This window comes from Rattus norvegicus, chromosome 8 (assembly GCF_021556685.1).
Source record: "Rattus norvegicus strain SHRSP/BbbUtx chromosome 8, alternate assembly SHRSP_T2T, whole genome shotgun sequence".
Classification (NCBI taxonomy): Eukaryota; Metazoa; Chordata; class Mammalia; order Rodentia; family Muridae; genus Rattus; species Rattus norvegicus.
In genome coordinates this window covers 84,980,180-85,100,000 of record NC_141541.1, presented here as the reverse complement: position 1 = coordinate 85,100,000, position 119,821 = coordinate 84,980,180, and the positions used below count along the sequence as shown (strand labels likewise).

The following is a 119,821-nucleotide window of genomic DNA, read 5'->3' as shown; positions in this document are numbered from 1 at the left end:
ATAAATGGTAAAGCCCAACATAAGGAGGCAAGCTATACCCTAGAAGAAACAAGAAACTAATCGTCTTGGCAACAAAACAAAGAGAAGAAAAGCACACAAACATAAACTCACATCCAAATATGAATATAACAGGAAGAAATAATCACTATTCCTTAATATCTCTCAACATCAATGGCCTCAACTCCCCAATAAAAAGAAATAGATTAACAAACTGGATACGCAACGAGGACCCTGCATTCTGCTGCCTACAGGAAACACACCTCAGAGACAAAGACAGACACTACCTCAGAGTGAAAGGCTGGAAAACAACTTTCCAAGCAAATGGTCAGAAGAAGCAAGCTGGAGTAGCCATTCTAATATCAAATAAAATCAATTTTCAACTAAAAGTCATCAAAAAAGATAAGGAAGGACACTTCATATTCATCAAAGGAAAAATCCACCAAGATGAACTCTCAATCCTAAATATCTATGCCCCAAATACAAGGCACCTACATACGTAAAAGAAACCTTAATAAAGCTCAAAACACACATTGCACCTCACACAATAATAGTAGGAGACTTCAACACCCCACTCTCATCAATGGACAGATCATGGAAACAGAAATTAAACAGAGACGTAGACAGACTAAGAGAAGTCATGAGCCAAATGTACTTAACAGATATTTATAGAACATTCTACCCTAAAGCAAAAGGATATACCTTCTTCTCAGCTCCTCATGGTACTTTCTCCAAAATTGACCATATAATTGGTCAAAAAACGGGCCGCAACAGGTACAGAAAGATAGAAATAATCCCATGCGTGCTATCAGACCACCAAAGCCTAAAGCTGGTCTTCAATAACAATAAGGGAAGAATGCCCACATATACGTGGAAGTTGAACAATGCTCTACTCAATGATAACCTAGTCAAGGAAGAAATAAAGAAAGAAATTAAAGACTTCTTAGAATTTAATGAAAATGAAGGTACAACATACCCAAACTTGTGGGACACAATGAAAGCTGTGCTAAGAGGAAAACTCATAGCTCTGAGTGTCTGCAGAAAGAAACAGGAGAGAGCATATGTCAGCAGCTTGACAGCACACCTAAAAGCTCTAGAACAAAAAGAAGCAAATACACCCAGGAGGAGTAGAAGGCAGGAAATAATCAAACTCAGAGCTGAAATCAACCAAGTAGAAACAAAAAGGACCATAGAAAGAATCAACAGAACCAAAAGTTGGTTCTTTGAGAAAATCAACAAGATAGATAAACCCTTAGCCAGACTAACGAGAGGACACAGAGAGTGTTTCCAAATTAACAAAATCAGAAATGAAAAGGGAGACATAACTACAGATTTTTGACAAAGGAGCCAAAACCATGAAATGGAAAAAAGACAGCATTTTCAGCAAATAGTGCTGGTTCAACTGGAGGTCAACATGCAGAAGAATGCAGATCGATCCATGCTTATCACCCTGTACAAAGCTTAAGTCCAAGTGGATCAAGGACCTCCACATCAAACCAGATACACTCAAACTAATAGAAGAAAAACTAGGGAAGCATCTGGAACACATGGGCACTGGAAAAAATTTCCTGAACAAAACACCAATGGCTTATGCTCTAAGATCAAGAATCGACAAATGGGGTCTCATAAAACTGCAAAGCTTCTGTAAGGCAAAGGACACTGTGGTTAGGACAAAACGGCAACCAACAGATTGGGAAAAGATCTTTACCAATCCTACAATAGATAGAGGCCTTATATCCAAAATATACAAAGAACTCAAGAAGTTAGACCGCAGGGAGACAAATAACCCTATTAAAAAATGGGGTTCAGAGCTAAACAAAGAATTCACAGCTGAGGAATGCCAAATGGCTGAGAAACACCTAAAGAAATGTTCAACACCTTTAGTCATAAGGGAAATGCAAATCAAAACAACCCTGAGATTTCACCTCACACCAGTGAGAATGGCTAAGATCAAAAACTCAGGTGACAGCAGATGCTGGCGAGGATGCGGAGAAAGAGGAACACTCCTCCATTGTTGGTGGGATTGCAGACTGGTACAACCATTCTGGAAATCAGTCTGGAGGTTCCTCAGAAAATTGGACATTGACCTGCCTGAGGATCCAGCTATACCTCTCTTGGGCATATACCCAAAAGATGCCCCAACATATAAAAAAGACACGTGCTCCACTATGTTCATCGCAGCCTTATTTATAATAGCCAGAAACTGGAAAGAACCCAGATGCCCTTCAACAGAGGAATGGATACAGAAAATGTGGTACATCTACACAATGGAATATTACTCAGCTATCAAAAACAATGACTTTATGAAATTCGTAGACAAATGGTCGGAACTGGAAAATATCATCCTGAGTGAGGTAACCCAATCACAGAAAAACACACATGGTATGCACTCATTGATAAGTGGCTATTAGCCCAAATGCTTGAATTACCCTAGATGCCTAGAACACATGAAACTCAAGACAGATGATCAAAATGTGAATGCTTCACTTCTTCTTTAAAAGGGGGAACAAGAATACCCTTGGCAGGGAATAGAGAGGCAAAGATTAAAACAGACACAGAAGGAACACCCATTCAGAGCCTGCCCCACATGTGGCCCATGCATATACAGCCATCCAATTAGACAAGATGGATGAAGCAAAGAAGTGCAGGCCGACAGGAGCCGGATGTAGATCTCTCCCGAGAGACACAGCCAGAATACAGCAAACACAGAGGCGTATGCCAGCAGCAAACCACTGAACTGAGAATAGGTCCCCTGTTGAAGGAATCAGAGAAAGAACTGGAAGAGCTTGAAGGGGCTCGAGACCCCATATGTACAACAATGCCAAGCAACCAGAGCTTCCAGGGACTAAGCCACTACCTAAAGACTATACATGGACTGACCCTGGACTCTGACCTCATAGGTAGCAATGAATATCCTAGTAAGAGCACCAGTGAAAGGGGAAGGGGAACTAGATTGTTGGGGGGAGGGCAACAGGGGGGGAGGATGGGGAGGGGAACACCCATAAAAAAGGGGAAGGGGAGGGGGATGTTTGCCAGGAAACTGGGAAAGGGAATAACACTCGAAATGTATATAAGAAATACTCAAGTTAATTAAAAAAAAAAGAAGTCCAAAGAGAATTACTAGACAGGAAATTGTAAAAAAAAAAAAAAAAAAAAAAGAATTAAAGAAACTATCTCTACAGAAGTCATGAGAAACCAAGGCACGAAGCACCAGTAACTAAGCCTTGGTGCTTGTGACTCACACAGGTAATCTATAGTGCTGCAGGCAAGCAGGGTTATTTGAGTGTAATGTAGTTTGAAAGCTGACTCTTCATTGGTGAATATTCCTAGGCAGGAAGCTATACAGCACTATTTATACTTCACACTCATAAGTTCACGAACAGGAATCTTATGTTAATGAACAGTTGATTTGACTTAATGGTCTTTTTATTTTGCTTTATTTTTTAAATGTGTATAATAAATGAGAGCAGTGAGGCCAAACTCTCCAAAACCAGTGTCCTCCTTCCTTTCAAATGGTGACTAAGAATAGAGATCACCTTGAGAGGCTCGGGAACTGGCTCAGTGCTTCAGTCTTGTGGTGAAGGGCAGACATCAGACGCCGAGAGCTCTTGTAAGTGCCAGGTGGACATGGGGCCTGCCTGAGATTCCAGCCTCAGGAAGTGGAGACAGTGGATCCCCAGAGAAAACTGGCTGGCAAACATAGTCTTGCAAGTTCCGGGGTTCATTGAGAGACCTGCTGCACTGAGTAAGACGGAAGGCAAGTGGAGATTTCTTTCCAGCATCACCCTCAGGACTCTGCATGCACACAAGAGCACACATATGCATCCACGTCCATGCAAAGCACACGCACGGGGGGGGGGGGGGACAGAGACACAGAGACACAGAGGCAGAGACACAGAGAGAGACACAGAGAGAAAGGAAAAAATAGGGGTAGCCTGGACATAAGAACACGTAAAGTTTAACTGATAATTGAATGTACTGACTGTAAATAAAGATGGTGGATGCCAATCGCTGGCTGCAGGTATAGGGGTGGGTTTTTTCAGGTCCCAGGAGGAAGAGGAGGAGATGAGAATAAGAAAAGGCCTTTTCAGCCAGACTGTGGAGTGGAGAGGATGGACACCATGTAGGCCTGGGGGTTATTCTAATCTAGAATAGCTGATGTGTTCAGGACAATAGATTTTGAGCCCAGGAGTTGTGTCATCTGGCTGATTTTAAAATCAGCTCAGATGCTCTCAGGAGGGAGGGGCTTTGGGCAGCTTAGCAGGCCAGCCTTGGGAGCTGGGTGAGATAGCCTTGGCAGGCACCTGGCAAGGAGGAACAAGCGGCACTCTTGGGGATACAGGCAGTGGCTGCTCTCAGGAAAGAGTTAGCTAGCCCTGGGGGCAGACTAGACAGCAGACAGGTGACTGTTAGTCCTGGAGACGGAGCAAGCATGCATCCCTTGGGCTTAATATTTGGCAAATTTATTTTTACTTCTATACTCTATTGACTTCATGTGCATGAGCTAAAACCTGAGAAATCCAAACTTCTTACTTTTGTTTGGAAATATTTAGGATAATTATTCAAAGAAATAAACATGATTACAAATATAATATCTACCGTGTGTGTGTGTGTGTGTGTGTGTGTGTGTGTGTGTGTGTGTGTGTGTTTTCTAGGACCACTCTGTAAGAATAAGAATAAGTCAATAAAATCCATCTTTGGTAAAATGAGGTAAATAATGTGTATAGCCCTTCCTGATAGAAGCACCGGAGGGAAAACAATCACCGGTTATTACCCAATAGTAATGGCTATGAATAACTAATAACCAGAATGGTAAAATATCCCAAAAGGTTTAACAATGGCGCTTATATATGGGGGTAACAAATATTAATGTAATTGATTTTAAGTCCCAATAGGAATCCATGCCTGGTACTGTGAACCTAGCGCACTAACCAAGGCTGCTGAAGCCATGGACCCCGGAAGAGAACCTACTATTGCCCCTTCGTTAAACCACTACGATTTCAACTGCATTCTAAATGCTTATCTGCATACTCACAGACAGTGTGGTATCCACACCTAATCAAAGAAATTCTTCACTCCTTGAAGAACTACAGGCTGAGGTGCTGACCAGATGGCTGCTGAGAAGAGAATGACTTTTTCTTTCAAAGACAAGGCTCGTGATAGGTTAGGCAATCTCAGGAGGCCAGCCCTAAACATACGAGCAACAGTAAATGATATTAACAGGTTGCATTTGCAGGCACACACACCAATTAGAATTAAATAACGAGAGGCCATGAATTTGACGGGTAGGAGCAGCATGGGAGGAACTGAATGGAGGAGAGGGAGGGAGAAATGTAAACACAGCTCTCATTGATGAAGTCTTCAATCCACCAATAAAGTTATATATAAAAAAGAAACGTTTGAGAATTAGCTCTTTGCTCGTTTCAAAATATACGTAATGGTGATATTTTTAAGTAAAATAGGTGATTACCAAAACATAATTTAGAAGCCACAGGAAATGTAGTAGGTAACCAAATTCATAATTATTACTTATACACAATTATAAAGATCTCTATATTATATTTTAATTGTAAGATTGGAGGCAAAAAATTAATTCTATGGCACACTGTTTCTTAATAGAGGAATGGAAAATGCACTTAAACTGACTGTCTCTTTGCTACCATCCTGTTACGTACTTCATATCCCCAGAACTACTGACGTGGGCTCTTTTCTTCCACTGCTTGTTATCAAAATCTTTAAATCTGATTCATTATCATAGGCTCTTTGATGTGGGCTAACTACTTGAGAGTGTCAAAAAGTCTTGCAACAGAAATATTTTTGCCACGCCAGAAATACTTGCATCCAGGTCACCTCTTTGGCTGGCAGAATCTCTCCAACTGCCTTTCGCTAAAGTATATTGCAGTTGCCATGGTGAGGAGACGGCGACCTGCGGAGAGCACTCATTAGTGCATAGTTTCTATCTACCTTCGAAAAGGAGCAGCACTCGAGTGCGCATGATCCAGAAGAACTACAGCTGGATAGCCTGGCTTGGAGAATGTGGCTAGATAACCTAACATGGTAGCTCAGCCGATGTAGGCTGTGGGCAACCACAATAGTGACTCGAAGACCAAGTTGGCAAGAGAGCCTGGGAAGTAGATGATGTTTGGTGCCAACTGATCCAACTTATCTGTGCCAACCTCTCAGTTTTTCAAGGGTGTGCCCTTCATCTGAATGTAATTCCTCAACTACGATGTAGGCAGTAAGACTCCACCAAAGGAAAAGGTGAGAAGGAATAACGGTATGCTGGCTTAAGGCAGCAAATGTCTCTGCGCCTTTAGCATTCCTTTTCAATTCTCTTGACTTTTACGCAGTTAAATTTCCTATATGTTCAAACAAAATGACTCACTATATTACAAAATGAAAGTAAACTATATTAAACACAAAGGAAGTAGTCCCAGGGGATATACTCAAAACTGACCGGTCACAGAGAGCTGCTACAGAGTTACGCTAGCTAGGAAGCCAAGGTCGCACCTTGTTATCATTGTCACAGTGAGAAGGAAATTACTTAGCTGCAGTTTCTTCCTATGAAAAGTACAATAACACCCACATCAGTCTATAGATATACAGGAATTTCCCAGAAAATGGGAACTTGATAATCAACTGTTAGGATGACAGTTGCACTTCGAGGCGTTAAAGAACACACATATTTTGTGTACTTCTGGCACATAAAGAAAGCACAGATTTTGTGTCCCTTAAAACTTGGTGTGTTTCACTAAGGAGACAGAGTGTGTGCTAGTGTTCGAATGAAGAGGAGATTCTTTAGGAAGAAAGGATTCTGTGTTTGGAAGATTTTACTTCACAAAACAACTCAGCAGGTAAGCAGGTGGGAATATCCATGACATTGCTCTTTTTCCCCCTCCATTAATTAACTTATTAATTTCACATCCCAATCACTGCCCTCACTCCTGGTCCCCCCCTCACAGAATTCCTTTCCCCAGACTCCCTCTCTTTCTCCTCTGAGAGGACAGGGCATGCTGGGTATATCCCTTGTCCCTTAAGCATCCAGTCCCTACAGGGTTAGACACATCCTCTCCCACTGAGACAAGGCAGCCCAGTTTAGGGAATAGATTCCACAGACAGGCAATGGCTTTAGGAACAGCTCCTTCTCCTTTTGTTTGGGGATCCACACGGAGATTGACTTGCATATCTGCTACATATGTGCTTGGGGCCTCATTCCGGTCCATGTATGCTCCTTGGTTGATGGTTCAGTCTCTAACAGCCCCCAAAGGTGCATGTTAGTTGACTCTGTTGTTTTTCCTGTGGAGTTCCTATCTCCTTCCCCAGCTCTCAATCCTTCCCCAGCTCTTTCATAAGAGTTTGGCTGTGGGTCTCTACATATTTCAGTCAGTTGTTGGGTGGGGTCTCTAAAGGACAGCTGTGCAAGGCTCCTAAATGCAAGCAAACTGAGTGTCATTGCTAGTGGCAGGGACTGGTGCTTGCCCATGGGATGGCTCTTAAGTTGGGCCAGTTATTGATCGGCTAGTCCCCTCAGTCTCTGCTCCCTCCTTGTCCCTGCATTTCTTTAGACAGGACGAATTTTCGGTGGAAAGTTAGTATACTTTAAAGCTTACTGAAGATAATTGATAATAGGCTGATCTATCCTTAATGAGCTAGTATTAACAAGAAGAGAGAAGTATTACTTAGGGATGCTCTCAGTGCTGATGTTCATTTTTTAATTAAAAATATATGTATATCCATATGTTTACGTGTGGGTCTGTGCACATGCATGTAAGTGGCTGCAGAGACCACAGGAGGTCATCAGATCACCTGGGGTGCAGTTAAAGGCAGTTGTGAGCCACTCAACATAGATGCTGTGACCGTCATTTGTGTCAGTATAAGAGCAGTATTTGCTCCCAACCTCCGAGTGACCTCTCCAACACCCAGGGCTAACATTTTAAATGGAATATCAAAAAACTATTCTCATAAATTGTCAGTTTTCTCCACTGACATATAATTGAGATCCCTAATCTCTTCTTCACTGAGCAGATCTTCCTGTAATAGAGGCCATGTCCAAAGAAGATGAAACATGAAATAACTAAACTAGAAAATGTGTCAAAAGACTAAAGGCGTTGTCAAAGAAAATCCTCAGATATGTTGTTTGTCGGGTGATTGAGGATTATTCTCCTTTTTCATGGTATAGCAAACTTGCAAGAAGAAAAGTTTAGGTTGCAATAAAATAATATTATAAAGTAGGAAACTTATAATGTTTTCTGTACTATTTAACATAGATTATTAAATGTCATTTTTCTGTAACTTGCTATACGATATATTTATGCTTCAAGTATTTCCTTAAACATTCCAACTACATGACATTTCAATCAACAAACATGGGCCAATGGGCCAGGGTATCCCAGGATTTGGTGAAAATGAAAAGAGATATCCTGCTTGCCAATATAAAACAAAACAACAGTTCACCTCAAAGACAATAAGACATAGTTTATTCTGACCCAATTATGAGTGTCCATGATTCAAGAACACATTTGGATTGTTCAAAACAACATGCTCAAATGTAGAAATGGTTTCATGATTTGTTTATAGTTACAGAGCAACACATGCACACACACACACACACACACACACACACACACACACAAAGGCACTTATGCTAGTGTCTTGGAGGGAACTAGATGGGATTTTTTTTTCTGCCCTAGATCTCTTATGTTATCTTCTAGCATTTTCAGGTATGGGGTTGGTGGAAATTAGTGTTGTACCAGACGCAGAAGAGCCATGAATAGATATTTAGAGGACTAAAGGTGGAGAGGTGACTTTGCTCTGAATCGGTAACATTCCAACTCTCATCCACGGTGGAGCTCCAACCCAATACTGTAGAGTCCTTCTTGTCAGGGTAGTTTGTTTGCTGTTATCGTCAGTTCACATTGCTTTGCTGACTGATGCAAGTCACTCTGAATGTTTGTGTTTATAAGCAATATCATTGGTGAATGTGAGGAATTTATAGAAGTCAATTTTGCTGAGCTGTGGAATGTGAGAAGCTCAATGTCCTACCCAAGACAGGCCAACTGATCAGCAAGTTTTCAAGGTGTTTTTCCCCCTTGCTTGTTTTGCTTTGTTTAATTCCACATGTTTAGATTACAGAAGCAACTATTCAGGAAGGGTCTGTCAGGAACCCCTAAAAATAATAACTATCCTGGCATGTAGAAAGGGGAGATTCTTATGTATAGTGTCACAAGACAGAAATAGTTCTGAGTGAAAGAAAAAAATAGCCGGTTCTAGTTGTAAGAATATAATTTCTATAATGAGGTAGGAATAGTTTAGACTGCTTGATAGTGATGGAAGATCATGAGTGTGAGGCACAAAGGAGTAATCAATCAACTACTCTGGTGATTTCCCTATGATTTATATATTTACATCACAGGAAGATGTATTAGAGCTAGGTGACGAGAGTCCCTCCTCACATTGATCCAGCACAAAGTCTGGCCATAAATTCCACAGACAGAGATGTCTCTGTTAGGCAGCATGATTGCAAAAGCAAGCTTAGCTATGGCCAGTCTTCCTGGTGCCCCGTCATCTTTCTTGTCATTGAATAGGAGAGACACGAAACCACCCGAGTGAGACCGTGAAGTTTTATAATGGATGGAGGCAATCAAGAATACAGGCAGCTGAGACAAGGAAGGAAGACGCTGGGACTCTATCTGCCAGACAATAAATATTTTCTTGTAATAAAAAAGTAATTTAAACTAATAGCATTTGAGAAAATGAGTAAAACATTAGTGTCCAGCCTCACCTATAACCACACATGTCTACTCTAGTCTAAAGCTCAACACACTTATGTTCCATCTATAGTCATTCCCTCAAAACTTGAAATATTATAACTATTACACCTCAATGATTTCAGCCAATAAATCAATCTAATTTCTTCCTCTTTACCTCTAGATCCTGGCCAACCACACTCAAATATAAAACTTTCCCTAAATTTCTCAGAAATGATTTATTATTTTGTATATTCTGCCCCCAAAAATGTTTTGAAAAATCCCTCTAGAACTAAGTTTATCCTATGAAATTCTAATTAATTAACTGTTTTTATTACTTCTTTGAGAAAAATGTGGGAGGAGTGTAAATTCATTGACAAATTCTTACAAATGATAAAAGATCTAAGTCAGAAGATGTGGTTTTGCACTCACTTAAATATATTGTACAGGAGTTCAAGAATCCATTTCTGAAGCTCTTGAAAAAATTCAAGGCTAGCATCAAGGCTAAACATCTACGTTCAACATTTATCTATATCTTATAAATAATGAAATCTAATAATTTGTCACTTCATTTCCGATAGTTTGTTTGATACCAGCCACATGGAAGGTCTCACTGCTGCATATCAGAAAAGAATTCAACCCAATGGCTTTGTCTCCTTGAACTTTCATTCAATTAAAGACTGAAATGGTGAGACTGAATTCTCTGAGGCAGAGTGCTACTTTCAAAGCACATGCCCTAACATGGGGAATCCTCAAATGGAGGAGGAGGGGGGGAGGAGGAAGAGGAGGAGGAAGAGGAGGAAAAGGGGGAGGAGGAGGAGGAGGAGGAAGAGGAGGAAAAGGGGGAGGAGGAGGAGGAGGAAGAGGAGGAGGGGGAGAGGAGGGAGAGGAGGAAGAGGAGGAGGAAGAGGAAGAGGAGGAGGAGGAGGAGGAGGAGGAGGAGGAGGAGGAAGAGGAAGAGGAGGAGGAGGAGGGAGAGGAGGAAGAGGAGGAGGAGGGAGAGGAGGAAGAGGAGGAGGAGGGAGAGGAGGAAGAGGAAGAGGAGGAGGAGGAAGAGGAAGAGGAAGAGGAGGAGGAGGAAGAGGAAGAGGAGGAGGAGGGAGAGGAGGAAGAGGAAGAGGAGGAGGAGGAGGAAGAGGAAGAGGAGGAGGAGGAGGAAGAGGAGGAGGAGGAGGAGGTAAGGAAGGTTATAATGAAAATGGAAAGCATAAAACAGAAATACTACAGCTTGTAAGTAGTTCTTTCAATCTAAATAAAGTTAAATATAATTTTGCTATATCTGTGTAAGAGGTTCTGATTCTTCTTTTTCTTCTCAGTTCACTTGTTCAGGTTTCTACAAATTAAAAACTCATTTTGGAGGCAATGTAGGTTTTGTGGGTGGGCTTATGTTCCCCTCCCTCCACTAGAAATCCCACCAGGGTACAGGAAATGGTTGCTTCAGTGTCTATATCCTCAGTTGCTAGGAGTCTAAACTAGGGTCACCCTATAGACTCCCCATAGTCTCCAAGTCCCAAGTTTACAACTAGTCCCCAAAATGCCCTCACCAATTTCTCTTCTCACTCCCAGCCCTCTCCAGACCTTCCCCACATCCCTTCCTGTCTTTATTCTCCTCCTCACCCCTTCTCCCACCCAATTCCCTTACTCCATCCACCTCCTGTGACTATTTTGTTTTTCCTTCTGGGTGAGATTCGTATCCATGCATCCTCCCTTAGGCCCTCCTTATGACTTAGTTTCTTTGGGTCTGTGGATTGTAGCATGGTTATCCAACTTTATGACTAACTTCTGATTACACGTAAGAACATACCATGCACGTCTTTCTGGGTCTGGGTTTCTTCACTCAGGATGATATTTTCCAGTTCCACCAATTTCCTTGCAAATTTCATGATGTCTTTGTTTTTAACAGCTGAATAGTATTCTACTGTGTAGATGTACCACATTTTCTTTATCCATTCTTCAGATGAGGGACATCTAGGTTGCTTCCAGTTTCTGGCTATTATGAATAAAGACTCTACCGACACAGTTTGAAGCGTCCTTGTGGGATGGTGGAGCTTCTTTTGGGTATATGCCCAGGAGTGGCATAGTTAAGTCATGGGGTACAACTATTCCCCATTTTCTGGAAAACAGCAAAATTGATTTCCACAGTGGTTGTACGAGTTTGCACTCCCACCTGCAATGAAGGAATGTTTCCCTTGATAGCATGTGCTGTCTGTCACTTGAGCTTTTCATCTTAGCCACTGAGAAGGATGTAAGATCAAATCTCAGAGCCAGGTGGGACCTCAAACAGAGGTAGGAGGACATCAACCCACTCACAAAATCTTCAACTTAAAATGTGTCCTCCCTACAAAATGAGCAGGGATAAAGATGGCCCAGAAATTCAGGGAAAGGACAACCAATGACTGTCCCAACTTGAGACCCATACTATGGAAGAGAACCAGCCCCTGACACTATTAATGATACTCAGCTGTGCTTGCAGACAAGAACCTAGCAAAAATGTCTCCTGAGAGTCTTCATCCAGCAGCTGATGGAAACAGATACAGAGACCTACAGCCAAACATTAGTCAGAGCTTCGGAAGTTTTGTGGAACAGTGGGGGATGGGGATAGGACTGGGAGAGGAGGAGTCAAGGACACCATAAGAACACCTACAGAGTCAACTAACCTGGGCCCTGGGGACTCACAGAGACGGAACCATCAACCAAAGAGCATGCAGGGCTGGACCTAAGTCCCCTACACATTTGTAGTAGATGTGCAGCTCGGTCTTCATGTAGATCTTGTACCAATTGGAGCATAAGCTGTCTCTGGCTGGACTTCCTGGTTTGGCCTCATTGTGAGAGGGGGCACTTACTACTGCTGCGAATGGATGACCAGGGCAGGGTGGTACCAAAAGGAGGCTTCCCCTTCTCTGAGAAGAGGAGGCGGTAATGGGAGGAGAGATCTTTAAGGGTGGAGCTGGGAGGAGATGGGGAGAGGGAGAACTGTGATCAAAATGCAAAGTGAATAAATAAATTAACGAAGAAAAAAGAAATAAGAAATCCTGGGGTTTGTATATATTTCTATTCTGTGCTAATTCTCTATACTTATTCTCTATAAGTAGAGGCTTTCCCAAGCTGGCAGCTCTGGGTGAGCATTAAAAATGTGCTATTGAATCCATGTGAGAGCATTTAGATGTTTGCTTAACCAAGTGCTGGAAACTTTTCATGCAAGAACTATATTCTAAACTAACAGTCTCTAGATAGAACATATGAGGTACATAATTTGTTGATCTCAAGCAAGACAAAAAGGTTGATCTCCTTGTTCAAAAGCATTTCAAGAGGGGCAAACATCGTGTATTCACAGCAGCAACTGTGGGCACATCTGACTGCACAGACTATGTCCTTGTGTAAACACTTAACAAAAACTCAACAGAAATCAACAACTAATATAAAAGACAGTCTGAAGGACAACCAGTCCAGCAACCAGACCCTCAACAGTTTGTTTATATTAAATTAGGAAAACTGAGAACTTATTTCCAAGTAGGGTTCACAGATAAAATAAAGCAAACTCAGTTCAATTATTTTATGCATTTATTATATACATTATTTCATGCATTTAATGTAAGCATATTTCATGTAATATTTATGTTAAAAATATTCTGAAGCTATGTTAAAAACAATCTGAAATTCAAATGAAGTGAGGACGCCTGAATCTTGGTATATTTCTGAAAATTAACTGTAAATGTATATCATTTATAAAGATTTATATTAAGGTGCCTTGTGAGAAAATAGTCTTATTGAATGTGATGTGATAATTTTTATAGTGTTATTACTGAAAATATCATTCTTGCTACCAAGAACTGCTCTCTTAGAATCCAAGCACAAGAAAACTCTCTGATCTTATTTTTACATGTACTTATATCTCACCAGTGTGGTAATAATTGAGGCATTGGTCGTTCTTATATTTCTCTTTGCCTTGGCTTCTTAAATGGAACTGTAGAATGCATACTATATATATACATATATATATGCATAGATGTTTTGTGTAATATTGTTTACCTTATTTTTGGTTGTACATTTTTTATTATCTCTCAGTCACTTCCTATCTTCGTCCAAACATCTTCATGTGTATTTTGTTTTATATTTTCACTCCAACCTATTACCTTATAAATATTTTTCAGAGCAGCCTTTTTAGAGAGTGAAAATAATGAGCAATGTGCAAATCATCTCCCACCTGCCTGACAAATTTGCACGCCATCCGTAAGGTCAAGTTGCTTACTAACGCTAATGATCCCTACATTCAATAATTTAAACTTATTCAGACTAAAAGTAAATGCACAAAAATGCTATTATTAATCAAATTGAAATTTAAGGAAAGGACTTAGAACAAAACAAGGTGAATTTCATGGAGTCACTAACCACAAACAGAAAAGTAAACGCAACTTTTTAAAGAGGCTGTTACCATGAAGCCCAGGTGTCTGAATAGCATTTTAAATTTATAAAACAGAACCTGAATACACATATTCATCTAGTAAATGTTGTGGTAAATATCTTAAAAGGCAGAACCTTTTATCCTGCACTGGCGCAGGCACCAGCACTGTTGGACCAGAGGGCATTGCAGGGTACTTTTATCTTAGTGGCTCCATGCTGCCCCAAGTACTCTCAGACCCAGGCTGTCTGTGAGTCGTTCCAGCGTGGCACCTTGCCATGGTGGTCCCTAGAGTTAGTTCTGGCACTGGTGGGCCATATGGAACTAACCATAATTTATGTCTGGTTAGTATCTCTTCCGGTGGTTCTCTATCAGCCACGAGCTTTTTAGTTCCAGCTACAGTAAAATCAGAGCTCATGGGGCTTGGCTATCACAGCTCCCTGCCAAGGACTTTGCCCACACTCCCTGCAACCACCCCCTGATAATTAAGGTATAAACTCCCAGCTACCCAATGAAATCATGACTCAATAAACTGTAATTTAACAATAAGAATTATGTGTTAAATTCTCAATCCACAATATATCTACACAATAAACCCACAGCCAACTGATAACGATATAAGCCACCTACCTAGATAAGATAAACTGACCTACAGAAATTCATCCCTTAAGAAATATCCATAACAACCTGTATCTATGTAAAGATGCATGGCGATGGATCATTTACGTCTGTCTCCATGTTGCCTCCCCTTTTTCCTCTCCTTCTAAAACCTCTGTTCCCGCCTCCCTTCCTTCTTGTCCAATCACAGGCCTCATTTTATCTTGCGTCTGCCTTTACCTGCATAACGACCTCAACCTACAAGTGAATATTTTATTTAAAAATTGATGGTGTAAAGAAAAGCATATCAAATAAATGATGTAATTAAATTAAAGGCATTCAATATTGTAATAATTTTATTGTTGAGCATATAAAATTGTCTAAATTCAAAGCCTTGGGCTCATTTGTTATGTGAAACAAAAACAGCTCTTTGGGCCAAGTGATTTATTACCTTGTCTCAATAAGATTGGTGAAAATCATTAACTTTTTAATGGAGTTTTCCTTTATTTGTCTCCCTACAAGAGACAAATACTAACTTGCATATATTGACCCATTTATAACAAATACCGTGAACAAGTGTGTTCACTCATCAAGCACATTTTTTACAGTAATTAATACATTTTGTTAATTTCATTACTAAAGAATGTTACCATCTGAGAGGATGATACATAAAACTTCTCAAGGATAAAAATCAAACCTTCATTTTAAGTGAGATAATGGATATCTTGTCATAGAGTTGCAATATGTTAACGGAGTTTCAATACACCATTAATTACTGGTTAAGAAAATTTTAGCCATTAATACTTATTATTTTCAAATGCGTTAGAAGCAGAAAGGTTTTCTAGTTTCAATACACACAGTCAGGTTTTATAAAGTGAAGGCTTTCTTCTCCTTTTTTTTTTTTTTAGACGCATTCAAACCAGGGCAATGCTCACAACATTATTTCCAATAAGAGTAAGTCAGTTTCCTAGTTTCCTAGTTTACAGGTATTCTCCAAGGGAATTTCAGCTCACCTTCCAGAAATTCTGCTCTGTAAACACAAACTTTACTTTAAAAATCATGTTTTTACTGCAGAAACCAAGATGTTTCTGTACAAAAATCTTATAAATTAACAGTGTTTCAAATAAGATATTCTGATCAACTGTATAGATCCCTTCCTTACAAATAGTATTAAAGTGTATTAGCAATTTTATGTAAAATTCAATTTCTGCACATTTCTTCTTGAAAATATGGGAATTTTTTTTTAAATTCTCTCCCATTACACAATGGCAAGGACCATATCCATCGTTCAAGCTAAGTGACAGATTTTTTTTATTGGATACTTTTTAATTTACATTTCAAATGTTATCCCCTTTCCTGTCCGTAAATCCCCTATCCCATTCCCCTTCCCTCTTCTTCTATGAGGGTGTTCCCTACCCATCCAACCACCCCTTCCCGACCTGACATTCCCTTGCACTGGGGAGTTCAAGCCATGGCAGGGCTTCCCCTCCCATTGGTGCCCAACAAAGCCATCCTCTGCTACATATTGCAGCTGGAGCCATGGGTCTGTCCACTCTTTGGATGGTGGTTTAGTCCCTGAGAACTCTTGTTGGTTGGTATTGTTGCTCTTATGGTCTTGTAAACCCCTTCAGCTCCTTCAATCCTTTCTCCAATTCCTCCAACAGGGACCCTGTTCTCAGTTCAATGGTTTGCTGTTAGCATTCGCCTCTGTATTTGTCAGACTCTGGCAAAGCCTCTCTGGAGACAGCTATATCAGGCTCCTGTCAGCATGCACTTCTTGGCTTCATCAATATTGTCTAGTTTTGGTAGCTGTAGATAGATAGATAGATAGATAGATAGATAGATAGATAGATAGATAGATAGATAGATAGATAGATAGATAATAGATAGAGAGATATAGATATATATAGATAGATATGGGCTGGATCCCCAGGTGGCCCAGGCTCTGAATGGCCATTCCTTCAGCCTCTACTCCAAACTTTGTCTCCATATCCCCTCCTATGAATATTTTTGTTCCCCCTTTTAAGGAGGACCAAAGTATCTGCACTTTGGTCATCCTTTTGAGCTTCATGTGGTCTGTGGATTGTATCTTGGGTAATTTGAGCTTTTGGGCTAATATCCACTTATCAGTGATCATACTGTGTGTGTGTGTGTGTGTGCGTGTGTGTGCGTGTGTGTGTGTGTGTGTGTGTGTGTGTGTGTGTGTGTGTGTTTTGTGATTGGTTTACCTCACTCAACATGCTATTTTCTAGTTCCATCCATTTGCCTATGACTTTCATGAAGTCATTGTTTTTGATCACTGAGTAGCTGATAGCTCCATTGTGTAGATGTACCACATTTTCTGCATCCATTCCTCTGATGAAGGACATCTGGGTTCTTTCCAGCTTCTGACTGTTATAAATAAGGCTGCTATGAACATAGTGGAGCACGTGTCTTTATTATATATTGGAGCATCTTTTGGGCATATGTCCTGGAGTGGTATAGCTGGGTCCTCAGGTAATCCAATGTCCAATTTTCTGAGGAAACTCCAAACTGATTTCCAGAGTGGTTGCAACAGCTTACATCGCTAACCCTAACCCTAACAATGAAGGAGTGTTCTTCTTTCCCCACATCCTTGTCAGCATCTGTTGTCACCTGAATTGTTCATCTTAGCCATTCTGACTGGTGTGAGGTGGACTCTCAGGATTGTTTTTTGCATTTCCCTGATGACTAAGGATGCTGAACATTTCTTTAGGTGCTTTTCAGCCATTCTGTATTTCTCAGTTGAGAATTCTTTGTTTAGCTCTGTACCCCAATTTTTAATAGGATTATTTGGCTCCCTGGAGTTTAACTTCTTGAGTTATTTGTATATATTAGATATTAGCCCTCTATTGGTTGTAGGATTGGTAAAGATCTTTGCCTAATCATTTTTGTACATCCTATAGGGAACTGAAGTGAGTATCTGAAAGAAGTGTAGGTAAAAAAAGGGAGGGAGAGAGGAGAGGAGTGGGGGAGAGAAGGAGAAAGGGGTGGAGGGAAGGAGGAAGTGAGGGGAAGGAGGAGGAATGACAGGAGTGAGGAGGGGAGGAGGGAATAAAGGGGAGAGGAAGAGAGGGAAAGAGGAGAGAGGAAGGGGGAGGAGGAACTGAGGAAGAGAATGAGGGAGGAAGGGGAGGAAGGGACGGAAGGAAGGAAGGAACAAAGGAAAAATATGGGACGAAGGTAGGAAAGAAGGAACCACTGTATGTGGTTCCCACTCTCAGCTGATCACTCCTACACCCTAAGATAGAAAGAACAGCATCCTGTTTTCTTAGCCTAGCCTTTTCATCCCTTTCTCAGCCAAGCAACACAAAGCTGCCAGGCCATTCGTCCAAAGCACTGCTTACATCATGTTTTTATTCTACCCTAGAACCTAAATGACTTCATAATCCTAACATGAACAAGTCCAAGCTACTCCCATCTGGCAGCGAAGAATCTTTGTGGGGTTTTGTTTTTTGTTTGGTTTATCTGTCATATTTACCTAATCATCTACTCCTCCCAAACACAGATCTCTAAAACCTTGATCTCATCCTTGACACTTTGTAACCCATCTCTTAGCAGTCGACACACTCTGTGGTCAGATCACACAAACCCAATCGGTTCATAACATGTCTCCTTCTACCCTGAAGTCAATACCTATCACAGCTTTTGAAACACTGATAGAGTTGCCTGACTGGCCCGACTGCTTCCACACTTGCCCTTAAATCATCTGAACGCCAGTTCAACACTGCATCAACCAGTAACCTGCTCTCTCAAATGCCTCTGCTATCTGCCTGTCTCATGTAGGGTAGAAGTACAATGGCTTTATCAGATACTGTATGGTATTATGTAATTAGGTCTCTTTCAAATCTAATTGTCTTTATCCCCTTACACCTTTCAGCTCTTTTTAGCCGCTTTGCACTAGCAACATTGGAATTTACCAGATGTGTTCAGTTACGGTGTCTAAAAATACAAATCATGTTCCTATATGAACCTCTGAAGCATGAAGAGAGAATTAGATGGAATCTTTTCTAATCAAAAAAAAAAAAAAAAACCTGCATAGGGCTGGAGAGATGGCTCAGTGGTTAAGAGCACTGACTGCTCTTCCAGGGGTCCTGAGTTCAAATCTCAGCAACCACATGGTGGCTCACAACCATCTGTAATGGGATCCAATTCCCTCTTCTGGTGTGTTTGGTCCCTCTTATGTGTGTGAGTACAGCTACAGTGTACTCACATACATAAAATAAATGAATGATTAAAAAAACCTGCATATTTCCAAGGGGGGAAAAAGCATACACTCCTGTTTTGCAATAAGCAGAGATTAAAGGTTATTCTTACTGGTTTTGAAAAAATATATTTTAAGGTAGCCATATGTACCACTAATAAAGAACACAATATCAGAAATGTTGGTAAATTGACAATTTCTAAAGAGAAGCAGCTTAAGAATTTTAAAAAGAAAGTCCCTGAATTGTTTTTTGGTATAAGATTATCCAGTGTAAAATTTAGTAATATTTTATAAAGCATGACCCTTAAAGGTAGCCACCTCTTGCGTTTTTTTTCACAGTTAAATCGTTTTTATAACTAAGAAAAGTAAACTCTAAAGCAAGGGTTTTAACTAGTTAATAAAAAAGTTTACCTAAAACTACAAGGCCCAATATTCAATCTCTAGAAAAGTTCAATCAAAATAAATCAATTAATTAATTCAGCATTAAATGTGAAGCATGAGGAGGTAAGGACTAGTGTTATGGTCAATGGATTCTAGGTCAGCTGGGGAAGTATTAGATGCCAGATAATTATTCAGAGCAAACGGTAGAAAATGGAAATAGTGATTAGAAAATACATGTTTAGATTTACTAATTGTAGAGAGTTGATATTGGTAATGGCAAATTCAAGAGCAGTTACCTGAGGCATATTACAGGTTAAAATAAGGGTAAAAACAGAATTGGCATTCCCAGGATCCAGGAAGCTGAAATATCTTGTGATTTAAATCTGGATTAACCATAGTAGTCTTACAAACAGGAAAGGTGAATGATAAGTGTCCCACCTGTCTAAATTGACAGCACTGTTTGCGAGACCTAGGAAGTGGCTTTATTGAAGAACTCTGTCACTGGGGGTGGGGCTAAGAAGTTTCAAAGCCCTGTGTCATTTCTACTGTTCTCTCTCTGCTTCCTGCTTATGGTTTAAGATATAAGACCAGGATCCAAATAAAATTAGACCATCCTTACATTGATTTTTCTGAATTATATTGAGTGGATACAGAAGTTCATAAAACTCTGCATCTGCCCTGCCACCATGGACTTTAACCCTGTGGAACCATAAGCACAAATAAATTCTATTTTTTTTCCTTTTAAGTTCCTTTGGTTATGGTGTTTTATTACAGTAATATAAAATTGATTAATATGGGGGATGTTATTAAATAAGTGTTGGAAAGTTAATATACGTAGATACTGCACTGGCAAGAATTAAGAAGGAAATTAGGTATTAGCACGAAGGGATTAGAAGAGATGGATTTGAGAGCAATAGTGACTACAACACAGAAAGAAAACAGGTGCCCAAACCCTTCGTGTCTTTCATGAACTAATTTCTGTAACTGAATTACCAGAACCTTGAAAAATACTGATTAATATTTTGGTTAATTAAGTATTGATTAATTACTTTTTTAAAAGTCGCATTATAACATCCTACTTGGGTAAGAAAGATGAGTGAATAAATGTGTCGTCTTTTTAGATATGGAGGAAGTCAGTTTAATCATGCAGAAAGACACAGGGCACACAGTGATGGTGCAAATGGCTGTGAGACATCCATGAAAGTCAGCGAAGACAAGTCCTGAGTAAGAAACGGGTGGGAAAGAAAGCTTTCTGGACCGGATGTGAGGCATTCCTGAAGTCACAGTAATATCAGGTCCACTATGCACTGACTCTTCTGAAGATACCTAGTGGATAAAGGGTTCGTAAAACTGTTCAAAGTGCACTGGGAGTTTCAGTGGTAGAGTGTTTTCTAATTCTGTCCGTCGAGTTACATGATGATAAATCATGTCATAGGTAAGATTCCATGTGGTTAATATTTTTCTAGACATTCTGTTTGGACAGCCATGCAGAGCGTGTTCTGCTTGAGACAAAGTGGCTCTATCATGTTACACCAAGTTGTCTGCGTCATGTATGCATGTGTTTGAAGTTTAAAGCCATAGCTCTAGATGGAAAAAAAGTATCGGAAAACCAGAACACAGAGTGTACTTGCTGCTTTTTCTTTGTATTTATTCATAAGATTTACTCTAAGAACTTCAAACTGATAGTATTGTGATACTTTCTGAATGCTAAACCTCAGCTTTAAAATTAGACTTGTGTTATAATAAAATCATTTATACAGATGATTGATTATATTCTTGGTGAAGGTTTGTAGGAAAAAGTTGCTGAAAGTTTTGGCTAAATGGGTAACAATATATGATAACATTTACTTTTATCATATTTAAACAGAGAATAATGACACTGTGTCATGAGGTTATAATGAATGTTAAATGATTCCTGTAAACCTATAAAATACTCAATATATGTTAGCTACCATTATTAATTATTAGTTATATTAATTTTTTAAATATTAGTTATAAGAACTATTATACCTGCATGGTTGTTTTACTTCGAAACATCTTCTAAAGAAACAATACAGAGGGCCATAGTATAAGCATACAGGGAAATTTAACTGAACTCACAGAGGTAGAGAGTGGCCGAGAACTTGGATTTGGAACCTTGGAAGTCAACGGAACCAGAATGAGGAGGGCGTTCGGAACAGTCTTCCTACCTCTCTTGTGCATTGCTGCATATCTCATCTCAGTTTTTCATCTGTCTCATGATTCCTGCCTGACTATCCCTAAGGTGAAATGTTATTGTCACAGCCCCGGAATTTCCATGCTGTAGTATCTGTCACATGACACAACTAACGAGGTACTCTGTAAGAGAGACGTTCTCAGTTTCAATTTTAAGGTCTTAGAGTTTAATTTTGTTCAGTAATATTCTCCTGATCTAGTTCCACTGGGGGCAGGGGACATGGTTTTAAGCTGATTGCCATCCTTTTGACATAATACCTGTAACTGTTTCAGGAAAAAGGAATACTGCCGTATCTTCCTCCTGATTTCTCAGCAGTCTTTCTTTCCATAACTCTAAAGCCACCCTATCTATGACCTGTCTAATTTAGGCATAACAACAAACACAGTCAGAATCCTTTTACCTGGAGGAACTCTATCTTATTTTTGCAATAAGCCTATCCAGAGTCCACTCTTCTGTGGCCATACTTAAAGTGATCCCAGCTTTGGCTAAGCCTGTGCCAAGCACTTACATCTGTGTTTGGGGTTCACAGAGTGAAGTAAAAGTATGTCTCATGGCTGGTATTTCTTTTAGAAGTGTGTGAATAGATAAGGGTAACCCCACACTGGCGGAAGCACTGATAGACTGTTCTTCCTATCCATTGCAATATTTCAACCCCACAGTGCAGTGTCCAGTGTTTGTGTTTACATACTGAGTAGTTACTAAAGGTTTCCTCTGAACATTGGACAAGCACCACCCATGATAAGCTCAGTTCCATGGCAAAAGATAAGGTGTCAACATCATTTGTAGATGACACATCTGCTTATATGTGCCTGTGATCACATCCAGATGTGGTTCTCTATGATGTATTTATTCTCTTAGCTACTGAGAGTCCACCATGGATGTAGGTAGGGGAAATGGTAGCTATTGTGTGTCTGTTGTTTGTGCAGAGGTAAGAGGGGAGAGCCGAAAACACTTGTTTTAACCATTACATAAGTTATTTTCTACGAAAAGGAGCAGTTGGAATCTCCAGCCTGGCCACAGAGTAAATTCTAGCCCACATGTATGCTTTCAACTATTCTAAAAAGGGAATAACTCATGCCTTCTTTTCCCACACAGATATGTCTGAATGGAAGAAATGCCAGGATTCCTTCTGCGGAGCTATCTAATTACCTGCCTCATCTCCGTTTATGTGATTTGAATGAACTGGATGTTGAGTTAATGGTTCAGTAGTAATAGATACCTTTTTTTGTTACAGACTTGAGGGGTCTCGGACAGGTCAAGTAACCAGGGCTTTCCTTGTTTTTTCTTTCTGAGACTTTCACAATGTAATAATCTGGATTGTAAGTCTTGGATCAAAAGCAGTGAAACCCAATTGCTGTCTTTGCCAATAATGTCCTTTCCACCCTGCCAATCACTTCATGCCTCTCCTAACTGGCTTCCACTGGGGCAAAGACTGGTGACAGTTCTCTCTAACCTGTTGTGTAGCTTTCCAGTGGCTGGTCCTTTAAAATACCTGGACAGAGAATTATTGCTGTCAGGAGTAAATAGTAAGAAATATCTACATAAACTCTACGTCTTAACCTATATGGACATACCAGATTTTAAATATATATTTTTATTTTGGTTAACATATCATAATATTATTTAATGGAGGAAAATATACTACTTTAAAACATAGAGAGTATATGTACCTAACAAGTCAGAGTAATTTATATTTCCATCTCAATTATGATGAAAGTCTTAAAGCTCCTGGGTGATAGTTGTTCAGTATTATTAAATGCTATTATTAACTGGGTATCCCACTGTGTTGCACACTAAAATGTACTGCTTCAGTGTTTCGGTATCCATAATCTAATCTCCATCTATTTCTCTTCCCTCCCATTCTATGAGCCTCTAGTAGGCATCACTGTACTTTCAGACAGATCTTATGAGAGAAGGTTAGAAACATTTGTCTATCTGGGGATCCTTCCCGTACTTACATCCATTGCTCTGGGTGGCAATACACTGTTGCTTCCTGGAGCTGAGTGTCTTCTTCTTTCTGCATACGTACACCATTGCTTTATCCAGTCATCCACCGATGGGTGATTAGGTTGACTATGCATCTCACTTTTTGAAAATAATGTTGCAATAAATATGGGAATGTAGGCATCATTTTGTCTGGCTATTTATCAAGTCGTGGAATTGCTATGTTATTCAGTAGATCTATATAATTTTCTCTTTAAAATTATTTTACTTTTTAAATATTTCTTTAAAACAAAGGTATATCCCTTTGTGTTAGGAATAAAGAAACTGGAATGAGTGTGTAACCAGTTCCCATAATGAGCAAGTTTATTGTAGGCCACTCCCTGTCAGCTAGCCGGTAAATATTGTATCAACTGGTGGTACCAACTGATAATAGAAAGAAACCATACAAGTTATTTTCTTGACTAAGATATGATTTGTCTTAATCAATGACTTCCACTTCTTAAGAATTTTTAATGAGGAGAAAATGTCACCAGGGGAGAGCCAGAGTGGGAGGGAAACAGGAGGGATTTGTGTTGAGTCTCTCTGTCTTTAGGGACCATTTCGGACCAGGTAGATTTGTTGGCCTGGAGGCACTATTGTTTGAGGAGGGTACCAATCGCATCCTTAGTGGTAGTCAGCTTTGTTCATTTGAATTTTGGAGCAGTACAGCAGGGAAGGAGTCGAGCTGCTCCTGAAGGATGTGATCTGAGCTGCTGAGAGAGAAAGGTTGATTGATGCAAAGAAGGCTCAGTCCACTGTGTCAGTTCTGCATCCCAAAAATATGTTCAGAGTGGCAGGAAGAAGGATAAGTTAGATGGCTCATAGCTTGTTAGTTTCCTTTTAGAGGCCACCTGAATTGCTTTTAGGCATTTGGGAGTGCCTGTGTCTTGGTAACTGCTTCTAGGCTGACAGAAAGACAAAAAAGACAGTAGCCCTCAGAAAGACTTACAAAAGGTTCATCCAAGGGGCCGAGATAAAACTTAACAGTTGGAAAAGATCCAGAACATAAGTCAGGAGGTAATAACTGTGCGACTTTGTGGGGGAGCATTAAGACACAAAGTCACATGAGGAAAACTTTACATCGAGATTATCATGAGTCAATATATCCTAAAGTTAAATATATAATTACCATGAGGTCAGAGGTAATTGTACAACTGGCTGGACCCTGTACTGGAATTCTGTAAAAGACTGAGGTAATTGTAACCATCTGTTTGTTTACATCAGACTCCTGCATAAGGATCAGGCACTTGGAAGCTTTGTAGAAGTCAGTGAAAGTCAGCAGCCAAGCACTGAATCTGAACAGAAAGCATCTAAATGATATTTCTTGCTTTCATATATTATGAACTTCATATATTAGCTTTAAATATTTACAATACCAAGTATTATTTAATGCACAAAACAGAGGTAGCTCAAGTGAAACACAATATTGTTTAGAAATAATGTTTTAGGTTATTGTTTTTTAATTAGGACTGTCTCAATAGATCTATTTTAACACTGTGAGACCATTTGGTGGTAATTTTTATTGTAGAGGTCTTTTTGCTGCTTGATTATACTTATTTTACCTCATGGATTTAGAATACACACACACACACACACACACACACACACACGCGCGCGCGCACTGTAATTCACCGGTATTCTTATGAGCTGCCACCTTAGACTCCTGCACTGTGTTTTATCATCACAGTAAGATATTGTTCTCTTTCTCTTTTCAGTGAGCTGGCTTCTGTATTTCAGTAGGCCTCATTCTTACAACAGTTTCCTGGAGGCTGCTGAAAGCGAGCAAGGCATCATCATCCATTTATATGTGGTCCTCAAAATTACAAGTGAAGAAGGCATGTGATCTAAGTGCTAAGATACCGTGAGGATATAGCACAAACACTTGTGACCATATTGTGTCCAATATTCTCTGAAGCATGGAGAAATCTCCTTTTCTCTCTCCTGCATCTGCTAGGTTTTCCATGGGGACATGGAAGTCCTGCCTATTTCACCCAGCTCATTGGCTGCTAGCATCTTTACTGATGGATCAAGAACCAATCTCTGCTTGACACTTTATTTTTTCTTTTTCTTTTTTTCGGAGCTGCGGACCGAACCCAGGGCCTTGCGTTTGCTAGGCAAGCGCTCTACCACTGAGCTAAATCCCCAACCCCTCTGCTTGACACTTTTGAATCATTCGAGCACCCTAGTTTTCCATGTTTTTTCAAGTAAAACATGAAAGGTTAGGTCCATGCTGAACTCCATGGGTGGCAGTAAGATAAGCAAAGACTACAGTTTCTGGCTGCATTTCGCACAGGAGAAATGGGGAGATGTTGGGACTCTTAAGAAAAGCCTGTTTGTCAGACAGGATTAATCGAAGGCCCATTACATTCTCTGCTCATTTTCCCCTAGTGACCGTTATTCTGCCCCTTCTTCTTTCCTAGTCTCTTCATGTATGGATTCCCACCATCTTCTGTACTGTAGTTAGAGACCAAAGGATGGCAAGCACTGGATAGATAACAGTGGATAGCAGAAAGGATGACTTCTTCACGAGACAGAATTAAACTTTTCCTTATTCAGTGTCGTTCAAGACTACTAACTAAAACCGAACATAAGGGAGATTTTGCTCTCTCTCTCTCTCTCTCTCTCTCTCTCTCTCTCTCTCTCTGTCTCTCTGTCTCTCTCTCTCTCTCTGTGTGTGTGTGTGTGTGCTTGTGTGAAGTTATGAATATATTGCTTTACTTCTTTTGCGATGTGAGAGTTTAGATCTTTAGATGACCCAAAAGGCCACTACTATTCCCCCTCAAGGGCCACTGTTGCTCGGTTCTATACCGTCTTGAGACTCGTGATTCAGTTGGCAGGATTTTCCCCTCATAAAACACTGATTGCAAAGATTCCCTAACTCCTATTTTTACCCCGAAAGCTCCTCTGCCTGCGATGATAAACTTCTGCCAAATCCAATTCTAATTTTTCTGCTGATTGAACTTGGCCACAGATTGCAAATGGGTAACAATGGGGTGAGGAAGAAGCTTTTATTATCATGACTAACTGCACCCCTTCCTATTGCCAATCAAGAAATGGAACGTTCTTCATAAAGTAATGAAGAGACTTCTACTTTGGAGAATTAGTCTTTTATTGCTGTGATGAAACACCATGGTGAAAGGAACTTGGGGAGGAAAGGGTTTATTTGGCTTACACTTCCATATCGCAGTTCATCACTGAAGAAAATCAGAACAGGAACTCAAACAGGGCAGAAACCTGGAGGCAAGAGATGGTGCAGAGGCCATGGAGGAGTGCTTCTTACTGGTTTGCTTCCCCTGACTTGTTCAGTCTGATTTTTTGTAATAGTCCCCAGGACTACGATCTCAGGGGTGGTACTACCCACAATAGGCTGGACATCACCTGTCAATCACTAAATCTTTTTAACGCTCTACAGTCTTGCCTACAGCCTGATCTTATGGAGGCATTTTCTCACTTGACGTTTCCTCCTCCCACATGACAATAGCTTGTGTCAAGTGGACATAAAAAGAGCCAATAAAGGGAAGAAATGTTAGATGATTGTTTTGACACTGGAGTTTATTACTGAAGTTAGATGTAGAGAGAAGGACTGAGTTTGATAGCCGTGTAGTATTAGGATTCTCTATTAGGGTACTGTGTTGGTGTCACAATGTTTCCTGAATCTGCCTACTATGAATCATCTAATTCTTAGTTAATTCTCCTAACCAGATCTCAGATATTCCAAAGGTTTTTCTTATATACTTTCAATTCGGGTTCCAAGCAAGAAACTGAATTCCTGTAAAGCAACATGCTCCCACACATGCAGTTATTGTGATGCTTTCAATGTTGGTAATTAATCTGCCCAGGTCTCAAGACCCAACAGCAGGCTCACCAAAGACTTGTTTGTATTGTGGTAGGGAAGCATCATTTCTTTCTCTCTGGGGTGGGAAAGTCTGGACTTGCTCCTCACCTGGCGTAGCTGGTCTCTCTCACTCACTGAGGTTCTCTAACAACCTTTCAGATCATCAGCTGATACTAAAGTAGGTTAAAGCTAATGTTTTGGTTGAATCTGAGGTGTCCCCTTCTTGAGTGACATCTTCTGAATAGATGTGAACAAATATGTATTTATCCCAAATAAGATATCAGCAGCAGGTAAGAAATGAATTTCACCTGAGTCCACATTATTGATCCAAACAGTTTATTGAAACTACAGGCAGGGGCACCTTCTGAAGCTCTCTGTCCAACTTGTAGGCAACTCCAAGAAAATGTCTCCTCTTGTGTCAGGCATGGTGACACATGCCTTTAATCTCAGCACTCACAAGGCAGCAGCAGGTGGCTCTCAGTGAAGTAAAGGCAAACACGGTCTACAGGGTGAAATACATGCAGGCCATCCAGGCCTAGATAATTGGACTGTCTAGAAGGGGGGAGATCACTTCTCTTTCTTTCTAGCTGAAGTTTATGAGTGTCACCCTAGTCTCACAGCTTCCATTAGCTTTCCATTAGACACAGGAGCCACCTTCCTTCCTTTGTCTATGATTTCCAAGAAAGAATCTGATTGACTTGTGTCCAAGCAGATACCTTCCTTCAATTCATAGGTGGTGTTCTGTAAAAACCACACTAACCACAAAGATTTGCTCTGCAGCCCTCAACTACTTCTTTCATAAGCGAATGATTACATGCAATTAGCTGGCTAGTCCCACAGAGCACACAACATCTATTAGGACCTAAGGACACTTGGCCTGCCATACGTGAAAAATCTCAGACAATTCCAATTTTCGACTTTCTCCTCTTTCCAATCTTTGCTCTAATGCATGCATATAATCTGGTTTTGTGGTTCCCAACTCCCAGATTTAACGTGTCATTTTGGCTTTAAGCAAATTCTTTGTAACCTGCATTTATAAAACAGTGAAATCTATTGATAGTATATTTAACCTATGTCTATAATTTTGAAAAGTGCTATATCTCACATACATATACATATAATAACAGGATGACTGTTATTCATTAGCTTGTTGACAGTCAAGAGTTTTACATATTACTCCATATTGTTAAAAAAAAAACCTCTTGAAGTTGATTATTCATATTTACCCACAGAATGATAAAGAGTTAATGACTTCCTGAAAGTTTCATTTAATATTTTAGCACATATTTAAAGGGGGGACTTTTCAGAACATTTTAATAAAATAATAACAAATATTCTTCAAGTCAAACAATTAAAAGATTCACTGCTTTATATTAAATATCTTCCTAGTTTCACTCTAATTCTTGTCACTCCATCTAATTGCTTCATTATGGATTACACCAATAAATAGCGGCAGGATTCTAAAAGTGGTTTATCTGTACTATGAAAAATGTAAGCAATGTGATGTATTTGTGTGTTTGATCTCTTCCAGAGAGAGAAGACTGCATTCACAGGAACTAATGATTTAAGCTATTAAAAATAAATTATCATGATTTCTGTGGGCTTAATTAAGTCATTTTACCTTTTTCCTATAATAATTTGTTAATACTACTTAATCTTTTACAGATGTTTTACAGATCAAAAAAATAATTTCCCAGTGCCATATTATAAATATAAAAATTGGATGCAACTAAAACTAAAAAGTGTTTATTTTTTTTTTCCCTAAAGAACTTTAGTGATGGGGGAAAACAAGAAAAGGCAGAAATCCTTTGTCTATATGCATACTTAATCCAACTTAATTGCATTTGATTCCATACCTTTCAGAAATATTTTGTACCGTATTTTTGAATTGTAAATGGTAATGTCGCTCAATGTTTACACAAATTTGAACAAACTTGCACAAATCAAGAAATCAGACAAGGATTAAATTCCTAGTGGTGTCATCTCAGGTTTTCTACTCTGCTGATTTTTCATCCTTACCCCAACCAAGCAGAATGCCTTGCCTATAGAAAATTCTCAATAATTTGCTGAATCAATATCACGTAATACTTTATGTAACAATTTAAATGTAAGAGATCCCCGAAGTGATTGTGACATTCATTTAAATAACCTTCCCAGAAGTCTCAGGATGAAGTGTAGTAACATTGTTAAACTTGTGTGGTGATTCACCCAGCAGTGGATTTTGCCAACACTGGTAGGAAATTTGCTTGCTAATCTCTCCCAAAGTATTTGTGATTTTGAAAAAAACAACATGTCTGTTTTTCCATTGTTAATACAACTCCTTTCTCTACTAATGGCTTTATCTGCCTGCCTACAAGGCATTGTCAGCACTTTTGTGCAAATAGTAACTGGGCCCTGGTAACAAACTGGAATAGCAATTTATTGCATATAGAAAGCTTTTTTAAAGGGTTTGTGTTTGTTGAAAACAAAATAATTAAAGCAGAAAATATTATTCAGAATATAATTTATTTCTTTCTCAATAAGCTTTGACTTACCTCTCCTATGGTTTCTTTCTGTTTTATTTACCTGTGTTTCATTGCTGTGATGACTGCTCCCTGGATTCTGATATTTTATCTGTACTTTTCTCAAAAAAAGTAAGTACTGTAGAGACAGAAAAATCTTAAATGCTGTTCTTCATCCCCCTGTGTCCTTAGCTCAATATAAGAAATCCATGAAGATGTGTCGAATGTGATAGTTTCGCTGATTTGGTATTAGATTTTAGACTGAGATTTATAGATTAGGTAAAGCTATTCATTAGACTTGCTCTTATTAGAAGTCTTCTTTTTGAAGCTCTCTAGTGGGGTTTCCAGACTTCTCAGTCAACCCTCGACTTTCTGAGTATAACTTGTTAAAGTCTAATTTTAGTTGTCTTCTATAATAACTGATTAGAAAAGAAACCAGGAGGAATTAATTATGAACAGTGTTTGCATGCAGAAATGTCCAAGGCCCTGTTCACTACCTGCAATTCCTTCTGCCTCTCACAATATTTTTTTGAGTGCTTACAGATTACAGAGGCTGTGCACTTTTGGCAGCTGGCACAGCCATGGCTGCTCTTCCCCTCCTTTTGCTCCAGCACAGAGTCAGACTCAGTCACAGTGGTCTCTCACTTCACTGGCTGGACATTCGTCTTTCTATTTCCCTTTATACTGCTGCCATGCTTCGGATGCTCTCTTCACTACAGATGGATATAAAGTTTGGTAACCCCTCCCCCTTTTTAAAGAATTTTTGCTGAAGGGTTTTAAATGTTGGAATATTCAGATTACTACCAGTAGACACTAGTTCATATTTTTCAGCTTGCAATTCAGATCCCTCACAACAAGACTCCCGTGTAACAGAAGTGGTAGTTTAGTATGTACTTACCACATACCTAAGGCCAGAAGGTTTTACATATACTATTTTTAATTCATTAATTCTCATCGTAATCTTAGGGAATAAGTAATATTGAGTGTGAGCAAACCATCTTTCTGAATTTGTCCATTGCATGGCCAAATTTGGTAATGGATTGATATAGTTCAGAATTTGTTTTTGTTTTCCTGTTTTGCTCTTAATTCTACCTCTTCAGGACCTGACCATGTGCCATCTGCATGGGCCACAGAGGTCTGTTCTTCATGAACCATCAACCTCAAAAAGCTATGTGAAGGTCTATGTGAAGATCTTTCAGTATCCCTTCCCTTTGTCCTTGATTTGAGTGAAGATGACCCCAGAGACTCATGCATTTAAATGCTTGGATCCCATTGTTTGGAAAGGATTAGGGCTGTGGCCTTGTTGGAGGAGGTATGCAGGTTGGAAGTTCCCCAAGACAGAACCAGTCTCTGTCCCCTCCCCTCCCCTCCCTTCCCCCTTCCCTCCCCCCCCTCCCCCTTCCCTTCCCCCCTCCCCCTTCACTTCCCCTCCCTTTCCCCTCCCCTCCCCTTCCCTTCCCCCCTTCTCTCCCTTCCTCTCCCTTCCCTCCCTGCCCCTCCTCTCCCTTCCCCTCCTCTGCTCTCCCCTCCTCCCCTCTGCTCCCCTCCCCTCTCCTTTTCCCCTGCCTGAAGATCAGAGGTAAGCTCTCACTAAAAGCTGCTGTTGCCTTGCTCCCTGGCATGACAGCCATGAACTCTAACCCTCTGGAACTGTAAGCCCCCAGTTAAACGCTGCCTTTTATCAGTACTCTTGGTCATAATGTTATGTAATGGCAATAGAAAAGAGACGAAAACACCTACCTTGAAAGTTCTGCAGTCGCCAAGGCCAATTTTGTATATCTCCTATCCAATTAAAGATGGAGAACACTTGAAATGGAGCCACTATTTGTATTTCCCTGCTTTTAATTTTTTTGATAATTGATTTCCTTCCGTCTTTGTGAGTCTCTGGATTTATGCCTGTGTGCTTATTTAGTAAAACTGGACTCCCCACTGAATGACGGACCCATTTTAGTTTTTAGTCTGTATATTCTTGTTTTGAAAACAGGCTGTCTGCATTAGGTTTCTATTGCCCTGATAAACACCATGATGAAATGTAAGTTGGGCAGGAACTGGTTTATTGGCTTATAGGTTACAGTCCACTGTAGGGGGAAGCCAAGGCAGAAACCTAGAGCAGAAAAAAGCAGAGAGCACAGAGGAACGCTGCGTTCTGGCTTCCTCTTCATGGCTTGTTGGACTATATTTCTCATATAACTCAAGACGACCTGCCCAGAGGTAACATCTCCCACAGGGCTGAGAGCTCTTCTACATCAGTCTTTAATCAAGAAAATATCAAAAGATTTTCCTACAGACAAACTAATGGAGGCATTTCCTCAGTTAAGTTTTGTTTACCCAGAAGACACTTATGTTAAGTTGACAAAAAAAAATCAATCAAACAAACAACAACAAACATGTACCTCTGCTAAGAGAGTCTCAGTGTGCTTTCTCCATACACATGGGGCCTCCTCCCTAATAAGCAATGTAAAACAAAGTTGCATCTTTAAGGAGCACCTTGGCGCTTGCCATGTTTGCACAAGCTTGTAAGCCATTCTAGAGCAGAGACACTAAAGTCAACATTTCAAGGTTAGCCTTGGCTATAGGGAGTTCGAAGGGCTAGCTTGGGCTATATGAAACCCTGTCTCTAAACAAACCAACAATGAAAGTGGAGGGGGGAGGGAGAAAACTGACATCTTGGGGCTGAGAAGTAGCTAAGACCCTGGGTTCAATACCAACATGAGAAAAATCCGGAGTTGTATTTGAAGGCAGGGGACACATACTTGTCAGTGAGAACATAATTTGAGTAAAAGGCTAGTGTGCTGGGTCAATAAACAGACTGATATATATATATGTGTGTGTGTGTGTGTGTGTATACATACATATATAATACATATATATGCACATATATAACATATAATGTATGATATATGTAATATATAATATATTATATAACTATAATATAAATAAATAAAATATAAATATATAGACAAAAATAGCACAAACAAGAAAAAATTCAATGTGCTAAAGCAAGATAATTCTCTACATTCTTTTGAAGCAAAGAGACTAGAAGTCAGAGGTTAGGACCTATAACCCCTGATTTGTGCTAGAACCTGTTCTGACTTCGGCCTAGGTTGGCGTGCCTCACCTTTTTAGAGCATGTAAGTTTCCTCTTCCTGCCCAGTCCAGTTCATCAGTCCTAACCTAGCTCAAATTCTAACAGTTTAGTACTTTCCATAAAAGTGCTTTAAAGGTTAACTGCGTTTTGTGATAATGCAAGTGTCAATCTAGAAGCTGAAAGAGTGTTTGTCTTGGCCTCAGACGTCATGCTCCTGAACTAGGTTGGCCACAGTGAAAAACTGTTTTTACTTTATGTGCGTGAGTATTTTGTCTGCATGTACATATGTACGTGTGTCATATTCATTCTTGCTGCCTGGAGAAGCCTTAGAGGGCACGGGATCCCCTCAGACTGGAGTTATGGATGGTTGTGAACTGCCTGTGGGTGCTGGGAATCAAACCCAGGTCTTCTGGAAGAGCAGCCACCACTCTTATGGTCAGAGCCACCTCTCCAGACTCAGGGGCTACAGTATTAACACTGTCTGAGACGGCTGGATCTTGACGGTTTCCTGATTATACGGGTCACTCTTAACATGCATGATATTAATTGAAAGGGACAGAAATGAAATTTTACTGCTGCGCTTCTGTTAAAAATCGAATTGCAACTCTTCCCTAAGACTTCGAGGCGCCATCTAGCTGCTGGGTGGAGCTTCTCAGAGGACAGTTAGGTTAAATTCCTGTCTGCTAGCGTAACGAAGTATCATTGAGAGTGTCCTGGATTGGTTCTTGCCCATTGGATGGATCTCAAGTTGGGGCAGTCATCAGTGGCCATTATCTCAGATCCCACTCTACTTTGTCCTTGTACTTCTTGTAGGCAGGACACATTTTGGGTCCAAGGCTTTGTGGGTGGGCTGCTGTCTTTATCCTTCCGCTGGAAGTCCTGCCTGGCTACAGGAAGTGGCTCTTTCCTGCTAGGACTCTCAACTGGAGTTGCCCCCTTAGACCCTCTGAGGCCTCTCCCCATCTGAGGTCTCTGGCACATCTTAGAGATTGTCCCCATCCCCAAGCTGATTTTCTGTTTCTCTTCCCTGCTCTTCCTACACAATCCTCCTGCTCCCCTACTCCCCTCTCTCTCCCCTCTCCCACCCACTTCCTTCCATTCATAGCCTTGCGATAATCTATTTTGTTTCCTATTCTGAGAAAGATTAGCCGTCCTCCCTTGGGCTCTCTTGTTCTTTGTGTTCTTTGTCTGTTCTCTATGGCTAATATCCACTTTTAAGGGACTCCATAGCATGCATGACCTTTTCGGTCTGGGTTACTTCATTCAGGGAGAGATATGTTCTAGTTCCATCCATTTGCCTGCGAAGTTCATGATGTCCTTGTTTTAATGGCTGAGCGGTATTCCATTGTGTCGATATAACAGATTTACGATTGAGGGACCCGAAGAGGAGAGGGACTCCACAGGAAGACCAATGGAGTCATCTAGCCAGGAGTCTAGGGGGTCTCCCAGAGTATAAATTACCAACTTGAGTGAACAAGGCTGGGCCTAAGCCCTCTGTGCATACGTAGCTGATGAGCAGCCTGATCCCTCAAACAACGGGAGCAGGGGTTGTCCCTGAGTCTGATGCCTACCAGCCTGCTTGTGGATGCCACACTCTTATATGGACAGCCTTGTTTGGCCTCAGTGGGAGAGGATGTGCCTAGTCCTGCAGCAACTTAACGTGGGGGGTGGGGGGTGGGTAGGGTAGGGACGGGATGAGGGTGTGCATGAGGTGACACCTAGAAGGGGGCTTCCCTTCTAAGGGGGATGGGGGAGAGGACTTACTAGAGGGGGGATACTGGAAGGAGAGGAAGGGCTGATATTGGATTGTAGAGTGAATAAATAAATACATTTAATTTTAAAAAATCAAATTTCAGTCTCTGCTTCTTTCATTGTCCCCGGGAGTGAGCTGCTTGTATTGGTGCTTTCCTTCCAAGTAATCAAAACAGTCGAAAATCCATACCCAAGCTGATTTTTTTTTTTTAATTCTTCTTTCTTTCAACCTCTGTGTCTTTTTCAAACCGCCCATGGGTTTGGAAACCTGCGGGCTGTGGGTTGCGGGCTGCGGGACAGGAGGGTTCTAAGCCCAGTTGCAAAGCCTAGGACTCCCAAGTGCATCCTGGAGCCTAAGAGCCAGGCAGAAAGCACCCCTGTGAAGCTCAAAGGTCCACCTTCTTCCCAGGTGTGCTTGGCTTTTTCCGGGTCCCTGCTCCAGCGCGCAGGTGTCCGGACTTGCTCCCGCGTCCCAGCCCGGCGGGCGAGGAGGAAAAGAAAGAGTGCTGTGTGTAGGGCTGGGATTTTGAGTTCAGACAGGGCGCTGGCCTGTGTGCGCTGCTCTGTGTAGCGACTCGGAACCTGTTGTAACTCGCCGCCCCCTGGTGACACGCTCGGCACCGCCCGGGAGGTGCGGCCAGCTCCCGCCCGCGCAGGTGCGCCTCCCTCCTCCCGGCTTCCTGGGCGCCACCTTCGCAGCGGCGGCGGCGGCAGCGGAGGCAGTAGCTGCGGGTGAGTGGAGCGCGGGGACCGGACGCGGCCTGCAGAGCGCGGGGCTGCGCTCCAGGGCCCTTGGGACTTGGGGAGAGGGAGTTACAAAGTTTTGAAAGTGATGTCTCTGACTTTGGAGGTGCGGTCTAGAGGACAGGCGCCGCCCCCGGGATCGCTTGAGGAATTTCCTGCTGGCGAGAAGGACCCTCGGACAGGACTAGAAGGAAGAGGGTCTGGGGAGAGTGAGGAGAGAGGTTGGAAGTGTTGATCAGGGATACCAGGAAGCCCAGAGCTAGGCTGCAGAGAGCTCAAAGGCCAAGCAGAAGTTGAAGAGGAAGAGTTTTTTTTTTTTTTTTTTTTTAAATAATCCACTTTCTTTCTGCTGGAAGAGTTTGGGTGCCTTGGGTCTGTGACCTCACTGAGCTCTCCAGATGATTCTGATCCCTTGGGAAACCGCTCCTATAGATTGTGACCTTAAGCACAGAGTGTGACTGCATGAAGGGGTTCCTGGAAGGGGTCTTGGAGACTTCAAGCCAGTTCTGTTTGATAGGTTTCCTGTGCGTGAGGGACAGGAGAGCTTGTGTTAGCTGCTAGATTCATGAGTGTGTAAAAAGACAATCGTGCGTTTTAAGGACAGACGGGAGGTTGTGGGAATGCTGGTGACCTGTTGGCTATGGTTAGTGTGATAAGGCTACAGATTACAAGGTCTCTCTGATCTAGAGGCGGAGACTAAATAAATACATACCAAGACATGCTGGTTGCAAGCAGTTGAAGCGAGATTATAATTTCTCACAGCCCATTTTCAGATTCAACCTACTAAAAGCATTCCAGGTTACTGGCAGGTCCCGCCCTTCTTTCCCTTTCTCATCCCAACAAGCCCAAGGGCCCAAGGACATCTGACTGATGCTGAATCAGCGCTGACAAGCCAGAGGGAAAGGAGGCAGATGATGAGAGGAGCTTGGGAGAGAAAGCAGTTTGGAGTTTTCCAAAGAACCAGTGGTGATTGCAAAGGAGAAGAGATCTGTCACTCTCCTACTTAGCTGTCACACTTAGTTCCAAGAAAGGTAGCTAGCTGTCCCTACACCATCAGATGGCTAATTCCACCCCTTTGCTTTAGAGGCAGGATATTAGGAGTGTTGTACTTCTACTAAGGGTGTTTAGTGCACCCTGCAGAGCCTGCCTGAGGGAATGGGTGGATCTCCTTCTTAAGCCTGGCAGGTGGAGACTGCAGCTGCTCAGAATTTACTGTGGGAAGGAGCTCAGTTGAATAGTTGGTGAAAGGGATTGCTTAGATGCAGAGACAGACCACACCCCTGGTGCTGACTCAGTGATGTCTCTGCGATTATGATTTTGACTTTACTTCATAACTGACAAGATTCTTGGGGTGGAATAAATAATATAGGTACATATGTATAATGATTACACTGTTAATTCCAATTATTAATTATATCGGTTAATTTTGAATTATAATTATTTTAAATATATTATAATTAATTATAGTAATTAATTATTAATGAATTACCTGCCTCTTTCTGCAGTTGTCACATGCCTTACAGTTTATAGTCACGCTTGTTCGAGAATACTTTTTTAAAGATATTTTATATTATTGGATTTGGGTGTGTGTGTGTGTGTGTGTGTGTGTGTGTGTGTGTGTGTGTGTGTGTGTTACAAAGTGTATGGAGAGAAAAGGACAACTCTGGGGAGGTAGTTCCCTCCCAATGTGGAATCCTGAATTAACCCGGGTAGTCAGACTTGCTGCACAAGGCTTTTGCTGGCAAAGACATATCTCAGCCCTTATTAGTATTTTCTCAAGCTGACTCTCTCACTGGGTTCAATTAGACTAAATCACAACAATTTATAACACACAACATTGTTCTACATTGTTCCAGAATACTGTGGTGAACCTGTGGTCTCAGTAAAGCAGAGGCCTCCAATGATCATAAACCCAGTTGTAGAATGCCTTTCAGAAAGGACCCACTTAGTTTCATTTGACTAATTGTTTGCAAAGTGACAAGCTATCCTTGTCTAGCTAGTTAGGTGAGTGTGCTTGTTTGCCCCTTTTGTAGCTTATGAGATGTTAATGTCTACAAATAATATCTCCTGACTGTAATGTCATTGTTAAATGTGAAGTGTACTTTTGTTCAGGTAAGGTCAATGTGTGAGTTGTGTTTTTGAGTTTTGTTGGTGACTATATCATTTGTAGGTCAGAATATATTCTCTCTTCAGCCCACAGTTCTAAACAGAAGACAAGACTTAAATATCCCAGGGATAAAGTTTTGTACAAATACCACTAAAATGACATTAAAATCAAAGTCAACATTTTTGTTTTTGAGAGTGTATCAGGGTTTCATAGGGAATGGAGAGAATGCCCTTCTTTATGAGAAGATGGTCACTGAATGAAGTGTCCCAGCCCCCACAAGTGGGGCACAGTTTGTAGGAAGGAAGGTACTGCCAGTCACAGTCAGCATGATTGCTGTGGTCACCTGAGACAGGAGTTGGTGAGATGGAGGGAGGCTCCAGTGGCGGGAGTATGTGTAGCAGCAGAGGGATGAGTTGTGAAGGATTGCATAAGGAAATCAGGAAGGCCAATATATAGAAGGAGACAAAATGGGGTTTGGGGAAGAAAAGGGGTTTTTGGTGACTGTGATTCTGTAGAATGTGAATGGGGTGAAATGATCTGTGTGTGTGTGTGTGTGTGTGTGTGTGTGTGTGTGTGTGTGTGTAGTTGTATGTGGTGTGTGTGTGTGTGGTGTAGGTGTGTGTGTGGTATGTGTATGTATGTGGTATGTAGATATGTGTGTGGTATGTAGGTATGTGTGTGTGGTATAGGTGTGGTGTGTAGGTATGTGTGTGTGTGGTTGTGGTATGTGTGTGGTGTGTGTATGTGGTGTATGTGTGCAGTGTATATGTGTGTGTGGTGTATGTGTATGAGTGTAGTAGGTGTGTATGTGGTGTGTAGGTATGTGTGTATGTGTGGTGTGTATGTGGTGTGTAGGTATGTGTGGTGTGCGTGGTGTGTGTGTGTGTGTGTGTGTGTGTGGTGCCTGCTGCATTCTGCCTTGTGTGTTATATATTCAAGTGAAGGACAGTGTATGTTCAAGTGGAGGTAAATTTTAGGTATCTCCCTCTTAATTTGCAATTTATTTTTTCAGACAAGGTTTCTCACTTAACCTGAGGTTCACAAATTGTGCTAGGCTGCCCGACTCATAAGTTCCAAGGATCTAAAGTCCCAGCACTGGGATTTCAGGCACAGCACTACACCTGGCTTTTACTTTGCTGCTGAGAATCCCAACCTGGGACCTCAGTTTTGCTTGATGGCAGGGACTTCTCCCTAATCACTGGACAATCTTCATATTACCAGGTGGAAAGACACTAACAGAAGAGATAGTCACTGGACATGTCTATTCTGGGGAATTCTTTAATTACATGATTGTGGATGATTTGAAGAAAGTTTTCCTCTGGGGTCATCTAATAATCGTGTGACTTTTATTTTGTATTATTGTCTCATTGCCCTTAGAAGAAAGGTAAGATGTCCCCTGGGGTGCATGATCTTTATCGTCTGAGCTGTATACCCTATAATTTTTAGACTGCTCATCCCTGGTGAAAGTGAAATTGAAATCAATGATTAGCTTCTTTTGGATACTGGCATAGTGTCAAGTGTAGTCTCCTGTCCTGGCAGGAACCTATTTTCCGAGGTTTATACACACACACACACACACATGATGATGTCAAATGAGTAACATCTGGGCTCTTCATACTATCCATTCATTAAAATATCCATCACTCTTTTCCAAACGTGCTCTGTTCCCCCAGAGAACTGGAAACAAGACACCATTCTTGGACATCGGGAGGCTCCCAGTTGATAGACCTGAGAACGATGTTAAATACACACAGAAGAAGGCTTCAGGTCCTTGTGGATAGCGTATGGATTCCTTAGTCATTTGTTAAACTGAACATGAGCAGATCTGAGTTACTTAAAATTTGGATGGAGTACTTAATTCCACTGACTTTCAGGTTTTCCCACTGTTGTGAAATGTTTGTGCCAGGTGATAACTTCTTTATCCCACTCTGTCCTGAAATTTTCTGTGGTTGGTTCTCATTGTGAGCGCTCTAAGAGTTTTCGAACTCCCTCTCAGTGGAATATCTCTGGGAAGCCCACCATTTCTTCTCTTCTTGCTATATTTCCATTTCAAAAGGGTTTCGCTCTAATTAACATCAGGATGCATCTGTGATGGTGTAAAACTCACTCATTTGGGAAGGAAAGGGAATACTCACCCCGCCGAAGAGTGGCCTCCTCCCTCTCCCCAGTGGTTGTGATGGGATCTTCCACGTGGGGTTTTTATATGGGCTGTCAATTATATGCTCACACAAGTAATGATGACTTTAATTTTAACAGCACAATGCTCTGCCTAGTCACTCCAAATTGTCTAATCTGCCTCATTTAGCAGCTGTTCCTTGATGTTTTGAAAGAACTGTGTTTTCCTCAAATAAATATAATTTTTGATTTGTTGGCTAGAGAAATGTGTAGCATAGCTAAGTGGCTGTGTTCCCTGTGGTGTATGCTCTCCCCCCACCCCCTTCCTGGCTTTCCTTGCCATTTTCTGCTTCTACTGTTAAAAAAAAAAAGAAAAAAGAAAAAAACAAACGAGCTGGAAAACTGCCTCTTGTCTTTCTAGATTCTTTTATCCCTTTGTATTCTCTCTCCTCTTCTATACTTTTTCTTTTCTGTTTCTCTCATTTCTTTTCATCTACCCTATCTGGTATTTTTTTCCTCTTTGCTTCATCTGGGCACCTATTTATCTATCTATGCATTTCCTTTTTGATGGCTGTCTGCCATCTCTATCAGAAATTTTTACTTTAATAAACTCTAGGTTTCCAGAAATCTGTAACACTGTACAGAAGTCAAAAGCCAAGTGAGGTTTACAATGGATATTTTAGTGCCCAGTACCTATAATCTATTATAAAAAATTTTTTGACAGCCTCACTCCGAATGTTAAATAAACTATTTAACGGTATATTTCCAGCATTTTGCATCTTCAAAATGATTGCTTTCTCTCACAGCTGAAGGTATGACGATGGCCTTTGGTTTAGAATTAGGATGTTTTCCTTTGCTGTGGCCTGTTAATTCTCTCTACTTTAGTTGTACTTAACTGACGAGGTGAACATCACTAAAATATAGACTTTGGGTTTTTCCATTTCCCCACAATGTAGACGTTGGTCTTGCATGATAATACCCAGGTAATTGTGGAAGTAAGACAATGAAAGCAAAAGATAGCATAGAAACAACATGCCCAGCCTGCAGTCCAGTGTGCAGTGAGTTGAAATACTGGCCGTTTGATGGACGACGGTCTAGAATTATATGAATGATAAAGTATTTTGCATGCCAGTGTTTATGTGCAAGATGCCAGGCTATTCAAAGGCCATTTACTTAGGAACTAATGGCTGTTGATAGCTTCTGGGAAGGAAGAACCATTCTTTCTGGAATGTGTGGCTGCTGGTAGGTTTCCCATGCTCTGCCCCCATGCACTCGTAGATAGCACTAATTGGACTTAGTGGATTATCAAAAGAAAAGGAAAGCCAGAGGTCAAGAGGGGACATGTTGGAGATGATTTGGAGGGGGAGTTGGAGGTGGGAAATGGGGGGGAGTAGATCACATCGTCTTTCATTACATACATTTATGAAATTCTCAAGATAAAGGAAAAATAATGTGTATGTATTATAAGAGTCTGACAAATTGTAGGCAGAGATGTAAGGGCAGTTCATTTGTGTGTCTTGTTCAGTCTTCTTTGTAAAAAAAAAAAAGCACAGTAGTAAAACAGCAATGAAGAAACTCAAAGTTGGAAGGAGGAAGCATCAGTCCATCCACCGGAAGTGTTATGAGAAGGGAGCTGATGGAGAGCTCTGTTCTTACAGCAGAGGTCCAGTTCTGAGGAACCAGTCACCTTGATTTAAATCAGAAACCAGGACTCAGTTCTGCTGTTCATATTAGATCTTCCAATAGCTTGACACCACATTCTTTGTGGAGTAGAGTCACTCTACATTGAGCATGTTAAATGTTGTGTGTCAAAGAGCTGCAATTAGAAATGCAAAAGAAATGAGTGAAACCTTTCCAAGGTCAAGTGGTACAAAAACGAGATTCCAAAATGTATGACCGGGAGCCTTGGGCATCCTAACTAGGTGTGTGTCCGTGCCATACACACATGAACTTGTTGCGAAGTCATAACTTTGAGGTGCAAATGAGTAAACAATAAAAGTAAGACTTTAAATATTTGCATAGAAACTGTAGGCACCTAGTCAAGCAGACAGCAAGGAGCCAGCACTAGAGAACTGGATGACCGTGCTGTCCCCTCCATCGCTGTCAGTCAGACCTGGGCCCTAAGATCAGATGAAAGTGAAGCAGACTCATTTCCTACTGTGGATGGTTTACATCCTGACGAGAGTCTATGAACACCAGCTTTGTTTCAGCATTATGTCCAAGGGTGGCACTGCTCTCTGGAACCCATAGGCCTAGACGTCCAAACCCAGCAACAGTCTGCACACTTAAAGATAATGCTTTGTTAACTAGCACTTATGTGTACAAGTAGACTCTAAGCAAAAGAAAGAAGCCAATAAGATTATTGAGAAAACAAGTCTGAAGTAGAAGAGGTGACTTTTCAGATTTTCATTGAAAGTATCTCGGGATAAAAGAAATTAAATACGTGAAATTATTTTTCTTTAGTTAAGGCACAGCTGCCTCAGTGAGCCAGATTAAAAGAGGGCCCTCAGGTCAGTGACTGAGGGAGGAGTAGACTCTGAGTGATAACCCTTTACATGCATGATTGTTCTCTCATGTTAAAGTCTTTCTATGGGAGATATGATATTAACATTTACACTTTTCTTAGCTTTCTAATTGCACAAATTTATCTTCATTGACGTAATTTCCACTAAATTTTGCCTATTTCAAGCTTCTTTTTAAGAGTCTGGGGGTGGGCTAGAGAAATAACTCAACAACAAAAGCACTGGCTGCTTTTCCAGAGTTTCAGGGTTCGGGTTCTAGCATCCATACAGTAGCTCACAATTGTCTGTAACTCTAGTTCCAGGAGATCCAGCACTCTCTTCTGAACTCTACATGCAACAGACACACATGCTGTACAAACATACATGCATGTAAAACACTCATACACATAACATAATGAAATAAAGACCTTAGAAAGAGCCTGCAGTTGCTTCTTTGGCTGTGCATTTTGACATGTCGTTTGCAGACTTTCGTTTCTTCATAGGTGAGGTGCACAGCTTTTGTTAAAATTACTTGAAACACCGTTTTAAGGTTCTTGGTAGGGAATATATTTGCTATGCCTCCTTAAATCATTTGTCTACAAATGCCAACATGTCCCCAGAACGACCTTTTGTTTCCTTAAGTAGATTCAAAAAGTGGGACAACAGTGCTCATGACACATGTCAAACATTTTGACAGCAAAGGCCACTTCTTGCCCGTGGTGTTTTGTCTAAATGTGTTGTAAGTTTGATGAAGTCTCTGGCATCTGGAGACTTGTAAAGGGTGTTGTAAAGTGAGGAGGAGAGCCAAGGCAAAACAAGATGGGAGATGCAAGGAACACTCCTCATTTCTCCTGTATAATTGCGCAGTGAATAGAATTATAAGTTGTTATGAACAGCCCTTATCTGAGACAGCTTTGCCAGCTCACCAGTAACACACACCCCTCAGAGGCTCTTAGACAGCTCCTGTCCTGGCGAGCTAATGCATGCCACAACTATTCCACACAGCGAGTGCTACTAAGTGAGTGAGGTGATAAAAGTAGGCATGGGATGAGGATGGGTCCCCTTTAAAACCAGTGGTCTAGGAGACCCCTCTTGGGAGATTGGTAAGAAAGCAGTATAAACAGGAAACATTCAAGGCTCATGAACAACTAATACAACAATGGTTGGGGGTGGAGGTAGAAGGGAGTAGACATTTATTGGATGTCTGGGAAAGTGTTCAGCAGAGGTAAGCCAAGCTCCTTCATCAATACTGACAACTAAGAAACAGGCCCCTCTGAGGATGAGCTGTGAGGGACTTCTATACCTTTCCCAGACCTGGCATCAGGGGTCAGGGTATGAGTCATCGGCTTTTGGAGAACTTTGGCATTCTTGGTTATCACTTTTTAAAAGTCATTTCCCTGTCCCTACAGTATCTTCAAGGAAAGGCTGTCCTTCTTCATCACCCTGTTCTCTCTTTTGCCTGTTTTCATTGGTGTGTGTGTGTGTGTGTGTGTGTGTGTGTGTGTGTGTGTGTGTGTGTAAGAGAGGGGAAGGGGGAGGGAGGGAAGGAGAGGGAGAGAGAGAGAGAGAGAGAGAGAGAGAGAGAGAGAGAGAGAGAGAGACTTCTCCACCCTCAAGTCTGGGTTCATAACTGGAGGATTGATTAATCGATATTAATTGATAACTTCACTTTGCTATTTCATCAAGTTGCAAAAGTCTTTTTTCTGTCTGACAGTTTCAGTGTATTTCGATTGCTTATGTTCGCTACCCGTGGCCTTCTGGCATTCTCCTTTCCCTCTGAACAAACCCCTGCCTACCTAGTATCCCGGGAACTACACCATTATAGACAGTGTCATTCCTTTCTCCAGCAACTGTCAATTGTCATACGATCCCGAGGAAGAAATGGGACTTAGTGGGCCACTGGTCTCTCAATAGTGGAAGAGTGGAGCCCCCCAATCCTGTGTAGATACCCATAGTTGCTATGTGTTCACGGCTGACAAACCATGCCAGTCTTCACAGTAGCTTTCAAATCACTCTACTCCGTCCTCTGACTCTTAAAGTCTTTCTGCCTCTGATGGGTGGTGTTCACTGGGCCTAGTACGTGGGTGAGAGGGAGGGGTGAGTAGTGATAGAGATGGGCTAGCCACTGAGCTTCCCTCGGTCTCTTCTTTGCACATCAATCAGGTTTCTGTATTGACCATCCTCTGCAGAAAGGACTCCTTCAGAATGAGGGATTTTCTGGTCTGTGAGTGTGCTCTTGTCCCTGCTGCACCAGCAGACATGCTCTGCCTGATTGTAACATCCTACAGCTATGCAAATCCTGCCCTCCCCCTCCGAACACTAGGCACAGCATCTTTAGCGCCATGAAAGCTAGCCTGTAGGAGGTTTCCAGCTCTGTTCCTTCTTAATTTCTCTGTGTCCTGTGGCTAAAGTGGAATCCAAACTCCATTCCAGTTTCCTCCAGTTTCATCTTAATGATATACCAAACAGCATAACTGTAATTAATTTTAATTCTCAGTCTTCCCGCTGAGATAGGTTTATATGGACACAAAACCCATTCAGGAAACAAGAAAAACGAGTCATGCTCCCATCTCATTGGCATCACTACTGGTGTTGAAAACACAGCTCAGAACCTTCGTTATGATTAACTTAAATGCACAAAAGCTGTTTGCGGAGTGACTAATGCAAATAAGAAATGGAAACACAGGGTTTCAGGAGAATCCCCCAAAGATAAGTGATATCTGTATTGCTTCCAGAAGGTTCCGCTGAAGCTAATACCTGCTCTTTGAGACCCCGAGTGCTCAGGGTGTTCTCCCTGTTCTTTTGGAAGTCATGTGCTTTGCGTTACCACAACACCTCCGCGTAATAGAAACAGTGGTGTGCTTGAATCTGAGCAAGTTCTGCATCAAGAATTTGAGTTTTAATTAGGCTGCAGTATTTTCTAATGCGTCATACCAGAGCTACTAAGGTAGTATACTCTTGTTGTGGTTGTTATTATTATCACTGTTATTGTTATTATGTCATTACCCAAGTATTTAACAGTTAGTAGTGAGCATTAAGAATTTTGCTAGACGGACAGTCGTCACCCTCACAAAGCACAGTGAAGAGAAGAGTTGGTCTATTGCTGACCTGTGGCCTGGGCCGGGAGCACTGTGACAACTCTGTGAGGGAGTTTCTGTTCTGTTCTTTCCTCCCCTCCCACCTTCCCTCCCTCCCTCCCTGGTTCCTGCCTTCTCTTCCTTTTTTCCTTTTATTCTTTTGGGGTTCACATATCCCATTAGCTTTTCCTTCTGAATACTCTGTACTGTTTGCACCACTGTATAAGGATTACTAAACAGTTTTTTCCCCTTTTTTATTGGATATTTTATGTATTTACATTTCAAATGTTATCCCCCTCCCCCTTTCTCATACTCCCCGCCCCCTCCCCCTGCTTCTATGAAGATGCTCCCACTCCTACCCACCCACTTCAATGCCCTGGCATTCCCCTACACTGGGGCATCAAGCCATCACAGGACCAAGGGCCTCTCCTCCCATTGATGCCAGATAAGGCCATCCTCTGCTACATGTGTGGCTGTAGCCATGGGTCCCTCCATGTGTACTCTTTGGTTGGTGGTTTAGTCCCTGGGAACTCTGTGGGGTCTGGTTGGTTGATGCTGTTATTCTTCCTATGGGGTTGAAAACCCCTTCAGCTCCTTCAGTCCTTTCTCTAACTCCTCCATTGCGGTCCCCATGCTCAGTCCAATGGTTAGCTGCAAGCATCCTCATCTGTATCAGTAAGGCTCTGGCAGAGCCTCTCAGGAGTCATCCATATAAGGCTTCTGTCAGCAAGCACTTCTTGGCATCAGCAATACTGACTGGGTTTGGTCCTGCATATGGGATGGATCCACAGGTGGGGCAGTCTCTGAATGGCCTTTCCCTCAGTCCCTGATCCATTCTTTGTCCCCGTATTTCCTCCTGTGAGTATTTTGTTCTCCCTTCTAAGAAGGACTGACTCAAACCTTCACAGAAGACCTAATACCAATACTAAACAGTTTGATGTGTAGAGTTCTGAATCACCAGTTGCCATCGGTTCAGTGCATGGATCAGCTAGGTCACTAAAGCTGAGAATAACTTCCGATGCACCTCTTTTAGAATTTATTTTTTTCTCCATGGCAAAATAGTATACATTCAGAAAGAGGTTTCACAAATTAAGCTCTTCTGTAGAAAAACCATTCACAGAAAAGCACCTCTGTGAGCTGGGTGTGCTGCTACAAGTCTTTAATTAGAATGGAGGAGGTAGCCAGCTGCTCACCAGCGGTTCCTAGATCACTGGGGGTGGGAGGCAGGGACTGGGGTAGGTGATGTCAGGTTTAGCTAAGGCTAAACAGCACATCTCCTCTGCCTTACAGCTATCAGCAGGCACCTTGCCAGGAATGTCTGTCAGTCTGAGGCAGGCTCCCAGGACAAAGGTACTTCTGGAAAGAAATGCTAACTCCCACAGGCCAGGTCGGTTTATCTCACCATCTCCAGCAGCTGGGCCTCATTGTTGTTTCTGGGATCTCTGCTCCTACTGGGAGAACAGTCCATCTGAATTTTTAAAGTAAACCCCTGATTCTTGGAGAATGTCAGGCACCCAGGAATTTAGAGGCCTCAGATGTCAAAGGGCTTCAGCTCATGTTTGGACTGTCTGGTGAACGCACCTAAGGAGTCCTTCCTGTGTACGTGCCTACGTGCGTACACGTGTTCCCCCATATAGGCTATTCCTTACTCACTTCCCACCGTCTTCTCAAATGCCTTAAGGTATGTGCCCTTTTCTGGGTGGTCCCAAATCTTTCTCCCTTCACAGCCTGCCACATTCTCTGGCAAGGATAAGCCTTGTCCCAGGGCTCACCCTCTGGCTCAGGACCCTCTACCTTATCCAACCCCTTTCACATGAGATTGGTCCTCAAAGACCAAATCAAAATGAAAATCTACTTCCAGTTTGGGAATCATTCATTTGTTGTTTTTTGTTTTTGTTTTTGTTTCTGTTTGTTTGTTGTTTTGTTTTTTAAACTTTTCTTCGATTATAATTTTACTCTCTTTCATACTCTTCAGTCCAATTATTATCTAGGATTAGTGCCGTGGCAAGCACTTCTGAATGTGATTAAAAGGAGTGTTTGTAGCTGTTGGCTTCTATGCTTTTTTTGTTGTTGTTATTTTTCATTTGGATGCTGTGATATTTGGTTAATATCCATAAAACACAACCAAACCGGAAGTGAAGCTTCTTCCTGGTTGGGAGGTGTTGACTTGCTAAGCACAGACAGGCCCCCTGGGCCAAGGAGTTCCTCTTCCCCTCTTTTCCTGTTCACCTCTCTGAGTATCTCTGCCCTTTGGCTGTTCCTAAATTGCATCATTGTGATAATCCGGTGTCAAATTTTTTAAGTTGATTTAAAAACTCTTATAAAAATCTAAAAGACCAGACCATACTAAGCAGTTTGGAAGGAGGGGGAAAACAGTAAGCATTTAGATAATTTGACTTTAAGCTACAGCATCCCAAAACTCTGAAACTGACATATAGATCCATGAAGAGATCCACGAAAGAGAAAAAGCAAACACGCAAACTCAGAAATAATGATCTTTTATGCAGTATGGAATTTTTCAATTGACAAATAAGCATTCTGTGCCTTGGCAAATATAATGGGAAACATGTCTTTTCAGTGAGCAGTCTCGAGACAAATGAATATGCATATGAGAAACAAATGCACTCTTACACTACGCACAGACATTAATTCAAGATGAACTGCAGACCTAGAGTGTAGAAACGAAGGCTATCATCTGCTTAGACAATGTGTTCCACCCAGACCTAAAGCCCATTCTGTGTATTGCTACACACTTCCTCTCCTTTGATCCACTTCCCTTGTCCTTGGTGACCTTCAGTTTATGCGGACGCCAGAGCGGCTCATGCAATGTGTTGGGTTTCTGATGCAGGACAAGTGGCTTAAGTGCATATTTAACCTACCAAAGCATCTTCCAGGTTCTCCCAACATCCCTCAGTCCCTTTCTGGACAGGAAGTAGCTGGCTCTACATGGAACTTTCCTGCCCAGAAGCTGTGCTTCCTCTCACCCAGTGACTCTTCACAATATAATTCGGTCATTTTGATTCTCTGTCTCTGTCTCTCTGTCTCTCTGTCTCTGTCTCTGTCTCTGTTTCTCTCTCTTTCGGGGTGTGTGTGTGTGTGTGTGTGTGTGTGTGTGTGTGGTGTGGTGTGTCTGTGTCTCTCTTTCTCTCTGTGTCTCTGTCTCTCTGTCTCTGTCTGTCTTTGTCTCTCTCTGTCTCTCTATCTCTCTGTCTCCCTCTCTCTCTCCCTCTGTGTGTGTCTCTCTCTGTGTCTCTCTCTGTGTGTCTCTGTCTCTCTCTCTGTCTCTCTCTGTCTCTCTCTGTCTGTCTCTCTCTCTCTCTTTCTGTATGTGATTTCTCTTTCTTCCCCCTTCTCTGCTTCCCTCTGCTCATTGACTTTACTGACGCCCTTCTGTGTGGTCAGTGAATTTTCCCAAGAGCTGCCTCCAATAAACCTTCCTCCATACTTTAATTTGGCTTGAATTGACTCATTTAAAAGACAAAAATTTTATTAGATGAGCAACTAACATTTCATTCTCTAATTTATATGGAAATATATAGAAGGGATCTTATAAAAAAATCCAATATTTATAAAATTCAAGGCAGTGGTAATCCACAAAACCATCACTTGGATTCTTCTGGCTGTAAATATTCTGTGCATTTGTAAAATGCTAGAGAAAGTTGCCGGCCTGGCAAAATGGCTAAGGTTTAGAAGCAGATGGCCTGGAATCTCATCTGAGGTCACAGGTTTAAGGCTGTTGGTCTAGATTACAGGCGTGCTGCATCCTGAACATTATGGACTGTGGAGAAGGAAACAGCTAGAAAAGGGATAACATAACATACCCATGGAGCAGCTTCACTGCACAACACACCCAGAGAACGGGGAGGATCCAGGTTCTACCTCAAAGCTGGGCTCCAGGAGAACTCTACTCAAGGACAGTCCTGAGTTCTCACCTAGTCACTGAGTCAGTAGCCCCTCGCAGGTATAGGGAAATAGAAAAGAAAAGGCTTTGCTAAGAAAAAAGTGGAAAGTACCTCTTACAGATTTATTTTCTATTTAAAATTATTCACTGAATAAAACGATGAAATTTATTATGGGATTTTGCTTCCATGTATGCGTGTGTATACACATCCATATGTGTTTGCATGTGTATATGTGTGTATTTTCATAGAAAGTCTATTATTATTATTATTACCATTATTGTTATTAATTACTATACAAGATCTCACATCCAAAACTCTCCACAGGAGCTAGAATAGCTTTCAGGGAGTCTCAGTGACCTGCTAGTCTTCATCTCCCAGATGCTGAGACCATAAACACAGGTCATCTTGCCTAACATTTTTTAGCATCGGTTTCCAGACTGAACTCCAACTGGACTATCTCCCCATCCCCGACATTTTGCTTTCTTATTACATGAAATTTATTTCCTACATCAAAGCAGTATTTTATGGCAGGGAAAAAGGCGGGGCGTTGTATCTCATTTACTCTTTATGGAAATGCTCTGAGGAGCATTAAACTGTTAAATTTACCTATTTTCCTGGTGAGCACTTTGAGTCTTCAAGCCCTTACAACACCAAACTGAGGTCTCAGCAGAAGTCAGACCTAAGCCATGTTACTCAGTGTCTCATCTATGCTTTTGCCTTTGGTCCCTACCCCAACTTGCTACTGCTAATGTTTATTATTTCATCCATGTCAGCACTTTTTTCTATTCAGTTGCAAATGTTCCATCACTATGTTTGTGTTTATCGATCCAAACATTTGCTTCACTTACGAAGGCCAGACCAAGAATGGGACACGTCAGCATAGCACAGCATACAATGGCATCAGAACGGTTATGTTCCGTTCATGGAGCTGGGGGAAATACCAAAAGTTGGCCAGTGGCAGTTCAGGAATAGTTTGGGACTTGGAAAAAGCTTGGCTTACCTTATTTTCATCCTAAGCATCAGGTAGAGAAATCATGTGTAATTGCTCATCTGACATAAGCTCCCTATACAAGAAGCTTGTTGCTATTCTTATGAATTATTTTGTGAAAATTCCTCAGAATGGGCTTCCAAATAATGTTTATATTTTAATGTTATCAATATTGACTGGAATGTCCCCCAGTCCTCCCCCCATATCTGAAATCACTGTTAGATCAGGCATGGCAAACGTATTGAATAACAGCAAATATAAATACACCCTGAAATTATATTGATGTGAAAGTGATATTGCTACCCCGTCTTCTAATTTAAAAAGTTAAAGGAATTAAAAAATAATTAGTTATTGAGCAGCTGGAATTTGCTTTGAGGTTAATAAAGTGAATCTGAGATATTCTGGTTTGACCTTCCCATGACCTTAAAGAGATAAGGAATCGTGCTCACGGGGATGTCTGCTTTCGGCACCCATGGTGGAGTGGAGTCTGCGTGCAGTGGTGGCCTGTGCAGACTAGCCGCTTCATCCTAAGTGTAATGAAGCCTCTCTAAAATTCTAATGACAATGGATAGCAGGAGTAGATATTAACTTACACTTGACAACTTATTACTATAAGTTTGTAATTTAATTTTAGCATCTTGAATATCTTATCATTCTAAATTTCTACTAATCAAATTTGAAGGGAAACACAATCCTTATAAATAAAAATTTAAAGGTAGAAGGGTTATAAGATTACTTTTTATTTTCTGTTTATTTATTGAATAAAATAATATTGCTGGTGTTGGCCTGACAGAAAGATTGTCCCATGTGATTTTTCATTCAAGCAAAATATTTGTACAGAATTATATAATACCAGGAACCATGTTATATCTATTAATATAAACTTTCTCTAATTATAAGAAAATATTATTCAGTATTATACTTAGAATATGTTCATTGGCCTTAAGTTGCCAGAGGCATAAGTACTGATAGATGTACTTGTATTAATAGGTTTATATATTGATTATAAATAAACTTAAACATAAATGATTCTAAATTAAGCTAAATTGTTTTGCGATTGACTGGATTATGGTTAGATTCAGTCAGTAATTTGAATGTATGACTTTATCCAGCATTTTAGTCCATATAGATACTAATACACTTTTGAACCGCCTTGCAGAAATAGAGATAAAGTTGTCAAATCTCCTTACCTACAAGAGATGGGACAGTGTATTCAAGATTAAAAAGCACATGAGTTCATGGCCTTCCATTTCAGGGACAACCCTAACTTGAGGTCACCTTCGTGAGAGCGATGAAGAGCAGATGGACCACACTATGCTTCTTTCTGCGCTGTCTCACACCCTCTTCCTCGTTTAGCTATGCAGTGTTTTCCTAGGCCCTCCCTTCCAAATCTGAGTCCATACTTTACTGTGTTCTTCCTAACCGTGCATTTCCGTGGAGGTTTTAAACGGTTTTATTTTACAGTTTATAGATCTTCATGGGTAGGACAGCATCTCAGAGCAGTACTATGGAAGTGAACACACGAGTGCCGTCTTCCCTTTCTGTCCATGTGTCTCTGTAGGAATTCTTCCTAGCGTGCTCCTGCAGACATCTGCATTTTCCTTATCCCTGTTTTCTCAGCCTACTTGAATGCCTACTTTCTTTTCACCCAATATGGCAGTCTTCATCAAAATGCTCCAGGAACCACAGAAAAGGATTAAGCCTTTGAACCTTTGAAAGATCAAGTCTGATTTCAACATTCATGTTATTCTGTATATTTTTGTTGAAAATTCATACCACTTATTCTGATCTTCATATAGTATATTCTGGTTTTCTCTCCCCCATTCTACCATATGCTCCCACCTCGCCAGCTATTCAACTTGTCTCTTTTTCTCTCTTTAGGGAAAAAAAGGGGGAACATAATGAAAAAAAAAAAAACCACAAGAAATGCACACACACACAATCAGAAATCATAATATACAAGCAAAAGACCAGTAAGATAAGAAGAAGTCCAAAACAAAGCCACATGAGACAAAATGTCTACCAGCATTCCTTTGAGTGGGTTTTCTGTTGGTCTTCTACTGGTTTTGGGGAATACCCTTAAGTGTGGTTAAGTGTGATGAGATTCCACTGGAGAAACCTTAAGTTTTCCTTTTCCAGGCAATGATCAGTTGGAGATAGCAACTTGGGTAAGGATGGACGATAATGGCCACTTCCTGCTCTCAGCACTGGGACCCTGTCTGTCTTATGTTTATGTGTGGACCTTGTGTATGCTGTCAGAGTCTCTGTGCGTTCCTCCGTGTGTCCGTGTGTCCGCCCACTTGTGTCTGCTGCCTTCCATCCCCTCTAGCTCTTGAAATCTTCCTTCCTTCCTCCTCTTGGGCAAAGTTCCCTGATCCCTGAAGGAAAGGATTGGATGGAGAAATCCACGTTAGAACTGGGTGTTCCAAGGTCTCTCGTGCTCTGTACATAGCTGTGAGTCTCTGTGTTGCTACCCATGTGACCCAGCAGGAAGACAACTCTGATGACGGCAGAGTGGGTTTCCCAGAACCACCTGCGAAGTCTGTCTCTCTGACTTATTTTATAGTTTACATTTGAAATTTCTGTGTACTTATCATAAATGACATTTCAAATTTGATATTTAGAGGGTTTTTTTTTTTTTTTTTTGATGCATGGGCTTTCCTAGAATGGATCATTTCTCTAGCAGTGAATCCCAGAAGTCAGTTCAGATTTTCTGTCACACTGAGACTTAATTTTTCTTAACTCATTATTTCCATGTGAAAAGAATTCATGCTTCATAGCCATTTTAATTATTATTAATAAAACACTCTTTAGGTCTATGCAAAGAGCTACACCTAATTACTTTTGTTTCTCTAATAACCCTTTCTAAATGTTCAGGGAAACTCTAAAGACAGGCATCCTAAATCTGTAACTAAGCATAGATAGTCTTTTGTTTCAATATGCATTTGGGAAGTGATACTACTTTGCTATTCTGTTAAAACCTTGTGGCTTTTCCCTTCCCTTGTAAACACTTCTTGTAATAAAGCAGTGTCATTAGAGCCTATCTGAGTGTAGCTATTTCTAAACAAGGGTATAGAGTATATTGTTGTCCTAAGTCTTGTTTGTAATATCCAAACTCAGTACAAGTGGCCTTTGCACTTTCCCACAGTGGCCTCTCACATGGCATTTCACATTGACTATTAAATTAATCCCTCATATTTCACTTTCCAGACCAGTTTATAGGGCACTTTTGTTCCTTTATGACTAGCCTTTCATGTAGCATCATATTGTTCTTGTGATCACTGTCTGTCCTTTTAACCTATAAGACCTCTCGGTGCAGCAATTAATTTTGCACAATTGTAAAATTTTCATGTGCATAATAAAAACCAGAAACAAATGATGCTTTTAAAGAACTTTATGCAGTTTAGCCTCCAAATGGGTAACAGTCACCTATCATCAAGTATTATAGAGAGTCAAAAGTTAAACTTTAAGAGTTAAGAAAAAGGTACTCTCAAATCTAGATTTTTTTTAATTAGGAAGTCGTTTACTACCACTTTTTACAATTAAGTGATAGCTAAGACTTCTCATTCCACCACCAGGCACTTCTTTCTTCATGGAGGGGTTATCCAATGAGGACTGAAACTCAACAAGCCTTAGGAAACCATAGTTTAAACATTCATTTATTGTGTCATGTGAAAACAAACTTTATTTCTTTAAGTGTCATTTACCAAAAAGAATGTTTTGAATATTGAAAAAACTTAGGAGTTAGTAGGGTGTCTTGTTCATCTTTTCGTTGCTCTCACAAAATATCTGAACTAGAGTAATTCATAAAGACATGTATTTCCCTCACATTTCTGAAGGACAGAGAGCTTGGTTGCCCATTAGGGCCTCAAGCCTTGTCAGCTCTGAGGAAGGGAACCTATGGAAGGGGGAGGGTGTAGAAGGAGCAGCTGTGAAAGGTGGCCTGCCTTACAGCAACCCATTCTCATGGTGAAGAATTCAATTAAGTAGGAATTAAATTTATCTCCCTCCCTACATCCCTTAGCATTGGCTCAGTCTCCACAGAAAGTTTGTTCTTCCTTTCTTTGTTTGTTTTTGTTTTGGGGACAGGGCCTCTCTGTAGCTCTGGTCCTGCTGGAATTCACTCTGTAGACCAGATAATGACCTCAAACTCAACCTCTACTGGGATAAAAGACATGCACCACCACAGACCTGATGTAACAAAGGCTACACTTGAGAGTATCTTGGGACCTAATTACCGCTGACAGGCCCATCTCTTAAAGGTCCTCACGAACCTTAGGGGTTAGCCCTTCAACACTTGAAACTTGGAGGGGGACCATATTCAAACCACAGCCTTGCATTCTGTACCCTGTAGCTCCTTATGGTGGGTGTCAATTGTAGGATGCATAGAGGGAGCCTTGATCTCTCTTCCCATTAGATGCTAGTAGCCTCCCTTCCTGCAAGTGGTTTCATTTAAAAAAACTCTTTTCTATATTGTTCCCTGGTGCAAGTCTCTGTTAAATGGTGAACCTGAATGAAAAATGATCCGAAAAATAAAAGCAGATACTTACCATAATTGAGAAATGTATTAACATTTGCAATGTGTTCCTGGACCATAGCAGTAGATCGAGCCAATGTTAATTAAGTTGTAAAAGAAACACACTTTCTATCTCTATGTATAACCCTCATTCTGATAGTTGAGCTGAGACAGCTCTTAGTTATACCCAAATAGAAAGAGCATCTGCACAGTGATCCATCATAATAGCATCTGATGCAGGAGACTGTCTTTTATAGAGCTCAGTTGCTGGCTGCATCACAAAGCAAGGACCTAGGGATAATTCCTGTGCGCTAGCCTTGAGTTAAGGCCTTACTCAAGCCAAAGGGTCTCCAGGAAGCAGAAAGAGGAATGTCTTGTTTCTATCCCTTAACTCTGCCCTGAAGCTGAAGGCTGACAGTTGTACCCAGGGCTTTGCACAAACCCCTGAGCTGCTCCCAGCAGCAGCTGCTTCTTTGAGACAAGTTCTCACTGTGCCGCCTCATTTGACTTTAGATTCATGATCTGCCTGCCTTCTCCTCTTGAGCTCTAGAAATACAGACCTACATGAGCACGGTAATATGTTTTGTTGTTATTGTTTACTCCGTGATGTGATTAACCTGTACACTTTCAAGCTAGTTCCTTTGAAGAATTCCGAACCTAGGTTTGGGGACAGGATCAGTCTAGTAAATTGACAAAGGGAAGCTTCTCTCCATCTCTTTGTCTCTCTGTCTTTCTTTGTCTCTCTCTGTCTCTGTCTCTCTGTTTGCCTGTCTCTGTCTGTCTCTCTTTTTCTCGCTCTCTGTCTCTTTGTCTCTCTCTGTCTATGTCTCTCTCTGAGTCTCTGTGTGTCTCTCTGCCTGCCTCTCTCTCTCTCTCTCCCTCTCCTCACAGTGAAAGCCTCAATAGATGATGAATCTTCTGATCTCTGCTCATCAGCAGACTCTATTGTCTCTCCCCTCACAAGGTCTCTGTGTGTGTGGCAGGGTGAATGTCTCATGAGTATTGTGAGGAATGGTAATGGTTTCCAGGCTTGCCCTGTCACAGATTGAATTTGAATTGGAGTGGGAGGAAGACTGAAAAAGATCAGTTAGGTGCAGAATGTTAAAGTAGGTCAGAACTGCTGACAAATCAGCTTTGTAGTTCTCGTAACCCAGGATGCAGCTGTGTTGTGAGCCCCAGGATGGGTGTCAGGACTTCAAATTACCTAGAGGCCCCCACTCTGGCTGATATGAAGCCCCATCTCTTTCAGTGAAGCAGGGGACCAGGATTCAGATGTGACGCCTCCAGCTACAGCAGGACTATTTTTAACCTTCTTTTGGCTGAATTGCAGAAGTCTCCTGATCTCCACACCAGGCTCAATCTTATCTGCTTAGCTCAGTCCCTTCCTCCCAAAAGAAACCAGTTTTCCCGCATACCAGAGTTTTCTTCCCTGAGTCCTCAATACCCTCTTCATTTCTGGTATGTTCCTTTGCCTCGTCTGGAATAAAAGTATCTTCTGTAGCAGGATGACAGAAGAAGGCCTCCAACTCATGGCTGCCGAAGCTCATTTATTGTGCACAGATCTCTATTGGTTTTATTCTTAAACCAGTGAATATGGCGTGATTAATTAATGAGTGTGAATACTTACTCATTTGTCGCCTTGTAATACACGGCTTATGGCTCTGTTTAGAGTAATGACTGTCTTTCTACCCACTTCCACTAAATAGTAAATTCTCCGAAGACATGACACTTTTTGCCTTTTATATTTTATCCAGCATATTAGCGTATTTGTATTTATGGGTAGCCAGGCCTTAATCCTACTACAGTACTATTTTAATGTCAAAAATAGAACTGGCTTGTAGGAGTTCGTGCCTCATCAAGCACACTCTGTCCCCAGATTTAAGTTAAGTAGATGTCCTGTATCACTGGAGAAGACGAGGCCATTATGTCACGCGGAGTCCTCATTTAACTGACTGTGATGGGTATTGAGTTGCAGCTCTATTAATGGCATCTTGGATATGATTTGCGTCAGCTTGCGTCCATAGGCACTTAAAGGGTGGCGAATGCAAATGCTGTCAAGGTGATACGTGGTATGTATCCTAGGAATCTGCACGCAGAGTTCTAACTGACTTTCATTTTCTTATTCCACACTCAGGTACCACTTGCCTCTGCACAGATGAACATTTGAAAGCGCCCCCAACACCAGCAAGCATGGAGACTTCATCAATGCTTTCCTCACTAAATGATGAGTGCAGGTCTGACAACTATGTCGAGCCGCACTACAAGGAGTGGTACCGTGTGGCAGTTGATACTCTAATTGAACATGGGCTAGAAGCCTACCAAGAGTTCCTTGTCAAGGAGCGAGTCTCAGACTTCCTGGCTGAGGAAGAAATTAATTATATTTTGAAAAATGTCCAGAAGATTGCACAAAATACAGAACATGGCTCTGATAGTTCCTGTGATGACGGCTCGTCTTCAGGGACTTACTGGCCCATGCAGTCGGACGTGGAGGCTCCAAATCTTGATTTGGGATGGCCGTGTGTGATGCCCGGACTCTTAGGGAGCACCCATATAGACCTCCTCTTTCATCCACCCCGGGCACATCTACTTACAATAAAGGAAACTGTTCGGAAGATGATCAAAGATGCAAGAAAGGTAACAGTGTAGCAATATCGAAATGAAAAATATGAAATGTGGGGCAGTGCAGTGTGGTGTATGCTGGACAAAGTTCCCAAGTTAAGATTTTCAGGGTGTGGCTCATGCCTGTTATTTTCAGAAAATGTATTTACAGACATATATAGGAAGCTCACACTTTTTAACTCTTTTAAGATTTGTGTGCGTGCGTGAGTGTGTATGTGTGTGTGTATTTGTGAATGCACACACATGTACACATGTATGCAAGTGCTCCTAGAGACCAGAGAAGGTGTCAGATGTCCTGGAGCTAGAGTTACAGGTTGCTGTGAGCCTCTCAGTGTGGATACTAGGATCTAAACTTGGCTCCTCTGGAAGAGCAGCCAGTATTCTTAAATATCCAGCTATCTGTTTAGACTCTACCGTACCTTATGTGTATCTGAGACAGTAACAATAGGTCTCTACTGAAGGATGTATTATGGGAAATTTCCTTCCCTCATAATAGTCCCAAAAAATCTTTTGCTCTTGGACATGAAGGGGCATGGACTGGAATAAGATGACTTTTGAATGTATCTTTGTTTGCTGTAGAACCGAAAACATATTCTTGCTCTCAGAATGGTTCATGCTATTATGATGTAAACTAGAGTTCTACTTAGCTTTTTTCTGAATTATATATTAATAATATAAAATCAACATTAGGACTAGTTTTTCTGGTGAAGTTCTAAAGAAGCCATTTTGGGGCCTTCGTACTCTTTATCAAGTTCTTATATTGCCTTTAAAATCTTACAAAACTTATTTTAAAGTCCAAATAAAACTGCAGAAATATCCTTTTAGTCAATGAAAATTATTCCGAGGCTTTTGTGTCTTTTATCTGTTTTTGGGGGGCGGTTGTTTGTTTGGTTTTTTTTTTTTATTTTTGGTTTTTGTTGTTGTTGTTTATTTTAAATAAGATGATCACCATGGAAGATGTTTTCACGACTCTGACATTTCTCAAGTTTAAAATATCTGGGCCAGTCTGGGCATGGTGGTTCATGTGTGTAATTGCTGTACTCAAAGAGAGAGCCAGCAGGACCTTGAGGCCATCTTTGGGGCCATCTTTGTCTATATAGTGAACTCTGGGCCAGAAAAAGTTAGTAAAACACTACCTCAAGGTTTAAAAAAAATAGAAAAAAACTGGACAAGAGTATGATTTTTACTTATTAGATCCATCCTGTACAGTAGAGGAATTCAGGACAGAAACACGCAAATGTGCTCTCCTTGATTCTCCATGTCAACAGGTCACCACAGCGCGCATGAAAGATACAGTTTTATGAAGTGTAAAAAAAATAAGGACGTCAGAGTCCTTAGTGGCATTACCATTTACAAGACACAAACAAAGGAGACACCATCGTCTTAGGTTCCTGCTGGATGTAGGCTTTGTGAAAGAAAGGCAACCCCCCTCCCCTTTGAATTCAGATGACAGCACTTTTAGGGGTGCTGACTCTGTGAGCAACTTTATGTTGTCCATAGTGCTTATCTGACACTAGACATTACTAAATAAAACACCAGCTATCAAATGAGGGCATAGTAGTGGGCCAAGCTTTTAGCGAATGAATTAAACAGCCAGTCAAAATTATTGAACTGGTATATTTTAAAAGCAACTCTCTTGTGCTGGGAACCAAATGATAGTTATATTTTATAAATCAACTGACAATGTAAAAAGCAGAATAGCAAGTGCCACTTACCAATTTTTGCTAATTTCTATCAGGGGACATAATAGGTCACATTGTTAAAAGAAAACCCAACTGTATCACAGTAGTTATATATGCATCAATGGGCCTCCTCCAACCTATGAGGAACCATAAACATAATGCAGGTAGGAGCACAATTTTTTTTTTAGCTAGTCCCCCATCATAGAAAATTAGTTTATGACCTTTTAATATATTACTCTTCCTAATGTATGTTTAATGAACCTCTGAAATAATATCTCTATCTGGAAATACTACTTGAATTAGAGCTTCCAGAAGAAATAAAACTATATACTATAAAACAAGGTTATATTCTGCTTCTTGTCCATACACTCAAAATGACATAAATTAAAAGCGTATCATCATATTATATACATGCTAAGGAGAATTATTTGATCTTATAAATTGCATATACTGCAGTTGAGTGTAAGTCCCAGAAGACAATGTTTGTTATTTCAGGAAATCAAATATTCTTATCTCTCTTCAGATGTAATGACTGTCAAGGTTTAATTGGCCGCATGCCCTAAGGGCTACTACATCTGGGGTACTGTATCTCAGTTTCAGGGTCAAAGCAGATATCAGTCAGTTATAGCACTACATATACATTATTCCCAAATTCTAAATACTGAGGCAGGAGTGTTATTAGGTTGAGATCAGCCTGGGTTCTCTAGTGTCATTACTGTCTCAAAAGGCCAACTGTACAATGAGAAAGAAAACACTAGAGAAGCTGGCACATAGATTTTTAAATGAGACTTGCGGTCTTCACGCCCGCCATCTGTACCCAGAAAGTCAGGTCCCGTTCTTACCCTTTACCTCCACAGACCCCGCTCATCAGTGATGAACTTTATGATTTGGATTGTTTTCAGAGGATTAATTTTCTTTATTATTAGCTCAGTATATTGTCATAACACTGCGTTGGGATGACTGTTTATCATAATATTCTTGAATAAGATAGATTTTTTTTTTTTTGTGAGCAGAAACAAATTTCCTGCTTCAGAGGTTCTCAGGAGAGTCTTCCGGTAATCACCCCTGTAAACTTTTATAAAAATACAATGCTAAATAAATAAGGCCAGGACAAGGACAAGAGAGACAGAGTGTGATCCCAAAATAAGTTAAATCCATGTTCAGAACTCTGCTAGCATCTAAGCTAAGGCAGTTAAGAAAGTAAGTGCTTTGTTATGCAAAACTCATACATTGAGGAAGAGTGTGAATCCTGCTGCTGCTGTGTCCAGACAGCTGAGGGCTTTACTGGACAACAAGTTCACCTGCCCATTCTTGGACAAAGAGATGACACTTCCACTATATCTTGTCTATCTTTATTCAAAATAAATGTGGTGTGTGTGTGTGTGTGTGAGAGAGAGAGAGAGAGAGAGAGAGAGAGAGAGAGAGAGAGAGAGAGAGAGATTTACACATACCTTTTACATTTATTTTTATGCTTGGAATTAAAGCCAGGGTCTCACATGCACAGAGCATATACCATCTACCTGTGAATTATTGGTCCCAGAAAGATCCCTGGTTTTATTCTACTTGTTATACAATCTATGAATCAAGTTGCTTTTATAACTAGAATGTTATTTTTTAGCATTTAATTATCTAGGCATTGAAATTTTTATACATATAATTTTTGCCAGTTACTCCTTAGAAGTTGTTTTATGATCCCTTTTATGTATTTGCTTATTTTCTTCTCTTCTGAATTTTCAGTTTGGAAAAGCCAACTGTAGCTACTGTCACATATAGTCTCTAAAGTAATTTATTTCAACTTCCTAAACTCCTTTCTACGTTGTTCAGTGCTGTTTGCATTTGAACTGACTTCATAAGCTCTGATAGTGTCTAGCATGACTTTTCCCAGGCAATTACTAACATCTCAAGAGACATTCCCAAGATTACATATGCATATATGCTAATTACTGTGAACTCCTCTTAGGCGACACTCCTACTGATTACTTTAAAAAGTTACCTATTTCCTAGTTATTCTTTGGTTCATATTCAGGGAGTTGTTCCGTCTGATCGCATTGGATCTAAGCGCGTTCAGAATTCTGTTTGCGCCTCTACTTTCTGCTGGGTCTTCATGCTCTCACAGTACAGCTTATTTTGTGAAATGGAAATCTGACTCCTCAGAGTATGGAATCGGGAAGGCCCGTGAGCAGAAGTATAGTTTGAATTAGGGTGGAGTCATTTCTGCAGCAGCACATCCCTGTCCTTCAGGTCCCTGCTCCACCCTGAGTAGTCAGTGTTCCTGGGAGTGTTTGTTTAACCTTGTTGGTTGTTAGGAATACAGAAGAATGGTGCCCGTCAGTGGGCCCCTGGAATGCCGAGGGGAAGGTGAGCGGATAGATGATGGCTACTTTTCCTGGGAGTCAGCTGGTTGTAGAAAACTAGCACTAAACCAGTATCTTCATTATTTTGTACAGGATGTAAAGCAAGATCCTTTTGGTGCATTTTTAAAGTCTCCGATCCCTTCCTAAACCACTTGACAGTTCTCACCAGGGCAAGCTTATTACAATGTATCACTCTCCTGTCTGAGTTACTGCCTGATGTGAGTGAGCGAGCGTCATTGTGTCACAGAGTCACTCCCAGGTGCATCATTGTGCAAACATGTCTGTCTAGCTAAGAGATACTTAAGTATTTGTCACCACCGTCATTACACTAGAATCATCTCTCTCCTAGTGACCTCAGCCTTTATAAAGAATTTCCTCTCTATCTCATCTCTGTTCCGACTCTCAGTGTGAATCCTTCCATTGAAACTGACTCAAAATTAGTCCCTTCCTGGAAGGATATTTTGCTTCATCAGATTTAATGACGTCATTGTTCAGTGGCATGCAATTGAGTATCTTTTCCTGGGATGAGATACATTCAATGGTAGGGCATTATATTTGAGAATATGTGTGAGAGAAAAAGAGGAAGGGGAGGAAGGGAGAGACTTGAAGAAACTGAGAAGGAAAGAGAGGAGAGGGGTATAGATAGAGTGAGGGATATTAAGGAAGGGAGAACAGAAGAGGAGAGTGGGGAGGGGAAGAGAAAGAGGGGACATTGTTACAATAGTGCTGAGGACATGCTGGGCATGTAGCTTTGTGGTCTGCAGAGCCCTTGATAGCTACCACAGTTTGGGGGTTCACTTTCTAACAATCAAAAGCCAGTGAGTTTTATATTGACCTCAGCCTTTTGACTACTGATTTGTGTACCTGGGATACTTTTTTTTTATGCTAATCCCCTGGTGCTTTACTGCAAGATTAGGTGGCTTGTACTGTTACCAGTCCTTCCTCTGCTTGCTTCCTTCCCAACCACTAAGCCTGAGAGTGTGCTACCTTAGTTACTTAAGGGAGGTTCCTCTTGGAGAACTTTGCCATGGGGTGGTTTTGTGATTCATAGACTGACAGCACAGATAGATGGGCAAAGGTTCCCATCAGCTTTTTAATGGCTCTAATTTTGAAAAAAATACATTTTTGGGGGAAAATGCACCATGGGATGGGACACAGGCATAGAATCTCGGGATTGCCTTAAATCCCAGATCAGTTTGCTTTTACTTTTACTTGATATTGCAAATATTTCTTCTTAGTTTTTTGTTTTGTTTTTTGATTATGTTGTGTGTTTGTTTTTGTTGCTTCTTTTGTCTTGTTTTTGTGACATGGAAATGACCACACTTCAGGGGATGCCTGTGTGAACTATCTCCTGACAGGATGTTTTATGCATTTAGAATGACATGTGGTGCCAAGCAGTCCTCTCCCCTGGACTTTCAAGCAGTCCTCTCCCCTGGACTTTCGTTGCGTTGTTCCAAACTGCAATTTTGCCAGAAGTCACCAGCTTAGGTTTTGCATTGGTGATTTGGCATTTACACTTTCAAAATAAGAACAACCGTTAGCCAACCTCAGTGTTCAGTAAGAACACTTTGCTTGAAATATAAGCTGGGATCATTTGAGATAGGAAGATTGCTGGTATGTTTGAAGATTATGTTCACCACATTTGACATAGTACAACATAATGGCTTACAAATGGTAATACTAAGAGGTTTAAACTGACAACATACTGATTCAACCTAAGAATAATTGAATAATGTGTGGAGATCTTTTTTTTTTTATGCTTATCATACGTGTAAAGATATTTACCTGGGCGGAAAGCTGTAAGGATTTGGAGAAAAACATAAGATTTCTCTGCATCGGAAATGAAACTGAACTCAGAAGTAGTTAAGCAGAAAACCTTCTTGACTAGATCTTCACAAATGTGTCTAAGGTTCTAGATGAAAAAGAACTGCTTTTAAAATAACTCTCTGAAAGCCGTATTCATGATGGACTCATGGTCCTTGTGTGGAAAATTTTGTAGTCAGTAGGGGTCCCTTGAAATCTAGGAGCTCTAGTTTTCCTGGTGGATCTGTGACAGAACTACATACCAAGATTCACACTCTTAGCTTATCCCGTTACTTACAAAATGTTTAGAATTCAGTTTATAAGGCAATGGAGTATATGATCAAGGCCTACCAAAATCAGTCTTTTGTCTAATAATTACTTAATTGCTTTTGGACTACAGATATGGCGCAGTGGTAGAACATCTGTTTAGCTCCACATCTGCAAAATGGCCTTCCTCCAAAATTATATGTTAACACAGTGGTGCTGTCTTATGCTTTATGGAAACAAAATTTGGAATATATATGAAAATAATTGTTGTATGAGACCCTTCACGCTGACTAAACATCAAAAATCACCAGTAATTTAATTTTGGTGTTTTATTAGACAAATTCTAAAAATCATCCTTGAACTTATTTTTCAATGCATTTTGGCTGAAAACTGGCAATTGGAATGCAGGTCAAGGGTGAAGTGCTTGCCAAGTGTACTTGAGACTCCGAATTCAACTAACACTAAAATAAAACTAACTTAAAAATAATTGGTTTTATAAGGATCTTTCACAGTTGTCTGTACAGATAATTAAAGGGAATCTTTTTCCTCCCTAATAATGCACTGTTATGAATACTCGTGGATTTTACCATTGAGCTGCTTGGGACTCACATGGATGTGAGTTCTCCGACCACAGAAGAGGTTTTAAAAACCATTTTGCCTTAGTGGGTTACTAAAATGCCCTGTTTTACAATATAAGCTAGAGAGACGATTCATGTGGAGACTACACTGAGATATACAGCCATTCTCCTAGATTTCAAGGGACCCCTACTGACTACAAAATTTAGTTCTCTATGTTCTTGCAACTCAGAAGAAAAATGCCTCTTGTTTTGTGATTGTTTGTATTTGCTCATTTTATTTTCTGCCGTAGACTAAAATAAAGCCAGACTCTAAGTTACCTCTTGATTTGTGTGATGTTTCTTCTGACGACCTTTCTATGGTAGTTCCTCAGAATGGTAAGCAGTAATTGTCCTTATGAAATAGTATCATGAAAATGCCGAGTTTTCACAGGCCTAAGTAACAACTACACTTCATTTATTCGTTTAACATTTGCTGTTTTTAAGACACAGTTTCTCTGTGTAGCTCTGGCTGACTTTGGACCTCACTCTGTAGGCCAGGCTGGCCTCGAACTTGGAGATCCCCCTGCCTTTGCCACCTGAGGGCTGGAATTAAAGGTGTGTGCCATCACTACAACCACTTCTTATAGGAACACATTTCTAGCAGCCTTACAAAATTAGGTGATTTCATTACGATGATAGACAGACAGGCAGGCAGGCAGGCAGACAGACAGGCAGACAGACAGACAGGACAAAGAGGAAGGAGCAGGTGGCGTTCCACCAGGTAATGAAAGAACACGGACAAAGAAGAGATAACATTACCCTGGTTCTAGGCGTTCCCCATTTAAAACGCTATAGATTTGATAAGCTAAAGACCTTTGTAGACTGAGGCTTTTTATCAAAGGTTAACTTTCAGGCTGGGTATGGTAGAGCATACGTGTAATGGTAAGTAGAGGCCAAATATTAGCCCCGTCTCTAGTGTGAGTTCCAGACCAGCAGAGGCGACACGACTAGACGCTATTGCCCAAAACCACAACAACAGCAACACAAATAACCTTGTCACGTTTCTCAGTGCTACAGAAGCATTGCTTTACTTTGTCTGCTGTCTTCTCAACGAGCCTGAGTGACGTAGGTGTGCAAGGGAGCGTTGCTGGGATGAGGAATGTGCTACGTGGCATTTGTATTGCCGGATTCGGATTCTCAGCTTCATCATTCAGTGTATGCTTGCTTCCATGTCAGTTACTACAGTCCTTTAAGTAGTCACTCTGAAAATTCTAGAAACACCTGAGCTTTTACCATCAGGCGTGGAGAGGACCTGTTCTGAAAATTCAAAGTAGAGAACTATGGTATAGCTATGCGTGATAGCACACATCTTTAATCTTAGTACTCAGGAGGCCAAGGCATGTCAGGAACTCAGAAACCAAGTAGTGGACATGGTGAGTACCAGGCCATCCGGCGCTATTAAGACCTTTATCTCAAACATAAAAAAATAAGTAAAACCATTCAAAAATAGGTAAGAAAGAAAATTACAATACATAATTTATGTGATAACATGCCATTAACATAGATATTGGCGAGCATATTATTCTATAAATGTATATATTTAAGATTCACTCTTTAATTATTTTTCAGAATACTTATATCCTATATGGAAAAACACTGAAGTTAAGAGCAAATGAGATAAGAAAGCCAGTTGCTTGGTTGAGATAGCGAACACTGCTAACCTGAGAAAATTTCTTCCTCATTAGATAAATATGCAAACGAAAAGTATCTGGGGCCCGCAAATGAGTGTATCTTAATGCTGCTTGTAGATCTAAAAACAGTGCTAATTCATTAAGCACTACGCACATGCCCATACTGTGAGTGATATAAAACCTTCACCTCTGCCATGTCTTATTTCTGATGTTCCATAATAAAATATAATAACACAGTACAACTTCTGCACAGTGATGTGATGACGTAATAGTGCAGAGCATCCTGGGTACGAGGGATAAGAGGTTCCCCATTGTGTGGAAATCTTAAAATCGCTGGTAATAAGGCTGTTTAGAAGGCCGCTGGCTTTTTACTACAGCGCAGCCGTGGCAATTGAGAACAGCATTAGTGAGAAGGAGTTACTGTCCTCTCTGTCCCTCTAGCCACTGGTCTCTCTCTCACTCATCAGCATCCCCAGGATCAAGGACAGTTCTGAGATGAGAGTCTCAAGGCAGGATCCCTTTAAGAATGAGGAAAGTCTCCTAAGTGTGCATAAATGTTTGGGGCTAAACAGTCACTGGCCCTTTGATGTTAAGAAGCTGAGAATTCGGCTTCCTTATCTCTTTTCACAAGGCAGAACTTTCCTTTAAACCTTACTAATTTCCTACTAATAATCATTTTGATTTTTGCCTCTTGGGTTCGGAGTGCGGGGAATATCCTAAACAGGCAAATAAACGTGACAGGCAAAAGCATTACCGTTTGGCTAAATATCATTCCGATATTCACGACTGAAAAGTCCATAATGGAAATCATCCGCAGCACGGGAGTCACATTTCAGCTCTCAGAAACGCTAGCACAGTTGATAGTGAGAGCAAACAGGAAGCTTCTGTTTTTACAAATGGGCAGGGAGAGCTAGAGAGAGTCCAAGGGTCCAAGTTAGCCAGCTATCAGTAACCCTAAGCACTCTGGGAGGTAGCCAGGCTCCCAGTTCTCCATCACTGTGCTTTGACTCCATTGAGGCTCGGCATGCGTAAGCCTTAAGATTCAGAAAAGGAACCTTTGATCACTGAGCCCCAGTAGTAAACTACTGGATTTTTTTCACGTTTTATTATTAGTTTTAGATTCATTTCATTCCGTGTGTGTGAGTGTGTTGCTGGCATGCATGTATGTGCATCATCTGAATGCTTATGAACAAGCATGTGGGTGCCAGGAACAGAACACAGGTCCTTCGCAAGAACTAAACCCTCTCTCCAGCCCTGTCCTTGGGACTTTTACTGGCTATGGTATAGGCCTTTGCAAGATGGTGCCTAGGCATCATCTGGCTGCGGGATCTACCAGAACATTACAGTTTACAGCTTAGTAATTGTGCCAGTGGCTGCTTGCTGTTTGTATGGAAGCTTTCATGTGTTTGTTTGTAAGCTCTCTGTTTTTGTTTTGTTTTGTTCCTTGTTTTATTTTTGTGGTTTTGTGTGTGTGTGTGTGTGTGTGTGTGTGTGTGTGTGTGTGTGTGTGTTTGCTTAGCTGTTAGTGATTTGGCTCAGTTTTCTTACATGCCTGGAAATGTGTAATGCTTTTGGGAACGTATGCTATGGGAAACATGAGGGATTTGGGAATTTAGAGAGGGCTTGACAGTTAGTACAGATCACCCCACTGTGGATAAGGATTGGGTTTGATGATGTCATCAGATAGTGGTCTATACCTTTTCACTGATCCCATGTGAATGCAATCCTTCTGAACGCTCATTAAAAGTCTGGGTCGTGGTGGCGCACATCTGTTATTTCATCATTTGGGAAGCAGGAAGATTTCTGTGAGTTCAATGCTAGCCTGGTCTACAGAGCAACTTCCGGGACAGCCAGTTATGCACAGGGAAATCCTGTCTCTAAAAAAATACAATACAAAACAAAACAGTCTACGTGTTTGCCAGGGTCTCCCTTTCCTTAGGAAAACTGTGACTCTGTCTTAGTTTCCTGCTGTTTATCCAAAGCCTTTTCAGGTTTTTGCCTTCTCAGCAGATCCCTTAGATCTCCAGCTTGCTCTGTGCTTGCCTGGGATCTGGTACACACCCTAATTTCCTAGGCACTGACTTCAAGTGGATTCTTTCTTCTCTGTGGTCAGGACTCCTGAGCTCTCTTTACTTTGGTAATTCTGAACTGACACTTTGTTTATCCTCTGAGATTGAGGGATATCTCTTGACCACAATGACTGTTAGACCTCAGTGTTTGCCCTGGGAACCAGCAAATGGGAGTCCGACATAGCAGGTGAAACGGATGGAATCTGCCTCGTCTGGATCTTGGTCCCACAAGCCCTGGCTGCCAATTTTATTCATTTTAAAAGTTGTTTTTCTGCACAGATCATTTTACTATCGGACAGCTGGTCTGATACAGACCATTATAGCTTACACCACATGTGAACTTAAGAAAAACATTTCTATTTTTGGTGTTATTAATGGGTTTAAAATACAAAAGTAAAATATCACTAGGAAAGATTCACAAGACAATTGTTTAAATTTATGTTCGTACTAAAATATAGATATTTCTCATCTGGGGAGTCATGAAATTTACATTCATTATACTCCCATGTTGAATGTAGATGGGAACCATTCTGCCTTTTGTCTTCCTCCTTCTATCTTGTGTCTGTGTGTCTGTCCATCTGTCTATCCACCTGCCTGTCTGTCTGTTTCTCTTTCTTTCTTTTCCTTTAAGTTAGGGTCTTGCTGTATAGCCTTTGCTGGTCTGGAGCTTACTATGTGAACCGAGCTGGCCTCAAACTCACAGGGAATGCACTCTGCCTCTGCCTTCCCAGTGCTGCAATCAAAGGGGTAGGGCTGCCTCTACTTTTCTAACATTTTCTTAGTGCGAGGCACATCAGGAAACACTATTTCCAAGGTCGTCTTAATGAAACTCTGTGAATCAAAACTGCCTATGACGTGCCCCTGCAGTTAAAGTGCCAGTGTTTAAAAGGGACGTTTGAATTTCTGGTCCTTGCTTCTAGAGTCTTAGAGAGCCAATCGGGTCCTTGAAACACACTGCAAATGTTTGACTCTGAGAAGCTTCACAGGGTTTGTGCACTTCCGAATCTAACGATTTATATTCATTCATTCATTCATTCATTCATTCATTCATTCATTGAGTATGTATGTGTGTGTGTGGGTGTCTGTATATGCATCAGTTTTGTGCAGAAGACTGAGGAGGTCAGAAGAGGGTTCTGGGTCCCATGGAACCGGATACAGGTGGTCTTTAACTGCCGTGTGGTTGTTGGGAACCAATCAAACCAAACCAGGAGCAATAAGGGCATAAGCTCATATAACCACGGAGCCGTCTCCCCAGCCCCATGCTTCTGCATCTAAGGCTAAAGTATATTTTCAAGTAATGCTATAAAATTAAGGAACCGTGTAAGATTTAGTAATGAAGTGTCCTGACATATGCATACATTTCACATTTAATCTGTTCATGTTAGACATGATTATTAAAAAGTACACAATCCCATCATTTTTAAAAAGTGTGAAAATCAAAATTTATGTCCACAAGTGAAACAAAATACCAGAATCTTATAACATCTTATTCATATAGTCTTTTTAAGAAATATTTTTTCTTTTGGGAAATTTGTATAAAAATTGTCATATTAACTTTTGGACTACCTATGGATTAATTTTTTTCTATTCACTTATCACATTAAAATTTAAAACCTGTTCATTAAGAGCCGAGCACATGCTCCTCTTTCCAGTCACACTTTTAAGTATTTATTTCAGCTGCTAACCTCCTGCTTTTAAAACCTCTGCAGCTCATTCCCAGAATGGAATATTGCTTTGTCTGCTGCCTCCCAACTGTTTTGTAAAATAGACTAATTTTGATTTAGTCAGAAGAGTTTTAGGATTTAGCAACATGGTTTCACATAGAGCGCAAAGCCACAGGTTTCCCTGGGCTGAGTGTCACACTATGCATATAGGTCTCCAGAGTTTAAGTTTTTAGAGTGCTGTCAAGAAATGGAGGCTCTTAACAATGTAACGTTGCAGAAACTGGGAGCCAAGGAGAGCACTCATCAGTGGCAGGTGTCCTCAGGCAATCGTTAAAATGTGGGGCCCCGGCTCTTCCGGTTTGTGAGGGTCAGGCTTGGAGACTTCTTTCCGGTGAGTAGAGCAGGGCACAAATGAGGGAGGCTTGGAGTACAAGGCATTATGATCCAGTTCACTCCTGCATTGCACTCTGGACGGATCCAGCAGCTACCTCGTGGTGTCACTGAGCAGCTCGTGCAGTGCTCCGTAGAACATGGAGCTGCGGTCACGTATCAGCTGCCGCGAGAATCATCTCATATCGGAAACAAAGTTTTCCTTCCCAGCAACTTCAGATGACTACGTCCTGGAGCCAACAGAGACTCTGAGCGAGCGCCTACCAGGTCTGCCCTCAGAGTCTTCATCCACCGGCACGATGAGATGACGATGCTAATGTTTTAAGTTTTATAGATAATTTGTCTTGCAATAAGAGATAGCAGATAAGGTACGTCTTCCAAGAAGTCTTGTCTTTCGTGGTGAGGTGATAAAATCCTGAGAATTCATGACTTTAATTACTTATTTTTATTATAGCCATAGTCTATTCATACTGTAGTAATTTTAACATAATTCATAATATGCTATATTAATATAACGACTTTACAACTGTAAGCTACCTAGTAAACCATGTAAATAACAGCATTTTAAAAGATGAGCAAAATTTTAGTTATCAGTTTCTTATTTTAATACCTTATATTTTAAAGTACTTGATGCTATAAAAGTTTATCATCATATCACAGCTAAACGCCATATATCTCATTCTCATAGATAAGACTATAAGTAGATATGTTATAGTATTACTAGTCCTTTCATATATGTGTTGTGTAGAGCCGGATTTTTCAATTAAACTTAAAGTCACAGAAATCACATTCCTCCTCTGGTATTCCACACAGCACAGTGTTTTCTGTCCCACTTTGTCACTTGTAGTCATCTCTAGAGACTTAAGTTTTAAATAGTGGAGAATCGTTCAGGACTTGTATTCAGCAGTGTGAATGTTACTTCAGTCGTGTATTAACTTGAGCCATGTAAATGTTGTATGTGGCATGATCAGCTGACTTACATGGCTTCCCAACTGTTCAATATCTGACATAGGAATAAAAATGTCATGAATTTGGAAGTGTAACCCTGACGTTTCTGGACCATGATCATCTGTTGATTTATGTAAAGTGACAACCCCACAGGTAAATTAGGGGAAGAAAATCAACTTCGTATAATTTTAACATATGTGTGTGCTGTCTGCCAAGAAGAATTTGCTCACACATGCCATGCTAGATGGAAAACTATAATCTGTTCTGTTCAGGTGTCATCTTTGAGAGGATTCACTTGAAATGATTTTAATTAAGAACCTAAGAAATAGAACTCTATGGGGGTTTGTTCTCAGCCATCTGGTGTTTAGTTTAATACCTTTGTGGTTTATTTTGCTGGAGTAGACTATGAAGCCTGTTCCTTAGGTGTTTTTATTTAATAAGTGGCTCAGGAAAGAGTAGCAAGTCCCTAGAAATCAGGATTAAAGTAAAAAATGATTTGTTTGGCCAGGATGTATTAGAAATGAGCAGATGCGAACTTGTTATGGTGCCTTTTAAAAGGAACTTCTTGCTCATACACATGAGTGAAACACCAATTCTAGGTAAGTTTACCTGATTATCTGTCTTAGGTCCACCCCCTACCTTCATTATATATCGGGGATGGTACTGTGAGCCTCAGTGAACATTTAAGTTCAAATATCAAATTGCTGTGGGACAGAAGTGTTATGCAAAAATAGAAGCTAACTCTCTGATTCCATAGGTTTAAATCAGCTATGGCTGCTGCCTTTAAAAATGTGCTTCGCTGTGTAGACCGTGACAGAGACGGGAAGTGAGGAAACACAAATGTCATCTGTGCTGGAAAGTTTTATGTCAACTTAAAACATCTACGTTCATCTAAGAGGAGAGAACCTCTACTGAATCAGCCTCAAACCTTATGCTTCCTTGAGATCAGGCTGTAGGCAAGCTTGTAGGGCATTTTCTTAAACAGGGATTGATAAGGGAGGGCCCAGTCCATTGTGGGAGGTGCCACTGTGGGCTGGTAGTCCTGGAGTCTATAAGAAAGCAGACTGAGCAAGTTATGAGGAGCAAGCCAGTAAGCAGCACTCCATGGCCTCTGCATCAGCTCCTGCCTCCAGATTTCTGCCATGTTTGAGCTCCTAACTTGACTTCCTTCAGTGATGACATGATAGGGAAGTGTAAGCCAAATAAACCCTTTCCTCCCCAAGTTGCTTTGTGGTCATGTTGATGGAACACCACCTTGGATATCACGATTAGCAATGTAAATCCTGATGAAGACAACATCCAAAGCTTCATTAATGAGAGGAAGATTATAAAGAAATATTGCATAAATTATTACTCTTCAGCATATGGTGGAGTGAGGTTGATTAAGCTGGAATAGTTGTGAACTGGGGACTGCAGAGTGATACGTCCATGATACTTTAAGTTTTCTCCATTCTTAGAAAGGTCCCATTATTCTCCTTCTCTTTTGAGACTCATACATTCACGTTTATGTCTGCTTCTTCATATCCTTGGCTGGCTGTGTCAGTTTGTATTCTACTGTAATCTGTAGAAGTAGTGCGTGCTCGTGTGCTCAACACACTTGTTCCTTTGGGAAGTGTACAGCTACTCATTCTAAGAATAATCATCCAATGGTCGTGTTAAAAACTTCTGGTACTTCTGGTGTGTGTGTGTGTGTGTGTGTGTGTGTGTGTGTGTGTGTGTGTGTGTGTCTGTGTGTGTGTCTGTGCATCTGTGTGTCTGTGTGTGTATGTGTGTGTGTATGTGTGTGTTTGTGTGTCTGTGTGTGTCTGTGTGTGTGTCTGTGCGTCTGTGTGTCTGTGTGTGTGTATGTGTGTGTGTATGTGTGTGTTTGTGTGTCTGTGTGTGTCTGTGTGTGTATGTGTGTGTTTGTGCGTGTGTGTCTGTGTGTGTGTCTGTGCGTCTGTGTGTCTGTGTGTGTATGTGTCTGTGTGTGTTTGTGTGTGTGTGTCTGTGTGTGTTTGTGTGTGTCTTTGTGTATGTGTGTGTATGTGTGTGTGTGTCTGTGTTTGTATATGTGTCTGTGTGTGCGTCTGTGTGTGTATATGTGTCTGTGTGTGTTTGTGTGTCTGTGTGTATGTGTGTGTGTGCGTCTGTGTGTGTGCATATGTGTCTGTGTGTGCGTGTGTATATGTGTCTGTGTGTGTGCGTCTGTGTGTGTGTCTGTGTGTGTGCGTCTGTGTATGTGTGTGTGTCTGTGTGTGTGTATGTGTCTCTGTGTGTGTGTGTGTGTGTGTCTGTGTGTGTGTATGTGTGTATGTGTGTGTCTGTGTATGTTATGGATAATGGCTATTTCACTGAGGAAGGCCCAAGAATATATTGTCCGTCTCAAACATCTTACAACTGTCATTTTTGTAGTTCATTTACATGACTTCTGTTTGGTAGTTTCTAGATGTAGAACAGTACACAGTTACAAGCATTTTCCATTAAAGCTGACAGGATGAAAATGGAAAAATATTTTGTTACTTGAAGTCACATTTTTATTGCTGTCAGGAAAACTCACTAGGTTTGAGATTACACATGTCAGTCAAAGTCCTGGGAACTTGTTCAATACAAATCAATTTGCTGATTGAAAATAACTGAGCATCACAGCACTTCTAGGTTTTAGAGGTCAAAATAAGATAGCGGGAATTCAAAAGAGTGTGAAACCCATTTGACACAATGCTGACTATATTTTCCTGGAAGCCACTGTAGTTCATTATTGGGATCCTTTGTGTTGGTGTTATTATCACTGCCGCATCCTCTAAGTTATTTTACCTGAGACCCTTTAGGGAAATTGCTAATATCCAGCAGAGCTGGGACACTTTTCTGGCTGATTTTCTATTAGACTAGTATTGCTGTATCCAACGGCTTAACCTAATAGGGGAAAAACAAACACACAATATGATGTGCATGTGTAACCACACACATGCTATCTGAATGGTGAATTCACAGATGGAGCACCTCCTTGGATATCACGATTAGTTACAGGTAGTCATAATCTCCTTGCTGATAACGAACATCTTCGCTTCTGTGGTTGTATGTTCTGGTATTTTAAATGTTACAAGCAAGGAAGCCAATAAATGAGATTAAGATTTCTACCATCCACTTATATGTTATTTTCTTCTCTAGAAACGGAGAGTGGGAACAGAGAACTCAAAAGAGTTTCTCAGAGTTTGACAGAAAGCCTGAAAACTGCTGGTGTCTGAGGGAAGACAAGTAAACACCTGATTGTGTGTCTCCCTTTCGGGTAGAGTGTCTAACCTTTGGCAGATTTATTGTATGGGATTTCTTATCCTCTCTGTATTTGTCCCCCCGCCCCCAGAATAAGATACTATACCATTGAAAAAGAAATATAGGGGTTGGGGATTTAGCTCAGCGGTAGAGCGCTTGCCTAGCAAGCACAAGGCCCTGGGTTCGGTCCCCAGCTCCGAAAAAAAGAAAAAGAAAAAGAAATATAAAAACTCAAAAATATCTAGAAGAAACAGTCCACATGCCAACCTCCTAAGTGCAGGTAGAGATTAGACAAGCATGAAATAGACAGACACAGCTCCAGAACTACTTTGTAACCAGCAGCATTAGTAATAAAAGCAAAAAGTTATTAATTAAAAATGCACTGGAGTCAAAGAAAAGACACAAATAAAAAAAGACAGTTTCTAAATTATCATCACATACTTTTAACCTGCATTATCAGGTTAAAGATTTCAAAGACTATGAGAGTTGCTTTTGTTTGGTTATCTATAAATAACACTTGTCTATTTTACCTCCTCTGCTTAGGTTAGTGTTTCTTTTAAAGGCTGATAATATATTTCTCCCTTTTCTTCAGACAGTTTAGTGAATTTAAATAGGTACAATATATAGCTATACCTCTATATATGTAGCTAACTTAAATATATATTTATATTTACCATAGATTTATCTGTGTCCCCCTTGTACAGGAGACATTTGACATCCTTGATCCTGCCTGCATTACTGCTTTCTTGTGTTCTTCTCTTTCCAAGGTTTCTCTAGCTCAAACTGGATTCTCTGTGAGTCCTAGGGCAATATATCAACAACTTCAACCCTAGAGAGTTATCACTGCCTCTGATTATGTGCAAAATACCACTGGCCACTCCCTATGCTTCAGGGGAGTCAGAACCGGACAAAGCTGGTCTTCATAGCCAATTATCATGCACTGAGAATTCTGACTGGCCAGAAAGAATGAAGCACTGTCCACATCTCTGTTCAAGTCCAGTTCCTTCTATACATTCACACTGGAATGTTCCACGGACCCTAAACTTAACACATCTTCAACTGAGCTACTAACCTCTACCTCCTAACTAGAGATTGAATTTGTTTTCTCAGTAGGGTAATGTTATTACTATCTAACTACACATTCAAATTACTAACCATGAAGTCATTTGTTTAATGTTTTTTCTCTCTCCTTTATCTTCCCATAACCTCATGCAAAATTTTCTCAGAAGTAATTAATTCTATCACTCACGTACATCTAATTGGTTCTGTGTTCACAGCTCCTATCGGTGAAGTTAGATCCTGGACCCCAGTACTCCTAAAAAAAAGTAGGCTCATCTCACTGTCCTCAGGATACCACTTAAAAAACAAGTCTGGCAAAAATCAGAGAAGGGCGATTTATTTTATGTGGCCACACTAGGGCGAGGAATGAATATAGATGTTATTCTTTATCGATGTATACTGTTGCTCCTTGCTTGTTTTATTTCTTTCACAGTCCAGAAATTCTCAGGTGATTTTTGATAAGCCCTTGCTGTCAGGAAGTGCTCAAGGTGGGTGTCATGTTTTGAGCTTTATGACATATAAGCACAAAGTATAAGGACTTTTCACCCATTATCAAGTGGGTTCCCCTGTCTAGTACCACCAGCAGCACACAGAACCCCTGAGAAACATATTCTTGGACGCAGTCTTGGACTACCACACACCTTCAAAATCTAAAACCCTGTGGAGGATCACCAAGGCTGGCATCAGAGATCGGTATCTCAAATTCTTGAGAATCAAATGACATTAATTCAAAGTATTGTCCCCAACCAGTGGAGCTGACACCACCCAAAAACTTGTTAGAAACATGTAGCCTAGGCTGGCCCTGAACTTACTATGTAACCAACAATAGTTGTGAACTTTTTGTACTTCTCCCTCTTGAGTGCTGTGATTTTTTTTTTTTACCAGCTGGCTAGTGTTTATACAGGATTTTCACGAAATTTGGGACCAGTTGTGAGTCCCACTATAGCTGCACAGCAGGATCACGCTCCAAGCTTTTGAAATTGCTACTGCCTGTCCTCACCCTGACCATGAACAAGACTTCCAGGGGCCTCTTAGAGAGCTCTCAAAAGAATCCACTGTGGGACTCAGAGTTCGAACCAAGGGTCTCTTGCTACTGAACTTCAGTAAGGAAGTGTTTGAGGGAAGGGGTAACTGAGAGCCAGGATCATATGACACAAGAGTTCACTGGGGTGATCTGTATAGCCCTCCTGCAAGCAGCAGAATTGGTCAAGGATAGGAGACAGACTGTCACATGTCTATACAATCTAACATAGGAAACTCCAGCCATGGCTTGTAGTTGGCCATCTTCTTTCTGTACCCACTAATGGTAGAAGGAGCCAATGAACTGCCTGGTGCTAAAAATTCAAATTAGGAATGTACAGAATTATTACATTCATAATTTCATAGGCACCATTCTAATTGCAAAGGGAATACAAGATTGTTAACTCTGAACTCAAATCTGAGAGGTCATAGCCCAGGTTATGATTCAGGTTGCCCCAAATGCAGTGTTCCAAAGTGGTTACAGTTTTGTTAGCTTTGTATCTTAATAGAACTAAGAAAGCCATAAACTAAAGTATTTAAAAGTGCATTAAAGAGTCAGATAGGCAAATGATAGCAGTGCAGAAAAGCTCCGATGTAGGCCTCAGGTATTAGCTGAATGTAATTTTAACTTTTGGATGACAGATGCTAGGGATCTGTCCGTACAGTCCAAAAAGGATTGTAGCCAATAATAGTGAGAGTTTTATGTCAGATACAAGAGGTGGACGACAAATGGGTATTCACTGAGCTAAATATGGCACAACAGAACAGTTGTTGCTCACTGGCTATGGACTTGTAACATTCTAGGTCTCCATAGTTGTAGAACTTCTAACTAGGCAACCAATCTTCTAAGACCTTTAACACAAAGCTTTTTACAATATGTATGAAGACATGAATGTAAATTACTGTTATAGTACGTCTACATTTATTGATGGGACTTTCCTTCAGTTATCTTTGTACACAAAGCACACAATCGAGCAAGCGAGATGGCTCAATGATTAACAGCACGTGTCTCTTTCTCACGGGGTCAAGGTTTGGGTCCCATCCCCCACATCAAGTTTCTCACAACCACCTGTAACTCCTGCTCCAAAGGATCTAATGTCTCTGCCTCTCTGGGCACCTGCATGCATGTGATAAACAAACTCATGCAGGCATGCACATACACACATGCCGAAAAATGAATAAATCATTCTTTAAAAAGATTCTTGGAAACAAGAGCAAAGAGCCAATCTGGGTTTAGGCCAATGCCTTTCAGTGGAACGGAATGATGAAGGAAGGAGGGCGCCTTCCCAGCTTCATCTGACCCCAGCACATGACATGGGGGTCTCTGGGGATCTCTGTCAAACTGCTTCATCTCTTTGGACTCGGCGGGAAGACCAGTTGTAGTGTGGGCTTTGCTTGATGGGACTGTGCTCTTCCTCAAGATTACAGAGAGAGAGAGAGAGAGAGAGAGAGAGAGAGAGAGAGAGAGACAGAGACAGAGACAGAGAGACAGAGAGACAGAGAGACAGAGAGACAGAGACAGAGACAGAGACAGAGAGACAGACAGAGAGATAGGGAGTGGGAGAAGGAGTATTATTGAAGGACAGTCATTAGTGTATCATTTATTTTATATCTATCAAGTATAAAATTACTGTTATGTTCACATACTTTCAGTGAATATTCCATCTTTGCTGTTAATTGTTGGTGACCAATGAGTTCGAAAGCTTTGCTACAGCTTCAAGAATGTCAGTGACTGAACGGGGGGAATGCATGCTTTCACACACACACACACACACACACACACACACACACACACACACACACACAGCATATGCACATGTATGCATGCGCACACATGCATGAGCATCCAATTGCTATCGCCTGCCTTAGAGAGACCTAATAGACTCTTCAGAGACTCCATAGCACACAGCCGACGATGAGGTAATTGGAATATCTCCTTAAACAGGGAAGTGATGGATGCCTGCACAGATGGATGTGGTAGGCATTTCCTGCTTCCTACCGTGTGCTGCCAGTAAGAAAGGTTGGAGTATGTGATTGCTGAACTTCAAGAACCGTAACAAGAGCGTATGTAGCTAATAAGTACTTGCTGACATGGTAGGCTCAATATTGAATGCAACTACAGTTGTGTATTTGGACATTAAAAGGCAGCCATAGGTCAAAGTTTACATTTTTTCAATAGAACAAAACCATTCTTCGACACTGGAAAACTTTATTGACTTCATGGCCACCTTAGCTATTCTCCACCTATGGAGAAGAACAGGGCGTCTATCTACCCAGCCCAACTAGGGCTCTTGATTAATTTGAAAAGACCCTGAGGCTAAAGATAGGAGATATTTCAAAGTAGACTTTTATTGGCCCTAGTTTCAGCCTATCAACCTTGAATCCTGTTACCCACTCTCGGAATTCATTCTCCATGTGTGTGGCTACACTAGAACATCACTACCAGAGGGAACTCTAGTAAACACATGTGTTCATGTAAAATGTCAGTAAGTAAAATATCTAACTTAGCAACAGTATTCGTGTTTACAAATCTGCCTGTTATCTCCTTTTCAAAAGCTTGTCGTCAGTTATAATATGGCAGATAGAATTCAGTCTTATTCCCCATCATGTTAAAAAATTTTCTAATATGTAAACAATATGTAAATCAGTCAAATGTTGACAGAATCAAGCATTCTTAAGAGGTTGCAGTGACTCAGCAGTGTGGGATTCAGAAATGTTACGGAAAGGAATATGGGGGTTCTTCTTGAAGACAGCCTTGCTTTCTCTACTCATTCCTGTAAAACTGGAACAGAAAAGAAAACAAAAACAGCTCCTAACTGGCAGTGTGCCACAGAGATTCTAAGCCCTTCCTTGGCATGACCTGGAAGACAGTTGCATATTGAGCACGTAGGTGGTTTTTATTAGCCAGGTATATAGAGAAGTAATGAAGCTGAGTTTGTACTTTGAAAGATTGATATGCAACGGCAGGGATATTGTTTTATGACTAGTATATAACTTAAAGATTACAATTCTTTCCTTTAGCTTTGCTTTTCCTGAGCTGATTCTCTTCCCATCCCGGAATCTATTTACAGATAAAACCTTCTTTTGATTTTTATTCAGTTTGATTTTTTTTATGTATCTGAATCACTTTCAGAAGTAGCTTTTAATTTAACCATTAGAAAAGGAGTTGGATTTAAGAGCTTAGATGTATTACCTTTACCTCAGTGTTTTGTTTCCGATCAATGTCATGAGATTGACTCGAGAGACGTTGCTCATCTGAATACATCACCACAGACTGTCCAGATGCCATTTCAGTCTTCACCTCTGCTTTCACTAGAGTAAGTCTAACAGTTCTGCTCAGCTCCTTTTCTTCCTGGAAGGGTTCAGGTCCTTCCTTTGCTAATTTAAATTTAATGTTTTGAGAGTTTCTTATATAAATACTCTATTTGCATAACTTCTAACCTTTCATGACCCCAGCTCCTCCTGTGCCTTCCTACTCCTTGTCATTGTCATAAGTTCTTCTTCAACTATTGCTTATATCCATACCACATACAGCAATCTTGATAGATAGATAGATAGATAGATAGATAGATAGATAGATAGATGATAGACAGATAGACAAACAGACAGACAGGCAGACAGTCGCTCATCTATACAAGAGTTTAGCACAGATTATATGGGATTAGAGAACCCGTCAGGGAATTTTTTCCCTAGAGAAAACTTACCCTCTTCCTCTCAGCAGCATTGGTCTCTTCATCTAGGGCTAGAGCCTTGTAAGCTTTCTCCATGCACATTTGCATTTTAACTGATGCCATTACCCAGGTCTTGCTTAGGTGACCATAATGTTGCTATGAGGGTAGCTCCCTGTTATTTCTAGATGATCCTATCTTGTTCCCAGTATCGAAGTCCTGCTCTTACAGTCTTCTCCTTTTCCCAGTATTCTCTGAGCCTTACTCCTGAGAGTTCACGTGACTTTGTATGTTTCACACCAGTTTCTGAAAGGGTAATTGGGAAATATGACAGCTTGTGATGCGGTCATTTTTCTGTTGAGGTTTTACACTATTATTCATTTTTTTAAAATAGCGACATGTATTGTTCTTCATCGGTTCTCTATGGGAGGGCTAGTCTTTATTTTATTATTTCTATTGTTGTAATATGTGTTATCTTAACCAAGGTGAAATCATCCTAATTAAAAATTATTTTTATCTAGGAGGGTTGTGACCCCTGCAGACTGATGCAGAAGAATTGCTATGAGTAGTCCAAATATAGCCTTGCTGAAGAATAGGATCCTGTGCAAAAAAAAAAAAATTAAAAACATAAAAAAAATTTTTAAAAAATAAAAGAAAGGAAGAAAGAAAGAAAGAGAAAGAAAGAATGGATGGAAGGATCAGTAAGAAAACCCACACTGAGCGCGTGTTTTATTTACTCTACTTTTCTCCATTACTTTCTGCTCCTGTTCATTTCTCGTTCTTGCAGCATAAATTTCACTTTACACAATCCTTTTCAGTCAGGTTTCTCAGATGCTTTCTGTATATTCACACATGTTCTTCTCTGTGCAAATGTTAGACTGTTGCTTCATATGTTCATTCACCAGAAATGCCCACATGTTCTAAAATCACTCTGGACAAGCCTAGAGCATTTACGCCATCCACACTCAGCCCTTATCTGTGGTGACTAGGGAGGTTCCCTTTATTATACTGGGAACTCTGCCAGACTGATTTTTTTTTTCAGTCTACCAAGTTGAGACAGTTTTGATATACTTTAAGTCTCTTTTGTCCAACCCCAGGTAGTTTTAACTCTTTGTTTAGATTTTGGTCAATGACTGATTAAACAGTAGGTCATTTTTTTAAAAAAAATTACAAATGAAAGGCTGTTTCTTCTAAAACACTGTACAAACTGTTCATCCCCACAGATCTTCAGGAGTTTAGGAGGCACTGAAGGACCAAGGACGTGAGTGGACATGCAGTCAGTTATCAAAAAGTCTACCTTAGAATAAAGTCTGTTCAAAAGCAGGATATAAGGAACATCATTTTCAGTGAGCCCTGAGGTACACCGTAGACTAAATCCACCACTTCTTCCTTCCATTCAGGAGGACTGCTGTCCAGACATAAAGTGTTAGTCTAATGTAGATCATTGCTACCCTCAATGATAATATTTAAAATAAACACTTCTTTTCACATCTTTCCCTTGTCTCTAGCCCTGATCTCATACTTCTCACTCTGTCTGGCAAGCTCAGTACATACTTCAGGGTGGCCCTGCCTATGCCTAGTCTGGTTACCATTCTTCCTTCAGTGGATCACTGAATCGATTCTGAGAGTTCAGACATTAGAGGTCTGCAGTGTTATGACCCCTAGATCCACGAAGTCAAGAAGTTGTAAGAAGCTGGGTCTGGTTATGAATGCATGGCTCTTGGGAAAACCAAAGTTGACAAACTAGAATTGGATGACAGATAGGAAGAAATTTATGATCATGCAAAACAGCGAACAGTTGCAAAGAAAAGAAAATATCCGAAGGATTCCTAGATTCAAAAGCAGTGGTGTGAAGGCGGGGAGTAACCAGGCAGATGTGAGGAGTGGCAGCAGGCACCTGATAGTGACACACTGTTTCCTCAAGAGTAAAGTCCTTTCTGTTCTCTTCCAAGAGGGAGAGCTGACGAGAAGGGTGCTGGGTAACCAGGGAATGTTGACTTGCTGCAGGGAAAGGAAAACTATTGAGCTGATTAGAGCTACTCTTGACTTTCATGAATGCTCCTCAATAGCTTTCCTGTCAGCCAGGTGCTAGAGCACTCTAATGAAGTGAGGTCATCCGTGTGTTTCCGGTTGTGCTGTGGAGACATAAATAGAAACCTGGAACATTTTCAAACTGACAGATATTACATGTGTATATTTAAGGTGCCTAGGCATACATTGAAGCAAATGTTCATACACATAAAAGTTAAAAAAATCTCAAAAACAAAGTTATATAGTTTCAATGCACAATGGTTTAGGAAAATTAAAAAAAAAAAAATCTCCATTCCAAATGGAGAATAGGAGGGTGTGAGCAGAAGGAGCAAGACCAAAATCCAGCAGGGCAAACACTGAATTCCTACAGTCTCCAGCAACTGGAAGGAAGAATGGGATCCCTGAGTTCCAGAAGGCTTGGGTTATTCCTAGCCACCACCTCTAACTCCACACACAGCCTCTCTCTTGAGCCAGCTCCACTCCACACGTGCAGCTTTTCTTGGTAGACACCCTGCAATCCGGATGTCTCCAGCATCCCGAAGACTCGACTAAGTTCCACGTGTCGTGATCACAGCTTCCTAATTATCTTCTTAAGGCCAAAGTTTAATAGAGATTCCAATATATCTACACTTTGCCTGGCCTGGGAGACTATCTAGAATCGTAGTTTGGTGTTTATCTCCTACTGCCACAATTTTGCATCTTTTATAACTAAAAAAAACACTCAAAAAATACTGCAGGGGTGATGCTATCAACCTCTCTTGACAGTTTTGGACAGAGTCTGTGTACTTTGGGCCATAACTGTAGTGACTCAATATGTTGGTTGCCTGAATCAGAAAAAATCGGCTTCCTAAATGTTCGATCTTGATCAAGGAAAGTTTTAAACTACGTTCTGTATTTAGGCTCTCCTTTCAGATATATTTTTACTTTCAAACTGGAGTCCTTGTTGTGCTGTGTTTTGCTCTCAGGTAACTTTTCCTACTGTCCCCCATTTCCCCAGTGCAAAGCCGATCTCTTTAAATGGGAAAGTCTCTGTGAATCTTGGCCCTGTTTTCGGCAGCTGTGTGTCTGCAACTTTAACTTCGCCCTGCTCTATCCCTCCTCAAAATGAAAATGGAACTTTTTTTTTTAACCTTTCTGACACTCTTCTATATGGTAGACGTGAAGAAAAGTAACAAGTCATAACCATGCCCAACCCGAATACTGTCCTGTCTGGACACTTGTTCCAGTAAAGCCATTAGTTGATTAACTTAAATTTAAACTGTCTTTAACTTCATTCAATCACCCTCCATTCTGTAGTTTTCAAAGACTTTTGTCCTTGGAAACCCCACTAGAATGGCCCATTATGCTCTATTTTCAGAGCTTGAAGGCTGCCCTAGTCCAGTGTTCCAAGCTTTTGCACATTTACTCCACAAGCAAGTTCAAAGTGTTTATGAGCCTCATGGCCAGGTTTATCACAACTGCCCCATATCTGGCCCAATAGTCTATCTTAGTTCCTTTTCTCACTGCCTTTACCAATACCCGATGAGAAGCTTTATAAGAGAGGAACAGTTTATTTTGGTTCACAAGATACAGTACACTGTGGTGGGGAAGCATTGGGGCTAGAGTATGGGCAGATGCTCACATTGTACCCTAAATAGGGAAGTTCAGCAAGCAAGGAATGGATCCAAACTATGGAACGTCAAGGCCTCCCTCAGTGACTTCCTCCAGCAAGGCTCAACTTCCTAAAAAGGTTTCCCATCCTTTCTAGACACTGCCACTCCCTGGTGAATAAACATAGGAGTTTGTGGGAAAGAGTTCATATTCAGACTGCACCAGTATTAAATCGAGAGGAAAGGCATCTAGAATGTAGCAACTCTAAAAAGCAGTGAAAAACACTATTTTGTATGTTACTTTTAAATAGTCCATAGGTGAAAAATTTGGAGATCTCAGATTTGGATAGACATAATGCTCTGTGTTTTCTCTATAGTGAAAGTAGTAAAAAGGGTCAGAGAGATGTGGTTCAGACTACCTGCCAGGGGATCTGTCGCATTCATGCAGACATTCACACACACATACACACACACACACACACACACGGAAAAACAACTTGATGTGCCATGAAATGGACAGCAGTGGGAGGCTGAAGAAGGGTAGGAGAAGGTGAGGAGGAGTAAACATCAATGTGTATCATACACATGTGTGAGAATATCATGATGAAACCTACTATTTTATGTAACATATGCTAAAATTATAACTAATTTTAAAAACCAAGGCTAACGGCTTTCCCCCTAATCCTGAGTAGCTCTAAGGACACATACCTATCTGGATCATAGATGGCTGAACTTTAACAGACTCAAAGCCAAGCTCGTTTCTCCCAGTGCTTAATCTGAATAGTTCTGACACCGACAGCTGCACAGTTGATTGACTTCTTACTCCAGCGATCTGTGCATTGTCTGGATGTGCATGCTCCTTGGAGGCCTCCTTCTCCCACTGACTGTCAAGATTTTACTATCTGGTTTTTAAAGATCACCGTTGCCTGTCACTTGCTCAGTCACTTGTCCACAACCATGTATGTTTCTCTACATCCTCTCCTCAGCCTCACCTCTACATCCTCTCCCAAGCCTCACATCCACATCCTTTCCTCAGCCTCACGTCTACATCCTCTCCTCAGCCTCACGTCCACATCCTCTCCTCAGCCTCACGTCCACATCCTCTCCTCAGCCTCACGTCTACATCCTCTCTTCAGCCTCATCTCTACATCCTCTCTTCAGCCTCACGTCCACATCCTCTCCTCAGCCTCACGTCCACATCCTCTCTTCAGCCTCATCTCTACATCCTCTCCTCAGCCTCACGTCTACATCCTCCCTTCAGCCTCATCTCTACATCCTCTCTTCAGCCTCACGTCTACATCCTCTCCTCAGCCTCACGTCCACATCCTCTCCTCAGCCTCACGTCTACATCCTCTCTTCAGCCTCACGTCTACATCCTCTCTTCAGCCTCATCTCTACATCCTCTCTTCAGCCTCACGTCTACATCCTCTCCTCAGCCTCATCTCTACATCCTCTCTTCAGCCTCACGTCTACATCCTCTCCTCAGCCTCACGTCCACATCCTCTCCTCAGCCTCACGTCTACATCCTCTTTTCAGACTCATCTCTACATCCTCTCCTCAGCCTCACCTCTACATCCTCTCCCCAGCCTCACATCCACATCCTTTCCTCAGCCTCACGTCTACATCCTCTCCTCAGCCTCACGTCCACATCCTCTCCTCAGCCTCACGTCCACATCCTCTCCTCAGCCTCACGTCTACATCCTCTCTTCAGCCTCATCTCTACATCCTCTCTTCAGCCTCACGTCCACATCCTCTCCTCAGCCTCACGTCCACATCCTCTCTTCAGCCTCATCTCTACATCCTCTCCTCAGCCTCACGTCTACATCCTCTCTTCAGCCTCATCTCTACATCCTCTCTTCAGCCTCACGTCTACATCCTCTCCTCAGCCTCACGTCCACATCCTCTCCTCAGCCTCACGTCCACATCCTCTCCTCAGCCTCACGTCCACATCCTCTCTTCAGCCTCATCTCTACATCCTCTCCTCAGCCTCACGTCTACATCCTCTCTTCAGCCTCATCTCTACATCCTCTCTTCAGCCTCACGTCTACATCCTCTCCTCAGCCTCACGTCCACATCCTCTCTTCAGCCTCATCTCTACATCCTCTCTTCAGCCTCACGTCTACATCCTCTCTTCAGCCTCATCTCTACATCCTCTCTTCAGCCTCACGTCTACATCCTCTCCTCAGCCTCATCTCTACATCCTCTCTTCAGCCTCACGTCTACATCCTCTCCTCAGCCTCACGTCCACATCCTCTCCTCAGCCTCACGTCTACATCCTCTCTTCAGCCTCATCTCTACATCCTCTCCTCAGCCTCACCTCTACATCCTCTCCCCAGCCTCACATCCACATCCTTTCCTCAGCCTCACGTCTACATCCTCTCCTCAGCCTCACGTCCACATCCTCTCCTCAGCCTCACGTCCACATCCTCTCCTCAGCCTCACGTCTACATCCTCTCTTCAGCCTCATCTCTACATCCTCTCTTCAGCCTCACGTCCACATCCTCTCCTCAGCCTCACGTCCACATCCTCTCTTCAGCCTCATCTCTACATCCTCTCCTCAGCCTCACGTCTACATCCTCTCTTCAGCCTCATCTCTACATCCTCTCTTCAGCCTCACGTCTACATCCTCTCCTCAGCCTCATCTCTACATCCTCTCTTCAACCTCATGTCTACATCCTCTCCTCAGCCTCACGTCCACATCCTCTCCTCAGCCTCACGTCTACATCCTCTCCTCAGCCTCACGTCTACATCCTCTCTTCAGCCTCATCTCTACATCCTCTCTTCAGCCTCACGTCTACATCCTCTCCTCAGCCTCATCTCTACATCCTCTCTTCAGCCTCACGTCTACATCCTCTCCTCAGCCTCACGTCCACATCCTCTCCTCAGCCTCACGTCTACATCCTCTCTTCAGCCTCATCTCTACATCCTCTCTTCAGCTTCAGGTCTACATCCTCTCCTCAGCCTCACGTCCACATCCTCTCCTCAGCCTCACGTTTACATCCTCTCCCCAGCCTCATCTCTACATCCTCTCCTCAGCCTCATGTCCACATCCTCTCCTCAGTCTCATCTCTACATCTTCTCCTCAGCCTCACCTCTACATCCTCTCTTCAGCCTCATGTCCACATCCTCTCCCCAGCCTCACGTCCACATCCTCTCCTCAGCCTCACGTCTACATCCTCTCCTCAGCCTCACGTCCACATCCTCTCTTCAGCCTCACATCTACATCCTCTCCTCAGCCTCATGTCCACATCCTCTCCTCAGCCTCACGTCTACATCCTCTCCTCAGCCTCACCTCTACATCCTCTCTTCAGCCTCACGTCCACATCCTCTCCCCAGCCTCACGTCCACATCCTCTCCTCAGCCTCATCTCTACATCCTCTCCTCAGCCTCACCTCTACATCCTCTCTTCAGCCTCACGTCCACATCCTCTCCCCAGCCTCACGTCCACATCCTCTCCTCAGCCTCACGTCTACATCCTCTCCTCAGCCTCACGTCTACATCCTCTCCTCAGCTTCACGTCTACATCCTCTCTTCAGCCTCATCTCTACATCCTCTCTTCAGCCTCATGTCTACATCCTCTCCCCAGCCTCACATCCACATCCTCTCCCCAGCCTCACGTCTACATCCTCTCCTCAGCCTCACATCCACATCCTCTCCTCAGCCTCACGTCTACATCCTCTCTTCAGCCTCATCTCTACATCCTCTCTTCAGCCTCACGTCCACATCCTCTCCTCAGCCTCACGTCTATATCCTCTCCCCAGCCTCATGTCCACATCCTCTCCTCAGCCTCACGTCTACATCCTCTCCTCAGCCTCATCTCTACATCCTCCCCTCAGCCTCACGTCTACATCCTCTCCCCAGCCTCACGTCCACATCCTCTCCTCAGCCTCACCTCTACATCCTCTCCTCAGCCTCACCTCTACATCCTCTCCTCAGCCTTACCTCTACATCCTCTCCTCAGCCTCACCTCTACATCCTCTCCTCAGCCTCATCTCTACATCCTCTCCTCAGCCTTACCTCTACATCCTCTCCTCAGCCTCATGTCCACATCCTCTCCTCAGCCTCACCTCTACATCCTCTCCTCAGCTCACCTCTACATCCTCTCTTCAGCTTCACGTCTACATCCTCTCTTCAGCCTCATCTCTACATCCTCTCCTCAGCCTCACGTCCACATCCTCTCCCCAGCCTCACGTCCACATCCTCTCCTCAGCCTCACGTCTACATCCTCTCCTCAGCCTCACGTCTACATCCTCTCCTCAGCTTCACGTCTACATCCTCTCTTCAGCCTCATCTCTACATCCTCTCTTCAGCCTCATGTCTACATCCTCTCCCCAGCCTCACATCCACATCCTCTCCCCAGCCTCACGTCTACATCCTCTCCTCAGCCTCACATCCACATCCTCTCCTCAGCCTCACGTCTACATCCTCTCTTCAGCCTCATCTCTACATCCTCTCTTCAGCCTCACGTCCACATCCTCTCCTCAGCCTCACGTCTATATCCTCTCCCCAGCCTCATGTCCACATCCTCTCCTCAGCCTCACGTCTACATCCTCTCCTCAGCCTCATCTCTACATCCTCCCCTCAGCCTCACGTCTACATCCTCTCCCCAGCCTCACGTCCACATCCTCTCCTCAGCCTCACCTCTACATCCTCTCCTCAGCCTCACCTCTACATCCTCTCCTCAGCCTTACCTCTACATCCTCTCCTCAGCCTCACCTCTACATCCTCTCCTCAGCCTCATCTCTACATCCTCTCCTCAGCCTTACCTCTACATCCTCTCCTCAGCCTCATGTCCACATCCTCTCCTCAGCCTCACCTCTACATCCTCTCCTCAGCTCACCTCTACATCCTCTCTTCAGCCTCACGTCCACATCCTCTCCCCAGCCTCACGTCCACATCCTCTCCTCAGCCTCATCTCTACATCCTCTCCTCAGCCTCACCTCTACATCCTCTCTTCAGCCTCACGTCCACATCCTCTCCCCAGCCTCACGTCCACATCCTCTCCTCAGCCTCATGTCTACATCCTCTCCTCAGCCTCACGTCTACATCCTCTCCTCAGCTTCACGTCTACATCCTCTCTTCAGCCTCATCTCTACATCCTCTCTTCAGCCTCATGTCTACATCCTCTCTTCAGCCTCACATCCACATCCTCTCCCCAGCCTCACGTCTACATCCTCTCCTCAGCCTCACATCCACATCCTCTCCTCAGCCTCATCTCTACATCCTCTCCTCAGCCTTACCTCTACATCCTCTCCTCAGCCTCATGTCCACATCCTCTCCTCAGCCTCACCTCTACATCCTCTCCTCAGCTCACCTCTACATCCTCTCCTCAGCCTCACCTCTACATCCTCTCTTCAGCCTCACGTCCACATCCTCTCCCCAGCCTGGTGATGGGATCCGTGTCCTCTCTGCCTGTCTCTGCCCTTTGTGATATTGAAGCCCAGACATCCCTTTCCTTTGGGGCTTGTCTTCCTACTATGGAGGAACTTATCTGGTGGGAGGCACCAGCCAGAGAGTGAGAATTATATATTATTTAGACTTATTTAGCTTTACACTTATTTGTTTCCTTTTCTTTGCCCTCTTCCTGGTCAAGCAGCAGAGTTCTCTCCCAGGGCTTTGTTAATAATGCATGCACTTCTGTAGATGGGTTGTTTTTTTTTTTTTTCATAAATGTCTCAACTATGAACGCTCTTAGAAAAGTTTGGATTTCTTCCAGAATGTCGAACAGCAGACTGTCCTGGGCCAATTAGGTTTAATGCTTAGTTCTGAGTATTTGCCACAGGCTTTGACTCATCTTTATCTGCAGACCGCATTCTTCACACTGCCGTGGAGGAAAGTCCTGACTACATGCGATCATTTCAGCAGTTTTTAATGAGAAGAAAATGTCTTATAACGATAAATACACATCATACACCATTATATAAAATGATTTTACCCAAATAAAAGTGAATGTATACCAAGATAAAAGCAAAAACCATTCTTTAAGAAATTAGAGATATGTTTCCCTCTTAAAAGTATTTTGCTCTTGATAGAATCTACATGAGAGGAAGGGAGGGGGAAGGACAGAGTGTGTGGTGAGTTTAGAAGTATGGTTTACGTTTTTCATGTCTTTAGAATGTTACTAGCACTTACATGGCTTTCTGGAGTTAGGAGAAATGCCTTGTCTTTTAAATGTGTGGTTTGCCTTCAATGTTAAAAATAAACAAAAAGCAATGTGACATAGTATTAGGTCTGTAACAGCGGTGAGAGTCTCTCTGAACTTTGTAATCACTTTATGAATGGAGGTGGAATCTTTTTTCTTACATGCTCATTAATTGTAATTTAGTTTAAAACTAAATTATTGAAAATGATCCAGCCCATTGGGTATTTAATTCTCCAGAGTTCTCAGGCTTACCTTGTATTTAGCAGCTGAATAATCTAAGCTGAAGGGTAGGTTTCTCCCCTCACCGCTTTACATTTCAATAATTCAAATAATTTTTCCTCTTTCCTGCCTTCTCAATGCTTTAAAGAATATCTATATACTGTCGTTGCACCTTCTGATTTATTTGCCAACAAAGTCTCAAATAACCTAAATTTCAGGCATATTATAATTGCCTCAAAAATTCTGCTTGACCAAATTGAGGTTTTAGAAAGAATAGATCTAGCTTCTGAAGTGGTATTTGTGAATATGTATGAAAATTGAAGTTATTCACCATTTGGGTTTTTCACTCAAATGTTAACTAAGTTCCCAAATTGCATTTTTTTTTATTGCTGAAGCAACCAGATTTGATTATTGCTGCAAGATAATTCTTGTCTAGATTTCCTTCTCCAGTCTGTCCTTATCATCTGCTCTCTTTAATAATCCGCCTCTGCCATTTTTGTGGCTGAACTGTGGCTCATCGTTGTTTATATGGATCATTTATTTCCCAATAACATAGATGTAGAATACCAATAGAGGGCAATGGATCTAGGCATACAATTTCTCTAATTGTTTTTAATGAAACAGTTTGATCTAATATAATGAAAACATTTGGAATGCATGTTATTTCACTTTTTCTCTTGGTATGGTTATTAATTGTAGAATAGGTAACAAACAAAAACAGCCTTTCAACCATAAACAGTTCTTATGAGCCAGTTTAAAGAAAGTAGTTCTACTTTATCATTTTCTCGGTGTGAAATACATTTCAGAGCTAGACAGTGAGATTTTAATTATAATCTTGAAGACCTGAGAGTAGAATACCTTCTAGCAGAGAACAAAACGCAGCTTTCATCTCAAGGCATTTGCTGTGTCCTGTGCCTGTGTACCTTTTACCTATAAAGTGACCATCGTTAAATACTCAAAATTCTTAAGAAACTGGAAATGGTATGAGGTATTCAGCTAATATTCTGTGTGGCGTGGAAAACCTTGTCCAGTTTAGTTTGATGGTCTCCTGAAAAGTGTTCCCTATATTTCCTAGCTTTGAAAACAACTGTCCCTTATCACCAGAGGCACACTGTCAAGGTGCAATCACGTGTGTCTTACGAAAGCTGACGCTGTGAACACAGGACAGGAGATAAGAGAGGAGTAAAGTAAAATACAGAGAAAATTAAGTGCACGTGTAGTTCTAGGAACTGATGCCTTATATAGCTATTCTCCTTGGGAAGAGGTGATATTTCTACCCTGCATCCCAGCAAAATCATCAGCATTTGGTATTTGTCAAGTATACTTACCTCAAAAGCTAGGTATATCTGAGCAAATGCAGTCTGGTCTTGGAAATGAATTATTACATAATCTAACATAAAAATTTTACACGGAAAGTTTTCACACAACTCTAAAATGATTTTTTAAGCTTTCTGCATTTAAATAATAACCTATTTATATATGTCACTTTAAATAATTTCTCACTGTAGTGCCATATTAATATACATGATTAATGAAATTTCAAATATTTGTTATATTCTTCCCACGTTGGTCACTATTTGAATAACTTTTCGTTTGTTTGTTCAGATTAAGGATTTAAAATAATGTTCATTACAATGGGTTTATTTTCTCCATAATAAGTTTCTTTTTAATATATCACCAGTGCAACTAAGCAACAAGCAATTAAGTAAAAAAAGTTTATTATTGTAAAAAATGGCTTCTAGTCTCTGAAAATAATCTGTTTTAACACATTAACTTACGTAGCTACTCTATGCCTTTTCTTCAAGTCTCATTGAAAAAAAATATAGTTAGTAGCCATGTTTATCAATTTTTATTCCAAATTTCAATTCCAAATCATGCTAAAATTTACAAAATTAAGTAAAATATAATATTAAAGAATATCGTTAGTAGATTACAAGTAGGTTCTTTCAGACTTCCTATGGGTTTGACAAATTTAATAATGAAATAAAAAGCAAAGTTTACAAAGCGATATATAAGGTTGGAACTGGAGTTCATGACCTCTGTGCTAGGGTGTTGCTGCTGAACGAAGGTGGCCTCGGCCATCTGGACACCTCGAAATATTAAAGTACAGTAATGGGTACAGGCTTTGAAGGGTCACAGGCATGTCATGGTTTAATGGTGGCACCAGTGATGGCTTTTGAGTGTGCAGACTCAGCTTTCTCCTTACGTTTCATGCCCCCAACTTTGGCTAAACATGGCTCTCCTTCTTTAGCACAGCACTTCTGAAAAGACGGCTTTAGCATTGTAGTTATTCAGCAACAGTCCTTACTTCTTAACGATTAAAACGATCCATTCGGACTGTTAGAGACAGACACGGGCATGCGCATCTTAACACATGATGTGCACATGATAATATCAAATTAAACCTAACATTGATTACTTCATCGTGATGGGAATATTAGAAATCCCTTCCTCTTGAGAATGTAGAGTACATAGTCACATCTGTAGTGACAGGACATGCAAGCGCAGTAGCAGTCCTCAGTCCTGGCTAAGCACAGCTTAATACCCACTGATCCTAGCTTCTCCATCTCTTCCTCTGCACCCTGAGGGGAGGGCAGCTCCCATTCCTCCCATTTCCAGGATGCCTGCTGCTCTAGACTCTGCATAGATTAGCTGCTTTTGGTGGCTGTGATGAAAGACCATGACCAAAACCAGTCTATAGAAGGAAGGGTTTGCCTTGGCTTGCTGTTTCTGAAGCAGTGGAGACGTGGAGGCAGCCAGCGGCAGCAGGAAGCTGAGACGTCCCATTTCTGCGCATACATAGGATACAGAAAGCCAGCTATAAGTGGGTCAAGGCTCTGGATTTTTAGTGTTCATCCCCAGTGACACATTTCCTCCAGCAAAGCTGTCTTCCCATAACCGCTGGAGACAATGCCACCAGCTGGGGATCAGGTGTCTGAGCAGATGGTGGTCATTTTTTATTTAAACCATTACACTGCCTATGAGTGAAACCCTGCAGTATTTTTGCCCTTTTGTCCCTGACTTACATACACTACTTCACATAGTGATCTCCAGTCCATTCATGTTTTATAAATAGGAGGATGTCATCTTTTTAGGGGCTAAGTAGTATTCTACTTTATATATGTACCAGCTTTTCTTTCTAACTTTATCGGTTATTGAACACTTAATTTGCACCATCCTAGGCTGTTATGAATAGTGTTACAATAAACATGGACGTACAAATTCCTGAGAAGCTGTTTTAGCTCTTCCTATGTGTGCATACCTGGTAGGAAGATTATTCAATGATGTGGGCTCCTGGTATTGGACTTAGGTCATCAGGTTAGGAGGCAAGCAACTTTGCCCACTGAGCCACCTCGCAAGCTCTGCTTTCACCTTTGTGGGTCTGGTGGTTGTTTTGCTTTCTAACTCAATGGATCCCATCTGTTGATGAGATAGAATCCTATGTGAGGAATGTCCATTAATATTTGAATCTGGATGGCCATGTCTTTGGAAAATATTCTTCTATAATTTTATTGAAAATACTTTCCAGGACCTTTGCATAAAATAAATCTCCTCCTCCTCCCCCTCCTCCTCCTCCTCCTCCTCTTCTTCCTTGTCCTTCTCTTTCCCTTCTTCCTTCCTCTTCTTCCTCCTCCCTTTTCCTCCTTTTCCTCTTTCTCCTCTTCATTTTCCTCCTCCTCCTCTTCCTCCTCTTCTTCCTTTCTCTTTTTCCTACTCTTTCTCCTCCTTCTCCTCTTCCTTTTCTTCTGTTCCTACAATCAAAGACTTGTTTCTTTCACATAGGTCCAAATTTCTCCTACATTTCACTCATATATTTTTAAATGTTCTCATTGGCTGAATGGCCCAGTTCCTCTGCTTTCTCTTCAAGCCCTGACATTTTGTTCTCTGCATGGTGTGTTCTGTTGGTGAGGCTTTTCACGGAGGTTTTCATTTCCTGTATCGTTTCAGCCGGGTTTTGCTTTAGCAGTTGTCTTTATTGTAATCTACTTTCACACCTTAAATGTGAGACTCCAAGTGACCATATCAGACTGATTGGGCTGTAAACAAGCCCAGGTTTATTGGGGAAGCTCTCAGGCAAGGTTCACTGGTCCCAGGGCATGGTGCAGAGAAGTCCCACAGGGGACCCAAGAGAGCCAGTTCTTACAGTCCTGGGCAAGGAGAAAGGTGACATGTCAGGCAAAAGCTGGCTCTTTTCCATATAAGGTCCTTGTTGGAGTGCGTGGTGGCTGGTTTCCAGGGGTCTGGCACCACAGGAATTCTGTTTTGGTGCCATCTGGGTTCAAGGGGGACTTTACAGTGTGGAAAGGGCTGTAGCCAACAGGAGCAGAGATCCCAGCCTAACAAAATTGACTTCCTTATTTTAGTCAGCCATTTGTTTTTGTTCTCTTGGAATATTTTATACTGTCTTTGATTTGATTGAATAGTTTTGTTATCGTTCATATGTAGTCTTTGAGCATTCTTTTAAGTTACTGTCATTTGACTCCATTACTCTGTGATTGGTGCATTTTGGGATGGTAGTTGTCTTGCTTATTATGTTGTCTTTGTTTCTGCATTAGGACTTTTGTGTTTGGAGTTAGCATTAACTGAGTCTTTCCCCCTTCACCTTCCTTCTTTCTTGCTCTTTTTTCTCACTTTTACCTTAATTCAAGTTACTCATTTTATTTTATTTTTTTTTTGTATTAGGGTTTCCAATGTTCAGGAGAGATCTAAGCCATGCATGGTAGGGCTAACATGTTGATTTCCTCTGTAAGAACTGGTATTTAGGTCTTTGGGGACCATCATTAATTTCCCCCTGAACCAGCAAATATCTGCAGTAACTGTGTCACTTTCCAGGGTTTGACACACATCTGGCACACCCAATTTTGTCACCCTGTAGTGTGGCTATCCACACCTGGATACCATACCCTAAGTCAACTCCAGTCTACTCATTTCCACGGCCCCTGCCTAATATTGTGGGTCCTATGTACTTAGGTGTATTGTCCTTGCTTAGATCTGGTTTGCCTCCTTATTCCTCAGCATTTGCCACTTTCTGTGGGTCCCCGTGCAGGTGGGCACCCCAACTTGGGTAAGAATTCACAGCACCTTTTGTTTCCATATGTTCTACCAAGTGTTCTGGGTCCCCATTCTCCTGGGAATCCTTGTTAGTTCTATAATTTAGTCATGTTTAATTTAATAAGGAACTCTACACTATTTTTCATAACAACCATACTGACTTACCTCCTCACCAAGAGTATGCAGTGGACAAGGGTTTCTTTTACTCCATAATCTTACTAGAATTTGTTATGATTCATATTTTGGTAGTAGCAATTTCTACTGGTGTGAAGAAATATCTCATTGTGGTTTTAATATACATTTCTTTGATCCATAGTAACAATGAAGAGGGTTTTTTTAAAGATTTATTTGTGCTTATGAGTACACTATTTGCTTGTATGCCTGTAAAACAAAGGAGACAGAAGAGGTCATCAGATCTCATTTCAGATGGTTTTGAACCACCATGTAGTTGCTGGCAATTGTAACCATGACCTCTGTAGGAGCAGCCATTTCTTTAACTGCTGAGCCATATCTCCAGTCCATGTTGAGTAGTTTTTATACCCATTAGCTTTTGCTATTTTATTGATACCTATTAACAATTTTGTATCTATTAAATATTTGTATTAACTTCATGTAAATTGTGCTCTATTCTGCTGCCTAATTTTAGATCATTCCGGGTCTAGCATGGCCTTGGTGGGAACAGAATGATATGGTTCCTGCCCCTGGGACAGGGCCACCAGAAGTGAGCTTCTATGAGTGTTGGTGGTTGCCTATGGGTATAAGGCTTGTTTGTGTAATAAACTTTATATTTTACATTCTTCCTTCAAGGAATGTCCTCCCTGTTAACCTTAATGACGTCATGATAATTAGAAACAGCACAAGTCCAGGAGTTGAGGGTGTGGCCTGTGTCTCAGCAAAATGGTAAACTCTATGGACCTTCAGAACAGCCCTTATGGCTGTGGAGAAAAACTCTAAAAACATGGATTCAAAAATATATAATTTCTTACCTATGCAAACTATAAGGATGCAATCTGAATTATGAGGGGTTTCATGAATCTAAAGGTACAAAGGCAGTTACACTATGAGTCAATGTGTCAGAAAGAAACTTAGGTAGGTGATAAAGAGTTTTAAGGAATGGTGATCTCAGGAGATCCCAGCAGCTAAGCTGTTTGTCTTTATGCTTACAAAAGCAGACAAATTTCTGAGTTCAGGGTCTGCCTGGGACAAAGCAAAGTTAGTCCCAGGTATGGTAGAAATGGTAATTTCAGGATGGGGTCCTACCCAGCTAGCTTAGCACCTGTGCTAAGGCCCGCAGAACTTGGAATTCTTTTTCAATGTTAAAAGCAAACCCAGGCTTGCTTGCTGTCCCCTAAGAATTAAAGTGCTGGGGCCATGGGATGCTGATTCACAGGATAATCAAAAGGAAACCTGGAGAAAATGACTGGATTGATATGTAAAATAAAAGACTGGACTCATGATCTTTAGGAGATGAGCTATCCAAAGAACTTTTTAGAATAGCAAGAGAGAACTGCTTGGAGAACTGTCCCAGCAGAACACAGAGAATGTTGCCTTGAGATTTCCTGAGAAAGCACATCAGAGAGAAAGAAAGCAGAACAGAAAGCTGTCTGGAGCAGAGCATAGGCCGCCAGCTTCAAACCGGCTTGTTTTCCCCACTCTCAGACATCTTTTCCTCAGAACCCCTCTCCAAGCCAAGGCTGGTTCTTGGCAACAGCCGGCAATCTGTCTTTCTGCTATTAAATTTTGGAGTCCCCTATCTGTTCTGGATGTCAGTTCCTCTTTAGATCTGTAGTTGAAAGGTACATTCTCCCATATTTTGTATTAATTTTTCCATTCGATTGCTTTTATTGTACAAATGTTTTGTGGGTCTTTTGTTTTAATTTTTGTATTTTTGTCTTAGTGATACAATGTCCTTTATATTTAGAGAACTTAATTTTCACACATTGAAACAGGAGGACCAAGTCATATTCAGTATCTTGAAAACTTACTATTTAAAATTGATTTGTAGTTTGGGGTGTTGTCCAAAAATCTCTGGCTCCTTCTATGTTTCTGATTGATTCTGGCGTGCTTTTCTTCTGGAAGTATTCTACTTTGTGGTCTTCTGTTTAAGGTTTCTATCCAATTGTACTTGAATCTTGTGACTGGTGAGAGAGCTCTATTTATAGCACACCCCCTTGAGGCTCCTAGAGGTGCCTGGAGCACAGTCGCACAGTCGGGGCATTTTAATTGATTGATGTTTGGTACTGCGGAATCTGCTCTGGAGCTCCCTCCTCTCCGTTTCTGGCCCTCAAAGCTTGGCCTCTCTGAACATAGTTCCCTGTGAGGTTTTGTAAGGCAGACAGTGTCATCACACAGCTGGGTTATCCTAGTATAAAGTAGTTGGAGGGCCTTCGGGTCAGTTGTTTTCCCCTTTATTCCCTGATTTCTCTAAGGCCCCTGACACAGTTGCTTTGATAGCACATGCTAAGTTCAGTTTCCAGTCCAAGTTTCAGAAAATGTCAATTTGGGAGAAGTATGGAGAAATTAGAACATATGAAATGATTGAACTTTTAATTTTTTTTTTTAAATAAAGGACTATGTGTCCTTTACAGCTTCATTTCGGCTCTCTTCTTCCTTTCCTCATAGTTCCTTTTCAAGTCCCTGTTGTTGTAAAAATATAAAAAAATATAAAGGCTGGCTTTTATCGCCCACTAGGTCTAGCACCTTAGTGCCCCAAGATATATGAATTCTCAGTCAGCAAAGCGTCTCACCTGCTTTGCTCCATCCCATATCATACTTCCGAAGGCCTCTCTCTGAGCCTGGCAGCAATCTCTCTACCTATCTAGTTCCCAAGGCAGGTTTCCATGCCAGAAACACACATCCCAGCTCTGCAGCAGCCCAGTGTCGCCAGCTGCCACATACTTTCCTACACTCAAACCATCACATAAAAGAACACACAATACAATAACCTTTGACCCAATTGATAAGATAACTTACAAAGCCCAGTACACATCCATCCCTTAAGAACATTAATTATAACCCATAAACACACAGAGTGGAATCTTAACGTTAGCTTCCATTTTCTCTCCCCCGTGACTACTCTCTCTGTCCCTCCTGTCTCTCCTCTTTCTGTTCCAGTCTCCTCCTCTTCCTTCAAACTTTTCTCTCCACCTATCCTTCCTTCTTGTCCAGTGACAGGCCTCCTTCTATCCTGTACCTGCCCTCACCTGTATTTTACAAATTAAATGGAGAGAAGGTTCTGGTGAAGTCAACTGAGTCCTGAGTAGTGACTAGGCAGCTGTCTTTGGGGCAATGAAATTAGCATCAAAATACAGATAACTCCAGGGCAAACCACAAGTCCCCAATAAGGTTATATTGCTTAAGTAAAATAAAGGCACAACCAAAAACCTTCATGCTTAGACCAAGCACTTTGAATCTGTTATTATGCAAAGAATGTGGGAAATCCTTCATTTCTCCTGAGTTGTCACACAGATGTAGTTTGTAAGCCATAGCTACTGCTAAACTGTTTGCTTTCCCTTCAGTTCTGTTGACTTTTATTATATATTCTATATCTAAATTTTTCTCAATTTTGCTAAATAGTGATAGTTCAGACTTCTGTAGACTATATAGAATGTGTCTTGCTAAGCTATTAAAGAGAAAAGAAATATGCTTCTCAGCATACCGTAGATCATTGGGACTATAGACATGGAACTTGGTTTGGGATATAGAAATCAAATTTGAGTGGTAAGCTCCTGAAATCTCTAGGATAACTTCATTTCTGTGCCCAGTCTGTGAGAATGAAGCTCCCATTCTATCATATTTCATGACAGAAGCCCTGTTTGCATTGTTTTAGTCAACATTGTCAGGAGTAGAAAAGAGTTGCTGCAATGTGGAATTGTAGAAGTTAATGCACGTAAGATCTCCTCTAGTTTAACTGACTTAGAGAGTCATTTTGGTGACTTCTCCAAGATCATTTAATTTATGGCAAATCTAAGTGGTTGATATACACTTACAGTCTATTAGTTCCTACTTAAGCTGCGCAGGAGTAAGGGCCAGAGACATTTGTTCACCATATCAGCTTCATTTTGCTTTTGGAAACCCATTAGCTCATTATTTTTGACAGCTTTTTACAAACTTAGGAATTTATATCCCTTAAGTGATCATTTCCCTGGATTTCTAGTATTCGGCTCTTCGAAGTTTTCAGTTGTGTTCCATTTTATTCTGAATACTTTTTTAAAAAGTCACATTAATCTTTTTATCTTTATAAATTATTTTATCTCTTATGTCAGAAAAAAAAATATATCCTCCTGTCTCTCCTTAGGTGAATACCAGGGAAGCCAGACTCCCTTTAAATGAAGCATTTTGACAATGGTAGCAACTCAATGAGTGCAGACCATTAACCCAGGTGCAGATGTGTGTTACCAAGTAACTAGGTCCTTTGCAAGCATGTTGCTAGCAGGTTACCCAGGGGACACAAGACAAAACTTAGCAGAAAATCCTGGCAGGGAGAAGCATTTTTTTTTCTGAAGAAATTCAAGCATTTACCTTCAGCGTCATAGTGAACTCTTTTTGGATTTGAGGCTTGAAAAGCCCGTGCAAGGTCTGGTTTGGCTTTCTGTGCATCTGCTGCCCATGGATCAGGATGTAAATCACTCAGGCACTGCTCCAGTGCCATGCCTGTCTGACTTCCACCAAAAAAATGTAAGCATACCCCAGATTAAATGCTTTTTCCATAAGAGTTGCCTTGGTCATGGTGTCTCTTCACAGCAATAGAACAGTAACTAAGATGCAATGCTTCTGCCTTCCTGCTTATAAAGATAAATATTGTGATGTCATCTGGTGGGCTTTACAATCCCCCATCACATGAATCTGTAGAATATATGTATATTATTACTACCAGATACTCTTTCCTGGTAGGCTAAATTGACCAGATATTCTCTTTTTAGGTTTTTTATTATATTTCATATCAAATCTAAATATAACATATACTTCATTGTCTCTTTTGTTGTTGTTGTTGCTGTTAAATGTAGTCATTGTGGTCATTTTCGACAGCTCGGTGACTAAGTGTACATAGTACTTTCAGGTCAGGTTGACATACGTCATTTCTGATCAGTGTTCCATGCCAAGACTAATCCCGTACAGAACAACTCGTTTTATCCTGCCTTTCACAGCAGAGTTGAAGCTTTGTGGGTCTCATATAAACGCTCACTCAAACACTGAGTGAGGTTAGAGAAAGCAGATACCTAGGATGCTGCCAGACTTGGTCAGCGCCAGATAAACGTGTTGAAGATGTGTAATCTAGTGAACGGTGTCTTGATTTAGTCTGTTATCTGTCACACAAGAAAGACTGGCATTTGTTCTATCTTTGCTGTGATTGAATCATTCACTGGCTGAGTGACTTTAATCACTTTTGCAAACAAAACCCTACGGTATGGGCTTTTGATCACTTTCAAAGTCTAAAATAACTTGTTACGTGAGGGACTTTGATAAATTAAAATGGCCTCATGTATACTGGTTAAAAAATATCATTTTGGACAGTAGTGTTTCTTTATTTAAACTTTCTTCCTACATAAAAAGAGCCGCCAGATTATGTCAGGAGCATATTTTATAATTTTTTCATAAAACGTGAATTTTTAAAAACTTTATTATTGATATTCATCAAATCCCTCACTAAAAACAGTAATTAAATTAACACTTGTAGATGTGATCTGAAGCCATCACATACTCAGTGTTCTGCCTAAATGTTGTATAGGGGTAAATAAAATGATTTCATTCTTCCATGACTGACTCTTCCTCAAGACGTCCACATGGACAGCTTCACTTTGTGTAACTCGCACACTACCTCTGGGATCCCTGTTCTGAGCCTGTCACACAACTCCTCTGTCAGGAAACCCTGATCCCTTATACCTCGTGATCCACGTCCCTCAAACAGTGTCTTCCTGTACGTTCATGCAGGATTTAGAAGGGTGGGGACTGTGGTCCTACTGCCCATCACGTTGTAAGCTGTCAGGAAGTGTGTTGGCACTCTTAGTGCTAAGTCAACCAAGCGATTTTCTTTTTCTTCAAACTTGATTTTACTCTCAGGATATGTGGACATCTGCTTCCCAGAAATAGGCAGCCCATATGCCTTTGATTTAGTGGACTGTTCTTTAGGGCATATCTCTCTTAGTCACGTTGACCTTTGACTGTTTTGTTTCTTGTTGATTTTGTTACTTTTGTTAGCTTTCCCAAATGCTGTCTGTTATGCTAGTTTTAAGTGCATAGCTATATTGCTCTGTTCTTATCTCCTCCATTTTGGTCTTCCATTTCTGTTCCAGTCTTTCAACACCTTCATTGAGAAAGCATAAATTCCTCCCATGGTGTCTTTCTTTCTTCAGTCCGTCATCTTTTGTAAGCCAGAATATCAGCACCTTCATTCTTACAATTTCTACAATTCCATTTTTCACTGGATGCCTTCTAAGAAAAAGTTCAAAACTCCCCTACTGTCTTTGGTTTATAACCAGCTCTGGAGACCATATTAGGATCTGCCTTTAATTGCAGATTTGACTGAGATATAGATTCCCACATATGCTGATGTGAAGGTTGCCTAAGTTATAGAAATGCACACACTATATTTTTATTTGTATATATTATCATGTATTTTTAAATGATATGGGAATTTATGCATTTCTGTGTGATAGATTTAATTGCTTTCTATTTTCTTTGATTTCTACCAAAGCTAAGTAGTTTCTTGATCTTTATTAATTTTCTCAAACCGTCCCCATATTTTTGTCTTTAACAGGTGGTTGCTATAGTGATGGATGTTTTTACTGATGTGGATATTTTCAAAGAAATAGTAGAGGCATCCACTCGAGGAATATCCGTATACATTTTACTTGATGAGTCCAATTTTAATCATTTTCTAACAATGACTGAAAAACAGGGTTGTCAAATTCAGCGTCTCAGGGTAAGAATTCACTTTTTTTTCCTCACGTACTTTTGCTTACCATTTTCATTCTTGTCAAATTTGAGTCATGTTAAGACAAATTAGTCAAAAATATTTACAATGAAGAAGAGAAAATAGTGGAGAGAGGGCAATGTTCGGAGGGGTGGAAGCCCTGTTTATCCTGTCATGTGCTTCTGCATAGAGGATGCCTTTGCACTTTTATGGTTTTGTCGCCAGGAATAGTTAGTGATTCCATTTCATGGTCGCATGAAATGCCTGGCAGGTGACTCCACAATTAGGTATGTGTGGCTTTGTCTAAGCGTTATTAACATAGTGTTTTCAGTTTACATTTGACTTGTGGAAGAATCGCCAAGCTATTCTAATCTGAAAGTGTTGCTCACACTGAAATCTTCTATCATTTACAAAGCCATTTGGTGTCAGCAGAAAACCTATGTCCATTGAAGCTGTGTTAAAGTAGAATTGTGAAATGTTTCTCTTTCTTGAGTATTTAATTTTAGGGAAATATTTGCAGATTTCTTTCATGAATATTTTGGGCGTTTTAAAACCCTGTTTCAAATCAGTGTCATTAGTGTGTTTTACATTGTTATTTACTTTTTGAAATGTCCCACTCCTAAGATATAATTTTACTTTGTGTTTCCATTTAATTGCAGAACATTCGTGTACGGACAGTAAAAGGCCAAGATTATCTTTCAAAAACAGGAGCAAAATTCCATGGAAAAATGGAACAGAAATTTTTGTTAGTTGACTGCCAGAAAGTGATGTATGGTTCTTACAGGTAAGAATATTGTTCTAAGCGTTTTCCATCCACTGAAATAAGTTATTATTTTGAGATGTTAGCAGAATAAACTTAGCTGTATCTTAAAAGGAAGGAAAAAGGAGGCTGGAGGGACGGGGTGCTCAGCAGTTCAGAACGTTTGTTACTTTTACAGAGGACCTGAATTTGGTTCCAAGCACTCACCTCGTAAGGCTCACAACCATTAACTCCAGCCCTGGGAGGATCAGCCCTCTTCTGGTCCCTTCTAGAACTGTATTCATCTTTATAAACCCATACGCAGATATATACACATAATTATTCATTGTTTTTTATATCCCTTTTACAACTTGAAAACTGATTCAGAATCTATAATGTGTCGATCTGTAGACTGGCACCTTGCTAACATCCCCGGGTACCCAGGCTGCTCGTGGGACCATGGGCAGTCTTGCTAACATCTCTGTGGTACCCAGGCTGCTCGTGGGACTGTGGGCAGTCTTGCTAACATCTCTGTGGTACCCAGGCTGCTCGTGGGACCATGGGCAGTCTTGCTAACATCCCCGGGTACCCAGGCTGCTCGTGGGACCATGGGCAGTCTTGTAGCTTGGTTTCAGGTTCTTCACCAAAACAGTAAGGGAGTTGGTTAACATGTGAGGTGCTTTGCAACTCTCTAATGGCAAAAGGGGACTAAATCCTACAAAGGTAATGTATAATATGAATTTAGAAATGGTCATTTAAGCCAGTATTGGTAATGTATTCCTCATCCTTCAGTATGCAGGAGGATGGCTATGAGTTCAATGCTAGCACTAGCTACCTAGTGAGGACAAGTTCAGTTAGAATTATAGCAAGATCCTGTCTCAGATACCAAGAGAAGGGCTTGAGTGTTGACTTAACCTGTAAAGGCCTTTATTGCTAATCCAATGCTTTGAGTTTGACTAATACCCCTGTGGTGGAAGGTGAAAATCAACGCTCACAAGATATCCTATGGCATCCACATCCACACTGTGGCATACACGTACATACACATGCACACAACAAAAATAAGTGAACAAAGTGTAAAAAAAATTAAATATTAGATGCCTATAGAAATGAATCAATTTGTTAAAAAAATTGCTCAAAAAAGTTTAGAAGTTTAGCACTTTGAGGAGCTCACTAGAAGATCTTCCTTAGGATTGATCAGTATCTGAGAAAGCCAGAACTACAACCCCATCTGGTCAGGCTGATCAAGAGTATAAACATTGCCAAGTAATTGCTCAGCAATGTCCAAAAATGCATTATTCCCGAGTGTAATACATAGTAAATCTGTATAAACCGGTGAATTAAAAACTCTAATCCTTCTAAAGCCAAGGTCGCTAAGGTACTACAGGCCTGTCATAGAAGACATGGGGATGGCTCCAGAGAGCTGTGGATGTGAACAGGCCAGTATAGATGAGCCTTCGCCTTTTGATGAGTGTAAATATCAACAAGAAATAGTAGCTTAAAGTGGCCCAACTTGTACTTTCTGTAGTTTATATAAAATTAGCATCATCGTGGAACAAACTACATGGAATTTTGTGTAATTACATACCCCAAACAATAATATTGGCTATTATTATAAGACTTTTGTTTGTTATTTTCTGCTTGTGTTTTCTGTAGATTCAGGAAGCCTTCCTCCCTCCCTCCCTCCCTCCCTCCCTCTCTTCCTCCCTCCCTCCCTCCTTTGTAGCTGTTTGGAGTTCCAAATGAAAACTTGTTAAGAGCAGAAATTACAACTAGTACTTGAAATTAATGGGTCATTTTAAAGTCTCATTATATATGTATTTATTTCTTCAGACACACTTACTTTTAGAGGGGTTTTAATTGAATTTTTAATTAAGATTGAGTTTACTTAATGTATACGTCGTGTTCCCGATCTAAGCACATCACAATTGCTTTGTGACTTGATATTGAACATTGTATTCAATACAGAATTTAGTTCGTTTGTTGCTGCCATTAGGACTTGATAGTTAAATGATGTCATGGCTGGAGGTGAGCTACTATGGTAGATATGGAATTTTAAAAAGTACCTCAATTAAGAAAATAAAAGAATAACCAGAACCAAACAAAGCCAAATCTACAAGGCCTCCCTAACCCCAGGCCATGGGAGGAGTAGAGGACAATATGGAATTTCTAGGAGGAAAGAGTAGTATGGTACATCTAAACCTTTTCTACTAATTCCATTCTCTGTGTTATTAAAAGATCATTTTAAATTTTATATATATATATATATATATATAGTAAGTCATTGTTACTTTTATCTTTTATTTTTTTGTATCATTTACTGTATAAAGAACTTTAACATAGTAGTACCTTCAAGTATGTACATTGAACATGTCCTGTCTGCTTCCTTACTTTCCCTTTCATCATTCCTCGCCATTCCTATTCATCTCCTTAAATGATTTCCTTATTATTTTTTTGAGATTTTAATAAAATAACTTCATTTCTCCCACCCCTTCCTCCTTCCAAATCCACACTCTTCCTGATTCCCCCTCAAATTCATGGCTTCTTTTTAAAAATTAGTTGTTGTTACATATTTACGTGTATGTGTGTGTGTGTATGTGTGTGTGTGTGTGTTGCACTTGTTTTGTTTTCTGATTTGTTTTGAGACATCATATCTCATCAGCCTGAAGTCATCTTGTGAGTGAGTGGATTACAGTGGATTGCACAGATTTTTCAGCATATGAATGACTTTTCCAAATGTCCAGTTACCAACTGTCAATGTGTTACACTCAATCCAGGCTAACAGGGTCCAAGACAGAAACACAGTCCATATTTCTGTGGCATTGATCCACATTATCCTAAATCCCACTTTCTTTTGTTTTTCCTTATGTGTCTCTTTCTGAATTGCTTATTTATGGCTCAACTTGAGATAGATTTTTTTTTTCGAATTCTCCTCATACCATTGATTTCTCTCCACCATTATCAGAAAGGATATTTTGATAATTCAAGCCTTCCTTTCCTCATGAAGAATTACTTTTGGTTTAAAGATGGTCTGTCCAGGAGGCATTGATGTAGACACTGAGCAGAATGTGCATTCTGCTTTGCTGGACGTTCTGAATGTTTGATATTCCTGTTGTTTCACAGTGTTTTTCAACTGCCTATTTACAAATCCATTACTGAGAGTAGCTGCTGTTATGTTCAAGTCACTTTCTAATTTCTGTCCTTTTTTGCTTAATATACTTCAAAGACCTGGTACATAAATACAGTTGTTATAAATGATGATTTTTACTCATTAATTATGAATGAGTATTATTGTGATTTTGACAAACTTTATTAAAATTGACCTTTGGATCATCATATGATGTCTTGTCTTTGATAAATTCTCAGACTTTAAAGTCTGTTTTCTCTGCTACCATGATGGCTTTTATCTTAGGCATCAACTTTAAGATAGTCTCCTTTTTTTTTCCAGCTTGTATCTGTCCTTAGATCTAAAGTGGGTCATGAATACAGACAGTGCTTGGGCCTGGAATTTTTATCCATTCCTTTTACTTATGTGTGTCAGTTGGAGAGTTAGAAGAAATTCTTAGCGAGAAGTTTCTGTTTTCAGGGCAGGCTGGAATTCCTTTCCACCGGCTTTTTCTTTCGTTTGGTTGACATTTCTGGAGGGATCTGTCTGTATTCTCTTCTCCTTTATTTTCTCGTGTCCTGTAGATGTTGTCTTTTTGCTTCCTTTTGAGACAGGACTTCAACTTGTAATCTAAGCTGCCTAGAAGTCATGAAAATACTTCTTTCTCATCCTCCCAGTACTAAGGCTTGCAAGCATGTCTTACCAGCTCAAGTGGAGCATGGTATCGTAAGCTACGAGGCTTCCATGCTGCATTATGATTGGCATTCAACTCATACAAACATCTTCTTTTAAAGTTCTCACTTCACCAGTAGTTTGTAGTTTGGATTCTTTTCATTCATTGTCGGTGTGTGTGTGTGTGTGTCTGTGTGTGTCTGTGTGTGTCTGTGTGGTACGTGTGTGTATCTGTGGCCTTCCTTGTTCTTATTCCTACGTTCTAAACATAAGAAAGAAAACGAAACAAATATCTGCAATGACAGAATTCATGGAACCTTAATGTATTGCCTGCCAATACAAACATTTCTAACTAACTTTTAGATTTCTTGCTTTAAAAAATAATCTACTCACTTTATCTTTTTTTAATCAAATACTTTAATTGTGCTCAGAGCACCATACCTGGGGATATAGATCTCAACAAGCTGTACAGGGTACCTGAGATAAAATTTTCTTTAATAAACAGCGGAGCTGATTAACAAAATCAAAATAGACTATTAGGCATCATTTAGTAACAGGAGATATTGAGAGACTCTGGGACTAAGGTGATAAATGGTCAGATAAGTACTTTGAATACAATGGCTGTAAAGTTTTAAGAGGATGTGAGTCAAAGACTCATAGGAGAACAGTATTACCAGGAAAGAGCAACTGCAAGGATCTGGGGACAGAAGGGGGACAGTGTATGATTGAACATCTTAGCATCCTAGGCGAGCAGTAAGCTATCCAGGAAGAAACAGAAAAACAAGCTGGGTTTGGTAGTACTCACTAGTAACCCTAGCATTCAAGAGATTGAGGCAGTAAGATCCCATGGCCATCCTGGGGAAAAAGCATATAGGAGCCTTCTCTAAGGCCAAGCAAGGATTTGAATTTTATGTGAGGTAAGTTAGAAAGTCCTATCTTGGAATATGATACAAGTAGTCTTTATTGACTTCTATGATCTGTCCATTGACAAGTATGGAAATGAAGATGCTAAGATTCAAATTAGCTTGTAACACAATGACTTGGGTGACATGGAATTATGAGAATTTTTAGAATCAGTGTCAGAAGAACCTGTTAATTTCTGTTAGTTCTAGGAACCAGAATATTCGGAGGCACTTCCTTGCTTTGTGTGGACCACCAGAAGGATACTTGGAAAAGTAATTTAACTAAGATAGAAGTAGAAAGAGTGTTGTGTGGATGGATTGCCTAAAACTGTGCTTGAATCACTGTCTCGAATAAGACCAAAACAAAGACAGGTCTGGGGAAGAATGAAGATGGGAAGAAGACTCACAAGCTGCATGCAGAAGTCTGGTGGGGCTGGTTAACATCACAAGCAGACACTGGACATTGATCTACAGACACAGGGGGGCTCAGGACTGGCAGTGCAGCCTGCACCTCATGCCTCATAGATGACACAGTTCACACATAGTGACAGAGCAGCCCAGGATTCCTTCCACGCTGCTCCCAGGTGTCATATAGGTCCATTCAGTCACCTTTGAAACATTCAACTGAATCCCTCACTGTAACCTGCAATTTTATGACAGGATTTTAAAGAAAACTTTTTCTAGTTGTCCTGTATTCTCAGTTTCCTAAACTCAACTCTTAGGGCTTATTGTATTTCATAACCTTAGGGGTTATACTTTATTCTAACATTTTACTGTTAATAGTAAATTCAGTCCCTGATCTTTCAAGTGTGTCCTACAAACAACCATTAAAAAAGTGATCCCTGAACATTTCTTTATCTTATGATTTATCTGAATTTGGAGACAAATTCCTAATCATCCAATTTTTCGGTTTAGCTTTCAAACTTACGTACATTCTTCCCAAATCCCCCATACCACTTCTTTATTTTAGGTAAGCATGATCTGATGTGTTCTAGTGTGTGTGTGTGTGGTGTGTGTGTGTGTGTGTGTGTGTGTGTGTGTGCGTGCACGCGCGCGTGCGCACGTGCACATGAGCGCACACATCTGTCTTGTCTGTGTCTGTCTGTCTGAGTGACTGACTATACTGTGGCGGTTACCGCTTCCTCTGCTGTTCATTGTGTCTAACAAAGCTCCTGTTCATAATCTTGACTCCCGCTTTCTCTGGGGAATTCTGCGTACCTGCTAATTTAACACATATTTGTTGCTTCCTGTTTCCGACTTTGCCTTATCCATAGCTTCAGTTTGATTGAAAAACTCTTTTTTTTTTTACTTTATTTTTATTTCTCCACTTCTGTCAGCATGCCCAGAAAATTTACTTAACTTTTGATTTCCATTTCATTTCTCTTACTTACATCATCCTGCTGGCCACATATTCACGTAAATGTCTTTACATTCCATGAGATGTAGCATAAAAACTTGAGCATATCAGAATGATAAATTCCCAAGTTATAATGTCACTTGTGATATTAAGTCTTACTCAGCACACCTAAGAAATGTTTATATTTCTATTTGGTTTTCCTATATAAATAGAACATTCATTCAGTAGAGAGAGTGTCTCACTTTGTTTTCCAATAAATTCCATTGTGACATACATATTCTTTAATATAAAAATATTAACAATTTATTTTTCCAGTCAGTGACTCTATTTAATTTATGTGTTCAAAAGTTAAATTCAAATATTAGTGTGAAATTTCAAGATTTCACTCACATCAAAAATTACATAGGAAAGGGCTTGAAAGTTGTATAAAATATTGTGAAATCATTACAGACTTTAATTTCATAGAAGTTGCGTAAGATGTTCAGAGATCTTGATTGGCACCTTAAATATCATGTTTTATGAGGAGCATATAATCTTGTGTAGACTGAATATGGTGAAGTCCATCCATGACTGACTGAGGAGGCAGCCCACAGTTGCTCTCTTTATAGCTCTCTGCATGCAAATTACACTAAATAACCCACAGGTGTAAGAGTCTGAAGGAACAGGAGGCTCGAACTGCATGCAATAACACAGGTTCTCTGTACATTATGACATGTTAGGGCATTAGCGATGCTAACCGTGTCTTCAATTTGGACACGAGGAAAGTAAACACAGCATCATATGGCTACAGTTTTGCAGCCAGCCAAGTATCTCATATTTCACTCTAACCCTGCTGGGTTGGAATAGGTGAATTATAATGTTTTTAACTCCATAATATCTTGGCAGATGTAGATACAAAATATATGACCACTTTTCTTTCAGCTTTTGGAATATAGTATAAAAATTTTTTAATAGACTTAGAACCGGAAGCCAAGTTGCTTTGTTATTTAAGATGTGTGTGTGTGTGTGTGTGTGTTTATTAGAAGCATGTAGTTATTAAAACATTCTAAATATTCTAACCAAGAAAAACAAGCATGCTCATTTTCTAGTCATTTTTAAATGACATTTTCAGTTGAAGTCTATAATGTCATTAATCTCTGACCAAAATTAAATTTCTCCTGTTTGTTTTGTTTTCAGTTACATGTGGTCATTTGAAAAAGCTCATCTCAGCATGGTTCAGATAATCACAGGACACCTTGTAGAGTTATTTGATGAAGAATTTCGAACACTCTATGCCAGGTCCAGTGTCCCAAGTTGTTTTGCTCAAGAAGAATCAACGAGGGTGAAGCCGGGCAAAGCCTTATGGGAGAATGGCATTTACCAGCGATCCATTTCTTCATTAGCTTCTGTTTCCAGCCAGAGAAACCTTTTTGGCAGACAAGACCAAATTCATAAACTAGATTCTAGTTACTTCAAAGGCAGAGGGATATATCCCCTAAATGAACAGGACAAACACGGCATGAGAAACCATGGCTACAAGCCTCATTTTGTTCCAAACTTCAATGGTCCGAGTGCAATCCGTCACTTCCAACCCAGTCAGATCAATGAAAACTGGAAGAGGCATAGTTATGCTGGGGAACAATCGGAAACAACCCCGTACCTGCTGCTCAACAGAGCTATGAATCGGACCAATAATGCCCCTGGACGCTGGAGAAGGCCTTCAGATAGTCTCAGTGTGGCATCTTCCTTACGGGGAGGACAGGGAAGCCAGCAAAACATACCTGCTCAGAGTTTTGCTGATAGGCTCGCCCAGAGAAAAACAACAAATCTTGCAGAGAGGAATTCAAATGTACGCAGGTCATTTAACGGGACAGATAATCATATCCGCTTTATACAACAACGGATGCCAACTCTGGAGAATACCACGAAGTCTTTCCTGCGGAGCTGGAGAATTGAATCGTACTTAAACGATAATTCAGAAGCCCCACCTGATTCAAATGGCTCCACCCTGGGTGACAGATTTGAAGGCTACGACAACCCTGAGACCGTGAAAGCCAATGCGGTCTATACTCATTCAAGGCTCCGCTCCTCGTTTGTGTTTAAACCAACTTTACCGGAACAAAAAGAAGTCAATAGCTGTACAACTGGCTCCTCAAATTCCACCATCATCGGTTCTCAAGGAAGTGATACACCCAAGGAGCTCCCAGAGAGCTCCACAAATGCTCCTCCACCCCTGACAGAAAAGCCCTTGCCGGAATCAATCCCCAAGCTCCCAACACAGTCAGAGGAACCAAAAACGCACAGCTTGCGGGTTCCCGAAAAGCAACCGGAAGTCTTAAACCAAAGAACCAACGGCCGAGCGGAACTAAACAACTGTATTTATACAAAACTGTGCGTCAATAAGCCAATGGAGAACGCAAAAAATCAGCCAAGCGACAATCTGCTCAAAAGGCGGAGTTTCCCGTCCTTCGACCACTCAAAAGTCAACTTGGATCACGGAAATAGCAAGAATTATGTTTATAGTACCCTTACCAGAAATCGCATTCGGCAACCAGAAAAACCCAAGGAGGATGTGCTGAAGAGTTCTAAGAGCATGCACAATGTGACCCACAGCACGGATGAAGACGACGACGAGGTTACTAAGAGAGACCCTCCAAGTGCCTCTGCCAAGTCTATTTCCATCGCTGCTTTGCTGGACGTGAATAAGGAAGAATCCAACAAAGAACTCAATTCTAAAAAGGAAGGCAAAGCCTCCCCGAGTTTTCTGAAAAAGGGGTCTCAGAAATTAAGGTCCTTACTTAGTCTCACCCCAGAGAAGAGAGAGAACCTAGCTAAAAACAAGGCGCCGGCGTTTTACAGAATGTGTAGTAGCTCCGACACTTTGGTTTCTGAGGGTGAAGAGAATCAAAAGCCCAAAAAATCCGAGCCCAAAGGTGACGCATCTCCTAGAAGAAAGCGTTCCTCTTTGTCGAATTCTCAAGGCAGCATCCACAAGAGCAAGGAGGACATAGCAGTTAGCACATCTCCGGGAATAAGTTCCCAAGTAGAGGAAACTAGAATAGCCCCCTCTCCAAGGCCCGCTGAGAGGAGACTTTCGGAGAGAGCTGGAGACGCCTCTGCCCCAAGATTTAATACCGAACAGATCCAATACCGTGATTCCAAGGAGATCAACGCAGTCATGACCCCTGCCAGACGGCCAACCTCTTCTCCGGTGCTAAAACCCAGTGAGCTTCTGAGATCCCATTCAACCAACCAGCGCGTTTACAGTCGATTCGAGCCGTTTTGTAAGATTGAGAGCTCGATTCAGCCAGCGAGCAGCGTTACACATGTCAACCGCCCAGAAGTCAAATCCACAACCATGGGCAGCTACGGCAGGTCCAGCCCGATGCTGAATTATAAGACTGGTGCTTATCAATCCTACTCCCCAAATGAGAACAAGTTCCGGGGATTTATGCAAAAGTTTGGGAACTTCATACACAAAAACAAGTGAAATACTTCCATTTCAAATTGTAATTGAAATATACAGTGAATGTGGCTGTACACATTTGCCCAAAGAACACTCTGCACACTTTTTTAGACCATGCCAAGAGTGTTCTGTATGAGAACTGGAGAAATACATAACAGTATACAGAAAAGTTATTGTTTTGTGCTCAAACCAGTTGCACTTGGTTACTCCACAAAGCGCTATCCCAGTCAACATATTAAAAATTTTTTAAATAGCAATAGATGGGATTCATTATTTCCTATCTATTAAAAATCTTGTGTTTGATTAGAAGAAACCTCAGTGGAGAGACTCCATTTGGATTTTATTATTCACCCCAAACTCTTCATTAAAAAAAACAGTTCATATTAATTAACACTGGTGCTTTTTATATACCTTTATAAATTTTTTTTCATATTTTCAGAGACATAAGAAAACAGAACAAAAAGCCTTTTTTGTTGATATATTCTGTAGGATAACTTAATATGTCTGTTGTCTTATCTTTCCTACGCAGCACTGTACAAAGAGTGCCGTTTAAATTCTGTAGGCCAGCGTGCTTACTGGGCCTGCAGTGTGTTTTGCACTTACGTACATGAGCCTTAAGCATCAGCCTTGTATAGTGCAGACACACACAGGCTTCATTTTCTAACCTGTAGAAACCGTGCAGTGTACTGCTTTGCCCTGGCCATCTTTTTTTCAGTCATCTCTTAATTAAAATTTAAAGTAAGTGACCAGCCTGTGGGAGTTCCCCCCGCTCCCTTCCATATATAAATCCCCTAAAGCCGCAAAATTCTGCCCACGAGTGTGTTAGATTGACACGCCAAAGTGGAGATGTGCTGTTTGGAAATTGTTTACGTTTTTAAAGTTCGGGTTGGATGTGGTGTGGTGACACTGTTTCATGAGGGTTGGATAGTGGCAGTGAGAACCTGGCCCAGTCTGTCATTGTCACACAGCCAGCCTGGGTGGAAGCACTTCCACACTTTGGTGTGATGGCTCTGTTCAGGTTGTAAGACACCCTTGGCCATTCATAAAGGAACAAAAATGCTTCCTGTTCGCGGCCGAAGCTTTCACACGAACTTGTATTATGCACAGCATGTAGAATCCAGGAAGCCAAAGACGGTGTGAGAGCCATGGGGTGCTTTAAAAAAGTGTGATTGCTCTACAGAACACTGCATTGTTAATTTTTAAAAAGCAGTATTCAGTTGATACTCTGAAGTGTCATTGTCTGTGTTGTTGAAATCATTTACACTAAGAGAATCCTGATAGGCGAGGCTGTGGAGTGGAACAGCTAACGTTTCCTGAATACTTAACTATAAGCAGGTCATGCCCTACAAACTTACATTCTCTCATGTGTCTGTGATAACACTGACACTGTTATGTATGAATTATTGAGATTTCAGTTGAGATAGGAGACTGGTAGATAATGTTCCAAGTCACATATCTAAAAGCAATAGATCTAACACTACTGCGTTCTGTATGACATTAGCATTCTGTCCTGATTGGCCCAATGCCTGCTCTATTAAAAATGAAGAAACCATCTACTTCCTAACTAGGAATCAACCAGGAAAAGTTTAATTGAATGTCACCAGATAACAAGGGCCCATGGGACCAAGTGATTGGGGTAGGTAAAGTTAGAACAGTAAGGGGAGATTGAGTTCTGATGTACTTATGCAGGGCCAGTTTTAATTGCTTTGTAGCCATTTTGACCTGACCTGTGACAGTGAGAGAGGAAGAGAGAGGTAAGCAGGAGGAGTCACAGCATTTGGGCTTTGAAGAAGAAAAGACCCTGGAGGGAAAGCCAGTTGGGGAAAGGAGCCCAATGTTAAACACTTACAATGACCTTAGGGAGGACATCTACTTAAGTAAAACTACACCTCACAGAAGTTGTGTACTTTTCAAGACCTGCGTAGCACTCAATGCTGTAGGCTGAGTTTCAGCTCAAGCCCGGGTTATAGAACAACATCCATGCCTGGCTGACTCCTCGTCTGCTTTGCTTTGTGAACCTCCTTGTGAAGTGATAAATCCCCTTGCTCTCTTGCCCCTCCTCGCCTTATAACCTGCAGAAATACGGCAGCAGTACCTACATAAAAGGAATATCTCATGAATAAGAGTGTAGAACAGATGTTCATTCTTACATCATTCCAAAAGTAGCTTCATAACCTAGTAATTGAGGAAAATGCCAAGCTCTGTGATTCTGGTCTGAGCCTATTGGAAATAGAAGTGTGATGAACCTGACCACATTAATAATAGTATAAAATATTCATCACGAGAATGGAGCCAACCTTGACTTTAAAACAAGCTTTTAGAATGTACGCTTTCTCATAGTCAGACCAGAGGTTCATATGCAAAAGTTTAGTGCCACCTAATACAATTCCCATAATTTCTGGAAATACGGTTAACTTGGAGAAACATTTCTTTTAAATTGTCACTGGGCTCTTCTTTGAGTAGCGGGGAGTGGAGGGTGCTTCATTTCATCAGGCTATTGGGTAATATAGGCTTTTTCACGAGAAATTTCTGCACAGCCTCTTTGATTTTGTTCTTACTAATGCCTTCCTCTGGAAGCTCCCTACGTCTGAATGTGTACATAGTTTCCCAAAATGGTCTTCATTGGGAAACTCTCCTTGGTTAAGACTGAGAAAATAGAATACTTCAAAAACATAATAACCATTGTCACAGTTTTAACTAGATACTGCCCAAGTTTGGGGGATATAATTTCAAACAATGTTTTTTGGGTTTTTTTTCCCCTCTCTTTTACTTCCCATGTCGATATTGATGGAAAGATGTTACATAGATGTATTTTGATATTAAACTTTGGCACTATGCCATTTCCCTCTCAGGGGCTGTCATTTCTAAGCAGAAACCCAAGGAAATAGTGTGATTTCTAAGTGGTTCTTGACAGGTGACATTGGAATAGCACAAAAGATGGTTACCCTTATAAATTTATCTCCTGCTAGTCATGGCTTAGCCAGACCTGGCCCTGGTGAGTTGAAGTGTGGATACTTTTTGTCAGTCTTCTGTCTGTGGAGACTGACAGGGCCTGAAGGTTGGAGCACTCAGTTTCCCTTTACTCAAGAACTATCTTTGTGCCACTATTATTCCAATGGTATTTTTGCCTTGTGAATATCTGTTGTCTCTTAATGTGCCTTTTGCTAAGGGGTTTAAAGTGGAATCATTGCGTTATAATAACTAAGCTCGTGATTAATGTGGGATTATGTTTAAAAATTATAATTTCAGTTGGGTTCTTATGTATTTAAAACAAAAGTGGTAAAATTTATAAGCAAATCAACTTGTCAACTTTTTATGTATATTCAATATTACAGAGGAATATTCTTCCAAATTAACTTTTTGGTTAATAAATAAATATTAAATAATTTTGTACAAACACTATATTGTTGAGGGTTTTTTTTAGCACTATACCTTAGATTTTCTCACTCAAGTACCCCGTTAGCAATTATAACCAGAGATTTAAATGATAATTTATTAAAAATATTTCTTAGGGTCCAAGGAGATGGATTAGTGGGTAAAGCACTTGCTACACAATGTGAGGCCCAGAGTCTAGATACCCATTGCCCTCATAAAAGCCACAAGGGTGCAGTGGCATATATGTAAGCCTAATATAGGAGGAAAAGGATCAGGGAGGGCTCCACAGTCAAGCTGAGTAGCTATGTGTGATCAGGAGCTCTAGACTGAACTGAAGGGCCTGCTTCAGGAAGTAAAGCAGAGAGTGATCTATGGACATACAGTGTCAACTTCTCGCCTCCATGTGCACCTGCATACATCCTCCCATGTGCACACACATGTCTACACACATGAACTCACATATACACATGACAATGACAGTAGAGCTTTAAAATGTCTAAAATGCCTTTGATAAAGACACTATCCCATCTGTATCTGTCTTGGATCCTCAGTTGAAGAATTGTTCACTTTATACATTGATTTGCTCAACACTGGGTTGTCTGTACATGTGCCATTGAACATGCAGCCAAGAGTCCTATGGTCCAGCATTTGCAGCACACATTTTCTATAGGTATAACTGTTTCTATACACTAAAGTAGCCATGTGCACTTATAGCCCTCAGTACTGAAGATGCTTTAAATATTTGTAGCCTGGTCACTAGAGGCTAGCCCAGGAGTCTAAGTGCACTAAGATACTCTCATAGTTATGAAATACCCAAAATGCACTGTGAAAGTATATCTCCATGGCTACAAGCTACTCGATTCATCTCCTTTGTTTCCATTTCTGCTGTAAGAGTTACTTTAAGTGATTGTTTTTCTGTAGATTCAGGAAATTTCTTAAGAGAAATTTGTGTAGCTTACTTTTACATAAGCTGTTAACATTTGGGCTTTGGATAGAATATTCTACAGATATAGTTGTGTCACAGCATCAAAAAAGCTAATCTGAAAATTATTTAAAATTCATAGAAGGAAAAAACTGACATATCAGATTACAAGGTAGTTGAAGTATATGGATTAAGTTAGAAGTTTGGGGCTGTCAAAGGTAAATGCTATTTGAAGTTCCTAATGATAAAGAGACATTCCTAATAAATGCCAAGGCTAAAGGAACCCCACTTACTTAGCAGCAAAGACATCCTGGCTTTAACTTGGGACACAAACTCAAGGTCATTTCAAATAGGCTGGACTGCTTTGCAGAGTCTAACCAAATCTATGTCTGGAAGCAGCCGTAGATCACAAGTTTTGTGGTGTGGTGTCTCCCTTTCCCTGTCGGTGGCCTACAGAGTACCTTACCATAACAAACACCGGAACCGAGGGTGAAGGATCTATGGTGGCACTGGCTCGTTCTCCCCACGTTCAGTTGTTCAGTGAGGCGTCTGGGCGTTTCGGTCAGCAATAGGCTAGGCCTTGCTGTCCGCTTTTGGAAAGCAACCTATTGTCTTGGCAACAGATTGGGTTGTTTGGGGATTTCCAAGAGACTCCTTTTGCAAATAGCTCAATTGGATGCAACCCAGTACCAGTACTGGAAACTTCCTTTGGTGACTGGAGATGGGACTCCATCTCTCTCATTATTTGGAGGCTTCACTAGGATTGTCTTAATGTCTTTTAGGAAGTTTCCACTGTAATCGTTTTCTATACCCCCTCCCCCACTGAGCCTCAATTCTAGCTGTCTTAGTTGTCTTTCCTTGCATTTCCTCTTTCAACCACATCTTTCTTTTCCCTTCCCCTCCTGACATGATTTTCCCCTTTCCATCTCCTTTACCCCAAGTCCACTCCTAAAATCTATCTTATTTCCTCCTCTCAGGGAGATCCACGATTTCCCCCATCCCCACTCCCAGTCCCTTCCTGTATACTTTACCTCTCTGGGTCTATAGATCGTATCTTGATTATCATTTATTTATTCTGCTATACTCAAATTAGTACCTTATTCAGCCACTATCAGAGAAACTCCTCCTGCTGCAGATGAGAACAAGTACAAAGACCCCCATCCAGATATTAAACACACAGACACACATAGAGGGGTGAGGGAAGGAGAGGGAGGGAGAGAGAAACAGAGACAGAGAGGGGGGAGGGAGAGGGAGGGAAAGAGGGAGGAAGACAAAGGGAGGGGAGATGGAAAAAAAGGAGGGAGGGAGAGAGAGGGAGACAGTCAGAGAGCGGAGAACTTGGAACAGTTCTAAATGGAATGCCTCCATCAAACCCTGACCTTCAGAGCCCAGGGAACCATGTGGAAGAACAGGCATAAAGAGTGTGGGAGCCAGAGGGGATAGATACCAGCAGGACAAGGCCCTCTAAGTCAACTGAGCAAAGCTCCTATGAATGCACAGAGGCTAGGGCAAGCGCAAGGCATACAAGGGTCTGCCACAGGTCCTCTGTTTATTTTATAGCTTTCAGTTTAGTATTTTTATGAGACTCCTGAGTGTGTGAACAAGTGGGTTTCTCATCCTTTTGCCTCCTCTTGGACTTTTTTTCTTCTGTTGGTTTGCCTTTAAAACATTGGGGGTCTTTTGTTTTGTTTGCTTGGTTGTTTTGTTTTGTTTTTTTCTTTTCCCATGAATGATAAGTCACAGGAAAGCAAATGCCAGAAACTGTCTAAAATAGATAGCAGACCATAGGCAGTGTACCACGGCGCGTGCTGCTCTTTCCCTGTCCTGTGTAGAGGCTGTGAACCTGATAAGCAATCCTTAAATTACATCTACCTCCTGTCATGAGCTGAGAAGAATGTTCAGGAATCTGACAGATCACCAGCCTCAAAAATGCCGTACCTCTGTTTAGTTAACACAAAGTTTTGTTTTGTTTTAAGGTGTGACAACCAGGCTCTGTTATAGTATGCATTAGTTACAAACACAGTTTTGGCTCCATATTGACTCATCCAAATTCTTGTAAGGTACCTTCTAGCACGAGTTCATCTCTTAAGATGCAGAGCCACCTACAAGCCAGGTTTTACAGCTTGCCCGATTGTTCTCTTTCCTGACCTAGACATCATCTTGGTCTTCCTATGTTAGTATAGTAAATTAAGCATTTAATTTAATATGCATATTATTAAATTGCCACACATGTATCAAACAGTATCTTTCACATTATAGAATTTAGTATTCAGGGCAGTTAGGACACTTTAATGAAAATAATGTCAACACATAAGGATGATACAAAAAGAAGAGACTATACCTGTTTACTATTTACTTTTTATGCCTCTTGATTTTACAATAATCCTTATAATGTCACCCTAAATCTGTAAAGTTTGCCTCTATCTTAACAGAATGTGGTTTTTCACTATTTTACACTTTAATTTGATCAGTTAACCTGGATTTGAGGCTCCCACTAAATTGAAAGTAAATGATCTGGGTGGCTGAGGATGATTGCACAGTGTTCAACTTTAGCATTAATCTGGATAAAACAATGTGGGGTTTTTGCAGTTGACACTGTCCCAGAATGCCTAACTTGTGGGATAAAAGATACAATACTGTTAATAAATAAAACTATCTAGAAATGAAGATTGTCATTGAATTAAAAATTAGAAAAAAATAGTCTAAACAACAAAATCCAAGGAATGAATTTGGACACCAAAAGAACCCATAGAAGCCAAAGGTTCTCTGTAGTCACGAAGTTGAAGAATAATGAGAATGTGAAAATAGACAGAGCGGCACAAAGGGAACAATTGCAGACTAGTACCCCCAAAACAGAGGGTAGGAACAAGATACACTCTACAGATTCATATTTTGTAAGGTTACAAAAATTCTTTTAATGATATAGTTTGTTTACTTGAATCAATTTTATCAAAGTAATTTTCTGTTCACATATATGGTTTTGAGGAAAATATAATGTAAAGTATTGTCCTTCATGGGTCACTTTAGTATTATTCATGACCTACCTTGTTCTTTGTCCCTTAAGATCAAGTCTACCAAAATCATCTCAACTTACTTTATGACAAGAGTCATCAAGGGGATGTTTGAAAATCTATGAGCTTTGGAGATGGCTAGTCTTTAATATAGATTATAGACAACTCATACTGTAGGATTTGTCAGTTCAAAGATTAATGTATGAATTATCCCACTCTATAGGCTAATGTTTAAGAAGAACCTGAATCAATGGACATTTCAGACTTTAAGGAAAAATAAAAGGAGAGAATGGATTGAAAAATCAGATCCCTCACAAATTCTCCCCCTATTAACCTGTCAGTGAAACTGCCATGCTGGACAGTCTTTCCCTCTCTGACATTTCATGTTACTTTGAAACAATTTCAGGGGTACCATCTGCATTTATTATGTGACTCTCAACTCTAAAGACTTCCTCTAATAAACTTACAGTACAATTATATCATGGTGTCATAAAAAGAACATTTATTTTGTTGGTTTATGATCACTATCCATAATATACTTAAGAGAGATGTCCCTGAAATTAGTTGTGGGAATTGCCTTGACTTTAGCCATGCAGAATGTCTAACGAGCTCTTGACAAAATGTAGAATAGCAGCATGGC

General features: G+C 40.9%; 1 protein-coding gene across 1 annotated transcript; it reads left to right on the top strand.

Annotated features, from left to right (window-relative positions):
* The first annotated feature begins 35,389 nt into the window (after positions 1 to 35,389).
* Positions 35,390 to 112,145, top strand: Sack1b (scaffolding CK1 anchoring protein B). The gene is given in 5 exon segments (NM_001108169.1): positions 35,390 to 35,448; positions 56,801 to 57,300; positions 101,497 to 101,661; positions 102,312 to 102,436; positions 109,605 to 112,145. Coding segments are annotated over 4 exon segments (3,027 nt in total). The 5' UTR covers positions 35,390 to 35,448; positions 56,801 to 56,856; the 3' UTR covers positions 111,898 to 112,145.
* The last annotated feature ends 7,676 nt before the right edge of the window (positions 112,146 to 119,821 follow it).